This window comes from Microcebus murinus, chromosome 6, assembly GCF_040939455.1.
Source record: "Microcebus murinus isolate Inina chromosome 6, M.murinus_Inina_mat1.0, whole genome shotgun sequence".
Taxonomy (NCBI): domain Eukaryota; kingdom Metazoa; phylum Chordata; class Mammalia; order Primates; family Cheirogaleidae; genus Microcebus; species Microcebus murinus.
In genome coordinates, this window is record NC_134109.1 from 12248024 (window position 1) to 12369919 (window position 121896).

Below are 121896 nucleotides of genomic sequence, written 5' to 3' on the forward strand. Positions count from 1 at the left end.
CATGCTGCTGAGTTCACAGCCTCGGCGTTTCCCAGGCTTCACTCCACCTCCCACCCCCACACCTTCCCCTGTCCAGACCCCCCTCACCCCCAGATTGCTGCAGCAGGGTTCAGGGGAGCCTCCGCTGCCTCCAGCCTGGCCCCTCCGGTCCAGCTGCGTGGGGGTGGAGGAGTCCGAGACCATTTCGGGCCTGGCCTAACCAGCTAACTCAGTCTCACCTCCCACTTCTTTTTGCCTCTGACGTTGTGTTCAAGCCATCTTGAAACGGCCAGTTCCCCATGCATCTAGCACAGTCTCGTTACTTTTCCCACGATTTTTCACTGTCTTTCCTCTTCCTTGTCCAGAACTGCCAGGAATCTGAGGTTTTACCCACTTGCAGGCTAGCAAGTGAGCCTGTCTCAGTGCAGGTGCTGCAGACATGAGACTCCTGTGTCAGGGACAAGGGACATATGACTCATGGCACAGCAGGTCGCACGAGCTTCATGTCTGCTGTGACTCCTCTTACCTGTGTCTCCAGAGTGATGCAGAGGTGGCCCCCGGTGAGCGCTGCACAGACAGTGGCTTAAAAACCTCAAGCTTAAGAAACGCAATCATTTAAAGAAGGCGGCTAGCAAACCTGCCCACATTCTGCCCCGGAGGAGCATGTTATTTTCCAAGGTGAGAGACATTATTTTATTATCTTAGTCAGGAAAAAAAAAATCTGTCCTCTTCCCAGGAGGGAGAAACGATCAATCTGGATCTTCCAAGGCTACTCAAGTACTCTTAAAAAAGACCAACGTTGTCACTGACTCCTCACCAGACGTGCAGAAATGCGAGACCCAGGGAGAGCTGTCTCCCAGTAGTCTCGCAGGGTTCTCTTGTCCCTGTCTGCACCTGGCCCTGTCTTTATCCTTCAAGCCACAGCTCAGCACCCCTGTCTCCAGGAAGCCCTCTTTGCCATGCCAGGTGCATTACACATCTTCTATTCTGTCGGGTTCCCTTGACATTCTGTGCCTTCTGCTGTCACCACCCTGGTCACATTGACCTGGGAATATGCCCACGGCCCAGCAGATCTGAGTCCCTCTGTACTCACCATAGACCACCACACTCCATACAGATTGGAAAGGACACCCCTTGCTCTGGGTGGACAGAGTCCCACGACAGGACACAGGCCCTGACAAGTAGCCCACAGATGGGTCTCAGTCACACTTGTGGCCGCGGCCATGCAACTGTGGCAGTGAACAGGCTCCAGGACCATACGTGCTAGCCTTGAATGTATTTACCTTTCTGAGAAGATCTGCGACTTCCCCTGCCTGGCCCCACCCAGGAACTTGGGTGATCCTTGCAACAGACCTGGGAAATTAGGGTCTAGTAAGCATTCAGTTTAAGAATGGGGAGACTGAGGCACAAAGCTGTTAAGGATTTGCTCAGGGCCTTGCTGCTGGCCTGGAGCCCAGGTCTCCTGGATCCTAGTTCAGTTCTTCCCACCATACTGCTGAGTAAGTTTTCTGACCCTGAAGCCAAGCAGATCTCAGAGTTCCTGTCGGCTCCGGGCTGCGTGGGCCGCAAAGAGGCAGTTACTGGAGAGCGGTACTGGACGCCCACGATTCCCAGCAAACTGGGGGAGAGGGAAAGCCACCGCTGTGAGTTGGCACTTTCTTCCCCAAAGTCCTGCTCCATGTGACCTTCCTTCAAAGGAAGGGCTTGCTGCTGGTCACAGCTGCCCCCGCCCACCCACCCCTCACCCTGGTGACCCTGCCTGGTGGGAGACACCCCAGTCTTGGATTCCAGCCAGCCCGGTGTGTACGCAGCAGACGTGTGCCAGGCTTTGCAGACAGACGTGGCCTCGGGCTGCCGAGTGGGGAGGCCAGGCTCCTCTGTGAGCGTGTGGCGAAGGGGTGGGGTCACGCCATGGGATCCCCCTCCTCTCGCTCCCCCACCAGGGGCTCTGCTTGTCTCTGCCTGCCCCACCTGCAGGCCTGCCTGACCCTCCTCAGCAGAAACTTGCTCACAACTATGGCAAACTTGGTCCACCCCGTTAGGGTGTTGCGGGGCCAGCGGGGCCAGGCCACTTCAGGGACCAGTTTAGGACCTTTCATTATGGGTAGGACTTTGTTCTGGTAACTCCCCTCCTGCTCTCTGGGGGCTCACGAAGGCTCCCTGGCTTCTCCCGAAAAGTGGACCCTAGCACTGACCTCAGGGTGGGGTCCTGGCACACACATGCACATGTACATACATGTTCTTACAGCCCTTCCCTGAGTCCAGCCCACTGGCCAGCTCTGTCCCTCCTGGAAGTCAGGCATAAGCCCCCCAGGGCAGGGCTGGGGCCTAACTTACCCTCTGAACCCCACCCCAAGCCTGGGGCCCACCTGGGCAAGTGGGTGTTTGGGTAAATGGGGTCCCCTCAACCTTGCTCCATTGGAGCTGGGGCACAGGGCTGTGTAGCCCAGCCCAAGGCCAATGGCAGCGTCTGCACTGGGTGGGGACAGGCACTCTGGGATCATGGCCGGCCTCCGTCAGGTTCTGGGTATTTGCTTGTTTTCTCGCATCGGGGGCAAGGCAGCATCCTGGAGCCTCCCTGCATCTCACACGGGGCTGGCCGGGAGCCAGGGTCGAACAGGTGTTTGTTGACTGGCTGAGTGAGCTAGTTGGTGCTGAGGAGTTAAAGTCAGCCCAGTTCAGTTGCCATTCCCTGGAGTCCCTGCTCACGGCCATTCACACTGGGGCTCCATACGAGCCTTGGGTTTTGTTCTTTGCTGTTTTCCAGGGCCTGGAAGAGCAGACACTTACAAATACCTATTTTTATTCAGTGCCGAGGACACAGACACGAATGGTCCAAATGGTGGAGAAAGCAGACGTATCAGCAGGCAACTGCAACTTGAGGGGATCTCTCTTGTGAAAGAGACAAGCCCCAGGGGCTGTGGGGACATGGATAACGACAGTTTGGCTCAACCCGGGGGGCTTAAGGAAGGCTTTCTGGAGATGGGCTTTGAAGGATGTATAGGAGTTGACCAGGGAAAGACTACAGGGAATGGTATTCCTGAGAGAGGTGAGAGAGGACAGGATCCTCAGTGGCAAGGTGGGGAGGTGGTTTCTGTAATTTTTTTTTTTTTTTTTTGAGACAGAGTCTCACTTTGCTGCCCAGGCTAGAGTGAGTGCGGTGGCATCAGCCTAGCTCACAGCAACCTCAAACTCCTGGGCTCAAGCAATCCTCCTGCCTCAGCCTCCTGAGTAGCTGGGAGTACAGCCATGTGCCACCATGCCTGGCTAATTTTTTCTATATATATTAGTTGGCCAATTAATTTCTTTCTATTTATAGTAGAGACGGGGTCTCCCTCTTGCTCAGGCTGGTTTTGAACTCCTGACCTCAAGCAATCCGCCCGCCTCGGCCTCCCAGAGTGCTAGGATTACAGGCGTGAGCCACCCCGCCATGCCGGCAGGTGGTTTCTGAACCCGCCTGGGAAGGAGGGTAGGCTGTGAATGGGGGCTGGGCTAGCGGAGCAGAGCTCCAAACCCTTCAGAAAGGGAGATGCCGTTTTTCAAAAGGGCTTTTATTAGACTCCTCACACTGTGCCTCTTGCAGCAACTGCCACGCCCCCGGGGTGCGTCCGCCAGGGAAAGGGCGCTGTCAGTTTTCCCGAGGCGGAGGCGGGGCTTGTCCGTGTGTCCGTGGAGCTGGCCTCGCTTGGTTGTCCCAGCGTGCGTCTGGCTGCTTCCGGCAGGGCTTGGAGCCGGCTGCAGAGGGCCGCAGGCACTGCTAGCCGGGAGGGCAGGCTCTGGTGCAGGAGTTGGGGGCCTCTCTTCAACACACACCCTGAGATGCTCCTGAGATGCTGGGCAGGTCCAAAACATGCCAGATCCACCCTGAGGGGCGCAGGGCACAGCTGTGGCCAGCACCCTTACGTCCCCAGTCCTGGGGTAACTGAGCTCAGGCCCTGTCCTGGAAAGACCAAGGATGCGGTGGGCGTGGGGAACAGGGGCTGGGCTTGTTTGCTGCAGCTGGCTGGAGAGCCTTTTCCCTTTGGGAGCCTCAGTTTCCCTTTCCGTCTGATGAAGAACATGGCCTCTCAGTGCCATGGCTCAGGACGGGCCCTTGGGCGCATCTTCAGGTTGTGTTCACAATCACCCTGCACGTGCCCAGTGGGAAGCACGCCTGTGCGACTGTGGCCATCAGATGCGGGGCGCGTGCTGAGCGAGGGTGCGCCAGCCCGCTGCTGCGTCCCGGCCAGTCTGGGCGAGTACCGCCACGAGGGCGTCACAGGAAGTTGGGCTCCCGCACCACCAGGCAGGGCGGGCTCCCGCCGCCGCCGTCGGGGGGCCGGTACACGAAGTGGAAGTCGCGCTTGGGCTCGCTGCGCAGCAGGTAGCCCTTGATGCGGTGCGGCAGCGCGTCGTCCGCCAGCTGGAAGCAGCGCCCGTCCACCAGCACGAAGAGCCGGTGGTCCTGCGGCTGCGCCACCTCGAACTTCTCCGCGCACTGGGCGCACAGCGCCTGGGCCGGCGTGTCGGCCCGCGACGCCAGCGTCCGCGACTGCTGCTCGGGCTCCAGGTACGACACGCAGATGAAGTCCTGCGGGGCGACACGGAGGGCCTGCGGTCACCGGCGGGGCCAAGCGGGCGCCTGTCGCCGCCACCCCGACGCCGAGCGCTCGGGCCAGCGGGGAGTCGCGCGCCTGCGTCCCCGGCCTCACTCCGCGGCTGGGCCACCTGCGCCCCAGCCTCACCTGTCTACTGGGCTCACTGTTGCGAGCGGTTCGGAGTCGGTTTTGGCTCCTGGCAATGAGGACCGAGCGCGCCCTCTTGTGGCCGGTCCGCAGGCGTCCCATCATTCGTTCGTTCGTTCGTTCATTCATTCATTCATACATTCCCTCCCTCCCTCACCGAGTCCCCTCACTCCAGGCGCAAAGCTGGGCACAGCAGTCATCAAAACCGGAGGCGCAGAGCCCACCCCAGCGCCACGCAGTCCGGGCGGGCGCGCGGTCCAGCCCCGGGGCGCCGCGGCGGAGCGGGCGGAGACGGGGAGGGGGGCACTGGGCGCAGGAGGGCGGGTCCGGCCTGGGCGGGGAGGGACACGGCCTGAGCAAAGCGAGGCGACGCCCGCGGGCCCGGGGCCCTGGCAGTGCGCGCACGGCACACTCAGCGGTCCTCCGCAGCCGGGAGGGACCTCGGCGGCCTCGTGGCCTGGCTCATGTGGCCGCCAGTCCCGTGGCCTGCCTGGCTTTGCATCTGCTCCCGCTTACTGTTTGACCCGACTGCTTCGAGCCCGGGCCTCGACTGTAGACGGGGCAGCGCCAGCCTCCCGTGAGGCGTGAGGAAGCTCAGAGCCGGCAGCGAGCCTGGGACGGCCCCGCGCGGTGCCCAGGCTCAGAGCGGGCGGCAACCGTGCGCGCGGCGCGCCCCCTGTGGACGGAGTGTGCCCGCAGCCTCCCCCTGGAGGATCGCAAGGACCGCAGCACAGAGGCGACAACTGCGGCCACAGGGGGTGAGCGCTTACGAGGCGCCAGGCTCCGTGTCAAAAGCGTCACTGGGACCATCCATGTCTTCTGGGAGGAGGAAAGCCCAGCCCACTCCTTCCGCCTCTTAGTGGCTGCCTTAGGGCTCCCTGTCCTCCATTAGGTCCCCAAGGGCCCTCAACACTCACTGGTGACTGGCTCTGCACTTCCACTCCCCAGGGAGGGGATTTAAGGCGCGAGGTCAGAGGAGGCACTGGGAGGGGTCAGAGGTGCTGCCCTCCCCAGATCCCAGGTACGTGCTCAGGGGCTTCCAAAGCTTCCCTCACCCCAGTGCTGGGGGCCCATCCCACTGACGCTCTGCCTGGCCCAGCATGGGGAACCCACAGGCTGGAAGCAAGAAGGAATGCCTGGGGCAGGCCTGGATCCGGAGAGTCCATATCCCCAGAGTTGGGGGGGGGTGTTCGGGGGTGGGGGGACAGGTGCCAGAAGCAGGCTGGGCACAGTGTGTGCTGGAGCTGGCTTATGCTGCTTCATATCCGCTTGGGAGAGCCAACTGTGTGCATCTCTTTCCAACTCCAAGTTCAGTATTGCCAGGTTGAAATTGGCCATGGTGGGAGTATTTACACCATGGAAATTGACAGAAGCTAAAATCAGAGCTTTTTTTTTTGTACCTCCAGAGAGCCAGTTATTAAATATTTATCAAGATGCTGTTGATTAGCCACAGTGGGCCTGTGTAGATAGAAAAACTGAGTCTGAGAGAGGGGCAAGGATTGCTCTGTGTCACGCAGCAAGCTAGTACAGAACTGGGTCCAAAACTGGAGCCTCCTGCCTCCCAGGCCTGGGCTCTGCCTATTTATTATACATGGGCCATCTTGAAAGCCAGGAGTGGGGTTCGGGACAGGTGTGCTCTGGCTGCCAGGGCAGTGAGTGAGTCTGCACAGCTGCTAACAGCTCTGGATTGCTGTCCCGCTTGCTGGCCTGCGCACACCTGGGTCTGCTCTGTCCCAGACCCTGGCCCGGTCCCCTGACAGGAGTGAACCATGGGCCCTGCCCGCCCAGAGGCACAGCTTCATATGCAGCGGGTTGCCGCACTGTCAAGGAGGGGTGGGGCAGCAGCAGGAAGTACCAAGCACGCATCTAAGCCAGCCTGTGGCGAATGGGGTGGGGGGCGAGGGTAATCGGGGAAGGCTTCTCAGAGGAGGGGGCTGTCTTGTCCTAAAGGGTGGACAGTTATAGCCAATGAAGAAGGGGAGATAGGCCGGTGTGGGCAGAGGCTGAGCAGCCAGTGATTTGGCTCAGCGTGTTGGGAGATTTGTTGCAGCCTCGGGTGTGTGGGGTGATGGGAGTGCAGGAGGGGTGGGGGTCTGGCCAGGAATAGTTTGAATACTGAGTCTGTGTAGAGAGTGGCGGGGAGGGGTGGGCGGCTGGATTGGTGGACAGCAGGCTGGGGGAGTGGGGACCTGGACAGCTGCTGCATCTGTCCAGGGACCGAGGGGCAAGAATGTGCATCGGCTCGTGGGTTCCCCCAAAGCACGGACTGGGGTGACAGGTCCACATCTCCAGCCCTAGCAGGGAGCTACGACATGGTGGGTGCTAAGCAACGTTGAACAATACCTCATTCCCATCTTTTCTGCCCAGCTAGGACACCAATGCCCAGGGAAACGTTTCTAGGCCCGCCCACGTCCCGGGCACAGAGCTAGACACGGGGTGGCGGGAAGGGGCCGGGGGCCTTTCCTCCGGCGTGGGAACCTCACGGTTCCCTCGAGGGGATGTCAGCCAGGAGACGACACCCGGAGCGGATGGTGTCTGGGCAGGGTCCCGCCCGCCCCTCCCACTCTCGTGGCGGGCGTCACCTGCACTGAGGAGCGCGAGGCCCGCGCCTTGTTGAGCGTGCGCCTGCGCTCCCAGCGGTGGATGGAGTCCTGCACCTCCATGCTCAGCTGCCGGGTCACCGTGATCTTGTCGTAGTTCTTGATGTGCTCCAGGGCCCCGTAGGTGGTGGTCAGATAGTAGGAACCTGCGGGGACAGGGCGTGCAGGCTGAGCTAGGACCCCCGCCGCTGGCCCACCGGCAAAGGGAAAGGCTGGTCCAGGCACGGCCTGCCCCGCCCACCTTCGCCCCGCCCACCTCCTCCAGGCTCCACCCACTGCCGCACCCTGCGGCTCACCTGAGTCAGGGGCTGCTACACCTGAGCCAACTCCAGCCCCCCACCCACAGCGAGCTTCCCAGAGTGCCATCCCGCCACCCCCGCCCTCTGGGCCCTGCTCTGAACTTGGCTCCCCTTCAGAACGAAAGTCTTGCTTATACTGTAAATGATGTTTTAAAATGAGTTTTTATTTTAAAAATGACTTTTTAAGTTTTTTGAGACAGAGTCTCACACTGTTGCCGAGGCTAGAGTGAGTGCCGTGGCGTCAGCCTAGCTCACAGCAACTTCAAACTCCTGGGCTCAAGTGATCCTCCTGCCTCAGCCTCCCGAGTAGCTGGGACTACATGCGCCACCATGCCTGGCTAATTTTTTTTCTCTATATATTTTTAGTTGGCCAATTCATTTCTTTCTATTTTTTTAGTAGAGACGGGGTCTCGCTCTTGCTCAGGCTGGTCTCGAACTCCTGACCTGGAGCGATCCTCCCGCCTCGGCCTCCCAGAGTGCTAGGATTACAGGTGTGAAAAAATGACTTTTAAAATGTTTTAAAATGAAAGGATACACAAGGAGCTGAGAGCTGTGGATAACTTCAGGGTAGGGAAGGGTGGCTGGGAGCCAGGGTGGGCGGGAGACTGCTCACTGCATCATCACATACAGCCGCCCTGCTTGGTGACGGTTTCACTTAGGACTTTTCAACTTTTAGGATGCCCCAGACGCAACTTGTGTAGAGTAGAAAGGGGACTTCAAGTACCCATACAACCACAGTTTTTCACTTTCACAGTATTCAATAAATTACATGAGATATTCAACACTTTATTATAAAATAGGCTTTGTGTTAGATATTTTGCCCAACTGTTAACTAATTTAAGTCTTCTGAGCACATGTAAGGTAGGCTGGGCTAAGCTATGATGTTTGGTAGGTTAGGTGTATTGAATGAATTTTCTACTTAAGATATTTTCAACTTATGATGGGCGGTGTATCTGGATGTGACCCCCATCATAAGTTAAGGAGCGACTGTATATGCTTTTAAAAATTTAAGCCATATACATGTATAAATTAATCTAAAAAAATTTTAAGAAGATGTAGAGGAAATTTTAATTACACAATTCCAAGTAATTTTTAAAGATTTAAAATAAGCAAAATATTTGAATTGTTCATTTCTCCATTTCTTCTGACCTTAATTCACACATATTCTTATTACCTAATGTTTCCTAAATTAAGCTCTAATATACTTCAGATTATAGGATTTGCATGAAGTTTTAAGATTAAAAAATACATATTTTACAAGTTCATTTTCCTTAGCTTGTTAGGGGCCTTGGCTAAAAGGTTTGAGAAGTACTAACTCTGTTGAGCCCACTTACTTTAGAGAGAGGAAACTGAGTCCTAGAGAGGGAAGGTGACTTGGCCAAGGTTGCACAGTGATTAGGGACCAGGGGAGAATGAGGGCCCTGGGCGCCCTGCTCTCCTCTGGTCTCCAGTGTCACCCACTTCATGGCACTTCTCTGGACTTCCCTACCACTGGCCAGGTCTTTCTGCCCAACCTTCATGTGCTAGGGTGATGATTTTGACATGAGACAGATTCTGCTAGTGACCCAGTCAAATCCCATCTCCCTCTTCTATAAATTGAACTCTGCTTTTATCTGGGGAGGTAACTACTGAAAACGTGCAGTTCCCAGGCTCCCTCGCAGCTCGGGGGGGAGAGGCAGGAGACTCTGTTCTGGCTTCTCAGATGTGGAAGACTCTGGGTGGGGCTTCCAGGAACGCCTTTGAAAGGGACAGCCTCAGTTGATGTATCTCTCGGGGTTTTTGATTGTCCCCCTTCCTCCTGCCTGGAACGCAGAGGTGAGCCCAGAGGAATAGCAGCTGTCTTGTGATAAGAGGTGACAGGTACAAAGACAAAGGCCCACATGCTAAGGAAAGACAGAAAGAGCTGTGTCCGTGACTCCCTGGTGGCAGGGCTGCAAACTGCCGTCCTTATCAGTTGCTTACCCTGGACTTGTAGATGCAAGAGGCAAACCAATCCCTTGCTCTGATTTAAACCAGTATTAGTTACATTGTGAGTTATTTGCAGCCCAAAGCATTCCTGTTACACTGGAGGAAGCTGCCTACATATCCCCACAAATTCTGCAACTGACACGGGAAAAGTTCACACCCTTGTCAGAGTGGGTGAGAGGTAAGATAAAGGCGTCTATGGCCACAGGATCACCTGCATGGCTCACCCACCCTCTCTGGGACTCAGTTTCCTCTCTCTAAGTGTGGGGGCTCGACAAAAGTAGTACTTGTCAAACCTTTTAGCCAAAGCTCCTGACAAGCTAAGGAGAATGAACTTGAAAGCATCCATACAAAATATTTTTTAAAATCTTAAAACGTCATGTAAATTTTGCAATCTGAAGTGTCTCAAAGCTTAGATCAATTTAGGAAACATTAGATATTAAGAATATGTGTGAATTAAGATAAGAAATGAACAATTCAAATTTTTTATTTAAAATCTTTAAAATTGCATGTAACTATATAATTGTAATTAAAATTTCCTCTACATTTTTGCAAGATTGTGTTTTAGAATAAGTTATACATTCACATGGCTCAAAAATTTAGTTGAGCTCAAAGCCCGAGTAGGCTAGGAAGCTGCCCCCAGCCCTTGCTGCCCTGAGCGCCCATGTCCCCTACTCGGCATGCCTTGACTGTTTCCAGTCTGTGAGTTTGTCTCCCTGGCTGGTAACAGGAGGTGAGTGCAGCCTGCGACTGTAAACTGCCAGTTTTGGAGTCAGAGAGCTCTAGGTCTCTACCCTGTGGCAGCCAGCCCGGGATCTCAGGTGAGTTACTGTCCTCTCTATGCCTCAGTTTCCTCATCTGCAAAGCCAGTCTCGCTGTGAAAAGTGAGATGAGTACATGCCAAGTGCAGGGCTAAGGAATGTGTGAGTGACGCACAGTGGCCACATGGCCTCCAGGAGGTGCTCTGAGGCTTCTCACCCTGCTGGGTGAAGCGGGAGGAGGAACTCCAGGCCCTGCCAGTAACCCTTGAGGGCTCAAGGGCTGCCCCTTCCCTGCCAGTGTGGCCAACTTCCCTTTGCCTTGGGGCCATGCCATGCCTGCCAGGACCACTAGGTGGCAGGCGACTCCAGTGTGAGTTTTGGAGCCAGTTCTCTCTGGGGCAGGTGTGATGTTCATTGATTGGGAAACCCACTGGTCCTAATAAGCCCAGCATGGCAGGCTGTCAGGCAGCCTGAGGAGGGGATGTGGGCAAAAGAGTCCACAAGGGCGCTTCTGGGAGAGGTTTGGATTTTGAGCTGGCTTCCAGGTGCCCAGCAGCCGCCCGGGTCTCCTGTCTGCCCCATGATTTCCCAGAGTGGAGGGAGCAGGGGACAGAGGCTGGAAAGGGGGCTGGGGCCCCGTCCGTCCTCCGTCCGTCCGTGCAGATCTTGGGCCCTCCCCACTGCTTACAGGAAGTCCCTGACCTCTCCTGCCCCCTATGCCTGCTGCAAAGAAAGTGGCACCCAGTGGCTAGATCTTTGCTAAGTTACAGCACGTGGAACAGGCTCAGCGAACATGAAGGTCCCAAGTGCAGGAAGGGTCCAAAGAATCTGACTTGCAGGCTTTGTGCTGAGCACAGAGGGGTTTGCTCAAGAGAGCTGTGAAGGCAGGGCCCAACTCCATCTCTCATTCTGCCCCGAGTGCTATGGTCTGAATGTTTGTGTTTCCTCCCAATACCCCCTCAAATTCAGATGTTGAAATTCTAACCCCCAAGGGGATGGTATTAGGAGCTGGGGCCTTTTGAGAGGTGATTAGGTCATGGGGTGGAGCCCTCACGAATGGCATCAATGCCGTTTTAAAGGAGGGCCCAGAGAGCTCCTTGCTCCTTCCACCATGTGAGGACACAGCGGGAAGGCACCTTCTATGAACCAGAAAGTGGGCCCTCACCAGACACGGAATCTGCCAGTGCCCTGATCTTGGACTTCCCACCCTCCAGAACTTGTGAGGAGTACATTTCTGTGGTTCAAAAGTTATCCAGTATTTTGTCAGAGCATCCCAAAGAGATGTAACATCCCACTACCTCTGCAGAATGCTAGAGCACCCAGACCGTTTGAAAACCCCAATCTAGCCCAGCGGCTTCACTTTCCTAAGCCAGAGAGGCTAGGTGACTTGCCCAAGGTCTCCAACCAGGCAGATTTGTGGAACTGGGCCACAAATCCAGCCTCCAAACTGCTCTTTTTACTCCACCCTGTGTTAATTCTCTTGAGGTTCAAACAAATTAAGTTCTCAAGAGTCTGGGAGCTCTGGGGGGCCCCCATCCCAAGCGTCTCTAAGCTCCACTGGACTGGATCTGCCTCTTCTCCTCCCCTTTCAGGTAGGACCCCTCTTCTCCCCTGGACGTCAGGGGCTGAGGTGACAAAGCACCTGTACACCACCCCCCTCAGCCCCAGCCAAGTCAGGAGGGCTAAGCCGGGGAAACGCAGAACACCTTCATCTTCATGTCCTACGCCCTGCCCTTGGGCCCAGACGCATCTAGATGGAAGTTCAAGGCTGTTAAAAGGCAGAAGTCCCCACCCAAGCTGGAGAGGCCCAAGTCATCTAGGTACCAGAGGCAAACACCTGTGAGGCTGGGCCTGTCCTAGGTGCTGTGACCTCCCACACCCTGGCTGGCCACTGGAGTAGGGCAGAGAGGTGCAGGGAGGCACCCCACCTGCTGGCATGAGAAACGTAGCGTGCATCTGTCCTCTGGCCCTCGGAGTTGCCACACGCAGGGCCAGGCATCTCGTGGGCAGACAGGGCTGCCTCGGGGCCAAGACTACTCGAGTCTGGGAAAGCGCAGGTGGCAGCGTGTTCAGGCAGCTTTGGTCAGAACTGGCGCACTGTTTAAGATCTTTATGTATTTATTTGTACTTTGGCTTGTCCCCAAAATACTTAAAGTAGCCCAGAATAGACCATCTCTCCTGCCTAAAGGCCCTCCCCTTTCCCACCCAACACCCCGAAGCTTCTGGGAATCACAAGAAGGATCCCAGGAGGCCACAGCAGGGTTGGGGTGGGGGGATGCAGGTCCACAGGAGGAGGCTGCTGGCCCAAGGATGTCCCTGCCCTGTCCCTGCTCAGCCACTGTGCCTGGCCTGGGCCCTGCTTGGCTGCAAGGATTCAGGCTGAGGACAGAGTAGGGGAACCCGTGGCTAGGCGGTGACCTGCCAGTGCTCAGACCATCTGCACGGAGCCCCATGGTCTTGCTCCATCCTTCCACCTGCCAAAGGGCTTTCAGGGACATTGTCCCTTAGGCTTCATAACCCAGTGGTGTTGGTATCATTCCTTTAGCAGGATCTTTAAATGATTTCTCCCAGGGTATATCAGCAGCACACGCCCATTTTCCACTGTGGAAAATATGGTGAAAAAAAGAAAAAGTAAAGAGAAGGTGACACTGCTCTGTGTCTGGGGCTTTCCTGTCACCTGAGTCCTACCCTGCCAATCCCTCCAACCCACCAGCCTACTCCATTTCTTCTCAACTTTCATCCGATGTCATCCGATGGGAAATTATCTTGTTCGCTTTGTTTATTTAACCTGTTTAAGGTCTGATTCCCCCCGAATGCAACTTTTTCCACGAGAAAAGGGATGTGCTGCCACCTGGCACAAAGTAGCGGCTCAGCGATGTCTATAAACACATGAGCAAATGGCCTTTGCCCAGGTGCCTCTTAAGGGTCTGAGTGCTTTTCTTGTTGATGTGTAAGAAGAGCCTTTTACATATTGAGGCTGCTAGTTCTAGGGGTGCTGATTTGTGAGAACACTTTCCCCTGATTTATTGTTAATATCTTACCCTACTTATGGTAATTTTTTTCTTTTTCTTTTCTAAACCTCTGGTAATTGTTGACATGTCAAAGTCAAACCTTTAGAGGTGACATGCATGGCAGCTCCAGACCACAGTGAAGATTCCTGCGGAGTGTCCCTTTGGGGAGTGAGTGCTAGGAAACGGGGTGCTCAGGGTTTGGGGCACGAGGCCGATTCCGCTCATAGCCCCCGACCCCTGCTGCCTCCCGCTGCCTGCTCTTCTTTCCCCTCAGGCTGGTGGAGCTGGTGAGAGACAGGTCGGTGTGGCCTGGAGGCCTCTGCCCACCCTTCAGCCTTGTGTGGCTTCTGTGCGCCTGCTCAGAGCTCTCCTTTCCTTGGGGAAACCAAGGAAGAAGGCCCATGAAGGCCTGAGGAGGTGAACATCCCAAAATGTGGGGTGCAGAATGAGGCATTCATTCATTCTCAGGAGGCTCTGAGCCTCACCACTCTTGCCCTGCACTGTAGTCCAGGTTTCTGGCATGGATGGATGAGTGGGTGCATGGATGGTTGGATTGTGAGTGGGTGAATGGATGGATGGATGCATAGATGGGTGGATATATGGATGGGTGGACAGCTGGATAAGTGGATGGATGGGTGGATATATGGATGGGTGAATAAGTGGATGAGTGGAGGGATGGGTGGACGAATGGATGAATAGATGCATAGATGGGTGGATATATGGATGGGTGAATAAGTAGATGAGTGGAGGGATGGGTGGACGAATGGATGAATAGATGCATAGATGGGTGGATATATGGATGGGTGAATAAGTGAATAAGTGGATGAGTGGAGGGATGGGTGGACGAATGGATGAATAGATGCATAGATGGGTGGATATATGGATAGGTGGATAGTTGGATGAGTGGATGGATAGGTGGATATATGGATGGGTGAATAAGTGGATGAGTGGAGGGATGGGTGGACGAATGGATGAATAGATGCATAGATGGGTGGATATATGGATGGGTGAATAAGTGGATGAGTGGAGGGATGGGTGGACGAATGGATGAATAGATGCATAGATGGGTGGATATATGGATGGGTGAATAAGTGGATGAGTGGAGGGATGGGTGGATATATGGATGGGTGAATAAGTGGATGAGTGGAGGGATGGGTGGACGAATGGATGAATAGATGTATAGATGGGTGGATATATGGATAGGTGGATAGCTGGATGAGTGGATGGGTGGGTGGATATATAGATGGGTGGATAGATGGACAAATGGATGGATGGATGTATAGATGGATGGATATATGAATAGGTGGATAGTAGATGAGTGGATGGATGGGTGGATATATGGATGGGTGGATAGATGGACAGATGGATGGATGGATGTATAGATGGATGGATATGTGGATAGGTGGATAGCTGGATGAGTGGATGGGTAGGTGGATGGATGGATGTATATATGGAGGGGTGGATGAATGGACGAATGGATGGATAGATGCATAGATGGATGGATATATAGATGGGCAGACAGCTGGATGAGTGGATGGATGGGTGGATGGGTAAATACACTGGGCCGCAGATGATCACTGCTGAAGAAAGCTCTCCAGAATTCCTAGACCTCTGGGAGGAAAAGTTGTTCCAACTACAAGAAATTTTTAACTATAAAGAGGAAAAAAACAAAACAAAAACAGAAACTCCAGAAGCCCCAGAGCCACAAGCCAAAGTTATATATGACAGCAAACTTCATGGTTTTAACATGCTCCCCTGAGCAGTCAAGAAATCACAGAACTCTGACATCAAGCCATCACCCCAGAGAATGGAACATGCAAAGAATGCAAACACATGCAAAACAGGTCAGCTCATCTCAGGAGCCACAAAGCCCAAGGGGGCACTGAGGGCCTGGGGTTCTCACCCCACCCTGAGGCTGACGTCTCAGAGGACAAGCCAGAGCCCTCTCAGAGCTGTTATCTGTGCTGGTGGCCCCTCGAGAAATTCTTGGTGGGAGGGTGGCTCGGGCTAAGTGGGTGGAGGATGTGGTGGAAGGGGAAAGGGGAAGGGAAACTGAGTGTGGGGTGGAACAAGCCCCACCTCTGCCTTCATCCTACTGGGGAGCACAGAGCCTCTTACCATGTCATTAACCTTGTTCCCCTGACAGCGGTGCTGACCCAGGGCTGGACGAGCAAGGGGCTAGGAGTTCCAGGGGGCCACCCCTGTCTAAGAGCTGTGGGCACTGCCCCCATGTCAGCTTCATATTTTACACAACCATCTCCTGCTGTCCTCTCTGTGGAGACTGCCTTTTCCCCTTCTTCATCGGCTGGCTCCTGTTCATCCTTCCATGCTCAGCTCAGGTGTCACCTCCTCCAGGAAGCCCTCCCCGACCGCACAGTCTGGGTAACATGGTCCCATACTCTCTGGGCTCCCTGTCATTCTAGCACTTGTCACGTAGTGGTGACACGCTCTCTTTACTGGCTTATCTCTCTTCCTAGTCTGGGCGCTTCCCCCAGGACAGGGCCTGTGTAGGATTCACACCCGCATTTGCTGGGCCACCCGGAGTGCCCCTGGCGTGGCCGAGTTGGGCGTGTGCAATGGCCCGAGTGGCCTGGAGATGGCCCGGGGTGGTGACTCACCCTCCCCCAGCTGCAGGGCGGGGTCCATGAGCTCCATCATGTACTCCACGTTGAGGAGCAGCTCCGTGAGGTTGCTGCGGGCCAGCACGTACATGAGCACGGGCAGGAAGTCGTCGGCGCCGTAGGGCTTCCCTGGGAGGAGAAGGAGGCAGAAGGCGGTGAGTGCAAGGCTCTCCGTTTGCTGTTCCCTGCCAGGGCGAGGGGCAGCGGTTTGCTGGGTGGAGGTGGCCGCTCCTGGAAGAGGAACGTTCCCCGTCTCTCGTGACTCTCAGGGAGGGAGGACGCTGGGATCAGCCTCCTCGGAGGCCTGAGACACAGTCCAGGTTAAGGAAGAAGGAACTGAGAAGGTGAGCAAGACTCTGACCCCTTCCCTTTTTCTTGTCCTCCCCACCCTGACTGCCCCTCGCTGCTTGCTTGACAGTCAAGTCCACATCACGCTCATTCACGGACCCACCCAGAAGCGGCGGTCTGCCCCCAATGCGTGTTTTCTGGGAACGTTCCACGTCCCCATGAACCACACGCCTCCTTCCCCACCTGCAAAACAGAAACCCTCCCCCTCGATCAGATACTACGCGGCCCGAAATGCCACCATCCGACCTGCCCTCTTCTGGGTTAAGCAGTGCCTTTTGCTAAGGGCTTCTTTTAAGCCATAAAGACCCCTAGAAGGAAGAGTCTGTCACTCCTGCCTTGCGGGGCGGTGTTCCCGGGCCCGGAGCATCTCGACAGCAGCAGCGAGGCAGGCGGGCACCCTGCAGAGGAGCAGCGCAGGCCGGGGAGTGGCAGGTGGGCCCCAGGATGCCTCCCGGCTTTTGCTCTGGGCCAACTCCGAAGACTGCCCCTGTGGCAACACAAAGCCTACACAGCTGCACCTGTAGGGGGACAAGCCCAGCAAGGACAGAGGCCTCCTGGCCGGGCTCTGCCAGTGCACTGGAGAAAGGGGGCTCGGCCAGGCAGCTCTGCACTGGGGGGAGAGCCACGCCAGGTCCCCAAACCCACCTCTCACTTCCTCTGACCAGAGCGAGTCCAGGGCTCCGGCACCCGGGAGGTGCTTGCTGGCCCTCAGACTCAGCTGGGGACTGCCAGGCCTGGGCGTGGCCCTATTCCAGAGCTGCTGCCCTCTGTGTTTTGGGTGAGATTCATAATCAGCCCAAACACATGCCAGGCAATTTACAGTTCTTTCAAAAAGTGCATTTCTACTTGACCTGTTTACAAAGGACTTAGGTGACTATTGGAAAATATACCAGATAAAACAGTAAAATCTAAATAAAAACTGGAAAAACACCAGTTCCGCTTATAAACGACAAGAGGAATTGTACTATAGGAAAAAGAAAAATACGAATAAGCAAGAACCTGCACAACCGCTCCTTTACAGTGACGGATTTGGCTGTGAGTTTCCTGGTGGCCAAAGTGAGGAGGAAAATGCAACCATTTGTATTCTTCTCGTTGTCCGTAAGAAAAATATGCCCGTTTCTTGGGGGCAACCAAATTAGTTTTCTAATCCTTAGCTCTAAAATAGATTTTTCACATGTGGCTTCGTTGGGGGGACATGAAGAGACGCGGTTGGCAGGTTCCTACAGCACATGTGGGGATGTTTCACTTGGAGATTTTCATCCCAGCCCCGAGAGGCGGCTCAGGGCAAGCACTTCCGGGGGAGGAAAGCAAATTTCCTAGTTGACCATGCACGTTCTCCTTTGTTCCTCCCAACAATGGGATTGCTCACCTTACTGGAGAAAAGACTTCAGAGAGCTCAAGTGCCTCTTCCTTGGCCGCTCTCACTCTGAGACCCTGAGAGGTACCGCGTGAAGGCTGGGCCTCCCGCCTCAGACAGGGGTTCAAATCCCACGTCTGCCTCTCATAGCTGTGGACCACAGGAAGTTCTGTCCCTCCTCCAACCTCGGCAGAGAGGATGGAGAACGAGGTGGCTGAGGATGTTTCAGGATTAAGTGAAATGACGCGCGGGTGGTCAGCGCCTTACTGAGGCCAGAGGCAAAAGGGAAAAAAAATGTGTGTTCTTATGCACATTTATCAAAATATCTCCTCGCATCGTGAACCAAGTGGAAAAAGTTAATGAATGCTCTACACTCCAAAAACACGACCGTATATAAAATCTTGCTGCCAATCTGTTTGCACGCCACTGTCAGCCCTCCTGAAGCTCACGTGGGCCTGGAAACCACAGGCCGACTGGAAATCACTCTTCCTGTTGCACAATAATGCAAGATCATAAAATATTCAACAGTGTGTCTTTATTGAAAATGTTGCTATTTTGGTCATCATAGCTTTTTCTCATTAATTTTTATTTCTTAAAATATTGCATTAAAATGTTACTTATCTTGCCATATGACCCAAAAGTTCCACTCCTAGTAGTATACCAGAGAGAAACAAAATCATATTTCTACACAAAGCCCTGTACACAAATGTTCATAGCAACATTGTTTATAATAGCCAAAAAGTAGAAACAGCCCCAAATGTTCATTGACTGCTGAATGGATAGACAAAATGTAGTACACCCATATAATGGAATACTATTTAGTAATAAAAAGGAACAAATTACTGATACACTCCGTGATGACCCTTGAAAACATTATCCTAGGCTGGGCGAGGTGGTTCATGCCTATGAGCCTATCATCCCAGCACTTTCGGAGGCCAAGGTGGGAGGATCGCTTGAAGCCAGGAGTTGGAGACCAGCCTGGGCAACATAACAAGACCCTGTCTCTATGAAAAGTTAAAAAAAAAAATTAGCCAGATGTGGTGGCACACATCTGTAGTCCCAGCAACTTGGGAGGCTGAGATGGGAGGATCACTTGAGCCCCAGAGTATGAGGCTGCAGGGAGCTATGATGGTGCCACTGTACCCCAGCCTGCCTGAGAGTGAGACCCTCTCTCTTAAAATAAGAAAAGGGAAACATTATCCTAAGTGAAAGAAGAGAGTCCTAGAAGACTACGTATTGGACATACTATATACTAATAATCGCATTTATATGATATGTGCAGAGTAAGCATATCCATAGAGATAGAAAGTAGAGTAGTGGCTGCCAGGAGCTGGCAGGAGGAGGGAATCAGGAGTGACTGCTACAGAATTTCTTTCTGGGGTGACAAAAATGTTTTGGAATTGAAGTAGTTTTGAGAACCTTGAGAATATGCCCAAAACCACTGAATTGTTTTTTTTAAAAAGAATATATGTCTATGCACACACATACACATCTCCATAAAATCTATTTTCGGTTCCCGGGTTTCTCTGGCCCTCCCCTCACATTTGGCACCTAAGGCAAGTGTCTCTCTCACCTCCCCAGCTCCTGGCCCTGCAGGTGGTGCTGGGGGCAGTGGCTGGCACAAAGCAAGCACGTGGCCCAAGGCAGCCACTGTGAGTTGGCCCTGGAGGGGGCCCGCACACAGGGAGACACAGCAAGCGAGTCACCGCCGGTCCCTGCCTCGGGACCTTCCCAGTCTGAGGCCAATGGCCCTGCCGGGGACTGTGATTCTAGGGTCACGTGCAGCCAGCCACAGGGGACCTTGTGTTTCTCGCCTGCCCAGTCCTGTCCTAGCCTGGCAAGAGTGCCAGAGACTGCCGGCCGCTTCCCCTCTTCCCTCATTGTCCAGCTTCTCTTCATTCCAGAATAGCAGAACGCTGACATTGGCTGGGACTCGGCCTCCCCAGACGAAGACCATGTTTCCCAGCCTCTCTTGCAGCTAGGTGCAGCCGCACGGCGAAGTCCTGGCTCCAGAGGGGCCTTGCTGGCACTGAGGGGGCCTCCGTTAACGTTTGTCCAGCGAGCGTGAGTTCCGCTCCTAACTCACCCTTGTCTGGTTGCCCAGAGAACACTGTGCCTCCTGGCCTTCCTTTCTGGCCATGCTCCGTTTTCTAGTCTGCACGATGAGGCCAGCAACACCGGCCCTCATAGACTCTTAGGGTCTTTGATAGGTAAGTGACTCAGAACCTGTCAAGTGCTAAGGAAAAGTGAATTATTATTCACATCTATGTTCTGCTTCCTCAGGTGGCCTCAGTTTTCCCATCTGTAAAATGGGTGGGCTGAAGGGGACGGTAACGCACGCATAGCCCTGAAAAGCAGGGTCAGAAAAACCCAGAATATCCACCCCAGAGCACCACTCACCAGCTGTGTGGCCTTGGCCAAGCTGCTTGACCTCTCTGAGCCTGCGTTTCTAGTCGTGCGTGAGCTGACTCAGACACCACGACTGTCCTGCGTGGTTCTGGTGAGAATTCCGTGAACTGATTTACACGGAGTGCCCCGCCACGCCCCCACGGACACGCCCGCACTGCTCTGGGCGCCTCGGGTCGTCTCGAGGTTTCCGTGCCCGCCCTGCACAAGATCAGTGGGTGTGGGAAGCGTCCCATCACCTGAGACAGGACTGAAGAGTCCGGAGGGAAAGATTATTTTGCACGCCGAGCTGTTTTTTTCATGTGGATAATTTAATGATTAGGATCCTGGCATACGGGGATGCTTTTCTTTTTTGATTTATGAGTTAGGGAGCCAGGCGGGTTCCCCTGTGCCGTCTGCGGCCCACCCAGAACCCGCGCGCTGGCTTGGAGACGACTGAGTTTCTACTCTGCCTTGAAGAATGTCATTTTTTCTCGGTGTTGTATTCATAACTCGCCAAGAGTACATACAGTCAGGCGAGTTTTCCTTTAAAGCAGTGGTTCTCACCCAGGGCGATTTTGCCCCCAGGGGGTTCCGGGCAGCTCGGGAGCTGCTGGCTGGTGGGGCAGTGCGTGGGCTCCCGGCTGCTCAGGGTCAAGCTCAGGTTTCCCGCCCTGGTGTTCCAGGCCTTCCCGACTGGGCCCAGCACGATTTATTCTACTCTCCTCCAGCCAGGCTATCTATGACTAGATTCGGGTCAATGGCCTCAGGATAAGCCACCCGCCCTCCTGCCCCTGGGCTCTGGCCACACTCACCCATGTGACAGCCCCCGCCCTGTGCCTTCCACGGCTCCATTACAGCGTCGACATGGGTGGGATGCTTTGAAAGGCAAAGCACACTTTGCAAACATTATAGCGAGGAATTCTTAAAAGCAACACCGTGAGGTGGGTTAGGTTCACTGTGCCACTTGACAGATGACAGACATGCGTCTCGGAGAAGTTAAGCTACTTGCCTAAGGTCACGTGGCTGGAATGTGGCGAACCAGGACTTGAATCCAGCTTCTTTTCTCACCCACGATCCCACCTTCCATACTAATTTGATACTCTTCCTTCAAGAGCCTCCTCCTCCAGGAAGCCCTCCTGGCCTGCCCCCCAAGTCACTGGTGCGTCCTCTACTTTGCGTCTTCCGACTCAGGGCGACGTTCTGCTCCATGGCCCTCCCACATAGCATCTCCCTGGGCTGCATCACGGCCCATCCTCTCGACTAGGAACACGCGTTCACTCCTCCGGGCCCCTGCACACACAGTTCCCTCGGCCTGGAACACCCTTCCTCCCTGCCCGTTACCAACTTCTCCCCGTCCTTTCCCGCATCCTCAGCACAGCTGGGTGGCTTCTGCTCCAGCTCCTGCTCCGGCTCCCACACGCCTCGCCTGTTCCTTTTCGTTACGCTGTGAGCTCCCTGAGGCTGTGTGAGCCAGAGCCAGTCGATAAACTTCTCTGAGCCTCTGCCCCATGGCTGCCTCTGCAGCCCCCAGCCCAGGCTTGGGCCGTGGGCTGCGGACAGTGGGCCGAACTGAACACCCTGTGTTCTCACTGGGCACCATCCTGTCCTGCCCAGCGCTAGGTCACGGGTGCTGGGATCTGCTGTGGGCCTTAGGCAGAGCTGTGCTGGGAAATGCTTAACAACCGGCTCTCCAAAGGACAATAAAAGCCCTGATTTGTAGCATTTGCCAAGTTCCATGATGTAGATATTTCCACAATGGCCAATTTCAAACTACATACAAAACACGAAATTGGGAAGAGATGCACGGTCAGCTCCCCCGTGAGCCGGCAGGAGCTGACTCCAGCACACCCACGGCTGTAGCTTCATCAAGTCTGACCTCATTGTAAGGAAATGAAGGCTCAGAGACGGGAGAAATTAGCTCAAAGGCCCACAGCTGGTCAGGAGTGGAGCTCGGACTAGAATCTGTGTCTCCTGCTTCTGACATGGCAGGAAATCCACTTGGGTACAGCGTGGACTACAGTCGACAGCCACAGATGAACGCGCACAGTGACTTTAGCCGACAGCCGTGATATGACTTTCCTAATTTTTCATTCATCAAAATAAAATTGTGAACATTTAAAAGCAAGGCAATGAAAACATATATGTGTATGTTACCTATTCTGATTTACATGACAAGTGAAGCTGCCTGTAAAGTAAAACAAGCTTTCAGTGCTTTCAAGCTTTCCTCATCACACAAGAGCAAAACAGACGCGTCGTCCATGCATGGCACAGACTACCGTGCGGACTGTGAGTGCCGCTGTGGGCGAGGTGTCGCGGCCAGTGAGCGCGGTACCGAAGTGGTTAAGAATCACTTAACACATGGGCTCCCATCCCATCCCTTTGGGGACAGCCAGTGATGTATCCTCCATTCTCCTTCCTGCAAGGCCTGGATCCCAGGCTCGGGACTCAGCCCTGAGCACGGTGGGGCCTCAGGCAGCGCCGCTGGGACTCTGGTTGCAAAACACTTCTGTACTCTGAACACCTGTCTTGGGCGGATCGGAGACCACACCCACCCGGCTGAGCATCTGAGGGCCCTGCTGGCTGTAGCCCGCACTTCCTGGTGATTTCTGCTTGCTTTTTGGCCAAGCCACATCTGTTTGCCACTGGTAGGAATGGGGGCGTTTCAAAGAGCTGGCTGGAGCCTTATGCATGCTCCATAGGCCGGGGGATTTCAGACAAGGAAAGAAAGCTCTCTCTTTCAGGCAGAAATGAACTGAAGGGTGCTCACCTGGGTCACACACAAAGTGAGGACAGATTAGGAGGCCCCTAACTCTGCCATGGAGGTAACTATGTGACCAGGGGCTGCTCACTAAGCCACTCTGAGCCTCAGTTTCCCCATCTGAAAACTGGGGAATAATAATAAAACCCAGGCAGTCTGTTACAAAGGGTGGTTGTCAGCACCAGGTGAGTGGCTGAAATGAGGTTTTGTCAGTTAGCAAGCATGTCTAAAAGAGGAGTTAGTGATTTTTTTTCTCTGCAAAGGGCCAGATACTAAATATTTTTATTTTTTAATCTTTTTTTGCCACAGAGTCTCACTCTGTCACCCCGGCTAGAGTGCAGTGGCGTCATCGTCATAGCTCACTGCAACCTCAAACTCCTGGGCTCACGCGATCCTTCTGCCTCAGCCTCCCGAGTAGCTGGGACTATAGGTGCATGCTATCACACCTGGCTACTTTTTCTAATTTTTGTAGAGATAGGGTCTTGATCTTGCTCAAACTCCTGACCTCAAGCGATCTGGTCTCAAACTCCTAACCTCAAGTGATCCTCCCACCTCAGCCTCCCAGAGTGCTAGGATTATAGGCATAGTAAATATTTTTAGTTTCACGGGTCACACAGTCTCTGTCCCAATCATGCAACTCAGCCCTTGTAACATCAGTAGCCCTAGATGCTGTGCAAATGAATGGGTGTGACTGTGTTTCAATAAAACTTTATTTATAAAATCAGGTGGTGGGCCAGAGTTGGTTCAGGGCAGGGAAGCTGTAGTTTGCAAACCCCTGATCTAGAGGAAAGGATTTATTATCTTATTATAACTACCCTCCACCCCCCATTTGTTGACTGGGCTCTTACTGAGAGCAGGGTTCTGCTGCAACAACCCCAGGCAACACAAGGCTCATGACCCTGCTCTGCTTTGGCTCTTACCCTCCCCCATGACACCCACTTAAAGCTACCTGCTTCCTCCTAGAAGATTGCCCTGAAGAGCCCGCCACCTAGTAGGTGTGATGCTCTTGCAATGAGTTTCCCTGGTGCTGTCATGGCGGAATGGAAAAATAAATATCCTATGCAACTCGGGAGGCCTTGCCTGAACAGCAACCCCTTCCACACCCCCCAGCCCCACAGCGCCTTGCTCACCCTAGTGGCAGGTTTCGGCGTCCAGCAATGCATTTCGTGTCACTGTTGGCTTTATTGCCTGTCTCCCCCAGCTAGAATGAGAGCTTTACTCAGCCAGGGACCTTATCTTGCTCACTGTGTATGTCCAACACCTCAACAGTGCCTAGCTGTATGCTAGGTGTTTCATAAACGTATTTGCTCAGTGAGTTGAGTGAATGAACAAAGGAAGATGGTTTATTGCACTGTGTGGTTGTTGCTTGTTTAATGCTCTGCTTTTTTGCTTGAATTGTGAACATCCTAAAAACAGGGACTGGGTCTTTCTGGGTCTTGCTGTATCTTCAAAAAAATGTTTGTTGGACTGTTGAATGAATGGATTTATTTGATAAAAACATAAGAGAGCAGGAAGTGGAGACCATCTAGAACGGCGGATTTTAAATTTACTTTTGCAGTGGAAGCCTTTCGGTAAGGGGCGTCTTCTGCACAGTTCAGCTTTACTAGCCGACTCAGGGTGGGGGCAGCAGGGCTGCCTTGCTCATTTCCTCTCAACTGCTCCCTCCCCCGCCCCAGTGTGGTTTCCAGCTAAGTCTATGGCCCTAGAGAGTTCCTTGGGACCAGTTTGAAAACCACTGGCCTTGTCTGAACTCTCAGCTGCACAGATAAAAGAACTGGAAGCTGGGAGGAGAAATGGTCAGTTGGACGTCACCTGTACAGTCTGCGGCTAACGTGAAATTAGAATCCAGCCCCTTCCCTCCCACGGAGCTCCCTCGTTTGGCTGCCTGCACTTTGCACAGATGCGGGTTAAGTCTCAGTTCTGCTCCGAGCAACACCGCATCACTGCAGTCCCCTGGGTTCCTCTTCTGAGAGCTCAGCCCACCAGCCAGGCAGCTGCGCAGGCTGTGGGCTCCAAGGCCTGGAGCCACAGAGTCCCAGGCTGGCTCCAAAAGGCATGAGGCTGCAGGCACTGCAAAACTCAGCCCGTGGCTTGGGTCTGTCTTTCCTGAGGTCATCTCTGACCCCAGGAGGCCCCGGGGGAGGCAGGCTGGGGAGGCAGGAGAGAGCAGTGTTTCAAGTCCTGGGATTCAGGGTCAACCACTCCCTTGCTCCTGTGTGACTCTGAGGGCACTACCCAACCTCGTTGAGCCTCAGTTTCTTTAGCTATAAAATAGGGATAATAGTAGTGTCGACACCCCACAGGGTAGTTATGAGGATGACATGTCAAGACAGATGGACAGTGCTTAGCATGGAGTGTGGTGAATGTTAGACATGATTATTGTGAAAGTCAGGAGGGTAACATGTTCTATCAACCTCAAAACATGATATCTTAGAGTGCCTGAACTCCACTCTGTTGTGGGAGGAAAAGCAAAATTGTGGGTCACTTCTAGGCCTGTGCCCACCCCCATTCTCTTTCTCTCTCTCTTTATCTCTCTCTCTCTCTCTGTTAATTGGATGTCAATGTCCAGGGGAACCTAAAAGTCTCCCTCAGCATAGATCCCTGAATGACTATATGGATCATGGCCACCCACCCCAATGCTCCTCCCTTCAACTGGACTTATATGAGCAAGAAACAAACCTCTATTGCGTTAGCGATGGTAGGGTTTATTTGTTACAGCAGCAAGTCTTTCCTGAACTAATTATCTATCTGCAGCTATCTCAAAAAGACTAAAAATTCGCCAATATACTACTGATCAATTTTCAACAATAAACACTAGTGACTTTTGTCATCAGAAATCAGTTTAGATTTTTTTTTTAACATAGATTTTTATGTTTTAATTTTCGTTTTTTAGATACAGAATCTCCCTGTTGCCCAAGCTGGACTCTAACTACGGGGCTCAAGTGATCCTCCCACCTCAGCCTCCCAGGTAGCTGGGACTACAGGTGCACGCCCCTGTGAATAGTTCCAACGTAGATTTTTAAAAACCCACAGCCTGACCTCCCTCCCTGTCCTCTCCACCCCCCCCTCAAAGTCACGAGGCCCATTGTTCCATGCCCCTGGGGTCTCCTTCTAAAGCCCTCCTCCCATTCAGTTCCCCAGCCACGGCTCCTGCCTGAACTAGCTGCGGATTCTTGACTCTGTGGTCTCTGCCAGGGAGGTGGACGGTGAGGGACCTGGGATTCCGTCACCACCCCGTGGCCCTACATCTAACTGCCTGGCCTGTGGCTGTGCACTCCCTCCCCAGGGCCAGGAGCCAGGCTTCCTTCCAGAAGCTCCTATGGCTTCAGGGTGTCGGAGGAACTGAAAAGGCAGCGAGGCTGACACACACACCGCAGCCTCCTCCCTCCGTAGGCGGATTTCTTGGGCTTGACTCAATCTCGCAGTCAGGCAGGACTGGCTCTGACTGCCTGGTCTTAGACACTGAAGAGGTGGGAATGACTTATTGGTCAAAGCAAGAGGAGAGGTGAATCTAGAAGTCCTAGCGGCTCTCACCAAGTTCCCTGAAGTCCATGAGGAACCCGGTCAGCTCCTGGCTACAGGATGGAGGGACAAGTTTATCCAAAGCCATTTGCCTCTGTGGTCCCCCAGTCTGCCTGGCCAAGGACCCTAAATTTGAGATAGTAGAAAGTGCACTCAATCGAGATTCTGAAACTCGGGGTCCATTTCCAGGCTGGTTGCTTGGAATGGTGACAGGAGCTGTCACTTGGAATGGTGACAGGCTCTGTAGTGTGATAGTTCTGGGTTTCAATCCTGGCCCGTTTTCTGGGCATAACAGCAGCTATCTTTCCAGAGAAGATGGCATGTCCAGTGGACTCAGACCTTGTGTCTCCATGTTCACCCCTTTCCTCAGTGTTCCAATGGGTCTCGCCCGCAGCGGGGCCCTATTTTATTCTTGTCCTGAGCAGGCCACATAGGCAGTACCTAGGCCTTCTGTCACCAGCATCTTTGCAATGGGAGAGGCAGGCAGGGGGGCATCCTCCCCCGGAAATGAAGGGGCCGGGAAATCTAGAAGAAGAGCTATGGCAGGGCAGGGGTGGTGACGAGGGAAGGGCTGTTTTCTGCAAAAAGTGGCCAGTGTTGGAGGAAGTAGGTCAGTGGTGGAGGTAGGCAGGACTCAGGCTGGAGTTCTGCCTCTCCCTGGAGTCCCCAACGGCTCCCAGGGCTCGATGCAGGGCTGCTGGTGTGCGGACCACACTTTGAGTAGCAAGGCCGCCGACAACTACTCCAGAGCTGCCGGGGGCATCTGTCAGGAGGAAGGTGCGAGCCCAATGCCTGGAGCTTGGTCCTAAAGCCGCTAAATGTCAAAGTCGGAATTTAAGAGTCAGTGGGATCTGGCTGCGAACGCATAACCTCAGCCTAATCGTGAGGAAACGCCTGACAAACACGAAATGAGGAACTTTCATTTCTTAAAATCCGTGGGGGTGGGGAGGGAAACTTGCATTCCTCAAAAATATCAGTATGATAAAAGGCAAAGAAAGGCTGCGGAAATACAGTCATGTGCCGTCTAACGGCGTATCGGTCAAAAACAGACCATATATATGATGGTGGTTCCACAACGTGATAATATCTTATTTTTACTGTACATTTTTATGTTCAGATACACAAATCCTTCCCACTGTGTTCCAACCGCCTACAGCCTCAGCACGGTGACAAGCCGTAGCCCAGGGACAAAGCCCGGGTGTGCGGGTCGTACAGTGAAATCACCCAACCATTCATTTCTCAGAACATATCCCTGTCGTTAAGTGAGGCATCGTAGGAGGGACTCCAAATTAAGGGAGGTTAAAGACACATGGCAACCGAATGCAACAGCTGGCCCTTCACCGGATCCTAAACTGGAGGGGGAAATGCTAAAAAGGACCCTAATAGGCCAAGGGACAACCTGGAAGGTTAGATGGCAGGTTAGATAAAAACACAGAATCAGTGTAAATTTATGAAACGGACGACTCCACTGCGGTAACAGAAGAGCTGTGTAACCTCACCTACTTACACACATTCCATAAAATGCTTAGGCGAGTATTTGGGGGTAAAGGGCCCAGAGGCGTGGAAGTCACTCTTACATGAGTCAGAAAAAGCACTTATGTGTGCAGAGAGAGGGGAGAGAGAACTGCAGAGCAAACCCGGGAAGATGTTAACGAGTTGCAAAGGGGATGCAGGTGTTCCTACTTCCACGCACTATTTCTATTCTTAGAGTTTTTGAAGTTTGAAATGATTCCCAAATGAATTGTTAAAAAAAAAAAAAATCGCAGGAGAACTCTTTATTTCAAACAAAATCCCACGTGGGATCCCATGTGTAAAACAGGTGCAAGCAGGGTTGTCTGGGGTGAAGCTGGCTTGGGACCCAGCCTGCCTAGTGTCCCTTTGGTGGCCCCTGGGGTGCCTTGTGGAACCCGTCTTGGGAACCACTAAGTGGACTCAGCCCGCTTAGTTTTGGGGAACGTGGCGGGAGGCAGCCATCCCTGCATCCGCCCACCTAAACACTCAGCACACACACACTTTGATCCTCCCGGCAGCCCTGGCAGAGGCGTTCCTAGCCTCATTGCGGGGGTGAGAAACTGAGGCTCAGGAAGGAGCTCCTGCGCGCCTCGGCCGTCCAGGTGCTGTGTGCCGCCCCACCCCCATTTACACACTTGCAGAGGCCCAGTGGGGCTAATGTCCACGGCTGCGGCACCAAGCAATGCCAGGGTTCAAACCTGGGACTGCTGCGTAGTGACAAACCTCTGCTCTTTGGATTTGGGTTTGGCATATCCCAAGTCCACTGGACAGAACCTGCTTCCCTCCCAGGGGAAGATGCTGAGGCTCCCAGGGGGGGCAGCTCTGGCCTGCCAGGAACAGAGAGGAAATTGGGAGTAGAACTGGGAGTCACTGGACTCCCAGTCCAGTGCTCACTCAGTGGTGGGAAGGGAACACACTGTCTTTTCCCTGATGAGAATCCCATGAGCTTCTGAAGGGGAATCTTCACATGGAGCCCTGACCTTGGCTTGACCTTTGTGGCTCAGAGTCTCCATGCCTGGGCCCGGCTTCTGGATCAGCAGAGACTCCAGCCTCCCTCCCTCTACCCACGGACAGTGGGGAAGCTATAAACGCCCGGGTTCTGCCCTGTTCTTCCACCTGCCGCACCCTGGCATCCCTGCTAGCAAATGCCTCTCTCCCTGCTCCCGCCCTCCTCAAAATTAGCCATTCCCTCCTCCAGTCCCTGCGCTCTGGCAAGTGTCTAGTAAACAAATTCGTTGTTAGCAAAACTCGTGGTGTTTGATTCCCACCACAAACATGATAACCATGTAAAGTAACGTGTGTGTAATTAGCTAGGTTGAGTCATTCCTCAATGCATACATACTTCAAAACATCATGCTGTACATGCTAAATGTATACAAAGAAAAAATCATGGTGTTCGAACGACACTGCCGAGTGATGGGGTTTTAAAAAGAATTCCAGGAAGCCAGAGGTTTCTGGGGAAACCAGGACTCACTGAGGATGGAACTGCCCTTTTTTTTAGCCCCAAGTAAACCAAAGTAAACCATTCACGGTCACACAGGTAGCTAGTGATAGACCAGGAGTTAAACCCAGCTCTGTGTGGCTACCCCAACCCAGCCACCTCTGACCGCAGACCCGCGAGCAAGCCCGGCCAAGTTCAAGTGTGCCCAGCCCGGATCAGACGGCTGCCCAGGCCCTGTGGACTTGTGCGTCTCGATCAACGCTGCCTATTTAAGGCACCTGTGACGGGGTGAACTGTGTCCCCTCAAAATGTGTGTGTTGAGGTTCTGACCCTCAGCAATAGGAATGTGACCTCATTTGGCAACAGGACAGTTGTGGACATAGTTAGCGAAGACGAGGTCGTACTGGAGTAGGGTGGGCCCGATCCAGCCTGACCGGCGTCCTTGCAAAAGGAGGAAAGGAGGACACAGACACGCACGCAGGGAAAAGGCTGCGTGAAGACCAGAGTTCTGTTGCCACACGCCAAGGAACTACCGGAAGCTCGAGGGAAACCTGGGACAGCCCCTCCCCTGGCACTTTAAGAGGGAGCGTGGCCTTGCCCACACTGTGATATTGAACTTCCAGCTGCCAGAACTGTGGGAGGACACATTTCAGTTGCTTAAGCCGCCCAGCTTGTGGTATTGCATTTCAGCGGCTCCAGCAAGCTAGTATCTTGCCTCTTCCTAACTCACACACAGGCACGGGGTGGCTGCTTCCTGGCCTGCCTCCGGGTCCCCAGGTAACCCCTGTGACGTGCCCAGTCCCTCCCCAAGGGGCCTCTGAATCCCGAAAGGCTGGGGCCTTCCAAGGGCTCTGGAGTCCTTGCAGGGGAGGCGGCGGAGACCCACACAAGGAGAGCCCCTCGCCCCACCCCTCCCGGCTCCCCACCTACCTGGGTTGCCGAGGGCCATGGAGTCATAGATGAGTTTGCAGGTCTTGAGCAGGATGGAGATCTTCTTTTCGGGCGAGTAGGCCTTGTGCATGCTGGCGAACTTCTGCAGGATCTTCTCCATGACGGGCACCTCGGGCACGCTGGTGGTCACGCCCAGGTCGGTGGTGGTGGTGGCCAGGATCACCAGCTGGTTCTCCTTGAGCTGCTGCAGCGAGCCGTCCTTGCTGTGGATCTCGTGCAGGCATGAGTTGATGGCTTCTTTCAGGGGCTTCAGGACACACTTGTACAAGGCAGACTCCACAATTGCTTCTGTAGGTGAGCAGGAGTGTGAGGGTGAGGAAACGAGCCGTAGGGACCCTATTGCCCAATTGTTCAGCCACCCTCATCCTCTGGTCTGAGAAGGGCACACTCACAGCCCCGGCAGTTATACCCTGTGGTTCTGATAGGTGAGAGAGTGTCATACATCCGACAGAAAGCCACACTGCAAAGACGCGGGCACGGGAGCCTCCAGGGACCGATACTAACCGGTCACTGAATCCTAATGCGTTTCACAGAGCCTGGCACCGAGCGAACTCTCCCAGGACTGCCTACCAATACACGACTTCAGAGGGCACTGTTCACACTGCAGTTGTGCAGTGTGCAACAGGGGCAGCTGTATGCTGAGGGCCTGAGTGCCTAGTAAATGATTGGTGGAATTATTCTTGATGCCTCTCCTTCCATTCCCAAATCCACTTGACTCTAGTGTCAAAGATACAGTATATCCAGAACTTGACTTCTCATCGCTACCACCGTGACCTGGGTTGGTCAGGCTACCACCATCATCTCTCGCCTGGCTTATGTCATTAGGCTCTTGCCCTGGCCCTTATAGTCCATTCTCAACGCGGCAACCAGTGCTGTCCTGTTGGGACATGTCTGGATCACGACATTCCTCTGTTTAGAACCCTCCAATGGCACCCAACTCCCGTGCAATCAAATTAAAGCCACAGTCTTCGCCGTGGCCGCCAAGGCCCTGCTGTGACCGGCCCCGCAGGCTCTCTTGCTCATGGCTTTGCCTGCTCCCCTGTGCCCGTGCCGCTCCATGAACTACCAGGCAGGCCTGCCCCTGCCCCGGCACCTCTGCACCTGCCTTTCTCTCCACCTGGCGCAGCCACCTCACAGCTGTCCACACCGTCTGTTCCTTCACTGGTCATCTGTCATCTTATCCGAGAGGCAGTCCCGATCATCTTGTGGAGTGGGAGTTACTGAGCTTCGATCCTACACAGCTCTGCAGTGTACACGCTACTACCCCTGCTCTAAAGATGGACCAACTTGGGCTCTGATGGGGCGGGCTGGGGGCCGAACGGGGATTAGAAGTCATGTCTGCTTGACACCACGGTGGTGCTTGCTGCTTTGGGTGGGAACAGTTCAGACCCTAACCCCTCCCCAGGGGAAGGATCTTGGCCACTGGCCTAGTAAGGGGAGGTTCCAAGTCCTGTCCCTGTAGGGGGACACCTGGGCTGCCCCATCCCTGGGGAGAGGGAGGAGGGGCTCGTGCTCCCATGAGTCTCAGCAGAGACTCAGACTGCCCTTCCCTGCCACGCAGCCCCATGTCTGGGTTTGGGGCCGATCTGGCCATGCAGGGTCCCCATCCTGTGGCCTCTCTCTGTGCCTTCAGCTGAACACAGGGCTGTCCTCGCCTCCCTTGCCCCACCCCTGTCCATCCTTGTAGGCTCACATCTCTGCCCTACTGCCCGCATAGCTGCGGCTAGAGGCGTATCGTCCTGGGGCGGGGAGTTGCCCTTCCCCGCTGTCCTACCCTCCTGCGTGACCTCGGCCAAGTCCCTTTCACTTCCAGGGCCTGTTTCCGTAACTGCACAATGAGAGTGCTGTGCCCCTGCCCTGCAGGACCCTCCATGTCCGAGAGCCACTGGATCTCCTCCAGGCACCTCCTCTCTGGCCTCTGGCCCTCAGCAGCCACACGTGTTAGGACTATAGTGTCTCCACTTGCTCCTTGTGACCTATCTCCCTAATAAAACCAGGAGCACCCTGGGTGTGGGGTTCTGTCCGGCCTTTATGTGGCTTAGGTTCCTCCACCGTCTAACTGAGCACGCGGGCGGAGCTTGGAATGAAGAGGCAGAGCAGCAGAGTGGTCAGTTCATGGAAAGGGCTGGACTGCCCAGGTCTGAAGCCCACCTCTGCCATCAGCTCTGTGTCCTCTTGGCCAGGTCACTGAACCAACCCTTCAGAGCCGTGGCTTCTTGGGCATGACGGTAGCCCAAGCCCATCAGGTTTGCTGACAGGTGCAGTGTCTGGAATGGTGCCATTGCCGTCGATGCTGACCTTGTCCCCAGCCCCTGCAGGGCCCTTCTCTCCATCTCTGCAGCTCCAGCCCTCCCCATCCTTGGTGGCCCAGTTCAGCAGCCACCTCTCCCTGCCTGGAAACCTTTCTAACCTACACTTGTGCCTACAGCACGCTCTGGTGACATTCTGCCATGTCACCTGCCAGGACAGACTCTGAGTCTAGCACCTCTTGGCATCTCGGTACCTGAGACAGGGCTGGCCTCAGCAGACACCCCGTGGTGAGTCTGCGTCCTGCCAGCTGGCCCGCCCTGGGGCTGGAGTCATTCCTGCTGTTTCTGGCAAAGGTCCAGCTTGCACCAACCTCCTCTGCTCTGCTGGGAGCCACCTGGTACCGGCCCTGCCCTGTCCCAGCTGCTGGCCCAGGGGGGTCTCCCTGCTTCATCCGCTCCACACACATCCTCGGGGGCTCTGTCACCTCCAGGCCACATGCAGCCTGATTTTCACTCCTCTGTGAGTGGACCATGGTCCTCCAGCCTCGTCCCCCTCCTCTCTGCCTTTTTCCAGGTGGCCGTCACTCTCTAGAAGGAAAGTCCTCCCCCACCTTCTCCACAGGGCACCCTCCTCCTCCCCCAGGCCCTAGCGTACACCCCCACTCTGGACGGCGGGCTGACCATAGCTTCCTCTGGCCGAGCTGAGCTGCCCCGTGCCCTCCCACGTCCTCCCGGTCTGCACGGTGCCCGGGGCTCAGTCCTTGCACCCGGGTGACCTCATCGAGACTCGTGGCTCTTTTTGTGCTGGCGGGTCCCAGATATCTAACTTTAGCTGGCGCTTCTCCGCAGAACTGCAGACTCAGCCCTCACGGTCTCCTCCACACCCCCATTTGGGGGGCCCATAGTGTCTCTATCATCACCCTCCTTCCAGGGCTGACAACGCCTGTGTGCGCCCCGCCCCCCTCACGCCCACATCCAGTCTGCCCTGTGGCTCCACCTTCACAACAGCCGGAACCCGACCATGTCACCCACCACCTGTGCTGCCTCTGCCGTGCTCCCGGCCACCCTCCCTGCTTGCCTGGGTGATTTCAGTAGCCCTGGACAAGTCCCTCTGCTCCCGCCGAGCACGACGGCCAGTTCACGTGCAAGTGCGAGCACAGCGCTCTCTCCTGCGCGCCCCGTCTCCCGTACAGGAAAAGCCAAGCCCCCAGAGAGGTCCAGGGGGCCTGCCTTACCTGCTCCCTGGGCGCTTCCTGGTCTCACTTCCTGCCACATCCCCTCACTCACGCGCCACGGTTTATTGTCACCCTCGATAGATAGAACGTAAGTTCCCTGAGGGCGGGGACTTTCGACTGTTTTGTGCACCTCCATTTCTGCAGCACTGGCCACAGCTGGGCGCCCAGTAACTCCCTGATGACGGGCTATCTGCATGCGGGACCTCGTGCAGACACACACACGGCGCTCTGGCCTCGGATCTCAATCCCGACACCCTTCACCACACCTGAAACGCCCCCGTCAGTCCTGCGGCCTGGCTGACCTGTCAGTGTTCCAGAGTCTGCTATGAAAACCCAGTGGCCCCGGGACAGGAACACCTTAGTCTCGCTTTTCAAGAAACATTCACCAAGGGACGACTGTCTGCAGAGCCCAGCACTGACTGTTGAATTCCCCAGTGGGGAGGAGAGGCCTAGGGGATGCCAGGGGAGGTAGCCCCCAGAGGGCTGCGGAGTGACTGTTTACCAACGAGTTCAGAAGCCTCAAAATTTAAGAACCACTCGGGGCACAGTGATGTGATGCGGCCAAACATTTCTAATGTGTTCATAGGTGTGCAGTTGATCGCAATGTCAGATATATTTCTCCCCATGAATCACAGTCATGAAAAGGTTTGACAGTTATCGGATTAGAGGGGGTTAGGGGTGGGGAAGGCGGGGGGCTATGTTAGAAAGGAGTCAGGGCAGTGAGCTCTCTTGGGCTGGCTCCCCAGAAGCAGGGCCGGAGGCAGAGATCCGGCACGTGTGACTTAAGGGGGACAGCTCTCAGCAGACAGGGGAGAGGGAAGTGGATGCAGCAGGGAAGGGCTTGGGCAAGGATGGGGTCTCAGCCTCAGCCTGGTCCCGTGGGGCCCTAAAGTACACCCCACAGTGGCTCCCTCTTGAGGCCGGGGGCTCGTCTTTGTCCCCCCATGGCAGGCGGCAATTGGCGGTGGACTGCCGTTAGTGGAAGAGGGGGTGCAAATAATGTGGATTCTGTATGGCCAAGGTCAAGTCTCTAGAAAAGGGGGTGGCTGTGTTCTGTCAAAAGCCAATCCTGCAGCAGCTGGAGAAGCTGCACGTGGCCAGGGAAGGGGCTGGGTGGGCACCAACAGTGTCCACTACAGAGACCTCTTTTGTCCTAAGGGGCTCCTGAGTCTACGAGCTGCACCCCCCTCACCCTGCCCTCCCCTCACCCGCAGCCAGCCCCTGCCCGGGCACTGACCCAGCTCCTCCTCGGAGTGCAGGACGGGGTCCACTAGGGCCTTGAGCTCGGTGCTCTGCAGCAGGTAGCTCTTGAGCTGGGTCATCATGGTGCGGATCTCCTGCAGCATCTCGGTGCTGGAGGTCTGGCGCGCCATCATCTCCAGACTGTACACCTTGTAGTCGTGCACCAGGCTGCCGAAGTACGAGGCCTTGTCCTGCGCCAGCTCCACCACCTTCTTGTACAGCTTGCGGTTGTTGGAGAGGAAGGCGTGGAAGACGTTGGTGAAGCTGGCGAAGCTCAGCCGGTGCCGCGCCTTGCCCAGGATCATCGAGGACTTCTTCTTCCCGCAGGGGCCGCCGAGCTGCTCCAGCTCCTCCTCCGTGCTGCTGGTTGAGTAGGAGTCCTGGTCGGCGGCCGAGCCGGGCGTCCCCACGCTGTCTGAGAGGGAGGCCAGGGAGCCCTTGAACTCTGCAGAGCTCTGGGGATGGCCCGTGGCCTGGGCATGGACGCGCTGAGTCCCGGCGTGGGAGGCGGCACTTTGGCTCTCTCTGGGTGGCCCGGGCGTGGGTGTCTCAGAGGCCACCTCCTTCTCGCAGAGCTCAGCACTCTCCAGGGGAGCCGAGAGGGCAGAGGCCAGCTGCCGGGAGACCCGCTTCTTCCTGGGGGGCGGGACCGGGGGTTGTCTGGTCTTCCGCGGCGGCTCTGGCATGCTGCCCGGATCGCTGGCCTTGGCCTCTGCTTCCTGCCCTGGCTCTGTGGCCCTCTGCGGCCTTTCCCCAGGGCTGCTCGCCGTCCCTGGGGGAGGCGGGCTGAGTGGGGTCTCCCCGGAAGGGCCCAGCGGGTCCCCCTCTGCCGCCATCCCTGCACCCTGGTCCTCCAGGGACAGCCTCTCCGAGACGCGCCGCCGGGGAGGGGCCGTGGGAAGGCTCTTCTTCATGGGCGGTGGGGGGGCAGGGCCCGGCGGCGAGGGGCTGGGGGCTGCCCCCGGCTTCATCTCTTCCTCCCTGAGAGGGCCCAGGCCTGCGGTGGGGTGTGCGAGCCTCTCGCAGGCGGTCATGGGTGGCTGCCTCGGAGGGTCTGGGGGGCCTGGGGCCTGGGGTGCAAGGTGGGGGGCAGGCGCCGGGGGAGAACCAGGCACAGGACAGGCAGGAGCAGGAGCAGCAGGGAGCGGAGCGGGCCGGGCCTGGCCAGGGCGATGCAGGGACGGCACTGGGGGTGGCGGCGGTGGGCGGCGTGGGGCCCACCTGGAGGTGGGCGAGGTAGCCTCAGACGTGGGCCGCGCCGGGCGCTCGGGGCAGCTTCCAGGAGGCGGCTGCTCAGGGGGCAGGACGCTGCTGCAGTCCTCGATGAAAATGGGATTCACAAACCACAGGCGGTCATTTCCCACCGACAGCTCAATTTCACAGGAACAGTTTGCGTAATGGGCAGCCGGTCTGAGGCTGGGGGCCGGGGGTGCTCCTGGGGCTGGGTCTCTCGGGGGCTCTGCTGGGCTCCCGCTTCCTCGAGGGGGGTTCAGTGAGGAGTCCCAGAAGCCTGTGGAGACAAGAGAGGGGCAGGCAGTCAGTCCCTGTGTGGGCGGGTGGGGGCAGGGCCCCGGAGGGAGGGCCGTTGGCAGAGTCTGCTTCGCTGCTCTGAGAGTTGTTTTCCCCTCCAGGACTCTTTCAAAGCTCTCCCACCACTTCCTGCCTCGGGAGGGGAAGCCCCGCTAGGTCCTCCCATCGGTGTGGGGGTGGGGCCCAAGGGTGACATGACAAGCTCCGCCCAGTTCCGAGCCCACCACAGGGCACTGATGGCACAGGGTGGGGGGTGGCCATGCAGTGCTCTGGAGCTATGGGGAAGGCATGGTGGGGACAGAAGGGACAGAGGCCTGGAGCTCCTGCAGCTGACCAGCTGGGTGCTCTGGGGCAGGTCGCTTGACTGGGCCAGGCCTTAGTCTAGTCATCTCTGAAATGGGGTTGAAACAGTATCCAAATCACAGGTGTGCGAGAAGAAATAGGACAGTATCAAGGAAGGGGCTCTGGGCCCATTTTGGCCACCGCCATTGTTATATGAGGGAGGAGTGAATTTATAGATTATGGACTGTCCGAGCAGGGAACACCCATGTGTCGCAAAATGCTTCTGACTCTGGTCAGTCTCGAGGTTCCAACAAGAAGGTATTCCTATGGCCCAGGTGGGGGAGGCCGGCCGGAAGGCAGAGGCTCCCGCACGGCCGAGCTAAGTCCTAGCCTCTCTGCCGGCCCAGTCCTCGTGGATCCAGTCCAGGGCTGCAGCTACCGAAGCAGGCACAGGTGTTCTTGAGCTCTGGGGAACATACCCCATCAGGTATCTGATGGAAGCTCAGGAGCCTCTGAAAGGGCCCAGGGACACCATGTCCTGGGAACAATGTCAGTTGGCTCAGAGGCCACTCTGAGCTCACTCGAGTGGCTCCTCCTAGAGAGGAACGTGGAACCCAGGTCTTGTTCAACCTGCTAGTTTTGCAGATGGATGGAGGTTAGCTAGACAGGCGCAGAATTCCTTGTGAATGGTGGGGCCGGCCTCCCACCCAGCGCTCCTAACTTCTGGGAGGAACTCGGCAGTAAGAAAATTATGAAAAATAACATCAAGGGCAATCGTAGGAACCAACATTCATCTCATTTTTGCTGTGCACCAGCCTGTGGGCTGCTTGCTATACACAGGTTATCTGGAGGGTCCCTGGTCATAGGCCTCGCCCCATTCCACAGACGAGGATAAGACACTCAGGAGATTAACCTGCCCCAGGGCACAGGGGTGCCGAGTGAAGGAGTTGGGATTTGACCCAGGTCGGGCTAGTCCTACAGCCCGTGTTCAGGTGCCGCGTTGCTCCAACTTCCTTCGTGGGAACTTGCAACACTTCCCATCTCGGTTGCTGGCCCAGCATGGGTGAGTGGCAGGGTGACTCGCACCCCAGAACTGGGGATGTGGCAAGAACACAACAGGCTGTTGGCGTTGAAAGAAAGGAGACATCAAAAGATGGCCGGGAGCAGCCAAGCACGTGCCCACCTCATCCTTGCCTAAGAGGTGGCTGCTTTTGGGAACGCGGGCCCCAAAGTGCCGTCTTGCTGGCCAGGAGTCGCAAACCCAGTGAGGGTGAGCTGGGTGCATTCCAGGACAAGAGTGCTGCTGAGAAACAGTGAGCCGCGATCCACCCAGCTGTGTGCACCCCTCACGGGGGAGGAGAGGGGGCTCACCTTGCAGCCCTGTCCTGGGCAGAGACCCTGTGTCTGGCAGCCAGAGGGTCATAGCCAGTGGAGAGGGCCCAGTTGTCACCACTGGAGCAAGGACGACAAACTTCCATGTGTGCAAAGCTCTGTGCTCAGCATAGTCACTACCCGAGAATGTGGTGTGTCCAAAGCGTCCTCTCCTGGGACCTAGACGAGCCACTCTTGGTGACCTCCTGGTTCTTTGCTTTGCTTTCTTGGGCAGCTGCTGACTCTCCCGGGTGTCTTGCATTGAGTACACAGATGTTCTGTGTACTCAATGCCCTAGAGTGAGTGTCTGAAGCACTGTGCCCATGTCTACACAGGCCCAACAAAGTGTCTCCTTGGAAGGTTTCCTAGCAGCCTGTCGGACTCCAGAGAGAACAGGCAGCAGCTGCACACGTGCGCTGAGCCCTCAGCAGGCTCCCACAGGACTGCTCCTTTGGTGAAGGTGGAGTCACAGGCAGACGACATACAGAGCTGCCCACCGGTGCCTGGGCCTCCCATGATCGCTCACGGAGATGGCGGCCGAAGCCTGCCCTTCTGCGCGTTCTCTTTGTGGCGCCAGGCCGGGCACGCAGCAGGCCCTTGGTCGCTGTTTGCTGAGAATCACTTTCGACTTGGCCCTCGAGGCTGGGGGATCTGGCCCCCAAGCATCTTTCTGGCATCATCTACGGAGTCTCCTCCCCACTCTCTCTGCTGCTCACTTCCTCCTGAACATGCCACGTGTTCCCTCTGCTTGGAACTCTTTTCCCACCCCCCCACCCCACCTGGCGAGCTCCTACTCATCGTCAAGACTCACGCCCAGTGTTCCCTGTCCTGTGGTGCCTCCTGACGCACTCGGGCCTCGACTGCGCTCCTGTGTGCCCGGGCTCTGAGGCACACTCTGACGGCAGTGGCCATCACTGGCACTGTGACTCTCTGTTTTTGTCTGACTCGCCCACACCAGACTCAGAGCTTCCAGAAGGCAGCGGCAAAGCTTCATCCACCTGAGCATTCCCAGCTAAGACAGACAGCTCCGGGCACAGAGCAGCAGCCACGAGCGCATTTGCTTGGCCAGAGCATGGGGTCCGGGCTCTGCGGAATGCGGCACAGGCAAGGTTGGTTTTGATGGCAAGATGGGGCCCACCTGAACCCCAGGGGATGTCTAAAGACAAGAGAAGGAAGAGAGCGGGAGGGACGGGAGGCCAGGAGGAGGGCAGACAGTGCCACAGCGGATGGGCCCCTCCCAGCAGCCTGCCGCGGGCGGCACGGAGGTCTGTCGGGAGCAGGGTTCGAGAACACCTTTCCTATCGCGCAGGTCTAGGTTCTGGCAGGAGTGGAGCAGACACTGGGCTTCAGGGAAATGGCCCTGGGCCTGGATGACAAGGACACTGCCTCCCTGCCCTCCAGCCAGGCCTCAAAGCCAATGCCGCTCTGAGGGGCGGGGGAAGCTGGGAGCAGAGGGGCTGCATCCTGGGGTCTTGGGGGCTGTTAGGGAGCCAGAGTGGCAGTGCAGGGCTTAATGCTCTAGAAAAGAGGAAGTCGGCAACCTTCTCTGCAGTCTGCAGAATGCCAAGGCCAGAGAAGCGGAACTCTGTGTCGTGCAATCCTGGTGGTTGGCCAAGCTGTGCTCGCCAATGCCCGATGGCGCCGCGCCAAGCCTGGGCTCAGCCTCGGAGGTGCCCTCAGGAAGGGCCGCCCCTGCCCTGCCTCTGAGCTGCCCTTACACTGGGGCAGCCATTTTGCTGTCCCCGCGGTCTCCTGAGCCTCATCTGGGGACACCTCTTGCCAGGTGACCACTCCCACAGTCCTCGGAGGGCCTGTGCCAGGTCAGCTGCTGGGCTATAGGCAAACCGAAGCCCCACCCTCGGGGAGCCCTGGGCTAGTGGCAGGGAAGAAAGGGGAGGAGCAGATGCAGCCAAGTGTTCCAGATGCCATGGAAACAGCTTAAAAGGCCGACGAGCTCAGCGAATAAATATTTGTGTGGCATCCTAATGACCGGCTGTAGCACAGTCATTCAAAGTCAAGTTTTCGACGAATTTGTACTAACTAGGAAAATTCTCATTGTCTGATACAAAGGAAGAAAGCAAGCTACAAGCAAACTTGGAAGAGCTATAGAACATATGCCTTTTCTAAATATATATTTAAAGTGTTAAACACAGGAGAGGGCTGTCCGGAAAGCATCCAGCCACTGTTAATGTAAGGAGACTGGTGTTATATGGCCGGAGACTTTCAGGACAGCCCTGGTATGCTCCCTGCAAACACGTCTGAGAGCCACTGTCAATAACCCTATTCTCTAAATTCCTTTTGCAGTTGGAATCAACTGCATACAGTTCAGTGACGAATTACTCCCCGTGTTAGTTTTGTGGGTCCAACTAACCAGTAAGCTCTTGAAGTCCAAGATTACACCTTATATAGCCTGCACTTTTGAATGTTGGCTTTTCCATCCAAACTTGGCCTCTCTTATGTCAGCTTAGAATGAATGCTGAGCCATCCCACGGTTGCTGCTGGTCAGTAGTTTTGCTTCAGCACCATCGTCCCGTCTAAACAGCAGGGCTTGTGCAACTTTTTGGATATTCATTACTTATTGGATATTCGTATTCATTTTACTCATAAACAGATGAGCAGAGACGTGACAGAAAAATGAAATTGATGACACTAACGGTAAACATACACTTCTTGCAATTGCAAGGCCGACAGGTGGGCCGAAAACCCAGGAATCGTGACCCTTCATTTGACAGTCTTTGACTCTGGGCTCTAGGGAAGAAACTGAAAGTCACAAATATATTCAAGCAAAACAAAACCAAAAGGCAAGGAACAAAGCTGTATTTTCGGTTGTGCGCGTGTATGTTAAAGAAGAAAAAGACCGCAGGGAAGCACATTCCACACTTACAGGAGCAGGCGTGGCTTTCACCCTCATCCTCTTCTGGCCTCGTTGGTTAAAAACAAACAAACACACACAACTGCTTGACTTTTATCATAAGAAAAACGATGTTAATAAAAAAAAAAAAAGAAGCATGTGCAGGGCACGACGCAGAGGGTGGGGCGGAAAGGTGCCACGCTGTTTTCCGCCGGAGACAAAGCCGGTGGAGGGCAGGGACCAGCGACAGCGGTGAGCGCGGCTGGGACAGGATTCGGCAGTGCAGACCAGGAGCACGGAGCTCAAACTCAGAAAGCACCAAGAGTGAATCCAGCTTTTGTCACATCCTAGCGAGGAAAGCCCTTTAGTCGATCTCTCTCTCTCTCGGTAACAGCTTTATTGAGATATCACTCACGTACTACACACTTCACTCATTTAGAAAACACCCCAGTGGTTTTTAGTGTGTTCACAGTCGTGCTGCTGCATCCCAATCGATTTTAAAGCATTTTCATCGCCCCAGAAAGAAACCCCATGCCCATGAAGCAGTCACTCCCTGTCTCCCGGCCCCTGGCAGCCACCAGTCTGCTTTCTGTCCCTATGGATCTGCTTGTCCTGGACAATTGCACACCTTACGTGGCCTTTGGCGTCTGGCTTCCTTCACTGGGCACGATGTTTTCCAGGTTCGGCCGTGTGGCACCCTGTGTCAGTCCCTGCGCTTCATTTCTTTTTATAGCTGAATGAGCCCTTTAGACTCCTTGAGTTTCCACTTCCTCATGGGTAAAGTGAGTGTGTGTGTGTGTGTATGTGTGTGTGTGTGCAGATGTCAATGACTTTGCCTCCCACCGTCCTTTGGGTTTTCCCTGAGATGCTGACTGCACAGTTAACCCCTGGCTCCCCGTCGCTAGGCTGGCCAGGATCACCCGGACTCCCCCCAGACAGTGTGTGTGGACAGCAGTGGCCAGGTGGGGCTGGGGGTTGGGTCAGAGCCTGGCTGTCTGGAGGAGTGGGGGACAGGAACCAAGGAAGCGGGAAGGCCACGTGCAGGGAGCAAGGGGCTGGAACCCCTCCTACTGCCTTCCCCTGACCATGGGCTGCTTCTGGTGTCTCTTGCATTCCTGTCCCCTCTGGGTAGTGGACAGTGGCCTGGCCTGGGAACCAGGGGGTGCCTTCTTTGACCCCAGATCTGCTCGTAATGACCTGGTTCTGCCCTCCGGGTCATTGCTTCCTCCATTCCACAAACACTGGTGGACAGGGCACGGCGTGGTGGGCACTGTGCTCGGCCCATGGACCGCTGTGTCCCCTTTATGCCTCAGTCTTAACAAAGACTTCCCGATGCACTGGTTTGTTCATGAGTGTGACCTGATGGCCCCAGGTCGCGCGGCTCTGGGCCTTTGCGCAGGCTTTGGAGCCCGCAGAAGCTCTTGGAGCAATTGCCTAAGCACACTCTCCCTGTCCCCTATAAGAAATTCTCCGCTCCCGACACGCACTGACAGAGGCGCTGGCCCAGCTTCCCGGCAGCTACAGACTTGGCATGCTCGGGCTTCCCAGGGGCCAGCTCGGTGCAGCCCTGGCTCTAGGTCCGCTCTGGCTGAATGTGTCCTTGCAGAGCGCTCAGCGTGGCTGGGATCAGAAACGCTCCTGGCCCTTCCTCTGCCTCCTCTTCTTTCCCTTCCTCCTCTTCATCCCTCCGAAGCCCGGGGTTAGGGGGTGGAGGGACTTAGGGTCAGCTGGTTGGGCGGGGGCGAGGGGCACACTCCAGTTCACAATCACGTTCACACCACTTTCCCTCTGACGTGGGCTGGGCTGGGGGCCGGGTGCTAGGCCCCTCTCTGGCCACCACCCAGGGGCCTTGTGCCGAGCTCAGCTTCTCCTGGAGCCACGCTGGCTTCTCCGGCCCTGCCCAGCCCCAGCTCCCTCTGACCCCACGAGGTTGGGCCTCAGGACCTCCTGGGCAGCTGTTAAAGGCGACACATTGGAAAGTGGACAACCTCCTACTACGGTGCTCAGAGCCTGGGGCAGGGTGTGGGCGGCCTCACGGAGCTGGGACTCAGGACCCGTCCCTCTGCACAGGTGGTCACCCAGGGCAGTCCTAGGGCTCCGTTTTCTAAAGTCCAACCGACTCCCCTGGCCCCTTGAGGGGACTTACCCAGGCCCAGGTTGGAGATGGTCTCGAGGTCCGTGAAGCTGCTTGCCTCAAGGATGGCCTGGGGTAGCCTCAGCGTGAAAGGCAGTAAATCTCTGTGAAGACACGAGGGGTCAGAGGTCATGTCTGGGGAGGGGTCCATGGTGTCCGCTCCCCAAACCTGTAGCCCGTAAAGGAAGAACCCTGGCAACCCCGACGGCTGCTGGGGTCTCCATGCAGCCTGGAAACCTCCCTGCAGCTGAGGGGCAGAGCCCTGAGGAGCCTCCCGGCAGGCCTAGGGCCAGCACCAGGGACCCGGGGACCTGGGAGACCCTCCTCAGGAGTGGGGAGGGTTCACCCTTCTTCGTGGTTCTCCCGGCCTGCTGAGCCGGGCCAGCTCCCTCTGGAGGGATGTTTAGGGTCAGGTGAGTGACCCGCCCCCTCCTGCCCTCCGGCCCTCACTGCGGGCAGCCCCTGCCGAGCACAGTCAGCTCTATGACGCCTTCGGTCGGAATGGGGAACTGTTCTGGGCTCCTTCCAGAGAGCTTCCAGAAGGTATTCAGATAGATGGGGAAACTGAGGCCCGGAGAGGCCAGGGCTCTGTCCAGGCCACACGTGGGTGGAGGGCAGAGTGTGCTGTTCTGCAGCGTCAGGAAGGGAGTGCGGCACTGCCGGGCCCCGGGACGGGGGTCCCAATGCTCCTTTTCACCCTGGCGTTGAAAGCCTGGGCACCCCTTTTCCAGCTCCTTCCTCGTTATCCCCGCCGCCCTGTTCTCCCAGTGGTCCTCCTCTGCGAAGACGGAACGGAGGAGAGGTGACGGGCACAGCAGCAGCTCCCAGGACCTGTCAGTGGCCATGGCTTCATCGGCCTGTCCCACCGCCCTCCTCACTCTCCACCTTCTCCCCAAACCCTCATTCCAGTCACTGAATCCTGCCCATCCGCCCAGGATCTACTGTCTGCACCTCATCTTGGCCCTGGGGACGCTAGGCTGTGAGCCCAGGAGCTCCTTGGGGGCAGGGTGGCCTTCCAGGTCTCCCGCCAGCAGTGCTCGGGACACGCCACGGGGTTCAAAGGGCATCTGCCGAATGGAACCAGGCAAACCCTGGGCTTCCCTGGAGGGAGAGCAGAGTGGGGGCGCCTGTGATGGGGCTGGCAGGGGGTCCCCAACCACCTCCCCGCCTGCCCAGGGCCTTCTGCTCAGCTGCGTTGGTTTCTGTGGCCTCCGCGCAATCCCACCCTCCGCTTGGGAAGCGCTTCCATGCTGGGAGGACACTGCTGTTTGTGGAAGAGTGGATGGGGTGGGCCATGGCACAAGGTTCTGGACCCTTTCTAGATGCCCTGGGGGTGGCCCTGGGCTCCTCCGCTGTCTGATGGGCTGGGGGCGGCAGGTTTTTGCAACTTCTTCATTGTCACTGTTGGGTGATGTCCCTGCAGACCCGAGGCCTTCTGATGGCCAGACCAGATGGGCCTAGTGCTCTGCCGCCAACTCAGGCCCTGTCCCGCCACCACTGCCCCTAGCTCTAATTTTGAAGGTGGCAACATTCATCCCCAAGGTGCCTCAGTTTCCCTGGTTGGCTGTCTGGCTTCTCTGTGGGGTTTCCAATGGTCCCTCTGTCATTGTGTGCTGATCACAATGGCCAGTAGAGGTCGCTCAGCTCATCTGTGCCCACCCCCAAGCTTGTTCCCACGTCTGCCCCCACAGCTCCTTCCCCCGCATTCAGGGGCCTCCCCACGGCCCCCCCAAAACATCATGCTCATTTTCCTGCAGTGACTGTGCCCTGCTCATTTCCCACCTGAGCTGTGCACAGAGGGAACAGTCCCTTGTCCCCACCGCCCACGTCCAATCAGATTTCACACATCCTTCAAGGCCACATCGAGGATCTCTTCTTCCTCCATGGCCCAGTGTTCAAGGGCTGCATCCGCCTCCACCTCTCTGCACACCAGCCACTGCTGCACTTCCCCAGGGCCCGCGTCTTCCCAGCCCAGGAAAGCCACACGCGGGATGTGGGTGTTTGCTGAGCATCTACTACGTGCCAGGTGCTGGGCTAGGTGTTTTGCAGGCCTTCCGTCAAAGGATGTCTCTCTTACATTGTATCACAGCAGGCATGGGTACCTCTGTAGTACAGCCAATGTCAGAGGCTCAGAGAGGTTAGGGACTTGCCCGAGACCACCCAGCTAAGTACCAACTTTCTGACAGAAACACGAACACATTTTAAAATCTATACCAACACAAAACCTGATTCTATCCAGGGAAATACCTTTAACTTATACTTTTCTTTGAGAGAAAAGGAACTATCACGCACCGAGCTCTGTCGATCGGGCACTAAAGAGCTTTACCTATGTCATCCCACTCAATCCTTGTACGCTCCTATGATGTGAGGACTACTGTCATCTTCCTTCCAAAAAATGTTACTTTTTTAAAATTAGAAAATAAACACATATTCGCTGTAGCAAAGCCAAACAATACAAAAAGTGCTTGAAATTAAATGTGCATGTCCTCCCTCTTCAGAGGGTCCCACTGCCAACACGCTGGCAGCGACCTGCCTGGCTCTCGTTTATGCACACATGGGCGCATGCACACACACATGCACATGTGTGCACACACATGCACACATGTACCCACACGCATGCACACATGTGTGCGCAAAGGCACGCACACACCATTTATTTTAAAAACAAAATCGGCATTGTGCTATATACTGCTCTGCAGCTTGCTTCCTTCACTTACCAAAAAGCTATCTCTATACAGGGGGCATTTACAGAAGCCCATGCATCTATACCAATCTCTTTTTTGTGCTGTAGAGTATTCCATGAGACAACCGTCATTTCTTTTTCTTCTCTTGGTGGCCGGCCAAGCTGCTTTTGTCTCAAAATGCTAACCCGTATATAGCTGCCAAGCGCCCGGGCACTGCTGTGAGCACTTTATGTCCACGAGCTCTTGAAATCCTCTCTTCAACTCCATGAAGTGGGTATTTCCTTATACCCATCTCATAGCTCAGAAAACCGAGGCACAGAGAGACTAACGGCTTGTCCCCATTGAACAGCTTGTAAGTGACAATGCCTGATTTGAGCGCAGGCAGACTGGCTCCAGGGTCCAAGCTCCTAGTCCCTAGATTACTCGTTATTAGCAAAAAGCTATTTCCAGACGCCCACAGGATCAAACTATACTGCAAAGAACAATTTCAGCACATAATCTTTCTGCCCTCAAACTGGTATTTCTATTGGATAGGTAACTAGACACAAGGTATATATGTCTTTTCAGAAATGATAGACTTTGCCAAACTGACCCCTTTTGCCCAGCCTTGCACCCACTGACACCCCAACAATGCCGGCTGGGCTCAAAAGCAAATGGTCACGAGCTGAGGGAGCAGTTCCCTCCTCCCAGTTCTAAAAGAGCAGTGACCGAGCACCCCAGTCTCCACCTCAGCTCCAGTGCATCTCAGGGTGCCCTCCTGCTCACCCATGAGGGTGGAACCCAGGCCAGTTTGGGGTCATTTGGGGTCAGGGTGGCAAGCCATCCTGCCTGAATAAATATTAGCAGGGTGCAAAGAGGGAGAAGGCAGGCGCCGGAAACTGGTGATAAGATGCATGGCTTGTTCACACCCAAATGCTGAGTCCTTGGGTCATGGAAATGCCAGGAAAGCCCTCGGGTGGGGTGCAGCAGTGGTGGGGCCCCCACCTGGACACTCACTGACAACCAAAGCCAAAAGAGACATGGATGATTGCAAGAGGCTCCACTGGGACCCCAACACATGTCCATACTCTGCAGACTACCTGGGTCAGAACTGGGGAACTTCTAAAAGTGCAGACTGCTAGGGTCACACCCAAGGGAACCCAGCATCGAGTCTGGCGAGTGCTGAGAATCCACATTTCCAAGCAGCTCTCAAGGGGACTTGACCAATGCAGCCCTGGGGGGGAATCAGGGGCCCTGAAGTCGGGGCTATTACAAAATACTAACATGAAGCAACCTTCCAGAGGGGTATGTGTGTATTTCCTCATAAACTATTAAATCCATTAAAAAGCATTCACAACAATAGACATTTCAAAAATGGGAGTTTTAGAATAAATGCTCTAACATTCCCCCCACACTGCGGAGGGCCGTCCAGTGTCCCTCTCTGGAGGCCTCTGTTCCAGCCGGTGCCGTTCAGACTTTTCTGGCCGTGAATGTCAGTGAGAAACACATCTGACACATGATGCCGTGTGTACACACACACGCACACGAACACAACTAAAACAAAACCTTAGCAACGCAAACAAGACTTATTCCAACTACCCCAGACACATTCTGATAGTTTCTAGTCCAGTTTACTTTTGCATTTAAAAAAACCACTCACAATCCACTACACTGAATTTGTGACTCCCTCTGAGGTGTCTTCGTGCACCAACCCCCACTCTCCAATGCTCCAGACACCAACTGGGAATCCAGCAACTCACTCCCATTCTGACACTGGTTACCTGGAGTTGGGGCAGACTCTGCAGACTTCAGGGCTCAGTCCCACAAGACGCCCCACTGCAGGCGCAGTTGCAAGTCCAAGGCCACCAGGACTTCTGACTGGCCGGCCGTAATCAGAGGTCCCCAGGCACGATGGTAAGAGATCCTCCAAGGGCGAAGATGACCACCCTGCCCTGGTACCCCCGAACTGCAGGAAAGGAGGTGGCTGCTTAGTCACAACACTGGGCACATCCTAGGGGGGCAGGCCCAGGAGGCCCCTCCCTTCCTTCCTCATTTTGGGTCGTGGCACCCACTTCTTGAGGCTGATGACTCCCGCACCCAGGGCTGTGCTGAGGATCAGACCCCGTGATCCTTGCAAGGGGCAGAGAGAGAGCCTGGCACCAAGTGCTCCAGAGATGATTGAGTGTGTCCATCCTCCTGACACCCGGGACAGAAACCACTGGCATCTCCCCCAGCCGACCCCCAAGTGGCTGCCCTCACCCCTCTCGGTTCCCCCAGCCACTGCCAGGGGCAGGCACCTCCACGCAGGGCCCGGATGGCGGCAGCAGCACCCAGAGTGGTCTCCCCTCTCCCCTTGCTTCATTCCCACCACCTGCTGTGGCCACGCTGCCCTGCCAAAGAGCCATCTAACTGTCGGCAACGGGCTGGCAGCACTGGCGGAAGGAAGTCTCTGCAATGCCTAGGCACAGCGTTCAAGGCCTTCTGATCATCTTACCTCCCACTCAGTTCGACCCACAAAGCCACTATTGACACTGCCCATAGCTTTCCTCACTTTGCACATGCCATTCCCTCTGCCTAGAATTCCCTTCCTACTCTTCTTTGCCTGGCCCCCAATGTCACCTCTTCCATGAAGAGGGACTGGTGTCTCCCACAGGTGGAGGGAGAGGCTGGTGGGGGAGCAGCACAGGTGTCCTCTTGGTCCCAGGCCTGGCAGTGTGCTGGGCAGAAGCAGCTGGGGCTTGGGACTCAGAAGCACCTGGGTTCAAATCCGGCTCAGAACCCAGCTGTGCCACCTAAGGCGGGTCACACCCCCAGCCTCCATTTCTTCATCTAGAACAGCAATAAGAACACGCTTGATGGTTTCTTGAGCGCGTACTTCATGACGGCTGCTCTGCTCAGCCCCTTCCAGGGGTCATGGGGTCTGCTGCTCAGCACGGCCCTGGGGTGGGGTCATTAGCCTCCTGCCATGGGTCTGCAGATACTAATACCTTCCCTACAGGCATTATGGTTGTAGGCGTTAGAAAGAACTTTGCAGGTGGTGCCCAGCAAAACGCCTGACTCGATACAGACGCCCAATCCAAGGGAGCTAGTGGTGGCAGTCACCGCTGGCACCCCACCTGGCCCGGATCCCTTGCTGGCTCTGCACACGCATCGCCCAGCCTCTGCGGGGTTTGCTCCCAAGCGGGGAACCTGTGACCCTCAGGGGCTCGTCCTGGAATGCTGAGGCCTCACAAATGCCTAGGGGTGCCCAGCTCTACCTTATGCCCCAGGTCGGGCTGGGCTGGCCCTGCAGTCACACCCTCACGGGGGTCCTACCTTGTTCCCTAATCCTTCGCTGCTTTCTCCTTTGGGGCAAGTCCTTAATCATCCCTTGCAGATGAATTCTGCCCCAAAGCCTGCTCCCAGAAGACTCTCAGCTAAGCAATCTGTATCAATACCCTGGAAACAGTGCTCAAACCTCGGTCTGCAGATGGCCTCCCGAGGCCCATCCCAGACCACGGAGTCAGGATCTGCAGGGTGGGCCCCAGGAGTCTGTATTTTTAACCAGCTCTCTGGTGACTGTGGGACCCCACCAGGTCTGGGAAGCCTCTCTAGCATCCCCATGCCAGCCCAGCATGCAGCCTAGAGCATGAGGGTTCGTGTTAGAATGGCGGAGGTGGGGGGAGGATGAGCACCTTGAAGCAGAACTTGTCCCTTTTTTTATTTCTGGGGGCAGAGACTGTCTGTTTACATGCGTTTCTCTTCTTCCCTCCTCCGGCATCGGTATAGTTAATCTTATCGTTCCCATTTTACAGAGGAAGAAGTTGAGGCTCAGAGAGATGAAGTAACCAGTTCAAGTTCTGGGCTTTGCGGTTATGTCATCATTCGATCATTCATCCATTCGCTCACAGCACCTAGCAAGCACCAAACGCCATGCCAGGCTCCTGCCAAGGCGAGAACTTCTTGGAACAGGACAGGGCCTGTCCCCTGGAGATCCTGACATGCTGCACTATGCGGAGGGCCAAGGGGCCTCCCACGTGGGCCTCAGGGGACGTGCTAGGTCGTGGGAATTGCAGCAGGTGCGCACAGTGCGGCGGCTGCAGCGAAGAGCATGGACTTTGGAGCTGTGTCTGGCGTGGGCCTCTGCCATTTACCAGCTATGCGCGTTACTTCTCTCCCTCTCAGTTTCCTCATCTGTAAAATGGGGATCACAAGAGCGCTTACCTCTGGGAATTGTTTGCAAGATTTAAGAAGACAATGGGTATGAAAGCCTTTAGCACAGGGCTGGGTAGCTGGTGAGCCTTTAACAGGCGGCAGCTGCTAGCATCCAGTGTTATTATCAGTGTCACCTTTTCTGCCCACCTGGGCCCAGGAGGGTCCTGGTAGGTGGGGAGGGGTTTCCGCCAGAGGCAGCATGGAGCAGTGGGCCTGGAGCTCACTTCAGGACCCCGATACATCCTGCCCACGCAGGGGTGCGGAACCTGTGGCCCCCAGTCCACATGTGGCCCTCCAGATCCCCAAGTGTGGCCCCTCGACTGAATCCAAACTTCTTAGAAAGACCCCTTTATTGAAAGGGGTGCAGCAGAGAAAAATGAAGCTTTTCTTGCCCCCTTTGGTGCTTAGAAAAGAACAATCTTGAAATCAGAAGGCCACAGGTTCCCTACCCATTCTTGGCTTGTGACACCAAAATGTATTTTTAAATTCTTATCGACGTGAAACCAGTTCTGAATCAAGAGGGCAGTTCTGAGGGTGGTTACCAGACACCTGCTCCACTCCGCAGCTGCATGGTCATCACAACCTTCTCCCATGAAGGGGGATCTGCACCTCTTGCTGCCCCTGCAGGAGTGTCCTGCTATAACCCTGCAGTGGGCCCGGGTCAAGTCACTCAAGTCCACGCTGGACTCCAGGCTGTCCTTGACACTGGTACACAGGAAGCTGCCAGATGGACCATGAGCCCGAAGGGCAGGCGGTGGTGAGGGAGGGGCTCTTACCAGTCGGTCCACGGGAGCATTAGAGCTAACACGTCCCCTCGTGGTTACCTACCAGGGCTAAGCCAGCCATGTCCCTCTCTCCGCATCCTCTGGGGCTTCCCTAGGACGCTTCTACCCAGATGACCTCCCGCAGGGCCGGGTCTACTCACCTACTGACACAGTAGAACGCGATCAGTCTGAAGATGTCCTCAAACACAAGAACCGAGCCTTCCAGGTACAATACTGAGGAGAGATGAGAAGGGTCTCATGTGAGTTTCCCTCCAAAGACAGGGGTGGAAGGAGTGTTGGCTCCCTGAGGCTGGGGGTGGAGGGTGCCTGCCAAGTTCATTGTGGGTCCCCAAACCTGCCACGGTGCCTGGCCCCTGCGGCCCAACCCCAGGATGGCATCTTGGGCAAATGCTTCCATCCTTTTCCTTGCTGGAGCTTCGTGGGTCAAACTGAATACATGAGTGAGAGGTAAGATGCTCAGAAGAAGGCCTAGGCGTTGCAGAGACTTCCTTCCGCCAGTGCTGCCAGCCTGTTGCCGACAGTTAGATGGCTCTTTGGCAGGGCAGCGTGGCCACGGCAGGTGGTGGGAATGAAGCAAGGGGAGAGGGGAGACCACTCTGGGTGCTGCTGCCGCCATCCGGGCCCTGCATGGAGGCGCCTGCCCCTAGCATTGCCTGGGGGAACCGAGAGGGGTGGGGGCAGCCACTTGGGGGTCGGCTGGGGGAGACGCCAGTGGTTTCTGTCCCGGGTGTCAGGAGGATGGACACAATCATCTCTGGAGCACTTGGTGCCAGGCTCTCTCTCTGCCCCTTGCAAGGATCACGGGGTCTGATCCTCAGCACAGCCCTGGGTATGGGAGTCATCAGCCTCAAGAAGTGGGTGCCACGATCCAAAATGAGGAAGGAAGGGAGGGGCCTCCTGGGCCTGCCCCCCTAGGATGTGCCCAGTGTTGTGACTAAGCAGCCACCTCCTTTCCTGCAGTTCGGGGGTACCAGGGCAGGGTGGTCATCTTCGCCCTTGGAGAATCTCTTACCATCGTGCCTGGGGACCTCTGATTACGGCCGGCCAGTCAGAAGTCCTGGTGGCCTTGGACTTGCAACTGCGCCTGCAGTGGGGCGTCTTGTGGGACTGAGCCCTGAAGTCTGCAGAGTCTGCCCCAACTCCAGGTAACCAGTGTCAGAATGGGAGTGAGTTGCTGGATTCCCAGTTGGTGTCTGGAGCATTGGAGAGTGGGGGTTGGTGCACGAATACACCTCAGGGGGAGTCACAAATTCAGTGTAGTGGATGGCGACTGGCTTTCTTAAATGCAAAAGTAAACTGGACTAGAAACTATCAGAATGTGTCTCACATAGCTGGAATAAGTGTTGTTTTGCTAAGGTTTTATTTTAGGGGGCTGTGTGTGTGTGCGCGCGTGTGTACACCGCGTCCTGGTGTCAGAGTGTTTCTCACTGACGGTCACGGTCAAAAAAGTTCGAACGGCACTGGCTGGAACAGAGGCCTCCAGAGTGTGGGGGGAAAATGTTAGAGCATTTATCCTAAAACTCATTTGAAAATCCTCTATTGCATTGAATGCTTTTTAATGGATTTAATAGTTTATGAGGAAATACAACCGCTCCCCGGAAGGTTGCTTCACATTAGTATTTTTTAATAGCCCAGACTTCAGGGGCCCTGACACCCACCCAGGGCTGCATCGGTCAGGGTCCCCTTGAGAGCTGCTTGGAAATGTGGATTCTCAGCACGCCCCAGACCCGATGCCGGGTACCCTTGGGCATGGATCTAGCAGTCTGCATTTATAGAAGTTCCTCAATTCCGACCAAGGTAGTCTGCAGAGTGTGGATGTATGTTGAGGATCCTATGTGGGGAGCAGGGTGCTAGGACAGGGCAGTCAGTGTCTGAAGCTGGGGACAGACTGAGCCGTGGAGAACAGGGCACATGTCTTGTGTAGGGGACTGACATATATTTTCCTAGTTTAAGAATTAAAGTTAGTAATGTACGTGTTCTGCCCAGAGTGTTTGAAAGTAATGTGTTCCGGACAGGCTCCCTGTGATAAACAAAGGTGTTGCCTAGAGGCATAACAAGGGACCTGAGCTGCAAGTAGCAAGAGCGGCCCCGCCCAACAGCAGTAGGGGTCTAGAGGCCACATGATAAACATATTGTTCCTGTGATTGCTGCGTACACCCCATAAGATGGCTGGTTAGTCAATGACGGGTAAGACCTCTCAAGGGAGGGGTGACCTAAGCCAGGCATAGCTGCTGGGGTTCAGCCAAAGATCTCAGGGGGTCACCCTAAGAGAAGCTGGGGATGAGAAATGCCCCCTGTGGCTCACCTTGCCCATCTATGCCTAGTGCCTAGAGCAACCACCTGGAAACCTTGAGCCAGGGGATATCTGCTTCCCTAAGGCTACGTATTCTGGAATTTATGGCCATTGGTGCAATGCCTGGGTGGTTACATACAAGGAACTAACTTCAATCTTTTAGAGTATAAAAATAAAATGGACCCGGTGTATTATTATTCGAGTCAACTGTCTGTCTGTGAGTCCCCGTTTTTCTTTGTATTCTGCGTTTGTGTTTTGTGTTCTGTGTTCATCCTCCGTTTTGTAAACCAGTCACAACAGTCTTGCCCTGCTTGGCTGCCCCAGGGCTGGGGGCCCAGAGACACTCAGCGAGCGGGCGGAGGTCCCACTGCTCCTCAGTGTCCGGGCAGGCTCCTGCCTCATCCTGCGTGCCACACCCTGGCAGTGACGCACCCCGCACTTGTCCCCACAGTGAGTGCTCTCGGGGACCAGAGGGGTGGAGAACATGTGAAGGGCACATGGTAGTTCCAATTTCCTGAGGTTCTTCCAGCTGCCATGTGATGGCGGGAAGGCAGGACCTGGCTTCCGGGCCTGGCCCTGGCCCTGGAGCTGACAATGTGGCTCTGAGCATGTCTCTTTCCCTCTCAGCGCCTCAGTCCCTCCACCTGCAAAGGGAAGGAGCCCTGCCAACCCTGAAGCCACATGCACGTACGTGACATAGGCCTGCCATCCTGTTTTCTAAGCCTGGGACAACACTCCACTGTATTAGAGCTCTGTGAGATGGTTTTAGGGCTACACAAACCAACACATTTTGTTCTAATAGCTTTATTTTTGTACTTGCCTCTTTCTATACACTAAGCACTAATCTTAACAGTTTATGTGATTTAAAAAAAAAAAAAATTTACATTTAGGCTGGGTGCAATGGTTCATTCCTGTAATCCCAGCACTTTGAGAAACCAAGATGGGAGCATCACTTGAGCCGAGGAGTTCAAGGCGGCAGTGAGCTGTGATGGTGCCACGGCACTCCAGCCCAGGCAACAGAGCAAGATCCTATCTCTAAAAAAGAAATTCACTCTCATCTACTTTTGGCAAAGGGACAGTTTCCTATTAGGATAGATATACAATTTTAAAAAGAGTTTAAAGAAAAATATTAACTAGACTGTAGTACAGGACATACTCAGAGGATGCCTACAAATGACTTAAGTCTGAGAATCACCAGCCTCTGAATTCACAGGTGGAGGTGGCCCCAGGCGGCCCAGCGCCACCTAGCGGCTGCACCTGCGCATGGAGGACTGTCTCCACAAGGGGCAGCACAGGCCTTTTCTTTCTTATGGTGGTCAACTGAAAATAACAAGACTTAGCATGTAAGCCACTTTTCAGTGTACAGTTCAGTGGCATTAAGTACATTCACACCGTCATGCAACATGAGGTTTCTTTTTTGAGGTGCTGAGAACGTTCTTAAATTGGCTGTGGCGGTGGTGGTGGCCCAGCTCTGTGAACACGGTAACAGCCGTGACTGGAGTCTTCCTAGCAGTGCATTGTGTGCCACTGAGTGCAGCAAGTAAATGCATCTGAATAAAGCTGTGGTTTAGGAGAAGAAAGAGGCCTGGTGCGGTGTGGCTCACACCTGTAATCCTAGCTCTCTGGGAGGCCGAGGCGGGAGCATGGCTCAAGGTCAGGAGTTGGAAACCAGCCTGAGCAAGAGCGAGACCCCGTCTCTACTATAAATAGAAAGAAATTAATTGGCCAACTAAAAATATATAGAAAAAATTAGCCGGGCATGGTGGCGCGTGCCTGTAGTCCCAGCTACTCGGGAGGCTGAGGCAGCAGGATTGCTTGAGCCCAGGAGTTTGAGGTTGCTGTGAGCTAGGCTGACGCCACGGCACTCACTCCAGCCTGGGCAACAGAGTGAGACTCTGTCTCAAAAAAAAGAAAAAAAGGAAGAAGAAAGAAACACGCACAGAGTGGTCTGAATTTCAGTTCCTGCATCGTTTTTCTGGGACATTTATAACGCGCATATACGACTTCTGTAAGGGGAGCTACAGTAAAGATTTTTCTCTAAAGCCAACTGGTTTTCAGTGTCCTCTTGGCTCAGGCTGCTTTAGTAGCCGCCCGCAGCCCTCCTGGACACAGCTGACAGGCCCCTGTGCCACCACTGTCCAGGATACCACGTCACCCAGGACCCTGCCAAGCTGGCTCTGACAGGCCCTCAGGACGTCCAACGCCCGCGTCTGCCCTTGGCGGGGAGCCCGCCCGCCCGCTGGTGCCTCCCAACAGAGAGGCCAGTTCCAGCTGGTCCCCTGTGGCTCGTCACACCGGGTGCCATCTCCCGGGCCCCTCAGCAAAGGCCTCAGTGGGAACACGGCAGACCCTGTGTAAACCGCTTCGAAGGGTGAGGCGGGAGAATAGGTACCAGCCAGGGGAACCCAGTGCATTCCAAGGCGATGACAGGTGACAACAATGGACTCTGCCTCTGCTTAGAGGGAAGGAACACCTTCACCTTACGACTCACCATCAAGGCTGTGGCAGGGACAGGTGGAGACGCTGGGCACATGCACCAGCCCAGCCCCTGGGATGTACAATCTCAGCATCGGAATGGAACAACAAAGAGAACTGAAACCTGTTAGAAGATTTCCTTCCTTCCTTCCTTCCTTCCTTCCTTCCTTCCTTCCTTCCTTCCTTCCTTCCTTCCTTCCTTCCTTCCTTCCTTCCTCCCTCTCTCTCCCTTTCTTTCTTTCCCATTCTCTCTCTCTTTCTTTCTTTTTTATTTTAAAGAAATTTGGTCTTATCACTCAGTAACACAAATGAACCGCCAAGGGCAGAGACCGTGTGTCTATTTCCTTCTCCGTAGTAACCCCAGCATCTTGCACGGTGCTCATCACATTGCCAGTTCTCAAATTATCTATTTAATCACGTATTTATAAAATGTTTTATTTTGAAATACAGATTCACAAGAAGTTTCAAAGAAATGCACAGGGAAGTCCTATGTGCCCCTCTCCCAGGTACCCCAGTGATGAGTAACATTGTGCATAATTAGAGCACAATGTCAAAACCAGGAAATTGACCTTGGTCCCATCCACAGAGCTTATTCAGATGGCCCCAGTTTTACGTGCACTCCTGTGTGTGTTTGTATAGTACCAGGCAATATTGTCCCATGAGTGGCTTTGTGTAATCACCACCATCACAACTGACCCATCCCATAAGGCTTCCCTGTGTCACCCTTTACAGCCACATCCACCCCTCTCCCCACGCCTAACCCTGATAACCACTAATCTCTTCCCCATCTCTGTGATTAGATTACTCTACAGATGTCCTGTAAATGCAATCACAAAGTATATATCCTTTTGAGATTGGCTTTTTTCAATGTAATTTCCTTGAGGTTCATCCAAATTGTTAAATAAATCAATAGTTTGCTTCTTCTTCTTCTTTTTTTTTTTTTTTGCTGAGTAGTAGTCTATGGTATGAATGTGTCACAGTTTGCTTAGCCATTCATTCACTAAAGGGCATTTGGGTAGTTTCCGAGTAGCTGGGACTACAGGTGCATGCCACTTGCCCAGCCTTGTCTTTTCATCCTCTCAACAGTCTCTTTCAAATATTTATTTTAAGAATGAAAAAAAAAAAAATTCTGTCCAAGCTTGTCTGCAAAATAACAGACACTCAACTGGTGTTGTCTAAATGATTCCACAGGACTATTTCCAACGTGCTTTAATTAACAGCCACCTCTTCTACCTATTGATGCAGTTAACGTACGATGGGCCTTTAACCAGTTATTATTCACATCTAGGCTGAAGTCCCCCCTGCAATCTTACTGTCACCATTAATTCCTTTCATAGATGCTTTCTTCATGGCTGGCGCAAAGATAAAGTTCTGATACGCTCAGTTACAATGCCTACAAGTTCCCAGTACTTGAGGCTAATGTATTCAACAAATGCAAACTTGTCCTTCACCACGTTCACACTAAGCTGAGGACGCCTATTGACACATGCCTTCTTAGGGTCTGATTTGTCTATGCTAACACATGAAGGGCGAGCACTTGCTAATCTAACTAAGCCTGGCCCTGAGCTCTGATGAGCAAAAGACCATGACATGAAAATGTCAAATGAGGATGCACCTTGGTGAGGATTTCTGTTTGTGAAGAATACACTTACTGGGGAAACACAAACCCGATCTTTCTTATTAGCAGACAGCTCTGTTAATTCCACAGATCTCAGCAATAGGAGCTGTTAATAAATTTTCCAGTATGACCCCCATTTGAAGGGCTCGGTCAGAGTTACTCTTGGCTAGGACATTTTCATTACATATTCACCCACCGACTAGCATCTACCGTGCTCACAGTCTGTAACAGGTAAATAGACAAGGAAGTTGAGAGAAGGCTCAGATGGGTGATAGAACCTACCAGTGGTGTGGGCCCTGGGACCCACCTGGAATTCCTTCCTGGGGTGGTGGGTAGATATTCAAAACAATCAGATCATTCTTTTATGATGACTGCAAATGTTGTTGGGTGGGGTGGGAGAGATGGTAATTAATTTTATCTAAGGAAAAGCCTTGCATGTAGCAATGCCTCAATATGCATGTGTATGGAATGAGCACTGGATGGATTAGAACTGCCCCAGGAGGAAAGTGTCAGCAGAGGGAAGCAAGGAAGGGTTGGACACCCCTCCCACAGGACAGGGGAGTCTCTGACCTCTCAGAGGGCTCGATGCTTGGAGAGAAAAATGCCATTGAACCTGGCTGTGGGGGAACTTTGCGTGGACCCAGGGAGTGGCCTTACCCCTAGGTCCTTGTGTCACACCGCTGAGCCAACCTTCTCTGAACCCTCCCATCACCCAGGATGGATTGGAAGATCCAACCCTAAAGGATTCTTATCCCCTTTCCTAAAAGGGGCACTAGGTCCCTGAGCTGGGTGCCTGAAAGGCCAGGAATGCAGACCCTGGGGATAAAAAGTGACGAGGGGCTGGGGAGTGGTCCACAGCTGGGGAGCAGGAGGGAGAGATGCCTGTAGGGTCCCACGGGGCAGGGAAGGGACCATGCCCACTCTTCCACGTGTCCCTCCTGTCCTGCTCAGCCAGCCTGTGGGCCGAGCCTGCTCCTTGCCCATTTTGAAGGTCACAGTTGCCTTCTGGCTGGGACCCATTGCTGCCCAGCAACACCGCAGTTGCCATGGGAACTACCCCTTGGCCAGGTTGTGGCTAAGGCAGAGAAAGGACTGTTTGCTACCGTCACTGGGCCTACCATCAAAAGGCCCATTTTTCTGAAACACATGAAAACTGCTTCCCCTGTTCCCAGGGGTGGGAGTGGGGAGGGTAGCAATTTCTCTGAAGTCCTGGGGACCTAGTTCTGGCACTCACTTGCTTTGAGATGACATGGTAGTGCAGCCACCTTGCCTGCAAAATGGGAGACCAGCCCTGTCCTACCTGAAGGAAGGGCACTGCCAGACTGGAGCTTCCAGCAGCACTGGTACCAGCAGGAGGCAGAGGCTGCAGGAGACGGGAAAGAACAAACAATCCCCGCCAGCCAGCGCGTCTGTTCTCCGAGCAGATTTGCTACCATGTAAGGACTGGAATACAGCGCGGGCAAACTCTTGTTCCTGCTCCAGGCCAAGCCCAAACCTGGACAGGACTGACTGCCTTGGACTCTCTGAGACGTGCTTTCCCTGCCAGGTGAGGAGAAGAAAAAGCGAGGCCCCCCTGGGCTCCCTGGGTCATTGTGCAAAGGCTGGAGCTATACCTAAGCAAGAGGCTCTGCGTGAGGATGGCAGCCGCTCCACAAAAGATAACACGGAGGTGGCAGACCTGGAGGTGGCATGGGGGCCTAGGGAGGGCGCCTGGTGCCTCCTGCTGGAATGCAATTGCCGTGTCCCTGCCTCACTGCCAGCAGACGCCTTTCCTGCAGGCCACGAGCTCCATCCTTCCTGGGCAGAACTGCTGGCCCCTTGCTTTGGCCCTGGCACTGGGCCACGGTCCACTTTAGAGCCGATCAAACCACATCATGATTTGGTCACAGGCCTGACCCAGGCCCAGGATAAAGCTTCTGAAGAGCAGGGCCCAGACCTCATTCTTTCTGCCGTCCTGGACCACACCGCGTGCTTCCCGGGACTCACCGTTGCTGGAAGCATCATCCCTGAAACCCTGAGGGCGGCGACTCCCTGCTACACTGCTCACGCTGTAAGAAAAGATTCCTTTTCTTGGAAGCTGCTCTTCCATATCGAGCAGGTGCACAGATGAGGCTCTAAAAGTCTGAGAAAAGGAATACAGCACAGTGTACAAACTGTCATACGCAGCCGGGACTTCATCTGGGAGCTAAGTTTTGATGCCAAAACAGAAGGGGAGACATTGGACAGATTTGCAAACTGCAAAGTGTCAGGAAGACTAAATAAAGAGAAACCAGCCAGGGAGGATTTCTGGAAGAAGGCAAGGTGGGGGAGGGCAGGGAGATGCTGAGCAGAAGCACCATCCTGGAACGAGCAGCCGGTCTGAGAAAGCAGGGCCGCCTGCTCTCTGCTCTTGAAGCAAGTCGTCACCATTGTGAGCCCAGAGAGGCTGAGCAGCGGGCTGGCTGAAGGTCACAGCTAGGAAGTGATGCGGCCGGCCCGGCATGGCCTGGGGGGTGTGACTCTGCAGCCTGTGTCCCCTCCCACCCTGCCGGGCTGGAGGTGCCTTCGACCCCACTGCTCAAGAGAGATGTAATGTGCAATTTTAAATGTTCTCATAGCCACCTTAGAAATAGTAAACCGAAACAGTAAAATTAATCTTAATAACATATTTTATTTAACCCAATAGATCTAAAATACTGTCATTTCAACATACCATAAATATATTAGAAATCACTAATGGGACATTTTATGTTTTTTTCATACTAAGTGCCCAAAATCTAGCGTGTATTTTACACTGGCAGCTCATCTCAGTACGGATGGGCCTCACTCCATGAGCTCGCCAGCCACACCCGGCTCCTGGCTGGATGCCACAGCCCTGGAGCTGTGGCTCTCAACCAGGAGCAAACTGGTCCCCCAGGGGACATTGGGCAGCGTGTGGAGATATTTTTGGTTGTCACGACTCAGGGGGTGGCGCTACTGGCATCCAGTGGGCAGAGACCAGGGATGCTGCTAACATTCTGCGATGCCCAGGGCAGTCCCCACAGCAAAGGGTGACCGGCTCCAGATGTCAACGGTGCCAAGTTTCAGAGACCCTGCGCTGGAGAGGGGACCGGTCTGCGCTCCTTGAGAAAACTGGGAGGAGCCCAGAAGTGCTGTGGGTGCTGGCACCTAGTGGGTGCCCCACATCAGTGCTCGGAGCTGAATTCCTCAGAAGACAGCAGTGCCTCGGCCTCAGAGGCCTCACGCTCCCGCCCTCTTCACCGGCAGTGCGGGGACACCCAGAGCCACAGAATGAGTCGTGAAATCAAGAACAAAGGGCCAGTCACAGGGCAACTGGCATTTCACCCTGCTCGTAACCAGCCAGCCAGCCAGCCTGAGGATGCGGCTTTCTTCCCGGTGAGCACTTAGGCATCACGGCGCAGGTGCAGCACATCAGGAGGAAAGCTGACGCTGAGCTCCGTCTTCCTCACCTCTATCTATCTCCTCACTGCTTCTGAGCACGGGCAGGGAAGAAGGGGTGTCATTTGGAGCACAGCCCTTCCCACACCCAAACCCCCCGCAGGCATGCAGCTGGGTGCTCTATGGATCACTATAAATGCCCCCGGCCAGGAGTAGGGACACCACTGTGGCTGTAAAGAGAAGCCTCTCGGTTGGCACGAGGACGTTCCTTGTGACTGGCGGGGATCAGGGCTCAAAGTTCTCAGGCACTTAGATTCACAGAGTCTTAGGTTTCTCTAGCTGGTCATCTAATGCAAATCTTCCTTTAGCTACAAGACAGCAATTTTGCAGCCCACTAAGAACAGAGTAGACTCATCTCGGCCGGGGGAGGTGGCTCACGCCTGTAATCCTAGCACTCTGGGAGGCCGAGGCAAGAGGATTGTTCAAGGTCAGGAGTTTGAAACCAGCCTGAGCAAGAATGAGACCCCATCTTTACTGAAAATAGAAAGAAATTAGCAGGACAACTAAAAATATATAGAAAAAATTAGCTGGGCATGGTGGCGCATGCCTGTAGTCCCAGCTAATTGGGAGGCTGAGGCAGAAGGATTGCTTGAGCCCAGGAGTTTGAGGTTGCTGTGAGCTAGGCTGACGCCAGGGCACTCTAGCCAGGCAATAGAGCAAGACTCTGCCTCAAAACAAAACAAAACAAAAAAGAATAGATTCATCTCTAAGCAGAGGTGGAAACAGGTCTATTCTACTCAGCCCCAAGGATAAGAACACAATACTGGACGCTGTGCAGTTGAGCACCTCACTTCCTGTCTCCCTTCTGCAGGCATCTAGTGGGCAGAGACCTGGGATGATGCTAACATTCTAGGATGCCCAGAGCAGTTCCCACAACCAAGAGTGACCCAGCTCCAAATGTCAACAGTGCCAAGTTTTGGGAACCCAGCGCTGGAGGGAGAACCAGTCTAATTATAGACTCTCTAATCTCTATGCTCAAACTCTGCCCTCCCCACCCGAGACCTGGACCCAGGAGTTCAGTCGATGTCCCTCCATCATATATTTGCTGAGAACAGCCAGCTCTTGGGTGGGAGGAATCCCCGATTTACAGCATTTGCTACTTTCCGTCATGTACTTATTACCGAGTTGGGGCCAAGTTAGGAAGAGAGACACACAATTAGCTCTCACTAGGTGATGTGCGTTGGCTTCAACAAACCATGAAAACTGTAGCTCAGAGACAAACCCACCTTCACGCAGCCAGTAAGAGGCAGAACCAGGCCTGGAACTCGGCTGCCCCCTCCTCACCATGGGTGTCCTTGTGGGAGCCACCTGGTCCAGGCCTGCTCCCTTTCTGCCCAACTCTGGGCCTTTGCAAAGAACATAAAGCACTTTAGTATACTCTTAGCTCAGGCTTCAGACTCTGAGGGTAATTCCAATGTTCTTTGTCAAATAAATCTCCTGCTAAAAGAGGAAAGGATAAGACACAGCCATGCAATGAGTATAAATGGCTCAATTATTATCTGCTCTACTTCCCTCTCTGGAGCCCTTCCCCTGCCCCTGCCCTGGAGGGTCATGTGGATAAGGAACATGGGAGATAAGACAGGAAATAACCTGGCTCAGGTGAAAGAGCTTTGCACGTGGTGTCTACAGACTTGGGTTCAATCCCAGTTACGTCCTCAGGCACAATGTCCTCAGCTGCACAATGGAGATCCCAGCACCTGCCTCACAGGGTCGAGATGAAGACTGAAGGACCAACGTGCAGTTGTGCCCACAGAGCACCTGGGACACAGCAAGTCCCCAGTAACTGGGGAGGAAAGCTGGTGAAGAGTAAGGCTCCATGGCCTAGTTACTAGGGAACCGGGTCTCACCTGGGGGACCCGACTATTGTAGTAGGGCAGCCTTGGACTGGGAACTCCATTAAAGGAACGTTCTAGCAGGGGAAATTCCTCTGGGGCGAGTTCCCTAAAAGTTTCCAGTGTGAAAACTAGGACCCAGACAACAACGAGCACAATTAAACGTAAGTAATAGGATCAGAGCTGCTGCCCAAAGCAGTGCCAACTATTCGTTGATCCTCGACAGATAAGGAGAAAAGGACACAAAAGCCGCAGAAGAGACCGGTCCATTTCTATGGAACTTTCCAGAGGTCTCACCTCTGACTGCTTCCTTAAATAGTTCGGGCAGAAAGGAGAAGTTGGTAAGACAGGTGTAATAACATGGCTTCCCGAGAGGCCAGCTGGGCTGCCTGGACACTGGCCAACATATATTTTTGTAGGCTATGGTGAGACTTTATAATCCAGGTGCTTGGGACATCAGGCAAATGAAGAACGATGCCTTCTATCTGTGTGGGACCTTATCCTTCCAAGGCACTATGTATCCATCTCTCGCCAGGTGGGGTCAGGGGTCCCTTTGCCCAGGAGGCTCAGAGACATTGAGCGACTTGCATAAGGCCAGATAGCAAGTCACTGGGGGGCGTAATTAGAGCCCAGTTCACGGACACCCACCACGGCTTTGCGCAAGCTCACACTGGCCTCAACACTGCTCATGCTTCCTAGGGGTGAGGCCACCTGGGAACTCCCAGACTAAAGCAAACCTGGGAGGTGATCTAGAAGTGCTCAGAGGTAACAATCAATATTCCCTTTTGGGGAAAGCCCCCCAGAGTTGAGTTCCCCTAGAAATATCTCCTTAGAAGTCCTCTGTCTGGGGTGATCTGCCTGGTACAGGCTGAGCCTCCACACAGGGATGCTGTGAGATTACAAAGCACTCACAAAAGCCCTTTGCCTTGTTTCTTCCACTCTTGCCCCAATCCAAGCAGCTACCCAAGTGATCCTCTTAAAAGCAGAAGCTGGTCCACCTTCATGCCTTGCCCATGCAGGGCCCCTTGCCTGAAATGCCCTCCCTGCACCCCTCTTTTTACCTTCTCACTTAACTCATTTCGATCGCAAGAGCCCTGACCACACTGTGCTGCAATTGGTGCGTTTGGACCATTGACATTCAAAGTGATTATTGAAAGAGTTGGGTTGACATCTACCATATTTTTGTCTTCCACTCTTTTACTGCCTTCTATTGTTTTTTGTTTGTTTGCTTGTTCTGAGACAGAGTCTTGCTCTATTGTCCAGGCTAGAGTACAGTGGCATCAACCTAGCTCATGGCAACCTCAAACTCCTGGGCTCCAGCGATCCTCCTGCCTCAGCCTCCCAAAAAGCTGGGACTACAAGCACGTGCCACCATACCTGGCTAATTTTTTTCTATTTTTTGTAGAGATGGGGTCTTGCTCTTGCTCAGGCTGGTCTTAAACTCCTGAGCTCAAGAGATCTTCCTGCCTCGGCCTCCCAGAGTGCTACGATTATAAGCATGAGCCACTGTACCTGGCCACCTTCTGTCATTTTAACTGAACATTTTATACCATTCTATTTTATCTCCTTTATTAGTTAGTTATACTTTTTTTTAAGTTTTTTTTTTTTGGTGGTTACCCTAGAGTTTGCAATACACATTTCCAACTAGTCCAAGTTCATTTTCAAATAACACTAGACTACTTCACAGGTCACGTGAATACAGTCAACTTTCTGTATCTTTGCGTTCCGTATCTGTGGGTTCAACCAACCATGGATTGAAAATATTCAGGAAAGAAAAACAATTAAAAAAAAACCAATACAACAATAAAGAATAATACAGATTTTAAAAATATAGAATAACAACTATTTACATAGAATTCACATTGTATTAGGTATTATAAGTAATCTAGCCGGGCGTGGTGGCTCACGCCTGTAATCCTAGCACTTTGGGAGGCCAAGGCGGGAGGATTGCTCAAGGTCAGGAGTTCGAAACCAGCCTGAGCGAGACCCCGTCTCTACCAAAAATAGAAATAAATTAATTGACCAACTAAAAATTATTATACAAAAAATTAGCCGGGCATGGTGGCGCATGCCTGTAGTCCCAGCTACTCGGGAGGCTGAGGCAGTAGGATCGCTGAGCCCTGGAGACTGAGGTTGCTGTGAGCCAGGCTGACGCCACGGCACTCACTCTAGCCTGGGCAACAGAGTGAGACTCTGTCTCAAAAAAAAAAAAAAAAAAAAAAAAAAAAGTAATCTAGAGGTAACTTAAAATATACAGGAGGATGTGTGTAGGTTATATGCAAATACTATACCACTTAATACCAGGGACTTGAGTACCCGCTGACTTTGGTATTCGCAGGGAGTCCTGGAACTAATCCCTCACAGATACCAAGAGAGGACTGGACCTTCTAACAACAAAATAATCTCAATTCCTCCCTCCCATCCCTTGTATTATTTCTGCCATTCATTTTGCTTAGACATAAGCATATGTACACATAAGCATAAATGAAATACATTGTTGCTATTATTATGCTCAACAAATTGTTATCTGTTAGAACAACCAAGCATAAGAAAAATAAAAGTTTTTATTTTACCTCACTTATTCCTCCAATGTTCTTTATATACCTGAGTTTCTATCCTTTATCATTTTGTTACTCTCAAGAGAAATTTTAACATTTGCAAGGCAGGTCTACTGGCAACAAATTCCTTCACTTTTTGTTTGTCTGAGAAAGTTTTTAATTCTCTTTCACTTTTGAAGGGCAATTCCACAGGGCAAATCTTGGTTAGTAGTTTTTTTTTTTTTTTTTTCTCAACATTCTAAATATTTCACTCCATTCTCATCTTGCTTTCATGGTTTCTGAGAAGTCAGATGTAATTCTTGCCTTTGTTCTTCATAGGTAGGGTGTTTTTGTTCCTCTGGCTTCTTTCAGGACTTTTTATTTATCTTTGATTTTCTGTCGTTTGAAACTTGTATGCACAAGTTAGGTTTTCTTGGCATTTATCTTGCTCAGTGCTTTCTGACCTTTCTGGACCTGTGGTTTGGTGTCTGACATAAATTTGAGGAAATTCTCAGTCATTATCGTTTCAAATACTTCTTCTGTTCCTTTCCCTCTTCTCCTTCTGGAATTCCTGTTATAGGTGTGTTACACCTTTTGTTGTTGTCCCACAGTTCTTGAATATTGTTTTTTTTCAGTCTTTTTTCTCTTTCATTTTTTAGTTTGGGCAGTTTCTATTTTCTCAAGCTCAGAGATTCTTTCCTTAGCCATATCCAATCTACGAATAAGCCCATCTAAGGCATTCTGCATTTCTGTTACTGTGTTTTTGATCTCTAGCGTTTCTTTTTGGTCCTTTCTGAGAACTTCCATCTTTCTGCTTCCATTGCCCATCTGTTCTTTTTTTTTTTTTTTTTTTTTGAGACAGAGTCTTGCTTTGCTGCCCAGGCTAGAGTGAGTGCCGTGCCGTCAGCCTAGCTTATAGCAACCTCAATCTCCTGGGCTCAAGCGATCCTGCTGCCTCAGCCTCCCAAGTAGCTGGGACTACAGGCATGCGTCACTATTCCCGGCTAATTTTTTCTATATATATTAGTTTGCCAATTAATTTCTTTCTACTTATAGTAGAGATGGGGTCTCACTCTTGCTCTGGCTGGTTTTGAACTCCTGACCTTGAGCAATCTGCCCGCCTCGGCCTCCCAGAGTGCTAGGATTACAGGCATGAGCCACCGCGCCCGGCCCCATCTGTTCTTACGTATTGTCTACTTTATCCATTAGATAAATCCATTGGCATCTTAATCACAATTGTTTTAAATTCTTGGTCTGATAATTCTGAAATCTCTGCCATGTGTGAGTCTGTTCCAATGCTCTCTTTCTTCAAACGGGATTTTTTGCCTTTTATTAAGTCTTCTAATTTCTGTCTTGGTGGCCAAGCACGATGTCCTGGGTAAAAGGAACGGCTGTAAACAGGCCTTTAGTGGTGCAGCGGGCAGGTGTAGGGAGGGGAAGAGCAGGTCTCAGTCTTTCAGCGAGCCTGTGCCTCAGACTGTGAACTTCACAAGCGACTGAGCTTTTCCCCCTTTCAGTGGGGCAGGATGGCCAGAATGGGCTGACGCTGGGTGTTTCCCTTTCCCCCAGGTAGGTTAGGCTTTGATAAAACCCCGGAAGGTGAGGTGCTGGTTGCGAAGCTTCTCCTGAGGGCAGACCTTGCTAAGAAGAACAGAGTGCTCCGGCAGATTTCAAAACAGTCCTTTCCCCTTCCACTGCCAGAAGCACAGGGGGGTCCTTCCCCGATACTCACTTTGAGAACCTGGTAAAAACTCACAAAAGCGTGGGCCCCCTGATGACAGGGAACCCCTGGAGTTTTTAACTCTGACGCTGCCCACACTGAGCCTCCCGCAATTTACCAGTTATGCTTCAAGCTTCCCCACCTCGGCACCGGTTCCCATGGAAGTTTGTGCTTATGGGTTTCCACTCCCGCAAGCCTCGGTTGTCTGCATTGGACTGTTGGACCCTCCAGTTTGGAGGCAGTGGTTTGTCCTGTGGTCCCTCCTTGAATGGATCAAAGAATAGTTGTTGATTTTTTACTTTGTTCAGCTTTTTTTTTGCATGCTGTTAGGACTGAGTGGTGACTTCTAGCTTCTAACATGCCAGACTGGACTGAACTCAGGTTTTCTAACCCTAAGACCAATGCCACATGGGAAGGGGGACAGTTAGGGACAGAGGAGAGACAATTAAGTTTTTATGAGCAGACACAGGGTGCCAGGCACTGTCTGACATGGTTCCAGTTCACCACCACTGTGACTCTGAGCCCATCGCACAGTTGAGAAACCCAGGGCTCAGGGAGGCCGAGGACTGAGCAGCACTGCCGAGATCTCCCAGCTGATGGGAACAAAGGGGTGGGATTTGAATTCGGATCCACTGGGTTCCAAAGCCTGGGGTGCTACTGGCCAGTTGATCAAGCTGACCCCATGTTTGCTAAACGCTTGCTCTCTGCTGACTTGGGGACCACAGATGTGTGTCAGACACAGACCCTACACCCAGAAGCTTCCGGCCCAGCTGGGAAAGAAGACACGGCCATACGAAACAGACAACAAAGGGTGAGGGAGCCCCGGTAGACTGAGAGGAGCGGGAGGGCAGCCCAGGCAGAAGACACGGCACAAGCAGAGGCGGGAACGAGCACGATACACACGACGGAGGGGGCAGAAGGGAAGCAGGGTGCTTCCAGAGGGCGCTGGAGGATTATTACTCTTCCAGGGGGCCTCCACGCTGCGATAACCAGGGGAAGTTGCTCCAGACAGGCAACAAACACGCCATGAAACGTCCACCTAAGCAGCCTTGCAGGGAAGTCGGCGGGGCTGGGGACGAGGCTGTGGGTCAGGATGAGCCTTGCACAGAACGCGTGCGCCCTCCTCTGCTGTTTCAGGATGGCCAGGACAGACTGACTCCCTGCTGGCTGATGCCTGGCACGGCCCCACGATAACACCAGTACGATGGCTTCTCTTCCTGTTGAGATGCACCCTCCCCTGGCAGACAACACTGCTCCATGGTGCTGTTCGTCCTTCACTGGCTACTATTAATACGTTCACCGAGTGGAGACTTTCCGGAGAGGCTGCCAAGGCCCTTCGTGACCTGGCCGAACCCCACCATCCCTGCCTCGTCTTTGACCCCCCTTCTAACCACCTCACCCCCAACAGAGCTCCACCCTCCCCTGAGCCTCTTTCCTGCCCCCGGAGCTGTGGTCTCAGCTTCACACGCCTGCTTCCCAATTTCTCCTTCTCACCGCAATGTCCCTCCCGTCCATCCTACAAGGCCCAAAGGGGCCGGGGTTGGTTTCCCTCACTTGCTGCCCCCACAGTCCATGCTCACATTCTAACGTTGAGGTCCGTCTGGCTCGTGTTTCGGTTAAATGCGCGTGTGTCTGTGTCTCCCACGGTCCAATGTCAAGGGCCGTGTCTTCCAGAGGCTGTCGTAGTGTCTCCCTTCAGAAGTCATCAGCTCATATTTAAGTCTTTGAAATGTTTGACAACACAGAGAAAGCTCATCATAAAACATTTACGTGACAAAAAGGAAGGCTAAAAAACTATAGGCCGGGTGCGCTGGCTCACATCTGTAATCCTAGCTCTCTGGGAGGGCGAGGAGGGCGGATTGCTCGAGGTCAGGAGTTCCAAACCAGCCTGAGCAAGAGCGAGACCCCGTCTCTACTACAAATAGAAATTAATTGGCCAACTAATATATATAGAAAAAATTAGCTGGGCATGGTGGCGCATGCCTGTATTCCCAGCTACTCGGGAGGCTGAGGCAGGAGGATTGCTTGAGCCCAGGAGATTGAGGTTGCTGTGAGCTAGGCTGATGCCATGGCACTCACTCTAGCCTGGGCAACAAAGGGAGACTCTGTCTCAAAAAAAAAAAAAGAAACTATATGCAACAATGTGATTCAAAATCTATTTTAAAAAACAGAAATTCACCAAGGTCTTACAATAAAGTTCTGGGAGTTAAATTATCTCATGATGTATTTTTCCCCTGGTCCAACTCCAGTTTTTGAGGCTCAAAAGGGGAATGCTAAAAATAGAAAGAAACAAACTGTGGTTATTTTATGCAAAAACTCTACGGGTAATACCCAACGTGAGATAAGAAGAATGAATCAGCTTCTTAGAGGAGTTCTCCAAGAGCAGGGCATTGCAGGAAATGATGGGTTTTGAGGTATGGGCTGCACACTGCTCAATCCCCACAGCTAACTCTCACTGCTAGCAGCTCGCGAGTGCTCACTACCTGCGGGCACGGGTAGAGCTTTTCCCTGTAAGTCTCCATTTCGTCCAGCAGAAGAAGCTGTTGAGTGCTTCTCACGTGCCAGGCAACTGTCCCGATGCCCTTTGTGTACTCAGTGATTGAATCACTCATCGGTCCTCCCAACAGCTGTGTTGCAGATGTCCTCATTTTGCAGATGAGGGAAATGAAGCACAGAGAGGTTAAGTAACATGTCCGATGTCACAACGTGACAGAGACAGAATACAAAGTTTCGCAGCCTTTGCAAAACTCAAGCTCTCAAAAACAGGTTTGCCTGGTATTAACTGAGTAGCACCTAAGTGGACACATAGGTGCTACAGTAATAGGGTATTGGGCAGGTGGGAGGGGGGAGGGGGGCGGGTATATACATACATAGTGAGTGAGATGTGCACCATCTGGGGGATGGTCATGATGGAGACTCAGACTTTTGGGGGGAGGGGGGAAATGGGCATTTATTGAAACCTTAAAATCTGTACCCCCATAATATGCCAAAATAAAAAAAATAATTAAAACTTTAAAAAAAAAAAAAAACAGGTTTGCATTCACAAGAGTGTGAGAGTCACCAAGATGCCGTCAATACATCAGTATCAAGAAGTTGCCTTCTCCATACCAGTCTCTTTTTAATAGTGTCTGTGTTTAATAGTCAGCTCTCTTATTTATTTATTTATTTATTTTATTTTATTTTGAGACAGAGTCTCACTTTGAGGCCCAGGCTAGAGTGAGTGCCGTGGCGTCAGCCTAGCTCACAGCAACCTCAAACTCCTGGGCTCAAGGGATCCTCCTGCCTCAGCCTCCCGAGTAGCTGGGACTACAGGCATGCGCCACCATGCCCGGCTAATTTTTTCTATATATTTTTAGTTGGCCAATTAATTTCTTTCCATTTATAGTAGAGACGGGGTCTCACTCTTGCTCAGGCTGGTTTTGAACTCCTGACCTTGAGCAATCCACCCGCCTCGGCCTTCCAGGGTGCTAGGATTACAGGCGTGAGCCACCGCGCCCGGCGACAAGCAGGCCTTTCTAAAGCCAGGGGAAGAGGCGGGAGTGCAATGGGGCTGCCCAGGAAACGTGTGCAGGTGGCTCAGACCGCGAGCGCCGGGCAGCTTTCTTCCCGCATGGGCATCCCTCGCTGTCTCACGGCTCCTCTTCCGGAGACAGGACCGGCTAGTTTTCTTTTTCTAGCAGCCAGCAGAAAAATGTCATCACAGGAATATGTCATCGTCACCGTCTTCAAGCCCATGAACCAAAAACTAGCTAGTGTCCTCCTGGCCAGGTGGCTCATTTCAGCCATCAGGGGCCAGGCTGCAGCCTGGAACCTGACCCGGCCTCCTTCCATCCGGCGTCTGGGTCCTCCATCATACGTCCCCTGCCCTGGGGCCTCTTCTGCCGGGGTTCTCTGCCCCTCTCTCCCCACGCACATCGGGCCTCTGAGGGTCCCCTGTGAGGCCAAGTGATGCCCCAGACATCTCCAAGTCTTCCCGTCACCTCAGTGCCGCAGACAGGAGCGGGTAGGCGGTAAATGGTAACACTTGTTCATTTCTTTGAATAAACGTTTGATCCCAATCCCTTTCTCTACCTCCTCTTTAAGACCAATAACTCTTAGATTTGCCCTTTTGAGGGCGTTTTCTAGATCTTGTAGGCGTGTTTCATTCTTTTTTTCGCTTTTAACTGTGTATTTTCAAATAGCCTGTCTTCAAGCTCACTGATTCTTTTGCTTGGTCAACTCTGCCATTGAGAGACTCTGAGGCATTTCTCAGTTTGTCAGTTGAATTCTTAAGCTCCAGAATTTCTGCTTGATTTTTAAAATTTATTTCAATCTCTGTTAAATCTCTCTGATAGGCTCCCGAATTCCTTCTCTGCACTGTCTTGACGTTCAGTGAGCTTCTTCAGGACAGCTATTTTGAATTCTTTGTCTGAAAGATCACCCATCTCCATCACTCCAGGATTGGTCACCGGTCCGTGGTGTACATGTGTGCTTTATGTGCAAGCCGCTGGAGTTGTTTGTTACCACAGCAAGACTAGCCTGAGCTGACTGGTTCACGGTTTTGCAAAGAAACTCTTAACAAGAAACTAGAGGGCGATCCAAGCGCAGGGAAGCACGGAAGTGGTCAGAGTGAGCGTTTCTTGCTCAAGGCAAACAGAGCCGGCCACAGATGGGGCTGACCACCCACTTTCGGGGCATCCCCTTCTCTCCTTCCCTGGCCTCATCTCTGTGTGGGGAACCCCAACAAAAGGTCCAGCTCCAGCCCGGGCCTTTCCCTTGCCCACTTCCTCCTCACGCCACCCCGACTGCAGCCGCCACAGCCAGGGTGGCTGAAGTCCCAAGCACTGCAGGGCACACTGACTCCTCCCAGGCCCCGCGGGGAGGGTGCCGTCCTTATCCCCATCTTACAGGCAAGGAAACTGAGGCCTGGAGAGGCAGAGCAACTTGCCCAAGGTCCACGGGCAGGAGAGGCAGAGCTGGGATCAAACACGGGCTGCGTGGCTCCGGCGGTCCCTGCTCCCCCGCTACGCCGAGGAGGATGGCACAGAAGAGACAGCAAAGAGGGAAGAGCAGAGACTGAACGCGGCAAAGAAACAAATTCCCTGCAGCTGTCTCGTTGTTGCCTCGGTTCGCCCGGGGGGCGGGCATCAGGGGAATGAGGCTGGGGAGCAGCGGAGTAATACAAGGAAAGAGCAAAATAAAACATGTTCAGACTAATAGACGCCACCTATCTGGGAGTTGAAGGTGAATGCACAAGAACAATGACTGGATGAGTCGTCGGCTTTTTCTTTTTAGAGACGGGGTCATTCTCTGTCACCCAGGCTGGAGTGCGGTGGCACCGTCATAGCTCACTGCAGCCTTGAACTCCTGGGCTTGAGTGATCCTCCTGCCTCAGGTTCCTGAGTAACTGGGACTACAGGGGTGCACCACCCCACCCAGCTATTTTTTAAATTTTTTTTGCAGAGACAAGATCTCACTACCCAAGATCTCACAGACCCAGGCTGGTCTCGAACTCCTGGCCTCAAGTGATCCTCTCGCCTTGGCCTCCCAAAGTGCTGGGATTATAGGCGTGAGCCACCGTGTCTGACCAAGCATTGAATTTTTAAAAGTTTAAAAATGGAAAATGATTTTCTATGACATGGCCCTGAGAGGAAGACAAGGAAGTAAGCTGTCTCTGTCCTTGAGTGCCCTGGTTTGTCCTTTGGGCTTGACAAAAATTCTTTGCTGCACCAAACTTCAGTCAGGCTCTGAACCTACTCCCAGGCCCATCTGTGCACTTCCTTGTAAAATCCAGTTTTAGCAAAAGAGCCTTGTTCGGCCTGAACCCCCCATCCTCAGTATTGGATAGGGCTCCTCATCCTCCCCCATGCCCCGGCTGGTGTCTGCTCACCCTGGCCCGTCTGCAGCAAGAATCCTGTTAGGTAGGTGTAGCTGGGATCCCCGACCCCCAACATTTCCTCTTAGTTATCTTCCGTCCACTGGCCTGTGCTATCAATTCCCACTCGCCTGTGCTATATTCAGAACTGAGCCCGGTTCCACTCAGAGGGCTTTTCCCCTAACGCGATAGTTCTGAGTAAAACCTGTTTTTACTGCTTTAACTACCGTCCAGCTCTGGATTTTCTCTGACAGGCTCCTAGTGGGAAAATGGACATGAAACCAGATACGATGTCCTGGTTCCCAGGGGGTGTAGTCGGGTCGAAGGGACCCAGAAGTGACTGTCCTGACGGCGGGGGCGGGGAGGTGGGAAAGGAGCAGGAACGGAGGAGAGAAGCAGAACTTCCAGACAGTCTGTGCTCCCCCGGGTGCCCCTGTTGTCCAAGAAGCCGTGCCGATCGCCCCCACCTTGGGCCCCCGGAGCACGGGCTGACGTGGAACACACTCGGCGTGCCATGACTCCCCACTTTCGGCTACTTTCCCAATGTTGGTGCTGTCATTCAAGAGCACCGTTGGCTCTTGGCTCTCTAAAGGGTTGTAGGTAACTGCTGGCTGGCAGCTGAGTCCCCAGAAGCCTGGCCACTCTCAGGAAGAGGCAGGTCTACACCAGGCTGCCCCCTCCCGTCCATAAGTAGAGGGGCGGATGGTCATTCTCTCTCAGGAGGCCACAAGCACACCCAGGGTCTGTGCGGCCCCAGAAACACCCGCGGAGAATGCCTTCCCCTGGCGGGATGACAAGGAGCCCAGGTTCCCGGAGAGCAGCACACACCCCAAACAACCCCGCTCCCTCTGCAGCCATCCAGAGGCTGCCGGATGCTTGGTCCGGGAAAACCATAACCCTCTCCTCCCTCTTTGAAAACCCCACACTTTCTTCCCCACTGGACTCCACAGGGTGGAGGGGTCATTCAAATTTGCTTTATAAATGAACAACCTTCTCCCCAACGCCACACTCCCCATACCCCCAACCTCGTGATCTGACTCCTAGCAGTTCACCAAAAGCCAGACCCTCTGCTCTTTTCTGAGCACATGGCTGGACTACATTTCCCAGTCTCCTTTGCAGCTATATATGATCATGCGAACGAGTAACAGCCAATGGGATGTGGGCACAGGTGACACACCTACTTCTAGGCCCTGGGGTGAGACCCTTCCTCCCCAGCAACCATAAGCCTTCTCTGTGCCCTTTCCCCCTTCCAACTTATTGGCCTGGACTCAACCCTAGGAAACTGGAGGCTGCATGCTGAAGGTGGCAGAGCCTCCCCCAGCTGGTGCCCCTGAATGTTCCTTCCCCACTGGCCAGAATCTTGCAGACGAGTAGGAAATCAGCCGCTTCTGGGTTTAGGCCATTCCGCTTGCTGTTGCTGTTGCAGCAGCTAATAGCCCTGCTTACGTGTTCTGCACAGCACTCCCTCCCTCCATCTGAAGTGAGCTCAGAGAGGCAGGGACAGCGTTTTGTTCCTGCTATGTCCCCAGCAGTGAACAGTGCCTGGCTGGAGTGCACGCTCCACAGTTGCCTGCTAAATACATGAATGAGTTGTGTCTGCACCATTCTGCACGGGCCTGGTGTCTCTGCGAAGAACCCCTCGCAGCAGAAAAAGAAACCGGCTTATGCTTTCACTTTCCAGTCCACTTCTGGGCCTAGAAAATCAACCTTTAATCGAACTCATGTTTGGGACTCAGCCTGAATGCTCCCTCCTCTTTGACACCCTCCCAGAGTCCTCCCCATGGTGACCTACATCCTCTGTGCCCCCCAACCGGGTCTCTTTGCAGTGACACCTGCCACGCTGCAGAGCAAGAGGTGTCTGTCTCTCCCATGCCAGCATGTCCCTCACCCTCCAACCTGACCCGAGGTCAACTAAGCTGCCGAGGCCAGGAACTCCGTCAGTGGCTGACACTGGGGCACAAGTGTTTCTCGAGATGCAAGCTCTGGGGAATATTAAACGAGCCTTCTTCTCTAAGCCTTGTCACTCTGCTGCTAACCAAGGGTAAAAAGCTTCCCACAACACCTTGGGCCCATTTACAAGGACACAAGCCAGTGCGTGTAATCATCGATGGATTCTTCTAACAGGCCTTTTGGATCTTAATACCTGGCATGTGTGCACATGGACCCTGAGGACGGGAAACCGGTACAGACGGCTGAGCCAGCAGTCCACAAGGGGCCTGAACCCAGTGACACTGCATGTCGGTACACACCCACCTTTGACTGGGGCCTCAGAACATTTTTCCACCAAGGCTCACCTCATGCCTGCTTCTGGCAGCCCTGTGCACACACAACACTTCTGTCTTTCAAAGCGCTTTCCCATTGGAGGCCTCAAAAGAGCTCTGTGATACAAGCAAGACAGTGACTATTCTGTCCATTTAACAGATGGGAAAACTGAGGCTCAGAGAGGTGAAGTGACTTGCCCCAGGCCGTGGCTGGAGTGTGTGCTGAGCTGACCCTAGGACCCAGGGGCCCAGGCAGCTCCTCTCCTTTTCTTTCCTTTCCCCAGCATCCTTGCTGAGCTATAGAGGAAACTTCGCTGAGGCCTCGAGGAAGCAAGGCCAACAAGCCCTGACAAGGGAGGGCGGAAACTAACGTTGATTTTTGAGCGATAAACCCAACTCAAAACCAGCACGACCAAGCAACTTCATCTAGCTGAAAGTTTCTTTCCCCCCTTCTAATTTTATTCTTCTTCTTCTTCTTTTTTTTTTTTTTCCCTATTTTACCACACAGTTAAGAACTTAGAGCTTCTAATTTTAAACACGTCCGGCGTCGGCAAGGGACTGTGGTTAGCAGGGCAGCCTTTGCCGCCGATGGGTACTCACTGGACTTCTCCTCTCTGATGGTGTACTCTAGCACCTCCGATGAGCTCCCGTGCGGGGAAGGAAGGTGGACACACAGCACCAGGTGCTTCCGGCTGCTGTCTCTGCGCACCAGGAACAACTGAAACACAGGAGGGGACGGAGCTCCGTGAGTCAGAGATCTGGGTGGAGGTGAGGAGGACAGCAGGGAGATGGGAGCCACCGGAAGGTTCCCGAAATGAGGAGGCAGGGTGGAGCAGTGGAGCCTCCCCCGGGAGCCGAGTGTCACCTGGCCCGTGTCCAAATCGAGGCTCCTGGTGCCTCAGTTTCTCATCTGCCCTCTGAGTCACGGAGTGGTTCGACTACGTCAAAGTCCTCAAAGGATGTTGTAGACACACAGTCCGTGGGGCAGGAGGGTTAAAACTCCCATGTCCCCTCCCCCGCCCGTCGCTGTTCTGTAGGAGGGGCCCGGACCTCCGGCTCTGATGTGGGCGGTCCAGAGTCCACACCCAGGAAAGCTCTCCTGTGCGCGAATGGGGTTGAGTTTCAACTTAACACCCCAGCACGTTCGCTCCAGGGGAGGCCGTTGGAAATAGTCGCAGATATTGGTCAATTCACACTTTTTTCCCCCATGAAAATATACACAGCTGATACTTACTGTCTCTGTGACAGGAACTATTACGACACTTCACACCTATTAACTTGCTCCATCCTCACAGCCACCCCCTCATGTGAGTCTTGTTATTATGCCCGTTTTACAGATGAAGAAACTGAGGCACTCCCTGATGACAACAGGACACCTCCTTCTCGAGCCGGTGTGATGGCTGAGTTAATACCTGTAGGGGCTTGGCCCACAGGACATACTCTGGGAGGGGGGCCTGGCCAAAGCTCACAGCTGGAGGGGGCAGAACTGGAGTCGGCCCGAGACGCTGGTGTTGACGCTTGGGACCTCCATGCTACCCTCTCTGCAGACCCCAAGTCCCACCCAGTGCGACCCGCTTCTCCTGTGGGCGTGCCCTATTCTGGCATTCAAGGGAAAGGTCCAGAGTGCTGGGCCTTGGGGCCCTTTCGCGTAAGACTTCAGCCTGCAGGCCATGGAGCCAGACTCTCCAAGTGTAGTCCTGAGTTGGCCTCTTGGAGCTGTGTGAACTCTCCGGGCTGCCTCTTCCTCTGCAAAGCGGGATCATGACAGTTCCTGCCTGTGACAGTCACTAGGAGTTAGCCCCCCAAGAACCAGTCCCCTCTCCCCTTCCTTGCTAACAGACCTCGATTCTGACCTGGGTGGCAATGTCCCCGACTCAGGAGATGTATCATGTTTGATCAAGGCTGGTCATGACTACACTGCTCCCCTTCCCCAGCATTCCTCACAGTTAGGGATGCCAATAAAGCGTCTGGAACAATATTTGTTCCCTACAAAAAGGACTGAGCCTGGGAGAAGAAAGCCATTTGCCTTTGAATGGGCGAGATGGCTGGAGCTATAGCTGCCATTTTGCAACCATGAGGAATCAACCCTGAGGACCAAAGACAACACTTTGAAGATGGAAGAACAGAAAAGTGGGAAGAATCTGGGAACCGAATGCATCACTAAGCTGCCAAACCAGCCCTGACCCTAACCTCCAGACTCCTCATTAGGTAAACAATAGTGTCCTTATGGCTGAAGCCACCGTCAGCCAGGTTTGTTGTTACTTGAAGCTGAAAGCATCCCCCGCTGACCCAGCCTCAAGGAGTATAGAGACATGGGACCTCAGCAGCTGGGTACCCCCCTCCTTTCTCCCTTCTATGTGGTGCTCCTGGGGAGTGCACGGAGCTCAATGAGCAGTGTGAGAGCCAGCCATCGGAAGGGCTGCACAGGGGACTTCAGCAGACTGCCTGCTACATAACAAGCCTCAGTACACGGTCCTTCCTCCCCCAGGTCCCCCCGCTACCTGCTTCCCAGCCCTGCGACAGGTGGCACAGGGCCCCTAGCACTCCTATCCTGACTGTTCATGGATGGCTCCAACAATCAGCAAGGCAGCAGGGCGGGGCACGAGGCGCCCCGGATGCCGACAGTCATCCTGACTGGCAGCTCCAGACTTCCGGCCTCAGCAGCGGGAAGAGGAGCCAGGCGAGCGGTGAGGGAACGTGGGGAGACAAGGGCAGGTGCCGGGGCCACCTTTGTTCGCCTCCAGGACACTCACCTGAGGGCTGCCCGGGGTTTCTACAAATGGGGCGGCCACAGCCATGCCCACAGCGGGGCCCTCCACTGGCCTCTGCTCCTGAAAGCCTCCCCGATTAACCGGGCCACCAAGGAACCTGCCGCGCCCAGCGTCCTTACGCAACCCCTTCCTCCCTGGGAACCGGCCCTGTCTGCTGTCTGGCTGAGTCGGCTGTGCCTTCTGTTCCTTCTTCTTTTTGGCTCTCCCCTCTCGCCAGCTCCCCCGATGTACCGGATCAGGAATTCTCAGAAAGCAGAAGACTCCTCCTCCCCCAGCTGTACACACTGCTGTGTGGCGCACCCCCTCTGAGGGGCCATTTTTCTTTGAAGAGCTAGGATTCCCCATCCCAACCCCGCCCCCCTAAAACAACAGGGGGGCAGCGGTCAGAGCACAGGGCTGAGAGTCAGGACACTTAAGCCCTTCCTAGCTCCAATACCAGTTTGCTCTGTGTCCTTGAGCAAGTCGCCTCCCCTCTCTGAGCTGGCTTTTTCCAGTCTGTAGTGGGGGAGAGGCTGAAGGACCCAGGACTACTTCCTTCCAGAAGATACCCTTCTAGCATCAGTGCCTCTGGGGTGTTCCCATCCCCCCAGAGCCTTGCATGCAATCCAGGAGAGGGGACAGCCAGCCATGAGACCCTGTCCTGTCTACCTTCAGCCAGCGTGGGTTTCCAGCTGATGTCACCAGTAGCTGGGACAGAATACGCCTAGGGAGAGAATTACGCAACCACCTGCTCCCCTCACCCCCTCCAGTAGATATGTAAAAACCCGAAGCTACATACACTATAAATGGTTTGTTTTTACTATCCGGGTTTGGCCGGGACAACCCAGAGCTGTCTGCTTTTCCACTTTTGTTATTTTAGGACTATTTTCCAGTTTCTGGGGGAAATTTCCAATCATGCCCATAAAGGCAAGACCAGAAGTGGTTGGTTCTTCCGAGAGGCCACAGCTGCAGGGGCCGAGCCTGTGGAGGTCGGCAGTCCAGTGGCCGGAGCCCATCCGGACACGTGGGAGTGAGCGGGCAAGCCCGTGGCAAACGTCTTCACACCCAGTCCTGACTCCGACAGAGCTCGGGAGTGTGTGTGTGTGTGTGTGTGTGTGTGTGTGTGCATGTGCTCGCGCAAAGGGCTGTAAGAAAGCCACGTCACAAATCCCCAGAACCGCTGAGGACTGGAAACAGAAGAAAGGGACACATTCCCCAATACCTTCATTGGACATATGGGGAAACTGAGGCCCACCTTTCCCGTTACTTCTGGCGTGGTGCTAGCATGGCACACAGCAGCATTCCTCAACCCTGGCTGTATATCAGAATCACCAAGGGAGCTTTTAGAACACGCTCAGGGCCGAGGCTCACGCCAAACCAAAGAAAGAAGCCTTTCTGGGGGTGACGCCAAGACACTCTATTTTATTAAAGCCTTCGGAGGCAGGCAGTGTGGACGCGAGTCAAGTCCCAGCACTCAGCAGCCACATTCCTCTGGCAGGCTCCTGCCCTCTCAGACTGAGCTTCCCGCTGACAGAACAGAGATCACACCCCTGGTCTGCAGGGCTGCTGGAAAGAGGAGGGGGTACGTGACACAAAGCAACCCTGCAGTAACTGGCGACTGTGCCCTTCCCCCGGCCTCAGCACCAGGAAGGGGCGAGAGAAGGGCCTCACCGAATGCAGTTGGTATCCCTTGGGCTCACATGTAGGGAGGGCGCCTTGAATGACCTTTGAGGCTGGTCCCTATTACAACTCAGGGTACCGAGACTCTTCAGCGAAGCCCCCACTACCAGAAGTAACCTTGTAAGAGGTTTCCTCTTATAAGGTTACTTATAACCTTATAAGGTTATAAGTTGGAAACTACCCTGGCCTAGAAGCAATGACACCCCAGTAGCCAGGAACACGCACAACACCCAGATCTTGGTTCCTAATATCATTCTCCAGCAAAAGGAACCAGGGCTCTAGGACTGCGGCATGAAATACACAAGATGAGGCTGGAGCATCTTACATTGCCAGAAAGTAAGGAAGAGCTCTGACAAACGCACGCACGCACACGCAGGGTGATGGGGCTATGTCAACGATACAGGAGCCAACTGAAAAACTCCCAATGGCCAAAGTTGGAACAATTTGAGCAACAAAATAATTAAAGTAGTATTGGACTGTAACTCAGAAGTATAAAATAAGTATCCATGATTCCATACTGATATAAGAAAATGAAAGAATAGTAAACAGATGGGGTAGAAGAGACAAATGTCTCTTGTGCAGAACAATTCCAGATACTTTATTAGATATTTAATCGAGGAGGGACAGCACAACTCCCCACTCCTTAAGGGTGGGCTGAGCATGGTGACGTCCTTCCAAAAAGCATAGCATGGAAGGGGAGGGGAGGAGTGACTTCACAGTGGAGCAACCTACAAACACCACCCACCAGGTGACCCAGGTCAACATCACCAGGGGTAAGTGACGTTGACAGTATGGACACTGCATATGACGAGATGAGAAGGGCACTTCACCTCTGCGGTCTTCCTCCCCAAACCCATAACCCCAGTCTGGCCATCAGACAGACCCCAGTGGAGGGACATTCTACAGAAAAAAAAAGCTGACCAATAATCCTCAAAACTGTCAAGGTCATCAAAAACAAAGGTCATTTGAGAAAATGTCACAGCCAAGCAGAGCCTAGGAAGACATGACGACTAAATGTGGTATGGTATAACCTGGATGGGATCCCGGAACAAGAGGTAAAAGCTAAAGAAATGGGAATAAAGTGAGGGTCTTAGTTCATACTGACGTGTCAAGATTGGACCATTAATTGCGGCAAACGCACCACACGAACGTGAACCGTTAACAGCAGGAGGAACTGAGCGTGGAGTATGTGGGAACTCTCTGTACTATCTTTGCAACTTTTCTGTAAATCTAAAACTGTTTTAAAATGCAAAAACCAGTTTGAGTGCAGAATAAATAAAGGAGGCTTTTGATTGTCTTGTTTCTGGATACACACAGATCAAAAACTGGGCCAATATGTTCCCAACACCTTATCAGCTGCAGGGAGGGGAGGCGGGTAGGGGGATGGAGGTGGGACGTGGTCGAGGTCGTACAGATATTTGGGACAAAGGGCTGGATCTCCAGCCTCCTGACCACTGGCCCCAGACTGTCTCTCATCCAGCCAGGAGGGGTGGGCCCAGGTGGTCTCTGTAGACCCTTTGAGCACCCACAGTCTGCGGACCACCCATGGTGTCTGTAGCTTAAAAAAAGATGACGTTATTGCACTGGTGGAATTTCGGAGAGTTCCGTGGGAGCGCTGTTGTGTGGCAAAGGGCCTTGTCGGCATCCCTGAAGATCATACCAGGAAGACTCTGCTCCTACTAGCTGTGTGACCTCAGGCAAGTGAGTCAACTTCTCTGTGCCTCCGTTTCCTGATCTGGAAACAGAACACCAATGACGCCTACCCAATAGAAATCACCATGAGGGTCAAAGAAGGTCATGCATATAGCAATCCAGGTAAAAGTTGGTCAATCTTTGCACCAGGGCATGACCTCAGGGCTTTGCTTCTGCTTGAAAATACAGATGTGCATGGGGAGGAGGGGGGCCTCAGGGCAGAGGGCAGGGAAGGCAGCGGAAGGCACACCCCCTGCATCCCATCATCCTCAGGGCTGACGCAGCCCTGCGCCTCCTAAGGCGGCAGCGAGTGGGCAGGAAGGGCTGACCTCCTGCAGTGCAGTCACCTGCGGTCTCAGCTCCTCGGTACTCAGCCCCTGGGCTGCAGAAGAGTTCTGGGGGCCTTGCTGCCTGGGCACCTCCTCCTGCCTGGGGTGAAGGGGAGCCCAGACCCATCCACCCTGCTGTAACTTCATTCATTTGTTCCAGGGAACAATCAGAGCCAGGCCCATTCCGCGCCCAGGCTGGAGTCAGACATGGAGTCACAGGTAGATGAATGTGGCGTTATCCTGCCCTCCAGGGGCTCAGGCCAGCTCCAGTCCCTCCAGCCACGCTGCCTTCCATCCCCGAGTGCTCCAACTGGCTCATGCCCACCTCTGGGTCTCAGCCTACGTCACCCACCCCCTCCCAGCAGACCCTCTCAGCTCCCCCATCCATCCTGCATGGCCCCGCTCAGTGTCTGCCTCCTCCAGGAAGTCTGCCCAGATCACCCTCTCTGGATGTGCTCTCTCCCTCCTCTAGGTAACTCGCTGCCCTGCCTTTCACAGAGCACTTACATACCCCCTCCTCATGCCTTTATGGTTCGTGTTTGTGCGTGGAGCCCCTACCAGACCCGCTAAGGGGACAGCGGTGAGATCATATCATATCTTATCCATCTTTATAAACATGCCTTAGGCCAGGGGTGGTGGCTCACACCTGTAATCCTAGCACTCTGGGAGGCTGAGGCGGGCAGATTGCTCGAGGTCAGGAGTTCGAAACCAGCCTGAGCAAGAGTGAGACCCCGTCTCTACTATAAATAGAAAGAAACGAATTGGCCAACTAATATATATAGAAAAAATTAGCCGGGCATGGTGGCGCATGCCTGTATTTCCAGCCACTCCAGCAGCTGAGGCAGAGGAATTGCTTGAGCCCAGGAGTTTGAGGTTGCTGTGAGCTAGGCTGACGCCATGGCACTCACTCTAGCCTGGGCAACAAAGCGAGACTCTGTCTAAAAAAAAAAAAAATGTGCCTTATATCCAAACACATCCAGTACTTGACCTTAGAACATTACTGGGATGTCTGTTTCTCTCCTGCTACTCACTGTGGCAGGGTGTGCTTGGTCTAGGTAGGTTCGGACCTCAGGCCTATAACTCCCTGGGCAAGTTGCTCACTCCGGGGGTTGGTGCTGCAGGTGCCCGCCCATCCGCCGTGCCTGTGTTTTCAGTGGATTCCCGCCCTGGGACCCACAGCCAGCTCTGCATCTCTCCACCAGGGCTGTCTCTGGCAAGAGCCAGGTCTCACACTGAAGGCAGAGAGAAGGGGCTGGAAAAGGAATCCTCAGACCCCACAGGCTACCAGGAGTTGTGAATGAAACTTGGCTCCCTGGATAACTGTGGGAAGTGCATGTGAGACCTGCCTCCCCAGCAGGAGCCAGCTCCGTTGCCCTAGGAGGAACTTGCATGATAAAGTCCCTTTTATTGGTTACTTTCCCCTCCCCTGACTCAGTTCCCCTGAAGGTACTTCCTGGGATCACCTCCCAAATAAGCCACTAGCATTCAGATCCTTGTTTCCCAGTCTGCTTCTGGGGAAACCCAAACTAAAGCATTCCTCTTAGCCTCAGTTTCGTTATCTGTAAAATGGTATAATAGCAGAGTCCACTTTGGAGGATTACTGCAAGTTGCTACCTGTAAAATACAGGGCTTGGCATTAATAAGCATCCTCCAGGTAGAACCACCACTATTATTTATAGCTGTGCTTTCTTTAAACTTTCTCAAGAGAGGACTGAATCTTTTGACAAAATGGCCATGTCTTCTGTCCCGCCCAGCTTGCCCTGGAGACTCACCTGCCTTCTCCTGGGACTGCCCCTCCCTGTCTGGTCCATCCCCACCGACACACACCTCCCCCGTCCTGACCAAGAACAATCCAGACAATGGCCAGCCCTCAGCCATCAAAAACTTGCCCCTTAGGCTGGCTTTGAGCTGCATCCTCCCAGCACGGGTAGGATTATAACCCAGAGCCTCCTGGGGAGAGGAGGTCTGGCCGGGCCTATAGTCGGGGCATGGACACTGGGCCACCTGTCGGCAGGAGATCTGAGTTTATTTTCTACCCAGTTTCATTATCTGAAGTCCTCGGTCACTTGAAAACCTTTCGATGGGGAGGAATAAAACATCTGATGCTGTTCTCTCGGGCACTATACTCCTCCCCTCCCCCAGCCTCTCCGCGCTCAGCCCTCCAGGAAAACCGGCATCTGCAGACTCCAGGCTGACCCGGGCACCGAGGGGGGCTGCCGGCCGGGGGCGTCTCGCCCTGGGAAAGGTTTGCCTGGTCTCAAGGGGACACTGCTTGCCTTTAGGCTCCAGAGTCCCCATTCCTTGTGCCAGGGACCTCTGTGACAAGGCAAGTTTGGGGCTCTGCGGGAGGCCCCGAGTTCTAGCAATTCCAATTTTCACGGACAGCCGGCAGCTTGATGGATTTTACCTAGTCCGGGGTGAATGAGTCCACTGGCCAACGGAGCCACAGGATTTATACGTTTGGGCTATTATCAGGTGAGCCCTACAAGCCAAAGGTGAGACCCGCAAAAGTGCCCGGCGGCTGGGAGACACGAGCCCTTCTGTGCCAATAAAACTCGTGTGTGCAACACAGCACAGGAGCACGCAGACTGCCTGGGTTCAAATCCCAGCTCTGCCCTTCCTCCCTGTGTCCCTGAGGGAGGGGCACTCAACATCTTCGTGTTGCAGTTATCTCATCTGTAAAATGGGCACAGTAGCAACACCCGCCTCTCAGGGCTACCGTCAGGATCAATGGGGAAATTGACGTGAAGAACTTGGAACACGGTGAGTACTGAGCGAGGGAACCCCTGCCGCCAGAGGGCTGGGAATCTGCAGGGGAGGTGGCTCCTGGGAGCAGAGTGGTGGTCTGCGGTGGCTGGGGTAGGGGATGGGAGTAACTGCTTAATGAGTTTGGGGCTTTTTATTTGGGGTGATGAAAATGTTTTGGAACTAGGTAGAGGTGGTGAGTTGCACAATATTGTGAATGCACTCAATGTCACTGGATTGTACACTTTACAATGGCTCATTTTATATTATATATTATTTTACCTCAATTAAAAAAAAAGCTTTCTGGGGAGTGAGCTGGTTAGAGTAGGTGGAAAAGATCTTTGTGAGGCATTTTGCTTTTTACTTTATTCACTTCTGTCCAGCTTGGTTTTTGTTAAATAATGAGCACATATGTGTATCACTTTTGTAATTAAACAAATTAAAAAAAATTTTTTTAAGTAAGCAGCATGTAAGAGAAATGTGTGTAGGAGGTGAAATAGCAAATGATGGGCTCTGACTCACATTTCGTCACCTGTCATCTGTCCATCTGTCTGTCCATCCATGCCCCATCTACCATCGCTATCCTTCCACGTGACAGGAACACAGCCCTGGAGGGCTGTTCACGTCCCCTTTTCAAAATGACAAAAGTGAGGCTTAGCAAGTCTAAGCCATCTGCCCAACTCACAGAGCCTGGCTCCAGAGCATTTCTGGACTCCGCCACCGAGCCCTTTATTTTCCCACGTGCAATGGAGAGCAACACTGTTTGCACTCTGGTTCTGATGCTCTCTAGTCCCGGGATGCCTGGCTGAGCTCCCACGCAGCAGGGCAGCCGCGGCACTCCTGACCCCTGAGGCCTGCCTCTGCCCAAATGCCCAGAGAGCCCACGCCAGCCACCCCACTCCCTGCTCTCCCCAAAGCAGAAACCAGGCCTCCCACCGGCCTCCCACTCCCGAGCGCTGGAAAACACTGGGGGCAGAAAGCTGATCACCCTCCCTTTTGAAAGGAAAGCAACGGGAAGCCGTCCTGGTGGCAGCCGCTCCCACGTGGGAGCCCAGGCACGTGTGGAGCACGACACAGCTGCGCCAGGTGTGAGGTGGAGAGACCCCGACTCACCCCGGCCGCCTCCCGGTGCAGGATCCTGGCCGCCTCTGCGCAGCCCAGGCCCAGCTGCAGCCACACCGGGCAGGTTTTGATGAGCTTCTCCAGGACGCTGATGCCCCGGCGAGGAAGGCAGTTCTTCGGGGTGGCTGGCAGACAGAGCCCCGTGCCATCTTCCTCCTCCTCTTCCTCTCCCCCTCCTTTGCCGGCATCTGGAATAGGACTGAGAGACAGAATGGAGTGATCAGCCCATCTGCAGCCCGCCCAGAGAGGGCTTACGACAAACAGGGATTAGACTCAACCATGCTTGCTTATTTCATGTCTATGCAGCCAGCGGCCCTTTGGGGAATTAAAAAGGGAACAAACCATGGTCTTCACCTTAGAGCACTTATAATAAAGCAGGTGAGACATAGAAACAACCAGCTACAGTACGAGGAGGGAATAAATACAATGGGAGCACAGTATGACCAAGGTAGCTATTAATAATTAATTAATAATCAATCAATTCAACCCAGGGTGGGTTCAGGAAAACGCAGGTGGCATTTGAGCAGAGCCCTCAAGAGCATTTTTTACAACCTTTTTTTTTTTTTTTTTTTTTAAGATTTCATGTCTAAGCTTATTTTTACAACTTTTAATTGAAGAGTAACTTACATACAGTGAAATGCACAAATCCTTAAGACAGAGCTTGCCACGTGTTTACATATGTCCACACCCATGTAACTATTACTGCTACTCAAATGGAGAGACCTGCACTGTCCCGTGCCTTACCCACCAGCCACAGTGGTTATTGAGCTCTTAAAAGTGGCTTGTCCAGATTGAAATGGGCTGTAAGCATAAAACACACACAAGATTTCTAAGATTTACTATGAAAAAAATGTAAAATAGCTCACTAATATTTTATATTGAGTACATGTTGAAATAATATTTTAGATATATTGGATTAAAGAAAACATTATTAAATTGAACTTCACCTGTTTCTCTTTACTGTTTTTATGTGGCTACTAGAAAATTTAAAATAGCATACATGGCTTGCATTATATTTCTATTGGGCAGTGCCGGCATAGAACATTTCCAGAAGGTTCCTTTGTGCCCACTCCCAGTCAACATTCCCCAAGTCCCCAGGAGAAGGATGAGCTAACACATGGGGGTGGGGGGCCAGGAGGATCACAGACCCAAGAAACAGCAAACCCAAACTAGAGGGTTCTCCGGGGAACGGGCACTGCCCACTGTTCATAATTCTGTCCGGTCTAGGATCTCAGACCCTCCCCAAGACCCTCACAGTCCCCTGCCCCACCCCAACACACACCCTGGCAGGCTAGTTTTGCTTCCAGAAAGGAGGAAGGACACCTTGGTGCCTCAACTCCTGAGTCAGGTGGGCTGTGAGGTCTGCTTGCATTCTACCTGAGGGACTGAGTCTCTCTCGGTACCTGCAGGGGTGAAAACCCTTATCAGACAGAGGAGGGGACTTACAAAGCCAGAAAGATGTGGGTGGTGCCTGCAGCCCACACAGAGGAAAGCGCCAGGTCACCGGGGGAACACGAGTCCCCCAGGCAATGGCAGGAATCCCGGGGATGGGGTGGAGGGGTGGGGCGGCCCCGTGGCTGTCCACAGGCTGCGGAACTAGGGCCCGCCAGAGTCATTTGGAGCTCAAGACCGGGGTGGCCCCACTGACGCTGACGTAGCCACTTCCCAGGCCCTGAGCGCGGGCCCAGCATCTCCTCTGGGAAGGAAGTGAAAGTGGTGGAGGCCCGAACCACCCAGAAAAGCAGCACTCTGGGGCCACGGGTTCCTCCAACCCCACTTGGAAGCACAAAAATACCTTCTGGCACCAAAAGGCTTTATGATCATCCTTAAACATCCTTGCTAGGCCTGGGGCCTCCCCCAGGGGCCAATTAGGACGGTAACAGCAGGTGGGAGTGAGAGCAGCAGGCTCCCATTTCCTCCCTTCCAGGAGCTGGGACTGAGACCTTGGCCGGTCCTTTAGGTCTCAGGGTCTCAGTTTCCTCATCTGTACAAGGTGGGCTGGGGGAGGGCAGGCTGGGAGGGTCCTCCGTTTGCTGCGTAGCCCCAGGCAGGTCCTGGGCTCGCCCTCTTTTTCTCAGGCGGAACCAGAGCTGCAGTCGCACAGACAGGCTCCGGGAGGCACGGGGGAGTCTGCTCCCAGCCACGCGCTGCGAATAGCTCCTGCAGGCTGCCAGGCTGCCAGCGCCACGTGCTGCTGCAGCTCGCTTAGAGCAGCGAACAAAAGAGAGAGGAAAGGAAGGAAAAAAACGCCGAGACCTTCATGGTGTTTACATTCTAGAGCAGGAGACAGACGATAAGCAGGGTGAACCGGGGGACTAGAGTACGGTAGATGGTGGCACGCCAAGAGGAAGGGGAAAGGGCCATGTGGGGAGGGGGCACACAGTTCTGACATGGGCAGCCAGGGAAGCCCCCTGAAAAGGTGGCCGCGGAGTAAACACCTGGAAGCAGGTGTCTGAGAAGAGATTTCCAGGCAGAAGAAAGAGCAAACTCCAAAGCCCTGAGTTCCTGCTTCTGGGGGAAAGTGAGGAGGTGGGGAGGGTGACGAGGGTGAGAGTGGGAGGAGGCGAGGTCAGAGGTCGGTCGGGTGAGGGTCCCCTGAGCATGCTGGAACCACTGGGGAGCTGGCTGTAAACCCACCTATATAAGCAATTCCCCCAGGGCTGGGGGAAGGGGCCGGCTTCTGGCTAGCTGCTTGCCTGGACCAGCCCTCCGCCTTCCAAGGCAAGAAGAAATGGGCCATGAAGACCTGGTGGGAGCCGGGTGGGTTCTGAGCCCACAGAGAGGCTGTGAAGATCCACAGAGATAAACCCGCTTCTCCACCGGCAGCGCCACCTGCATCTTGAGGCACGAGGCTGCTTCTCGCAAGGTGACCAAGTGGAAACTCTGCCCAGGCACCAGCATCATGTGACTGTGCCATCTCACTCTCTTGTGATCGCATCCCTGCTCTGCAGCCTGCAACGGATCTTCCCACAGATATTTACGGCATTCCCTTTCCGGGTCCCCTACGAAGGGCTGGTCTCCATCATCCCAGCAAAACCTGCGCGTGCTCAGGCTGCACCAACCACCCGTGGTTCCTTCAGGGTCTCTATTTCTTCCTCCCAAGAGTCTCCAACTGGTAGGAAAAAGTATTGGACTAGGCTCAGAAAGCAATTACCATAAAAGAAAAAAAATAAAAACGGATAAATCTGACTGCACCAAATTTTTTTTTTTTTTTTTTTTTGAGACAGAGTCTCGCTTGTTGCCCAGGCCAAAGTGAGTGCCGTGGTGTCAGCCTAGCCCACAGCAACCTCAAACTCCTGGGCTCAAGCGATCCTTTTGCCCCAGCCTCCCGAGTAGCTGGGACTACAGGCATGCACCACCACGCCCAGCTAATTATATATATATATATTAGTTGGCCAATGAATTTCTTTCTATTTATAGTAGAGACGGGGTCTCGCTCTTGCTCAGCTGGTTTCGAACTCCTGACCTCTAGCAATCTGCCCGCCTCGGCCTCCCAGAGTTCTAGGATTACAGGCGTGAGCCACCTCGCCTGGCCTTGCACCAAAATTTAAAACAGTCTGCCCATCAGGCTGGGCGAAAACGTTTACAAAACACATCTCTAGCAGAGAACAAGCAAATATATTTTTTAAATGGGCAAAAGATTTTGAGCAGATACTTCAAAGGAGAAGACATACAAATGGCCAACAAGGTGAAAAGGTGCTCAAAATATTAGTCATTATGGAAATGCAAATTAAAACCGCAATGTGATACCACGGCACAACCACTAGAATGGCTAAAATTAAAAAGACCGACAACATCACATGCTGGTGAGTAATCCGAACTCTCATATATTCTTGGTGAGAAAATAAATCAGTATGACTACTTTGGAAAAAGATACGGAACTTTTTAAAATAAACCTAAACATACACCTACGCTATGACCCAGCCATTCCACTCCGAGGTATATACATACCCAAGAGACATGAAAGTGCATGTCCCCAAAAAGACTTGCACAGGAAACGTCATGGCAGCTTTACTCGTAATTGCTCAACAGGACCTGGTCCTGGTGTCCACCGCTGGGAGAACGGAGAGACAGACCATGGTACGTCCACACAGCGGAAGGGCAGTCAGCAATGACAAGGAGCGACTGATGTGCACAACCTCATGGGTGAATCTCAGAATCATTATGCTGAGTCACAGAAGCCCGGTGTAGAAAAGTCCATGCTGTGTGAACGCATCTAAATAAAGTTCGAATGGTCCGTTCACATATGTGTGCTTACTTCTAACACAACGCAACTTTGATATCCCAGCAATGAAAAAGAACCATAACTAAATACCGAATCCTAGTTAATGATGTGCATGCTAACGTAGTCAGGGGGTTCTGCACTCATGGATGGATACAGCTACGTAAGAAGCAAATACAGAGAAATATTTAGGGTCAGCGGTGGGTATGTGGGTGTTTACTGCAAAACTCTTTCAACTATTGTGTGTGTTTGAAATTTTTTTATAGGAAACTGCTGGGCATAAAGTTCTCCCCATCCTTGAAGGCCCCTTCAGATGAAGCTCTAAGTTTAAATTCAGGCTGTGTGACCTCTGGCCAGTTACTTAACGTCTCTGGGCTTCAGCTTAATCACCTATAAACACATAATAATTGTCTGTATTTAAGAGGGTTACTGTGAAAATGTGGTGAGAAAGCTCCCAGGTACTTAGCGCAGTGCCTGCACAGAATTCGGTAAATCTTAGTGACTGTTTTTCAATCCCTCCAGCCCTCTAGTTGGACTTTCTTCCTCTTCCTGCTACAATTCTCCCACTCTGTAGCCTTGATTTTAGGACTTGGCAAATTTGGTTGGAGTGACAGGGGCCACACATCTGTGTGTTGCTCATCTCTCGCCCAACATTTGGCCCCAGCGGTAACCCACAAGTTCAAGTGCCTGGGAACCGTGCGGCTTGACGTGAACACAGACACGATTGCCAAGAAAACATAGTTCTCTTGGAAGAGAAACAAACCGCCGGGAGGATCCCTTTCACACCCTGTGGAAGGACAAACAGGACCTGGGATCCTCCCAGACTCCTTGCAGCGATGAGCGCCGCTTGGACTCCAGCACAGATGGGCCAAGGGCTCCAGACATTGCTTTCCAGGAATCGCCCGACCCTGGCGGCGTTCTCCTCTCTCCCTGGGTGGGCTGGGGCTCATGGAAATAGGAGGCCCTCCACAGAGGCCTGCGCAGGGCCCTGGCTGGGCTGGCAGACACAGGATCTCAGGGTCGAGAGGAGTCTGCACAAGGTCACAGCTGCAGCCCGCTGCCTTTGAGCAATGTCTAGAAGTTAGAGAAGCAGCAGCTGAGGCCGAGGGGATCTGGACCTCGTACTGGGTCGCAGGAGTGACAGAGCCCCTAAGGCACAGAGCGACATGGCACCTGCTCTGACCAGGCCAAAGAAGGGTGACAGAGCCAGGCAGCTGCCAGAGGTCACCTGAGCTCCCTGACCGTAAAACGTCTCTGCCAAGGAGGGCGCCCAGGGCAGGACGGCAAAGGCGGAAGCCCCAGAGCCGGCGACACGCCAGGCTTCGTCTCACTGCCGTGCCGGCTCTCATCCACCCGCCTGGCCACGTCAGCTCCCACTGCCAGGGACTGTCACTGAGCCCACACAGCATCGGCTCTGCCATCTGTTGGCAGAGCCGGCCACTCCAACACCCACGCCCTCCCTCTCACCAGCCCCGCTCCAGCTCTGCCCAGGGCCCTACAAAGGCAGCAACAGGGACCTTGGACGACTAACAGCACTGTTAGTGCAAAATAACGAGGCTCGGACGCTCTAGAGCAGCTCCACCAGGGAAAGGGACCATTCCGCGACCAGTTTTCCTCCTGCTCGTGGGGCACACGACAGTGAGCTCCGACCAGCAGGCCCACGGGCTTCCAATCCCACGGCCGCCCCTGGACCACACCCAGGCTGCCTGCAGGGTGCAGTGTGACCAGACACTCGGAAAACCCAGCCCTCGGGCTGCAGGACTCCGCCCCGCAGCTTGTATGGGGATTTTCTCACCAGCTCCCCAAAGAAGGGCAGGAGCTGTCCCAGCGTGTCCACAGCTCCCGGGCATGGTGCCTGGTGCCCACCACAGGCCTGCTCAGCCTGGGTGAGGAGACGGAAGCTCCACTCAGGGGTGGAGAGGTGGCCCATGGGCTGAGCAGGTGTGCGGGCAGAGCAGTGAGTGTGGTGGCTCCCCAGGGTGAGGCCCTGGCTGGAAGCTGCCTATCAGGAAGAAAGGCATAGAAGTTTAAGAACACAGAGGAACTGGAGGGGCCAGGGTGGGAGGGCACCACTTGCCGGGTTATTTATAAGGAGTCCTCACCACACAGCAACCACCATGGATCTACACATCCTGGTAACTCAGCCATCCTCACACCTACCTGGTGCAACCTGGGAGATTGGATTGTGTCCCCCCCAAAACATATGTCTGAATCCTAACCCCTGGTACTTGTGAACATGACCGTATTTGGAAAACCTGGATTCAAACCTGGGCACTCTGGCTCCAGAGTCTGTGCTTCTACCCACTACCCCATTCCAGCTTTTGAAAGTTTTAAAAAAATTTCTCATGTTTATGTAACCCTGTAATACATGGCAATGAACAGGTGTTCAATTATGTTTGTTATCTCACTGCAGAATATAGATTTAAACACAGAGATATATAAATATACATAGAAATAATTTCCAGAAGGCATCGTTAAAGTCAGTTATTTCTGAGAAGTGCAGGGGGTTGTTTCACATTTTTATAATAATTATGCTTTACTTACATGATTAAAAGTCATCCGAAATAAACAGCTTTCTCATTTGGACAATGGAGCGGTAATACCTGGCCCACAATAACACCCCTACAGGTCATTATTCCAGCTGGGGCAACCACGTCTGTGGTCATGACCTGTTTCTCCCAGGAACACCTGCTGCTTTGGGGACACTGGCCAACTTAGTCCCACCAGGTGCGTCTCATTCCCCCAAATAGGCCCTGTTCACACCCATTGCTCATCACTTGCTACCATAGCAACACCACTAGAAATGGCCTGAGGTTGTTTTTTCTTTCTTTCTTTTTTTTTCATAAAGAAAAATAATCTATTGTAAATTTCAAAATTGCCACTACGGAATAATTTGAATGTCCTCAGCATAAAGAAAAGAGAAATGTTTAAGGTGATGGATATCCAATTACCCTATTACACATTATATGGATGTATCCAAAATATCACATGTACCCCAAAAATACGTACATCTATTATGCACCAATTAAAAAAAAAGGCAGGAGCCAATGTTGCACAGTTAAATCTCAAAATCCTGTTTACTGCATGAATGCTCCTTTCCTGATTTGGATCGCGGTCCCTGTTTGACGGATACCCACTGAAGTATGTGCGGAAAGAGATACAATGTCTGCAACACAGTCTCAAATGGTTCACAAAAAAGTGAGCGAGAAAGAAAGAAAGTACAAACAAGCAAATGTGACAAAATGTTAATAACTGGGGGATCTGGGTGGAGGAGTGTACACAGGAACTCACTGTGCTATTCCTGTATCTTTTCTGGAAGTCTGACATCACGTCAAAAGATTAAGTTAAAAGAAAAAGTTTTAAAATGAAACAGATAAAAAAAAAACCCTAATGAGTGAAATAAGGTAATTACAGAGGGAATGACAAACATTTATATAAAGTATCAAAACACACACAACAGTTCTAAGTCTTGTTTGTGGCTATAAACTCCAACTTCAGGATGAAGGCTACCCCTGGGGGTGTGGAAGAAATCGGGATGTGGGAGGGGTGTGAAGGAGGCTTCCGCCAGTTCTTTAATGATTTATTTATTAGAACAAACAAAGCTGATGGTATGGTGACACTCCCGTAATCCCAAACTGCTGGAGAGGCTGAGGTGGGAAGATCTCTTGAGCAGAGGAGGAGTCTGATGCTGCAGGGCGTGATGATGGTGCCACTGCACTCCTGCCTGGGTGACAGAGACCCTGCCTCTAAAATAAATAAATAAATAAAGATCTGAAGCAAATGTGGCAAACCGGTAGGGATTAACAAAGCTGAATTATGGATGCACAGGGTATTGCTATGCTTTTCTCTAGACTTCTCTATGCTTGAAATATTTAATTAAAAAAAACAAACTGAACTACAAAGCCATCTGCACGCACACGCACGCACACACACACACACCTACCCCCAAGGTCCCAGAGCATGTCACAAGCTGAGGAACGTGCAGTGGAGTGGTGTCTGGGCACCTAAGCCCATCCTGCTGTCGGTGCCATTTCCCTAGGGTGACTCTAGCTACATTTTTTTTTTTGGCATTTTAAAGCCAGGTCGGAGCCCAAGGCCCCCGTTGGAAGGAAATCAAGATGGGCCCAGCCCTCAGGATGCATCCACCTGGCCATCCAAAGCATCGGTCCCTGGGGGCTTTTTGGGAAATTCTCTGACACAAGCCACCAGAGCAGATGCCAGAGGAGGTCATGGGGGCCAAAGAGCAGCTGTTGATGCCTGAAGACACCACACCCTGAATTTCCCGATTCCAGGTGAAGATGAAAGCAGGAATAGTGCAACGGGGCTATAGGCGTTTGGGGCTGGGAGAACGCCCCACTCCAAGGTCTTGGTGTGATGATGAACAGAGACAGGCTTTGGGCCACTCCACCTCTCTGGGTCGCATGTCCTGTGTCAACCAGGGAGACTGCACTGCCGACCTCACGGGTCGTGGAAGGACTAAATGGGACAGTGTAACTACAGAACCCAGCCTGCAGCTGATGCTCAACAAGTGGCAACTACCACATGGATGGAAGGCTTCCGGATCGGTTCACAGAGGAAGGCACGGCTGAACCAGACCTTGGGGCAGAGCAGGGAAGGAATTCCCATGGGGGCCAGAGGAGGATCTGGGTGTCCAGAGGAAGGAGAGCACACACAGATCCCTGCGGGGGCATTCGGTTTGGATCAGGGGTGTGCTAAGAGAGCACTTGTCCAGGACAATGAACAAACACAAATACACAAAAAAGCGAAAGCGAAAGCCTTGATGTATAGGGTTTGCTGATTTCCACAGTGTAGACACTCCCACCATTGCTGACGCCGAGATCGCAAAGGTTTAACAGGCAGAGGGAAAAACTTCTGGATACTGACCAATAGGCTTCTGTGAGCCTACCAGCTGCAGCGCCACCGTGGCATGTGAAGGCCACCCTGGACACCAGCTGTCCCCAACACTTGACTCCCCTCTTGTGCCATCCCCGTCGGGTAGTAGTTGTTTCTCTCTGAAGCCCTTTAATCACCTGAGCTAGCGACACCTCACGGGGCAACCCACTGCGAGAAGCAATGCTCAGTTTCTACTAAGATGAAATCTGTACCCCTGAAACGTTTCCCGCTGTCGCTTTCTCTACATTTTATAGTGTGACGGGGACAACTTCCCCCACACCCCTCAACTGTGTGAAGGTGGCTTGTCTGTCTCCCACCCTCGGGTCTTCTGTTTTCCAGGTTGAACAGCCCCACTCTTCTGCACAGCCACCTAAGGGAAGGTTGAACAACTGTGGTTGACCCTGAGCTGGGTGATTTACACGTACTGTCTCCATGAATTTGCAGATAGACTGGTTTGGTTTTTAACACTGTTTAAAGTATCCAAGTCCAGCCAGGCACGGTGGCTCACGCCTGTAATCCTAGCACTCTGGGAGGCCGAGGCAAGAGGATTGTTCAAGGTCAGGAGTTTGAAACCAGCCTGAGCAAGAACGAGACCCCGTCTCTACTAAAAATAGAAACAAATTAATTGGGCAACTAAAAATATATAGAAAAAATTAGCCGGGCATGGTGGCGCATGCCTATAGTTCCAGCTACTTGGGAGGCTGAGGCAGCAGGATTGCTTGAGCCCAGGAGTTTGAGGTTGCTGTGAGCAAGGCTGATGCCATGGCACTCATCTAGCTTGGGCAACAAAGTGAGACTCTGTCTCAAAAAAAAAAAAAAAAATTTTTTTTTAAATTAGCCTGGCGTGGTGGTACACACCTGTATTTCCAGCCACTCTAGCGGCTGAGGCAGGGGAATTGCTTGAGCCCAGGAGTTTGAGGTTGCTGTGAGCTAGGCTGACGCCACGGCACTCTAGCCCAGGCAACAAAGTGAGACTCTGTCTCAAGAAAAAAATAATAAAAAAATAAAGTATCCAAGTCAATGGTTTTTGATACAGGCATAGAGTTGCACATCCATCACTATGACAAATTTTAATACGTTTTCATCACTCCAAAATGAAACCCCTCACTCATGAGCAGTCACTCCCCATTTTCTCCCAACCTCCCCCCAACCCCCACCCACCCCGCCTACACTTCAGCTCCTGACAACCGCTAATTTACTTTCTGTTTTTATAAGTGTGCCTATTCTGGACATTTTCTATAAATGAAATCATGCAACACGTGGTCTTTTGTGCTTGCCGTAATGTTTTCAAAGTTCATCCACGTATAGTAGCAGCTAGTATAATTTATCAGTACTGTTGTATCAATGTTTCATTTCTTTTTGTCGCCAAAATTCCACCGTATGGACATCATACACTTAACTTATCCCTTCATCAGTTGATGAACATTTGGGCTGTTTCCATGTTTTGGACATTACAAATAATGCTGCTTATATTCATGTAAGTTTTTGTATGGAACATATGTTTTTAGTTCTCTTGGGTATATATCCGGGAGTAGAATTGCTGGATTATGTGGTAACTCTATGCTTAGCATTTTAAGGAACTGCCTGATTGTTTTCCAAAGTGTTTGCACCATTTTACATTCCCACCAGCAGTATATGAGGGTTCTAACTTCTCTGCAACCTTTCCAACACTTGTTATTGTCTACCTTTTTGATTACAGCCATTCTAGCATCTGTGAAATAATATCCCATTATGGTTTTGATTTGCAATTCCCTGGTGGCTATTGCTGTTGAGCATCTTTTCATTACTGGACATTTGTATGTCTTCTTTGGGAAAATGTTTATTCGGATCCTTATTCTTGAATTGGGTTATTTGTCTATTGAGCTGTACATTCTTTCTTTTTTCTTTTTGTAAATTGCAAATATTCTCTCCCATTCCATAGACTATCTTTTTACTTTTTTAAGAGTATCCTTTGAAACATAAAAGTTTTCAATTCTAAGAAGTCAAAGTTATCTATTTTTGTTTTGTTGCTTATGGCTTTGGTGTCGTATCTAAGAAACCATTACCTAATCCAAGGTCATGAAAATTTATCCCTGTTTTCTTCTAAGAGTTTTATAGTTTTAGCTCTTACACTCAGGTTTTGTTACATTTTGAGTTAGTTTTTATGTATGGTGTGAGGTAGGGGTCTGACTTCCTTCTTTTACACGTGGACTTCCAGTTGTTCCAGGACTATTCTTTCTCTGTTGATTTATTTTGGCAGCCTTGTTGAAAATAAATTGATAGGAAATTATGGAGTAGTTTTGAGCCCCATAATCATATTGTTTTTATCCTTCTGAGTGCAATTATTATCCTTCTGTCTTCCTCCAAAATTTGGAGTCCCAAAAACGTGGAAACAATACCCCAGGTGTGCCCAAAGTAGCACAGAAAGGCATGACCATCACCTCTTTCAGTCTAGACACTGCTCCTATTAACATGACCTTAACAAGGCAGCATCAGTTTTTCTATAGCTCTACAATACTTTTGGGAAGCTGTGGAAAATTAATTTGGATTTTGAGGGTGAAATTGCATTGTGGAAATGAAGGGATACATAAGGGTTTTATGAGATGAGTAATGACATGGCAGATGCTGTATTCATCTGGAGAATAGGTATGACACAAAGGAAATGGCACTGTGTGGTTTTGTTGTTTACTGTGTGACTCTGGGCAACTCACTTCTCTTCTCCAGGTTCACTGGCCCTTTCAGCAAAATGAGAAGGTTGGACTAGATCTGGGATGGCAGGTAGGGTGAATTTCCTTGTGAACCCCAGCTGACTGACAGCAGCTGCCTAGGCTGTTACACTGAAGCCTGGATGGAGGGAGAACGCAGGCTTCCACCAGCAACCTCTGCCATGGGCTCCATGCGGGACAGCGGCAGCAGCACCCATGCTATGTACTTACTGGGTACAGATGCTCCCATGCTATGTACTTACTGGGTACGGATGCACCCATGCTATGTACTTACTGGGTACGGATGCTCCCATGCTATGTACTTACTGGGTACGGATGCACCCATGCTATGTACTTACTGGGTACGGATGCTCCCATGCTATGTACTTACTGGGTACGGATGCTCCCATGCTATGTACTTACTGGGTACGGATGCTCCCATGCTATGTACTTACTGGGTACGGATGCACCCATGCTATGTACTTACTGGGTACGGATGCTCCCATGCTATGTACTTACTGGGTACGGATGCACCCATGCTATGTACTTACTGGGTACGGATGCACCCATGCTATGTACTTACTGGGTACGGATGCACCCATGCTATGTACTTACTGGGTACGGATGCTCCCATGCTATGTACTTACTGGGTACGGATGCACCCATGCTATGTACTTACTGGGTACGGATGCTCCCATGCTATGTACTTACTGGGTACGGATGCTCCCATGCTATGTACTTACTGGGTACGGATGCTCCCATGCTATGTACTTACTGGGTACGGATGCTCCCATGCTATGTACTTACTGGGTACGGATGCACCCATGCTATGTACTTACTGGGTACGGATGCACCCATGCTATGTACTTACTGGGTACGGATGCTCCCATGCTATGTACTTACTGGGTACGGATGCTCCCATGCTATGTACTTACTGGGTACGGATGCTCCCATGCTATGTACTTACTGGGTACGGTGCACCCATGCTATGCACTTACTGGGTACGGATGCACCCATGCTATGTACTTACTGGGTACGGATGCACCCATGCTATGTACTTACTGGGTACGGATGCACCCATGCTATGTACTTACTGGGTATGGATGCACCCATGCTATGTATTTACTGGGTACGGATCCGACCAAGGACTAAGGCTCCTCTCAGCACTGTGAATTCCATGAATTTCTTGTGACTCAACTGGCCCTTGGCTAGCTGCCACCTGAAGACTTCTCTTCCAAGCCGGGCCAGTCCTGCTGCAGCGGACAGCCTGGGAGAAGGCAGGCAGCCAGGCTGACTTCCCTGTGGCTTTGCGTCTGCCAGACCCTCTTCCTGGACGTGTGTGAAGCTGAGCCACAGCTGCTTCCTCGTTCCTTCTGGCCCGGCTTTGGTGCACACGGGACCAAAAACACAGTTCCAGGCTGACCATGGAGGTCGCGTGGGGATGGAAGAGAAGCAGCTGGTTTCTAATCAGAATTGCTCACATAGGCATAATGTGCAAACGCTCAACAAATGCCAAACAACTGCACGGGGCCCTGGCGGGTTCCCACAGATGCTTGGGGGGCTCTGAGGACCGTGTCTGGGAAACCCTGTTGTGAGAAAGTTCCTGGGGTTTCTCCTTACTTAGGAAACCAACAGGCCTTCCACGGTGAGGTGGGGGACAGCCTACGGCCCCGACCCTCGGTGGGTCAGCCCCGGGAACCTGGGACGGGCTCTGCGGGCCTCTGCCCACAGCCTCTCAGAGGGAAGTCGGCCTGGGCAGGTCTTCCGGACTCCGGAAGTGCTGAGAGCAGGTCACGCTGCCTCGGTTCACACGTCACAGCCCACATCAAGGGGTCTGGCAGGTCAAAGGCCTTCGAACTTTCCACATCTGTGTGTGCTGCAGTCTGTGGCTGCTCAGTGTCCGGCACCTCCCAGCTCCCAGCCTGGCCTTCCTGCCTCCAGCCGGGTGCCCCACCGTCCCCACGGGCTCCGCCTGCCCACGCTGACCCCCATGCGGGCTCAGTGGAGCCTGTGGAGGCAGCCAGCGTCATGCCAAGGCCCTTCTGAGGGGCTGCTCCCACCACGCTAGGCCTGCCCCTGGCTCATGGCTTCTCGCTGCAAGGCCTCTAGCCCCGGCCGCTCTGTCTTCACCTTGGGCTCTGCTCTTGGGAACCGGGGACACCACAGCCTCCTGGGAACCTGGGCTGAGTTCCTCTGCACTTTCCCTGGAGCACCCCCTGGCCCACAGGTCACCGCCCCTTTCCCTACTGCAGCCCCCCAGGCCTACCCTGACTCAGCCTGCCTGTCCTGCAGTTCCCACCACCCTCCTGCGCTGGGCCGTCCACTCCCGTCGGGGCCCTGCTCACAGATGATGGCACCAATTCTGTCCCCTCGGTGATGACGAGTGCTGCGTGGCCTGGTGATTTGATCTGCGCTCGGGAACCAGGCAGGGCTAGAATCCCAGCTCGGTGGCCTTTGCAAGTGACTACACACCTCTCTTTGCCTCAATTTGCTCTTATTTAAAATAGGGTAACATAAGCATGACTACCTCATGGGGTGTCCGTAAAGAGTTCGGGGCAGTGCCCAGCGTACGGCAAACATTCAGTGAAGTTAGTATCATGCATCCGTTCACCCAGTATTTACTCTGCACCTACTATGGACCAGACATCATTCTGGGCTCATCATAATAGTAACTATAGTAATAATCACACAAAGTGAAAAGGCAGCTGACACCTCCCCCAACCTCTGCAAAAAAGAAAAAAAATCCCTAGAAACTTCACTGAACATGGAACTAGAGAAGACAGGATTTGGAGGATCAGTGTCCTGGCTGGGACTGAAGCTGGAGGCAATGAGGGCACAAAACCCAGGTCACAATGGGCAGTGGGCAGACCCTGAGCACACCTGTCACTCACGTGTGTTGAAATGAGCAGAGGCCACCTCTGTAAGGACAGAGGGGAAGGGATCAACTGGTCCCCTGGCACTGCCTCTCTGCATGACTCAATCAAATCATGCCGAGTTGCATCTTCCTATCTGCCTCACAGTTACTCTCTTCCTACAAAACCGGTCCCCAGACTCCACTCAGGGAGACAGGTTTGAGCATTGCCTTGGGCTCCTTGCTGGTCAACCTTGCAATAAAGCGTTTCCTTTTCTCAAAAGCCAATGCCATACATAGTATTGGCGTCTATGCATGTCTAGCAGCGAGCCCATTGCTTGGTAACAATGGGGTTAAAGAAAACATTTTTCAACAATTGAGTGGTTAAGAAAATATTTGTACTATATGAAGCTGACAACATTCAACCATTTTTTACCTACAAACAAAGCAATTCTATATGTTCAACCTAACAACAAACACAGGAATAATATATAGCCAATAAAAAGAGGCCATTGGCTGGGCGAGGTGGCTCACGCCTATAATTCTAGCACTCTGGGAGGCAGGAGGATCATTTGAGCTCAGGAGTTCGAGACCAGCCTGAGCAAGAGCAAGACCCCATCTCTACTAAAAAGAGAAACAAATTAATTGGCCAACTAAAAAATACATAGAAAAAATTAGCCGGGCATGGTAGCGCATGCCTGTAGTCCCAGCTGCTAGGGAAGCTGAGAGAGAAGGATCACTTGAGCCCAGGAGTTTGAGGTTGCTGTGAGCTAGGCTGATACCACAGTACTCTAGCCCAGGCAACAGAGTGAGACTTTGTCTCAAAAAAAAAAAAAAAGAGTCCCTAAAGCCTCTCACATGCAGCTGGCAGGAGCATAATTTAGTACAGCCTTCATTGGGGGCTATTTAATAACTGCCCCCCCAATCCCAAACATACACGCCCATTGACCCAGCAACTGTGGAGCTTATCTTTCCAGATAAAGCTGTACATGTGCAAAACAGCACATGCAAAAGGACTCATTGGATTCACTGGAGCATTGTCTATAACAGAGGAAAGACTGGAAATAATCTAAATGTCCATCAGTAAGGGATCAGGTAAACAAAAGGAATACTATACAACTGTGAAAAATGAGGAAGCTCTGTGTGGACTGATATGGAAAAATTTCCAGGATAAGTGGTTAAGCGATAATGGCAAAGTACAGAACAGTATGCATACTGTGCTCCCTTGTTGGAAAAAAAAAAATTTGTATTTGCATAAAGAAACTCTGGAAGAAGATACAGCAAACTAGTATGAGGCAGGGGTGCAAACGGGCACATGGGAGACAAAGGTGGGAAGACTTCATTTCTTCATACATCTTTTTCTTTATATATATATATATATATATATATATATATATATACACACACACACACACACACACACACACTATTGAATCCTATGACCATATTAACTACTCAAAAATAAACTAATAATGTTTCCAGCTATGTATGCCAGGCATAGCTCCAGCTGCTTTGTATATACTAAGTTAATCCTTTAAAAGAGCCCTGTAAGGTTACTCTGGTTATCATTCCCATTTTACAGAGGAAGAAACTGAGACAGAGAGGTAAGCAACTCACTAAGTCTACAGAATTAGAAAGTGACATAGCTGGGATATGAACCCTGGCAGTCTCTTGAGTCTAGAGACTATATTCTTAATTGTTCTGCCAAATAGTAGGTCATTAAATATGAAATGTCCGATTTCAGATCTAAAGTGTCGTTTATTATATCTCAAACAAGAAGCAGTACGATTTATCAAAGTATGCACCTAAACTATCGACACGAGTTTGCCATCTTAACAGTCGCTTGTTTATGCCAGCAGTGAAGCAGCCTGGGGAGAGAGTGGCGATAAAATCGCTAAAGGTGTTTTCTACAGCTTGTTGAGAATGGAATATTTTTCCTTGCAGGAAGTGGTCCAAAGCCTGGAAGAAGTGGTACTCAGTTGGAGCAAGGTTTGGTGAATATGGCAGATGATAGAGAGTTTCCCAGTCCAGCCTCTGTAGTTTGAGCGGTGTTGTTTGTACGGCTCATGGTTGAGTGTTGTCTTACAAGAGGATTGGCCTGTTTCTATTGACTAATCTTGGCTGCTTAATCACAAGCATCCTCATCATTTTGTCCAATTGGTCGCAGTAGGCATCCACTGTCATCGATTGACCAGATTTCATGTAGCTGTAGTGGATAATATGAGCGCTGGACCACCAAACAGAAACCATTAGCTTTTTTTGATGAATATTCAGTTTTGGACTGTGTTTTCGCACTTCATCTTTATCCAACCATTGTGCCAAATGCTTGAAATTATTTTTTAAAATTCCATTTTTCATCAAACATAACAATATGGTATAGAAATGTTTTGCCTTTATGTCACGACAGTAAAGAAAGGCAAGCTTCAAGACGATTTCTCCTTTGACGCTTGTTTAATTCATGTAGTCCCCATCTATCCAGCTTCTTTACCTTGCCCATTTGTTTCAAAGGGTCCAATATTGTTGGAATAGTAATGTCAAACCTTGCTGCTAACTCACGCATAGGTTGAGATGGATTCGCTGCCACTACAGCTCTCAGCTCATCATTATCCACCTGGTTTCAGGTTGCTCACGTGGCTCATTTTCAAGATTAAAATCACCAGAATGGAACTTCTCAAATCATCATCGTACTGTGCATTTATGAGCCACATCCTTCTCAAACACTTGGTTGATATTTCGAGCTGTCTGTTGCTGCATTGGTTCCATGACAGAACTCATATTCAAAGATAACATGAATTTTTGACTTATTCACGGTTTCACAAAAATTGCTCTAAAATTTTTTTTGAAAGATAATCACAAGCCAAACCATGCATTTGAAAGAACGAGGATGTGCCTTCACAATAAAAATAAAACAAGAAGTGTCAAAGTGAAATGTTCGAGTACCAACTGTCAAACTTCGTACTGAAGGAAATGGGACATTTCATACTTAATAACATATACCTCCTGATGCCTGCGTATGACATAAGACTAAACATCAAACATCATAAACATACGATATGAGAATATGGAGATGGAAGGATACATCTTGTCCATGGAGTGGAAGACTCAACACGGATGAGATATCAGCTCTACACAGACTGACCTACAGAATCAGAGCGAGCATCAGTTAGAATCCCAAAGGCATTCTGGGAAAAGGCTCACAGCGATACAAAGGGTGAGGCTACCCAGGACACACCTGAAATGGGGTTCGGATCTATTCTGCAGGACATCAAGACTTACTGTAAAGCTACAGTGATTAAGACGGCGTGGTATTGGTGCAGGACAGACACACAGGTCAGAAGAACAGAACGGCCCAGAAACAGACCCACTCGTACATAGTCACGTGATTTCTGCATGGCCACAGTAGGTCCCCGAGGAAAGGACAGCCTTTCCAATTGAAGGTGCTGAGCGACTAGGTATCCACACGGGGGAAGGAATGAAATCTGGCCCCTTCGCCCCAACTTACACAAAAATCAGTTCCAGGTAGAGTCTGTCCTGATCGAGAGGCGGAAGGGCAAACAGAAACACTTCTAGAAGAAAGTAACAAAGAACACCTTCATAATCTGATGGTAGAGAGATGTTCCTTAAACAGCATGGACACATGCAAGTGCGCACACACCCTGACCTTAGAAGAAATGACAAACAAAAAGTGAGTGCCGTAAAACAAAGATTTTTCTGCTTATCAAGACACTATTAAGAGAATGAGGGCGGGCATGGTGGCTCAGGCGTGTAATCCTAGCACTCTGGGAGGCCAAGGCGGGAGGATCGTTTGAGCTCAGGAGTTGGAGACCAGCCTGAGCAAAAGCGAGACCCTGTCTCTACTAAAAATGGAAAAGATTAGCCAGGTGTGGTGGTGCACGTCTGTAGTCCTAGCCACTCGGGAGGCTGAGACAGGAGGATGGCTTAAGCCCAGGAGTTTGAGGTTACAGTCAGCTAAGCTGATGTCACTGCACTCTAGCCTGGGAAACAGAGCAAGACTGTGTTTCAAAAAAAAAAAAAAAAAAAAAAAAAAGAGAATGAAAGCTGAAGCCCTGAGTGAGAGAAGGTATTTGTAACACACATAACCAACAAAGGGTTCGCAGCCAGACTGTGTACAGAATGTGTACACATCAGTAAGGAAAAGACAAGACAACAAACAGGAAACCAGGCAAAAGGCATGGCCAATTGCATATGAAAAGGAATCAGGGAATCTTTTTTTTTTTTTTTTTTTTTGAGACAGAGTCTCGCTTTGTTGCCTAGGCTAGAGTGAGTGCCGTGGCGTCAGCCTAGCTCACAGCAACCTCAAACTCTTGGGCTCAAGCGATCCTCCTGCCTCAGCCTCCCGAGTAGCTGGGACTACAGGCATTCGCCACCATGCCCGGCTGATATATATATATATTAGTTGGCCAATTAATTTCTTTCTATTTTTATGGTAGAGATGGGGTCTCGCTCAGGCTGGTTTTGAACTCCTGACCTTGAGCAATCCGCCCGCCTCGGCCTCCCAGAGTGCTAGGATTACAGGCGTGAGCCACCGCGCCCAGCCTGGAATCAGGGAATCTTAAATTAAAACCACAGGGATAGGTACGGCGATAAAGACCGACCCTACCGAGGGCTGGGGAGGCTGCGGAAGAATGGACTCTCCACTCTGCAGGTGGGAGGGGACATCCGCACAACGGTGACTGTCAACCCTGGGATTAGGTGACTTTTTTCTCCTCCGTCATATTTGCCTGTACATTCCAAATTTTCGCAAGTGTGAATTCTGATAAAAATCAGAAAATAACACGTGAAAATTTCAAGGGAAACAATGCCAATGGGAGAAGAGATGCCCAGGAGCGAGACGCCCCAGATCACCTTGCTTGTCTGAGCCTCTCTGTCATGCACAACACAGTGGAACGCGCAGGGGTTTGAAAAGACCCCCGCGGTCCCCCTGCCTGCAGCACCTCAGCCGCCTTGGACAAACCCAGGGGAAGGACCCATCCCTAGGGAACAAACCCCTTCCAACCCCTCTCTTTACTGGTGTCCCAAGTACCTCCTCTGAACCTCAGTTTCCTCATCTGTAAAAAAAGAAACAACACAAAAGGATATGACTCAAAGGATATCATTTTTTAAAAAGGGAGAAATCATTTTCACACCCATAAGGCCAAGAGGCTGGGCAGATCAGGTGGAATCATGTACATGTGAGGGTTTCATAAACTCAACAGGGTGCTCTCTATGGACACCCAAACATGTGTAAGTATATAAAACAAGTCCAAAGGAACCAAACTGATCCCAAAGACTATTTTTTGACTGGTAGTGTTTTCCCAGTTTATGGTCTAGCCAGTGCTGTCCAACACAATTTTGTGTGGTGATGGAAATGTTCTATATCTGCACCATCCAGTCTGGTTACCATAAGCCACACGTGTCTATTGAGCATTTGAAATGTGGCTAGTGCACGAATGTTACTCCATTTTAACTAATTTAATCTGTAAAATAGCTCCATGTGGCTGGTGACAACCACATTGGACAATGCGGGCTTTGTCCTAGGCTTTTCTATTGTTTAAGTCTTTTCGTTGCATATGTGAATTCATGCATTACTCGTGGGATTTGTTTCCAATTAAAAAGAAAGAAAAGAAAAAAGGATTGAGTTAAAGAGGAAAACTATATGCATGCCGAGTGTTATTATCATTCGCCACTACCCAATTTGGAAAGTTCTTCAGGAAAGGAAATTCCAATCGTGGGTCATCCGTTCCAGTGTTTAGTGGCCCCTCCTCTCGGAAGCCACTATGGGAGGCTAGCTGCACGTCCAGGACCCGTCTCGGGTCGGGTTTTGGCACACGATCCCCGCCTAGGTCTCCCCAGCCTCGTGCCCTACAGAGTTCCCTGAACTTCTAGAACCCCCCACTTCCCGTGCCCACCTTCCTTCCGCTGCCTTCTCTTGCCCGGGATGGACCAGGCTGGGAAAACTAGTTAGAAGGCTCAAGGCTCAGACGGCTCTGGGGAGGCCCCTGCAGACCACCCTCCCTCCAGGAGCGCCCACCACACAGGGCAGCCCTCACCTCCCGCTGTGAGCCTGGCCTCTGGCCCTGCCTGCTGCTTACTCAGCGTTCCCACTCCTCTGGGGTTGAGTCGGGAAATGGGAAGGAGCCTGCAGCACTCCCCTCCGCTGCCTGTGCTGGGGCTGGGACAGGGGGTAGGGGTGGGGGTAGGGGAGCAGCAGCCCCTGGCGGACACAGCTCATCCCAGAAGGGGTGACAAGGGCCTCGGTGCCCTCACTCAGGCCCCCACCTGACTCCCCCTTTGAGTCTCTAGCCTTTCAATGTCTGTAAAATGAGATGACCCTATAGGGTTGTTGTAAGGACAAACAAAACCTACAGCATGTGGAGCTTAATAGTGGCTCAATAAGTGGCTGCTGTGGATATTATTCATCCTGGGCAGCTCTGAGTGGTGCAGAAAAGGTAGCAGAAAAGATACCCTGGAAAGGTAGCTGGGATCTGTTCTAGCCTCTGCTACTGGCTTGCTGTGTGACCTTGGGCAAGTGTCCATCCCTCTCTGGGCCTCAGATCTCTCAGCAGTAAAACAGGAGAAAGAATACCTATCCCCACCTACTGTATAAGGTTGCTAGGGGGGCAGTGAAAATGAGGCTGTGGGGGTGGGAGGTGTGCTTTGACAAAGTGAACCCCTATTTCTAAACCAGAGGGGCTATGCAATGCTGGCTCCCGATAGCTGCTTTCCTACGGGCACTGCCAGTGACATGCAGGTGCAGGCTAAGGAGAGCAGCCCCGATCTGTGCCTTGCAGGAAGCCACTGTGGTGTCACATCCCTCCCCCTCCGGTGACACTGAGTCACCCTGCAACGCCCCTGGCAGTCACCATGACCACATCTCCTCCACTGGGGAACAAGCGTGTCATGAGCTGACTGCAGTCCTAACATGTCTCGGCGGGGCCACCCCCTGGCCGGGGCCCCTGCAAAAACAGATGGGTTCTGTACCCCCAGCCTGAGAGCAGCTCGCCACAAGGTGTTTGTTCCCTGCGAACACACACGCTCACCTGCCTCGTCAGACTTTAAAGCGTGCAGTCCCTCCTGCTAAGTCTGCAAAGGTGGGAGGTCGGGGGAAGCTGAGGGCATGGCTGCCAGAGACTGAACGTCTGTGTCCCCCCAAAATGAATACATTTAAATCCTCACTCCCCACCCTATGTGACGGTGTTGGGAGAGGGGCCCTTGGGAGGGATCAGGTCTTGGGGGCAGAGGCCTCACGAATGGGATCAGCACCCACATAAAGGAGGCCCAGAGAGTGGCCTTGGCCCTTCCGCCACGTGGGGACACAGAGAGAAGACAGCTGTCTGCCAACCAGGAAGCAGGCCCTCGCCAGACTCTGACCCTGCCGGCACCTTGATCTTGGACTTCCCAGCTTCCAGACCGTGGGAAGTAAACCCATTGTTCATAAGCCACCTAGTCTACGGTATTTTCTGGCTAATCAACTTCGTGGCAACAGGGAGGCTCTGGGCTGGAGGAGAGGAAGGAGCTATAAGGAGGCATGACCACACACTCCATCTACCCAGGTTAAAATGACCCCCGGTGTCCCCAAGGACAGGGACTGCAGGGTGGGACTCTGCCAGCAGATGACAAAGGAGAGACCGGCAGGTAGGGCTGGGCACACCTGTCTCAACCTCCCAAGTTCTTCACCTGGTCTGCTCACATGGGCCAACCTGGGGAGAGGGTAGGGAGGTCGTCCCCTCAACGGGACTTGGAAGGCGGCAGGCCCCAGCACCTCGGATGCAGCACAGGGACGCAGGGAGCTGCCAGCCAAGGCAGGGACTCCAGACTCAGACAAACCCGGATTCAGTTCCTGGCTCTGCCACTTACAGTTGAGAGCTTTGATCAAGTCACCTGCTATGCCTCAGTTTCCTTACCTGTAAACTGGACGGCTGTAGCCCCAGTCTCAGGGGGTTGTGACAATTAACTGAGGAAAAGCTCTTAGCAAAGTGACCTGACATAAATGCTTAAGATGTAATCACTGTGATTACTAGTGTCAAATCTGTGAATGTCGAGAATCCTTGCTTTTTATTTTTATTTTTAGATATAGGGTCTCACTCTGTTGCCTAGGCTGGAGTACAGTGGCACAATCACAGCTCACAGCAGCCTCAAATTCCTGGGCTCAAGTGATCCTCCCGCCTCAGTCTCGTAAGTAGCTGAGACTATAGGTGCATGCTACCAAGCCCAGCTAATTTTTAAATTTTTTGTAGAGTTAGAGTCTTGCTATGTTGCCCAGGCTGGTCTTGAACCCCTAACCTCAAGTGATCCTCCTGTCTCAACCTCTCAAAGTGCTGAGATTATAGGCATGAGCCACCATGCCTGCCTCCTTGGTTTTATTTGCCTTTATTGATACACTACTCCCTATAAGAATTCTTGTATTAGAATCGCAGAATATAAAATATTAGCATTAACCTCTGCCCTTCTTGAGAACTGTCCTTTCCAACCCTCCAATTTCACTGGAGGCAGGAGAGGAACCAAGGCCCCAAGACTGGAGGAATATTGCATATCCCAAGGACTTGTGCATTTTCAAGAAAGACCATAGTTAAGACAGGCACGTCTTAACCCAGCTGCATGAGCTGCTGCAGATCGTGGACGTGCACACGGTGCAGGGCAGAGATTAGGGGCAGATTTGTCTACACAGCAGAGATACAGTTGATTCTTAGTCGTGGTGGTTACATTCTGTTAATATAAAGTTGCCATGAACGCTGAGCTGGTGAATACTGAACTATTCCTCCCAAGGAAAATACAGCGTCAGGGTCCTGTAAGCCTCTGCTCACAACATTTCCACCAACCAATCAACACATAACTTTGTTTTCTGTGTGTTTCTGTTTAAAGGCTCCTTATTGAATATACATTCTTGATTCATTGACATTGAACTCACAGCAACAGGACTGACTCGTGCCTGACCGGCGCTTGCCTAATGCACGTTTTCTCTGTAAGGCACGCTGCAGCCTTCCGCACTTAGGAACCCTAGACAGCCCTTGAGCACTCTACTTGGGGGCCATTTTAAACAGCGAAACCGCAACAACTAAAAAATCACAAAATGCAATACACATGACACAAAAGGACATGAACCCTGGTCTCAGGGCAGGCTGTCCATCACCCTGGGGGCTGCTGTGGCTTTTGAACTGGAACCCACCACCCCGCCCCCCTCGGAGCCCGGGCCAGGCATCAGTTCTCCACCCACCCTCCTCGGCCAGCTCCTATCCGGGACAGAGGATGTATTTGGCCCCGGGGAGAAGAGAACATTTGTAGCAGCTGCAGGGGAGCCTCTGCCAGCCCCAAAACTTGGGGGTGTCCCAAGAGCCATTCACCTGCGCCTCCCCCCATCGTGTCATGAGCAGATCACGAAGCCATAAATCTTGATGACGTGCCTACTGTGCGTGGGCTGCTGTATCACACGCTGCCTTGCACAGCGCCTGGCACACAGTAGGGCCTGCACCTCCACGCTGCGTGAACAGAGGAAACAATGATCAGAGAGGGCAAGGAGCCAGCCCAAAGTTTCACAGCAAATCAGGGCAGAACCGAGTCGGGGGCCCTGGCCCCCCAGTTCCCAGATAAGGATGCTGTCTATGGCCTCATAGGGCCACACGAGGCACCACAGAGTGGCTCACTGTCAAAGGGGTGAGTGGAGTGGACAAGAGGGAGGGGAGCCAGGGCCCCGGGAGACCATGGGAAACTGCACATTTATTGAACGCCTACCAAGTGCCCAGCTGTTTGTGCTCCTTATGTACATTAGCTCATAATACAATGACAACTGCATGAGGAGCTATCATTACCCTCATTTCACAGGCGAGGGAAGTGAGGCAGAGAGTGGAGGGTAAACCCTGACAGTTTCCTCCAGGGCCCACGCCCCCGGCCACTACACCCTCCTGTCCCACCTCCCAGGGGCCACATGTCCAGACAGCCATGTGGAGCCACAACAGCTGCCCTCCTGGGGGGCAGAGAACTGCGGGAGGGAGGGAAGACAGGCGCGTCCTCGCCTGCATGGCGCACACCCACCCAGCCACCCACCCAACCGCGGGTTTTCCCCTTTCCGCCTCAGCGCATGGCAGCGAGCCCACCTGTCCCCACCTATGTGACTCCACTGATAAAAAAGTCCACATGCACACGTTTGTAGCGCTTTCATTTGTAATCGCCCAAAACTGGACACAACCCACATGGGCCTCAGTGGGGGCAGTGGATAAACAGACTGGCGCGTCCAAACCATGAAAGAGTCTCAGCGACAAAGGGGAACAGCCAAGAGTCACGTGACAATGCAGACAGACCTCAGACGCGTTGAGCTAAGGGAACGAAGCCAGACACAAGGTGACACACTGCATGATTCCATTCGGGTGACGCTCTCGAAAAGGCGGAACCTGAGGATGGGGCAGAAATGAGTGACTGCCAGCGTCTGGGGCGGGGGCACGGCTGACGACAATGGGCACAGGGGACTTTCGGAAGGTGACGGATCGCTCTGTCCGATTACGGTGACGGTTGCATGACTGTCTACCTTTGTCAAGACGTGCAGAAATGTACACTAATGAGGGTGAATTTCACTTCATGTGCATTAGTTTGTTATGGGTTGAATTGTGTCCCCTCCAAAACATGAAGTCCTAACCCCCAACACTGCAGAATGCAACATTTGGAAATAGGGCTGTTGCAGAATAATCCCCAAGGATTGCTGGGGCCACCAGAAGCTGGGAGGAGGTGAGGAAGGCTGCCCTGGCCCTGCAGAGGTGGGGTGGGAGGGCTGGGCCAGGTGTACCTCTGGATTTTCTGGGCACATCCTCTGCTCCTAGCGCCATCACCCCTCACTCAGCTGCCCACCCTACTTCTCAGACTTTCACAGCTCACAGCCCCCTAATCATGCTGCAGGCCTCCCAGCAGGCCCCTTCCCTTCTCCCAGGGGCCTCTGTCCTGGGCAACTCCTCCCCATCCCTCTCCCTGGCATTGACCTGCCGAATATTCATTCCACAAACATTCTCCACGCCCTGCGCCAGGTCCTCCTTCCCAGCCCTTGTAACCCTCGCTCAGCAAGAGTGTTCTCTCATGAGCCCTCTGTGTCCCTAAGGTGCTGATCTGGCAATGACATTCCCACGCCCCACGAGGAGTCACTGTCCTTGCTGATGGAAGCTTCCAGTTTAATGGGGCCACAGGCAGAGAATAAGCTGCTACAGGCAGGAGGAGCAAGGCTTTGAGTGTGCGGATGGCTCTTCTGCTGCCCGGGGTCCCTGGTAGCCCATACAGTGCCTCTGTATAAACTAGAAAAAGGTGCTTCTTGCTCCCCATGGGTGCAGGCCAACTCCCACCCCCATCCCCACCTCCCCCACACGCCTGTCATGACACAAAGCTTGGCAAGAGAGTGACATTTCAGCCCCCACCTGCCTTTCTCTCAGCCAGGTGCGCTGGAACAGTGAACAACCCGCACAATGGTACACGACAGCCCCACAGGCCCGGGGAAGGCTTCTTGCAAGAGGGAGAGGTGGGGCAGGAAACAGCTCAATAGCTCCCCAAGGCTAGAGAGGGAGGTGACCAGTGAAGGCCAATGTGCCCATTCCCCACTCCTGGGGCCGTGTGCAAAGCAGCGGCCTGGGCGCCTGCACGGAGCCTTGGAAAGAGCCTGGGTCCTGCCGTGAGGCCTCGGGGAAACCACTGCCCCTCTCGGAGCCACAGACTCATCTGCAAGCCGGGCGGGATTAAGGGGTCTCCAGAGCAATGCCAAGCTCCAATGCCTGAAGACGTGAGAGCCGGGGGTGGGGGCTGCTTTGGCCGGTGGCAGCCAGACCCCTGACTGTCCTTCAAACCACTTCATGGGGCACTCGCCCAGCTTCTCAAGATGGCTAAGTCCCAGGCCATACTTGGGGCGTCTCAGACACAGCCCTGAGGGCCTCCCCACGTCCAGGGAGTGATGCTGGGCTGTCTTAGAGCAGCTCCACGCCCGCTCTTACGGGCTCAAATAAGCCTGTGAGACCTGATTCCTGTCCCTGGAAAGAGGAAGTCAAGCCCTAGCCATTTCAGGACAAGCCTTTCCCAGGGCTGGGCAAAGAGGCAAGGTGACCACCGCAGACCCCCAGTGGCCAGCGGTCAGCGCAGCGCCAGCGTGGCTGCCCAGCACACGCTCACTAAAGGGACAGTGAATGAATGAGTGGGCGGCGGCAGCTGGCAAGACGCGGGCACCGCCGAGACGGGCCTGGGGCCTCTGCCGTGCCTGTGAGCTGGGAGCCCGGCCCTCAGAAGAAGCCGCAGAACCCTGGCACAGGGAAACCTGCCCCAGGAGAGTTCTGGAACGGAAGCACAGACAAGAGCTGAGGCTGAGCCGAGAGTCGCGGCCGCCTTGATCAGCAGATCCAGCCCTGCCAACGCACAAGGGTTCCGGAGTCAGAAACACAAACCAGAATAAACAGTCAGAGGCGTCGGTGAAATCTAAAACTCATACACACTTAATACGAAAAAAATGCTCGCAATCTAGTCCTTGAGACAACGGCCTTAGTCAGCGTGAAACTGCCTCTCCTCTCTCCTCCTCTTCCTCCCTCCCTCCACTGAGAAACGACGACTCGCAGGGAACCCTGCAAAGCACCTTGCTATTTCTGGCATATAATCCAGTGCTATGTGATAGGAGATATAAAACTCTCTGTGTTCGTTAGGATTAACTTTGTCTGTAAGTGATAGAATATCTAAAATAACAGAGATTTAAACAAGATAGATATGTATATTCCTCTCATATAAAATATTGGGTAAGCAATCCAGAGCTAGAATGATGCTCCAAAATGTTTGGAAGCCTTATTATATTATTCCACCCGGCGTAGCTTCTACTTTTACATTCAGCTCAGAGTCCAAGATGGCTGCTTCAACTCTGGCCATCACGTCTGCATTCCAGGCAACGAGAGAGGGGAAAAGTGAGAATGACATACCCCACTCACTTTAAGGGTATCTCCAAGCAAACTGTACTCTCTACTTATATCTCTCTGTGCTGAACTTAAATCACATGGCCACATCTAGCTGCAAGGAAACTGGGAAATCTTCAGCTAAAACTTACACCCAGCTAAAACTCAGAGGCCAATCATGCTTCACTCTTGAACTCAAAGACTCCAGGATGGTGACAGATATCAAGGAAGTGGTTCCCAAACCCTAGACCCATGGACGTTTTCAGCAACTTAATTTAAAACAGAGGGGACTTAGGGGACTTAGGGGTCTGGCACAGCGGCTCACCCCTATAATCCCAACTAGCACTTTGGGAGGCCAAGGCAGGAGTACTGCTTGAGCCCAGGAGTTTGAGGCCAGCCTGGGCAACATAGCAAGACCCCCATCTCTACAAAAAATTAAAAAATTAGCTGGGCATGGTGGTGTGTGCCTGTAGTCCCTGTAGCTACTTAGGATATTGAGGCGGGAGGATTGCTTGAGCCCAGGAGTTCAAGGTTACAGTGAGCTATTATTGCACCACTGCACTCCAGCCTAAGTAACCAAACAAGACCCTTGTTTTGTAACAAAAAAAAAAAAAAAAAAAAAAGAGGGAACTTGGAAAGAAGTCAACACAGGCATACGAATAAGCCAGCTCTGACCATTAAAATGATCATATGATAAGGCCACGGAAGATGGCAGGTTGGTAACATATGGCCACAACACAGCACACAGAAATGTATACAGGAAGTAACACTCAGTGAAAAAAGAAACACAAATTAACATGTGCTCGGACTGGGTGCAGATTCAAAGAGATAAAAGCATTTGATGCTTTAAATTTCACTATTTTTGTGTTTCTGTGTGTGAAGTTTTTAAGTATGCAATAAAAATATTTTTTGGAACAATCAACAGCACATGCATGCACACACATGCGCACGCACACACCACATACACACAGTGATAGCCTCCCCCCGCCCGCCTGCCCCCCTGCTGGTCTCACAACCCAAAGAGATAATAAGAACGTCAGCTCAGGTAACCTGACAGCAAGCCTGGGAGGCAGAGACCGGTCGACACTCGAGTTAGAGAGGAGGAGGAAGATGGTTCTGGCAGGTTCAGGTTCAGGGTTTTGGCCCGGGTCACCCAACCACTAAGCGGGAGAGCAGCCCTGTGGTCTTCACCACCACTGTAAATGTCAGACTTGCCCACCTGCAGCCAAGTGGACCCCAACCCCTTTCCAGGCCCATTGCACACAGAACCCTGCCCTGCCCCCACACTCATCCTTTCCCCCTTCCCACCCGGTGCATCTTTCCTCTGCGGAATACCCTTTTTTGCATATGCCTGATTGCAGCGGTTAAGAGCCCACGCATCCTTTAAGACCCAATTCAAATGCCACCTCTGCCAGGAAGTCCTCCCTGCTCACCACAGCCAAGTGTTCTAGAGCCTCAGCACTTTTTGGTACAGTGCCCTGCATGTTCATTATGTGCATATTTCTCTTATTTTTCCTACTGGATAAACTGGAAACTCCTAGATGTCCAAGTAAATAGATGGGTGGATGGGTAGATGGATGGACGGACGGGTAGATGGGTGGATACGTAAATGGAAGGATGGCGGATAGATGGATAGGTGGGTGTGTGTAAGGACGGTTAGGAGGACGGGTGAAGATAAATGAGGAAGACATTCACTGGGAGAAGAATCCCTGAATATACTTTATTTTTTATTTTTATTTTTTTTTGAGACAAAGTCTCGCTTTGTTGCCCAGGCTAGAGTGAGTGCCGTGGCGTCAGCCTAGCTCACAGCAACCTCAAACTCCTGGGCTCAGGCAATCCTGCTGCCTCAGCCTCCCGAGTAGCTGGGACTACAGGCACGCGCCACCATGCCCGGCTGATTTATATATATATATATATTAGTTGGCCAATTAATTTCTTTTCTATTTATAGTAGAGACGGGGTCTCGCTCTTGCTCAGGCTGGTTTCGAACTCCTGACCTCGAGCAATCCGCCCGCCTCAGCCTCCCAGAGTGCTAGGATTACAGGTGTGAGCCACCGCGCCCGGCTGAATATACTTTAAATGGATGCTCTGTCAAAAATGTCAGGACCAGAAAGCAGCACAACAAATGCTGTCACCAGGTGCTGCCTGCAGAGCCCTAAGTCCTTGCTGTGAACCGCGACATCCCTAGAGGAATCCACATCATCAGTCTCCGGCACTGACTGAGAGTAAGGAAGCTGGGGTCACGGAGGTTAGGGAAAGGGTCCCCCTTGAATTCGTTCTTGACAGCTTGACCCTTTAACCAGAGACCATCAGAGTGTGGGTTTCAGGTGCAAAGCCCTTCAGGTGGGTGCAGCAGCGCACTTACTGACCCAGGGGACGATTTAGCCCTGGCGACCGTGGAGGAGGGGAAGGCTTCTGTTCTCTGCCACCGTTGGTGCCCTCTGCTGCTTGTGGGCTGGCCTGGCCTCCCCGCCTCCAGCTTGACTTTCAGGAAGCAGGCTCTTGCACCGGCCCCCGAGTCCTGGTGTCCAATGCCAGCTCTTGGCTTTGTTAGAGACCCCCAGGGTCTGTGGCAAAACGGGGGCCACCTTCCCAGGGGAAGCACCCTTTGGGGCAGCCCCTCGCTGCTGGCCCTGCTCGCTTGCCCCTGCCTCTCCTGGAATCTCTGGGGCCTCGCCCTGCAGGCTGGCGCCATCACACCATAGGATGTGGCCTGAGTGCACGCCGCCACTGCACATACAGAACACGGGCCTTGACCGCAACCACCCCCCAGGAGGCCGTTTCTCCTGAAGGGGAACCGGCTCTCACAGCAGGGTGGAGCAGTTCTATCAGACGAGTAATGGGTGGGGCGGGGGTGGCCCCAGGAATTACTGGCGAGATGGGGCTCAGCAGCCACTTTCAAAGCTCCTGACACCAGCCTTGTTCCTGTGTTGGGGCGGCCCCCTCCACCCCTACCCCTGTGGGGAGGAGCCCTGCTGAGGCTGCACAGGAGAGCGAAAGGTGGACACTATGGCAGCTTCCAGACTCTTCCAGAAAGGCCCTTCGGCTGCCACGTGGGCACCAAGCTGAGGAAGGGCTCCTCAGCCTACGCAGCCCTCTGTTCTCCTTCAAGGCCACGCTGGCGGGCGGGAAGGACTGGCTTCACTGTGTAGCACTGTGTTTGGGGGAGGGAGGCACACAGGGTCCCTGCCACCCCCACCTGCACAGGGACCAGCCGGCTCCCCAGGGCACAGGCCACGGCCAAGCAGGGAGCCCTTCCCTCCGCCTGGGCACGGGACTCACCCCTCCCTGGGTGGGGCCGCCCCTCAGACCTCATCCCTCCCAGCCCTGGCGGGCAGGCTTCACTGACAGCTGCTAAGGCCAGGGACCGCCGGGCTGCCTGCCATGTCCTAGCCATCTCCACGGCTTCCACAGGTGACAGTCGCCCATGCTCCACCTCACCAATCCGGCCACACTCGACAGGCCTCTCCAACCCACCCAACGGCTCAGACACTGTCCCAGCTCGCCGTGCAGCTAGCACAGGCTACCAGGAAGCCTAGGCCTCGCCCCGGGGTGGGTTCCAAAAACTGACTATACTTAGTTTTTTTTTTTTTGTTTTTTGTTTTTTGGGTTTTTTTTTGTCAAAATAAACCAGAGCAATGAAGAAAACATTTCCTCCAGGCACATGGTCAGGGTAATGACCCTGAAGTCTCATTTATAGGTTTTTGTTTCTTATGCATGCATATACCGCATGTTCTAGACTGTTCCATAGGCTGCCCTTCCAGCTATCAGAAGGAAGAAGGGCTCCCTCATCTCCAGTGGGCACTTCAATCCCCCGAACTCCAGTTTTACTCTAGGACACAGCTTCTGCTGCCTGTTGGCCAGTAATTTGGGGAATTACTGAATGTCAGACCAAGCAGAGACCTTAGAGATTACAGAGCTCGTTTCTCAGATGGAGAGACTGAGGACCAGGGAGAAGAGGGGACTTGATTCCTAGAATGAAATCCCAAAACATGAGGGGACAGGACCCTAGAGAAATCCCCTAGCCCTACTGATATCCTGCAACATGCAAGTCCCCGAGCTTCTTCCAAATCAGCAAACGACAGCTCTGCCCAGGAATAGACAGTTTGGCAGCCTTGGCTGATACACACGCACACACGTGCACAACAACACCCATATTTTCCTAGTTTCTCAGTGGTCCAGAGACCTGCAATTGGGACTCACGGACACAGCCAGGGTTCCCCCAGAACCTGCACGGCCAGCTGACCTCCATTCCTCCAGCTGGGGACACAGCACCCATTCATGCTCCAGAGTGGCTTCTCCTTCCCCATCCTCTGTTCCGGAGAACACCTCTGGGAAAGATAAGATGAAGGGACAGGGGCTAAGCAGGGTCCCTATCCATTCCCTGGGTGGCCTCCTCCTTCCAGACTAGGGAGGGGTGTGGTGGCCTTGGGGGGGTCACCACCTGCTGCAGAGTGGAGCTGGGCTCCTCACCCCAGTCCTGGGCCTCCTGCCTGGGCCTCCCCCTGTGGTCTGGGCTGTCTTGTAAAAACCTCCAGAAGTTTAGGTGCTCCGGGACACAAAAGAGAAAGCTGTGCAGTGATTTTTACAATCCAATTCAGTGTGTTATCATCCTCAAGCATTTACTGAGTGCCAGCTGTATGCAGAGCACAAAGATATGGAACTAAAAGGCCTGATGCCTTTCTTTGCAAGTTTATAATCTAAGTAGGAAGACACGATATTAAAGATGTTTTGGTCTCTCTAAAATGGCTAGGAAAACAAGCGGTTCAAGTGAAAAAGGGGACGAGTATTCAAAAAGGAGGAATCCCTGTGAGCTGGCATGGATGGAAGGCTTCATGGAGGAAGTGGGCCCTTTGCAAAGCACAGAAGCAACATCCCAGGCAGAAGGAACCTCATGGGCAAAGGCGCGAGGCTACGGGCAGCGAGTTCTGCGTGTTGGGGACACAGAACAGTGCAGCTGTGTGATGGCCCTCAGCAGGGCTGGGCCGGGGCATGGAGGGCAGGGCTTCCCTGGGAGGCTTTTAAATAGGAGTGCGTGGCACCTGAGGGTGATTAGGGGGACATGCTGCTTTCCCTGCGTTCTAGCAAGAACCACGCCACCAGAATGCCTCACTGGAGGGAGGGCTGGAGGGGAGATCAACCTGAGAAAGCCATTAAAGTTGTGATTTTCATCTTCTGCTCCAATTCATGTTTCAGACACCCCTGGGGGGCAGGGGCAGTTTGACTGCCTGGTTCTCAGAATAAACCGCAGGTTTGAGGTAATAGTTCTATTTGCCTTCTGTTCTCGCAAACCCGGTTACCTGGTAAGCTCGGAAAAGCAGCGTGCATCATCCACTCCCGGGTTCTGTAGGGCGCACGCTCTCCCTCCCCAGCCCTGCCCCACGCTTTCTCATGGTGAAGCCTTAGCTTGGGCACTTCTCTCCTCATCTGCCACTGCCTAGACGACATGATCTCGCCATGACAGGTGGAATCTTCCAGGGGGGAGAGAGGGACAGAATTTGTGGTGATCAGTCACCCGTTTCCTTCTCTCTGCTCTGGCGCTGGGCTGGGAGCAGGCACTGTAGACTCCATGGACTGCCTCAGACTCTCGTCTGCAAAATGGAACTCGAGGGAGGCCTGAGGGGACGGTGAGGGTCTGGGGTGTCCTCTCTCAAATATGACATCTCTCTCTGCTTCTAGCAGAGAACAATTCCTGGTGGGTTTCCATTTTTGATTTCTGGATCTCTTGGGTTAAAATGCAGGTGCCTCGGGGCATTTTAAGCTTTTCACATTTGCTGCTTTGGTGGAGATCACTAAACCAGGACCCAGGCCCAGGGTAGAGAGGCACCAGGGGGAAGGGACATAGAAAGGAGGGCCACAGGGGTAAATGTATGTGCTGAGACTCTCTCACCCCGAGCAGACCCTGTACCCCTAGCTGCTTCTCAGAGGGTGTGCTGGGGCTTTGGGGGACCCAGGACTGCAGGCCTGAGCTGGGGGAGTAACCCTTTGCTGCCCATGTGCCAGAGTCTCTGTTAGGGGCTGGAAGGGTCTCCCAGCTGGGAGCATTAGCCCCTGAAAGCAAGGGAGCCCAGGTCAGGGAGCAGAGCCAGAGCTGCAAGCTGGGATGCTGAGTTCATCCCTGGCTCTGCTCTGGGTGGGCTCCACGCTGGAAGAGACCCTGTCTCAGCCCGGAGTGGGTGGGTGCTCTCAAGGCTTCAGCAGGACCCCTGTATTATAACAGACCCAAGGCTCAGAGACTTGAGTTCCACCTCCAGCTCCCAGGACATCGGGGAGGACGCTTCCTCTTTCTGGGTCTCCCGTTTCCTCATTGTTAAGTGGAGGCTTGGATTAGGTCAGCGATAGCCACATCTTTCCAACAGTGGAATCCTTTTTCAAATGCAATCTTAAGCAGACCCTCAATACATCAAACACACGAAAATGCCACTGGTCTGCTTGCCAGGGTAGGCCAGTGCGGGGCTGCCTGCCAGGCCTCTCCCAAACCCTGAAAGCGACCGGCTCGAGTGAATTCTGAGAGGACCCATTCTCAGGTGACTCCGCACAGCTCGGCATCTGTCCCTGGAGTGCCGGCCCCCTGGCAGTCACAGCCTTACCAGGGTCACCCTTGACTCTTTCTCTCCCATCTCACCGCCAATCCATCAGCAGATCCTTCCCGCCCTTGGGAACCCTTCCAACACAAAAGGTCCCCCAAAATAAAGCAATAGTTTTAACAACAAACCAATATTCATCTAGCGCTGGGATGTACCCTGTTCTACGCAGGCCCGTGCCGGCATGTTGGCCCCAAGCTGCCTGTGGGCAGCTGCTTAACTAAGCACTCGGCCAATCCTCATATGAGTCTATGAAGTCAGCATCATTCTTGTCCCAATTTATAGATGAGACAGGGGCCAGGTCACATGCCCAAGGTTACACAGCCGGCAACTGGAGGGATCACAGCCAACAAGTGATGGCAATAATGGTAATAATAATAACTATTGAAGGTTTCCCCTGTGGGCCAACCTGCTAAACTCACTCTGTGCAATTTAATCCTCAAAACAACTACAAAGAGCAGTTACTATTACTTATCCTCATTTTATGGATAAGTAAACTGAGGCACAGAGAAGCTAAGTAACTGGCCCAGTAATGAACAAAGAAAGGCAAGAGGAAGTGGGTCAGGCCAGGTCATCCCTGGGGAAAAGGGAAGTAGGTGAGGTCAGGGCCCTGGCCCCTCACCTCCCCTTCCTCCCGGAGGAACTCCTGGCCAGCTCCACTCTGCACTCTTGGGTGTGGCAGACACTTGGCCCTGGTGGGGGTGTTCCCCAGAGGAATTCCCACCCGGATGGCGTTTATCTCTGCAGAGTTACTTTCAAGGAAAAGCAACCAGCGTCCAGAATTTCCGGGCTGTGGTGGGAGAAGGCGGTGACATTCTGATCCAGAAGCGCCTCAGCGCCCCTCCAAGCCCCTCCCAGCTGAGCAGGAGCCAGCCCCCCTCCAGCTGCCCCCCAAGGCCCAATCCGGGACTGCACAAGATGGCTCAACTCTCCTGTTTTACAGAGCAGAGAACTGAGGGCCTGGGAGATGAGGTCACACAGCTAGGCCAGGCAGCGGCGGGGTGTCCATCACCGGAGCAGGCCCGGGACTTTTAAACCAGAAGGCTGGGATGGCTCCCCCAGGCGCGCCCTTAAAGGCTCTGACAGGCTTTCCCAGGAATCCGCCTCTGCCCTGGCGCCTACTCAGCACCTGATGCTTCCCGGGCGCCCTCTGGGCTGGGAGGACCTTCTCCCCGACCTGCCGAGCTGTCGTGAGGGGTGGGTGGGGCAGGTGAGGAGGTTGGGGAGCCGGGGCCGGACGGTGGAGTGAAGGGTATGAAACTAGACCCGAGGGACATCCCCCGAAGCCCCTTTCCAAACCATTCGGCTTCACGCACTCCAAGCTGCACCTTCTCCCCCGAAAACCCCACAGTCTGTGCGCAGCCCGTGTGCCCTAGACCCTCCCCAAGCACCAGGCTCGCCAAAGGCCAGTCCGAAGGTCACTGTCCCTGGCCAGGCCAGAGGGGTGGGGGAGGGGATCCAGGTGGGCCCTCGGTCCAAGCGGGCGGGTCAGCTGCAGGGCCGAGGGCGCCCGAAGTTGCGGGGACCCGGGTCTCCCACCCTAAGCCCGGCGGGACCCAGAGCCCAAGGGAGCGCAGCGGGACTCGGGCAGAGCGGCGGGTGCAGCAGGCTGGCGGGGCCGGGACCGCGTGTGTTTGCATCCAAAGTTCAGGAGCCTAGGGAGGCGGCCGTGTCCACGCGAGCAGCCCCGGCTCTGACAGGTAGAGACGCATCCCTGGCAACCCGCCCGCCCAGACGCCAAAGTGTGCGCTGGTTTTCCAGCGAGGAATGTCTGGCCTTAAAAGTTCAGCTAAGTCGTCGGGTCCTGCAGAGTCATCAGGGCCGCCCCCTTCCCTGCAGAACCCGGGTCTGGCCCTGGCCGCGGCGGTGGGGGCTGGGGGGCGGGTCCGTTTCAGCCGACACCGCGAGGTCCCGGGGACAGAGGTCCCTCCCGGAGCTCCTAGGGCTCTGGGGGCCGGGGAGCTGCAGCGGGGCAAGCTGGGCGCCGGCCGAGCGGGGCGGGGAGGGATCCCAGGGAGGGAGGGGGCGTCCGCCCCGACTTACCCCGCGGGGTCCGCGCGCGCGGGCGCCCCGGCCGGTCGGATCATGCCGCCGGCAGCTCCGCGACGGTGGAGGAGGGGCTCAGGCGCGGGCCCGCGCGGAACGCGGAGTCCCCGGCGCCCGCATGCCCCGGCGCTGGCCCTCGGGAAGGGCCCGGGCGGGCGCCGCCGCCGCCCCGCGCCGAGTGGGGAAGCCGCCGCCGCGCTCTGGGGCGCTCGCTCCCTTCAACTTCCTGTATCGGAGCGAGCGGGACTTTCAGGAAGAGGCTGGCCTTGGTGGTCAAGGCTTTTTTTGTCAAAAGCCATTTGGCGTCGGCTCGCGGCCCGGAGCCCTCCTGGGGCACACGGAAGCCCGGCGGCCGCGCCCCCGGGGCCGGGCCTGGCGGCGGGCGGTGCCGCACCGGGCGCTCCGCGGGCGCCCAGCCTCCGGTGCCGCCTCCGCGGGCCGGGGCCCTGGCGCGGGCGGCCCGGGGGCGCCCCCGGGGGAAACTGAGGGAAGTCTCCAACGTGGCACAGGGCTCCGTGGGAAGGAAGGCGCTCTCCGCTCCTGCCCGCAGCGACCGCGGGCCGGCAGGTGGGGCGGCCCAGAGCTCTCCGCGCAGCGAGCCACC

At 53.3% G+C, this 121896-nt stretch overlaps 1 protein-coding gene across 1 annotated transcript; it reads right to left on the reverse strand.

Moving 5' to 3' along the window:
- Nucleotides 1–3514: 3514 nt before the first annotated feature.
- RIN3 (Ras and Rab interactor 3) lies at nt 3515–121647 on the reverse strand. Its single transcript, XM_012738572.3, has 10 exons — nt 121290–121647; nt 85111–85318; nt 75402–75519; nt 50914–50986; nt 43144–43235; nt 34959–36473; nt 30217–30525; nt 15958–16089; nt 7286–7449; nt 3515–4549 (listed from the first exon to the last, which is right to left on the reverse strand). The coding sequence occupies exons 1-10, from the start codon at nt 121331–121333 to the stop codon at nt 4235–4237; spliced, it is 2970 nt and encodes a 989-aa protein (XP_012594026.2). The 5' UTR covers nt 121334–121647; the 3' UTR covers nt 3515–4234.
- Between the last annotated feature and the right edge of the window lie 249 nt (nt 121648–121896).

Coding starts and splice junctions, on each gene's coding strand:
- RIN3 (XM_012738572.3), bottom strand. CDS start 121,333: ATGATCCGACCGGCCGGGGCGCCCGCGCGCGCGGACCCCGCGGG. Junction 75,520..85,110: donor TGCACCGGGAGGCGGCCGGG/GTGAGTCGGGGT, acceptor CCTGTGTTTCAG/TTGTTCCTGGTGCGCAGAGA. Junction 43,236..50,913: donor GCGTTCTACTGTGTCAGTAG/GTGAGTAGACCC, acceptor GTGTCTTCACAG/AGATTTACTGCCTTTCACGC.